We start from the raw sequence: 130,563 nt of genomic DNA on the forward strand, positions 1-130,563 counted from the left end.
GCCCCCTGTAAAACCCAAATTCCTAGGCATGGGATACATATGCAAAATTCCCAACCTACAGGGTCAATATACAGGGTGCAAGCACCAGGGTTCCTATATGCACACCATGGTGCTTGTACAACCTATTAGCAGACCTCAAACATGCACTTGTTCTTCTATGGGGGGGCCTTAGATCTGATCCCTAAATCGATTGTATTAATGTGCTAAATCAATGTGTATCTTAAAGTGGAACTAAACCCACTGATTTAACTGCTTTCTAAACTGCTGGATTAAATTCTGTAGTGGCCCCTAGGCAGTCGAAACCTTGTGGGTTTCTGGAGATTTCTCATGCGTGTGTTCTAGTGGGATAGCATTAAATTTACTTCTGTAAACTACACGTATGTAGGGTGCAATCATTTTTTTTCCCAAACTGACAGTTGAAAGAAGAGCTTTTTAGAGACAAACTGTAATGTAAACCTGATATATATGGTTTATGTACTTTAAGTTATTGGGTAAAGGTATCTGCTCTATAGAGTCCTTAAAGTGGAACTCCACCTAAAAAAAGGGAAGCTCTGCTTGTCTGCCTCCTCCCCCCCTCTGCTGCCACATTTGGTCCCTTTTGGGGGAAGGGGGGAGCGGGTACCTGTTTTTGACAGGTACCCGCTCCCACTTCCAGCTCAGTTTGCCCCCTCTTTTCCCCACAGTCGGCCCACTCGTACAGTACAGTAGGATACTAGCTGTAAAGTCACAAGGCTTCACAGCCAGTTCCCCTAAGTCATGATGGCGGCAGCAGCACACTAAATAGCTGATTGAAAAATTGGCTTGGGTAAGGACACCAGTGGATTCCTGGACAGGTAAGTGCCCTAATATAAAATGTCATCAGCTACAGTATTTGTAGCTGCTGACTTAAAAAAAAATTCTGAAGGAACCTGAAGCTCCTCTGTAATGTAAAGTTTTTGTTTGAGATGATTAATGTTTTCAATCTTTTGTAAACAGTTTTAAAAAGCTTCATTGTAATTTTCTTTCAAGTTCAAATCAATATTATTTTAAGTTGTCACAGGGCCCTTAAACAGCGTGGGGTTCATAGGCCAGCTGCCTATTTGGCAACCCGGCACTGTTCCAAAATCAGTTATATTCAAGACATACTGTGAATGATGACTGTCATAGTTAGTACTCAGCTGAACTGTCAAGCCATCAAATGGCTGGTGTCATAACCGATCACATCTGAAACACTATGGCAACTGCAGGTCAAACAGATGCTATGCTTTCTTCCTTTCATGTTTTTTTGTATATGAGCACTTCCGCTCTCTTGCAGCCTCTTCCTGTCTACATGTATGTGTTCCTGCATTATTCTGGACCGGCTTCTTGAATCTCAAAATGATGGATCATACTTCAACAAAGTATGTCAGCATGAATGCCTGTAGTCTCCATCAGGGGCGCATGTGGCAGGATGACAATGCATGAACACAACTGGGAATAAACTCTCACCCTATAACAGGAATGGCAGGATCACCAAGTTTTATAATGAAATACTGAAAACAAGAAATTACAATAATCAACGCTAATATGATAGTGCCCCAGATGACGTCATTTGTGTGACGAAACGCGCGTCAGGAGAGGAGACGTGCTGACGTTTTGCGTGACAATCCGACGGGCGTTCGTTTTAAGCCGGCCGGCTTTATTTTTATGCTTCTGTGAGATCGTTCTCTTGTAAGTGTTTTATCTTAATACATTTTACATGATTTTCTACTGTACTTCACTATTGTGAGTCCTATATCTTTTTTGGGTATCCCATACAATCGGTGACATCTGTGCCTTGAGGATCCAATTCCTACTGGTGTATACTGCAGTCCATGACTAAAGGCCCGGGCTGGGGTTTACAGCCATCTTTGCTTGCCATCTGGTAAGCCTGCATTCCTTGTGGCGTTTTACTGTTGGTGGTGGATTTTTTCAACATTTGAACTACAACTTGAATGTCAGAAGAAGTTATTTCAATTGTGTTTTTTTTTTTTTGGACTTCACTGAACACATGATTCACATAGTTGTTATTGCTTTATATAATTGTTTTCACCTGTTATAGTTTTTTTAGTAATTCAGCGCAACTACATTTTTTTTTATTTGTCTGTATTGGTGTGTATATCACTTTTTAGTTGCTGCTTTACATTAGTGATCTACTTAGCGCGGTAATTTCTTTTTCCATATATGATAGTTTATTGAACAGGTTCAAATTTACTTTAAGAACCCTAAATTGTAACAGTTACCGACAAACCTGACAGCATGGTTATGCTTGCATGCCAGTATATACGTTTTTTTTTACAGAGGGTTTTATTAATATTCAATCCAACAGATTAGTTCAACAATCGCATGTAGGACATATAATACATATAAATACAAAAAAAAAGGAAAAGATAAAAGAACGTTAATTTGGAGGGATACTTGAATTCTATACATTTCGAGAAAGGAGACATGTAACATCTAGGAGGCAAACATCACAGTCCAATCTCGGAAAACTCAGAAAAGAGCTGCATGAAAAAAAGAACGAAAACGTCCACACATAAAATTGAATGCAGCCAGTCACAAAACCATATATTCAATGAATTTGTATATAAAAGAGAATACTGTATAATAATGCTGAAAGTTAGCAGTGTAACCAGGGCTCAAGTCCTGCGGGAACGCGTGGGAACGGAGTTCCTGCACTTTTTTCACAGCAGGAACGCAGTTCCCTTTGCAGGACTAGAGCAGCCGAGAGCAGCCGAGCCGCCTGAGCCGATCCTTTACTAAGCGGCGATGCCCAGCTCGAGTCACTGTCAGGGGCAGTAATCCTTTATGTTACTGGCCGCTTCCTGTATATGGATTCCTCGATGCCGTAATGTCTCCTGGGAGTTTTTTTTTTATAGTACCCATGAGACATTGCGGAGGTCTTCCGCAAGTTATCGTGGGATTTAGAAAGAACTTGCTTAAAAAAAAAAAATATGCGGTTTAGTAATTATGCATATGAGCGTATATTTTTTTTTGGTGGGGGAGTGGATCTTGGGTGGGAGTTCCCACACTTTTTTCCCCAGGACTTGACCCCTAAGTGTAACCATCCCAACCAGGCCTACGCCTGGTGGCCTGATAAACGAAGAAGAAAGGGAAATAAGACAAGAGAAGGGGAGAAAAGTAAGGAAAGAAAAGAGGGAGAAAACGGAACCAGAAATAGGAAAGGAAAGAGAGAAAAGAAGAGGAGGAATCCACTGGGTATGGACCAGGAACATATTAAATCGAGAGGAGCATGGTATCAAATCTGGAAGGTTGAATATAAGCAACCCACGATTGCCAGACCCCAAGGAATTTATCATGTGTTTCTGAAAGGATAGCTGTCAGCTTTTCATTTACCATAATATCATTCATAAGGCCCATACACAGGATCGGACTTTTCGACAACAACGGTCCGACAGACCTGTTTTATCGGACAATCCGACCGTCTGTATGCTCCATCGGACAATTGTTGTTGCTTTTTCAATGGACAAATGTTTGCTGTGCATACTCTCAGACTTTTCGACAACAAATGTCCGATGGAGGATATCAGATTGTGTGTACACAAGTCCATCGGACTAAAATCCAAAGTACAAACACGTATGCTCCGAAACAATGCTAAACAAAGGGTAACTTTGGCTGAAAAAGTCCTGCCGTGTGTATGCATAACAAGTTCACGGGCAATGCCCATTTGGACCAAATGGGTGTATGAGGCTATACGATTTTTAACCACCTTGAAACAAAGTATAGGTGTTTTCCATGCCCTTGCCATAGTTGACTTGCAGTAAAAAGATGCAGCACTAGCTGACGCTCCAGATGAAGCCTGTATAATAATTTTCTACTTATTGATCTACCCTTTTAAAAGAATTTGTGACCTTTTCTTATTACTTCTATTATGTAAAGCTTCTTTTTTTTCCTACATATTGTTGCTTTAGTCCTACAGCTCATAATGTTTAGCATTTGCAGCATACTAAATATATAAAGTGTTATTCTAAAAATGATTTCCCTTCAAATATTGTAAGTAATGGTAATCTATTTTCTATGTAATAGTCTCATTAGATATGATTGTCATGAGATAATTCTTTTCGGCTGAGCTGAAGGACATCAACCAGTGAAAATCAAAAGCAATTATTAAACTTAATTTGTTAGATATATATTATCTAGAAAGTCATATTCCAGGGCTAGAATGGTAGATATTTACATATTTCTCACATGACAGGTGTACCTTAAAAACGATTTTCTATAGAAATGTTTTCTGATTTGTTTTGTAAAGACTTCACAATATTAATTACTTAGGCTAGGTTCACGATTGTGGGTGCATGTAAATGGCACGTGTTCTCGCACCTGCTGGCACAACATGCTGCTCTTTAGCAGCGGCATGTGGCTGCTATTTATTCCTAATGACGCCCTAAAGCATCTGAAATAGTAGCACATTTTCAGGTGCGCAAAACAACATGGCGTGGCAGGACCATGCAACTCTGTGCCCAGAGGGAGCATTTTGGAAAATGGGTCCGGGACATTTCCCCTGCAGATACAGCAGTGTACTCAAATAAATAGGCATCTGTGCCCATGCAAATGCAGTACATAGGACCCACAATAGTGTTTACCTAGTGTTGGTACTTGTAAGTTCTTACATGACATAACTGAAATATTGACTTACTTTTTTTTATGTGCATGCTCTGGAGCTGTCATCCTTATCCTTCCTTCACTACAATGGGTAAATGACTCAAAATAGTGAGACAACTATCACAAGGACAATTCTTAAACTTAACCACTTAAGTCCCGGACCATATTGCTGGTCAAAGACCAGAGCACTTTTTGCGATTCGGCACTGCGTCGCTTTAACTGACAATTGCGCGGTCGTGCGACGTGGATCCCAGACAAAATTGGCGTCCTTTTTTCCCCACAAACAGAGCTTTATTTTGGTGGTATTTGATCACCTTTGCGGTTTTTAGTTTTTGCGCTATAAACAAAAATAGAGCGACAATTTTTTAAAAAAATAATATTTTTTACTTTTTGCTATAATAAATATCCCCCAAAAATATATAAAAAAAAATTTTTTTCCTCAGTTTAGGCCGATACGTATTCTTCTACATATTTTTCGTAAAAAAACGCAATAAGCGTTTATTGATTGGTTTGCGCAAAAGTTATAGCGTTTACAAAATAGGGGGTAGTTTTATGGCAGTTTTAATAATATTTTTTTTTACTAGTAATGGCGGCGATCAGCGATTTTTTTCGGTACTGCGACATTATGGCGGACACTTTTGACAAATTTTTGGGACCATTGGCATTTTTATAGCGATCAGTGCTATAAAAATGCATTGATTACTATAAAAATGCCACTGGCAGGGAAGGGGTTAACACTAGGGGGCGGGGAAGGGGTTAAGTGGCCGCTTCGCGAGGTGATGTTATACTACGTGCTCTCGCGCAGGGGAGCCGACCTGTCGCCGTAGAACTGCGGTGGCTGGTCGGCATGTAGTTAAAGTGGAGCTCCACCCTAAAATAAAAATATACTTCACTAGCTTACTTTAAATCTCATTAAACAAGTTCTGAAAGAAATTTTTTTTTTACATGCCTGGAAATCCCTGTTGCTATGCAGAATTCCTAATCTGCCCTCTTCCTGGACTGCGGTCTTTCTCCTCTTCAACCTAAGGCGCACAGACTCCTGGGAAAGGAGTGTCATAATTTCCCAGGAGACTGTGCGCTCCTCTGTGCCTATGTTATCTACGTATGCATAACAACGGGGCAGGACGTTCCTATGACGCCCCCCATTGTCATGACAACGGCATAAACAACCTGCGCTACCAGCGGCGATCTACTGTGCACGCCACGAAGGGAAGAAAAAAAATGTTCTGGGCTTCGGATGCCCACACATAGAATGGCAACGGCCACAGAATAACGAGCAGCAAACAAGGCAAGTGTTAAATATATTCCCAGATCGTTTGGCGATATATTAGTAGATTTAATGTTATGTTAAAGTGGAGTTCCACCCATTTTTTTATGTTTGTCTGTGCTGCATGCCCTAATCTCATAGTGTTCAGAATGGACAATTTTTATTTATTTTGATGCTTGTAAATACCTTTATTTTGTAGTCCTTCATTACTTCCTCCTCCTTATTAGCCTAGGCTATTAAGTCACAAGGCTATTCGCAAGGGTTTCTGGGATAGGCATCATGTATCCCAGTAGTCCTTGCAAATAGCCTATTTGCATAGAGAAGGGGCGGCAACTTCCTCTGACACTCCCGTTGCTATGGAAACCTGACTGAAACCTATTACATCGCTTGTGCAGCACTGAGCATGTGCGAGATCTGCAAAGCTGAAATCCAGGAAGTCATACAGTCTGGCTTCATGATGCCCACACTTAAGATGGCCACGGTCTATTTCTAGATTATAAACTAACGAAATGCTCTAACAACCTAACAAAACGGACCTTAGTTTACAGACTAACTTTACTAGACTACATTAAGCTTGTGTAATACAGGGGTATTTATATATAAAAAGTGAAATTGTGGGTGGAACTCCCCTTTAAGTGTATTTCAATTTAACTGGCCAAAAAAAATATAAATAATTTATGACCGGAACCCCGCTTTAAGCCTGGTACACACGATCGGCTTTTCGGCGCACAAAGCGTAGGACTTTTGTCCAAAGGACGTTGGCCATGAACTTGTCTTACATACAAACGGCAAAGAATTGTCGGCCAACAAACACGAAATTACATGTTTTTTCATCTCTTTAGCACCACCCTTTGGGCAACTTCTGCTAATGTTGTGCTCTGGTTAGCATCGCTTCTGAACATGCGCGCTTATACTTTGTATTTTTTTCCAAAGGACTTCTGTACACACGATCGGATAATCCGACACCACACATTCGTTGTCGTAAGATTTTAAAGCATGCTATCCAACATTTGTTGGGGGAAAATCGGACAACAATTGTCCGATGGAGCATACAACAGCCTGCCATCGCACAATTCCCGTCTGAAAATCTGATCATGTGTACGGACCTTAACACTTATAAAAACAAGACAGCAATGGCATCTGCCTAATTTCTGTACTGGCATGGCCAATAAATGTAGTCCTGTATATTAGATGAAAACATGTAAAGCCTTTCACAACTAAGCGAAAATTTTAATGATGCTACCTTTACTATAAATTTACCAGGGAAATAACTGAAATATTGAAGTGTCTCTAAAATAAAAACTGCGCCTGCCCTTAGCAATGGGATCAACTTTCAACTGGGAGCAAAAAAAAACAGAATGTAGCTGCTTCAGGCTAGAAAGACAATCACTTTCATAAATGAGGGTCATTGTAAATATGCAGAGAGCGTACAATGTACAGGGAGACACCATCTTGCACATTAAAGATGTCACATCCTTACTTGTTATTGTTCTGTAGATTTTTCCAATGTTCCTTCTAAATCAGACAGCTAACCGGGAGAGTCTGTTCTTATTTCTGCTGTAAAATGACGGCATTCCCAACATCCCCTTGTGCACTTACTAAAGGAATATGGATAAGGTGAAAATCCTATTTTGGGGATGCTCTGCGTATTCCTCCTCCCAGCAGTGATTTAGGAGCCTTCCAGCTTTCTAATGTTTAATGCATTCTTTCACAGCCAGGGTTTGTCCAGAGGATGCTTAGGGTTCCTTGAGCAGTGACAGATTGATCAGTGCTTGTAGAGGGCTAGATTCATAAAGGAGTTACGTCGGAGTATCTCCAGATACGCCGTCGTAACTCCGAATGCGGGCCGTCGCATCTCGGCGCCTGATTCATAGAATCAGATACGCCTCAATGTTGCCTAGATACGAGCGGTGTAAGTCTCCTACGCCGTCGTATCTTAGGGTGCATATTAACGCTGGCCGCTAGGTGGCGCTTCCGTTGATTTCAGCGTAGAATATGCAAATAAGCTAGATACGCCTATCTACGTCGTTTACGTAAGGCAGTTACCCCTGCTATATGAGGCATAGCCAATGTTAAGTATGGGCGTCGGGTCAGCTTCGAATTTTCCATCGTTTGCGTAAGTCGTACACGAATAGGGATGTGCGTAAGTTACGTTCACGTCAAAAGCATTGACTATTTGCGGCGTAATTTGGAGCATGCGCAATGGGATGCTTTCACGGACGGCGCATATAACACGCCCCCTACCAGCCTATTTTGAATTAGGCGGGCTTACGCCAGCCCATATACGCTACGCCGCCGTAACTTCGGACGCAAATTTTTTCTGAATACGGGACTTGCCTGTCAAAGTTACGGCGGCGTAGCGTATATGAGATACGCTACGCCCGCCTAAAGATAGGCATTTCTCTCTGAATCTAGCCCAGAGTTTCTGCACAAACATTACTCTTCCCCTGTCAAAGCACAGGTAAGTAACTCACTGACACCAATGGTACCTGTAGGGGTGCATTCTCTCTACTGATCACCAATAAAAGGACGCCTTTCACTGGATGCTTTTCTTTCCCGACCATTGGTTTTATATGTGTTTCATTTTACTGCCCATGCTCATGTACCATACACTGCAGATAATATATATATATATATATAAAAAGGCCTTCGTGAGACCTGATAATGATTTCAGACATTGCCCTATAATTAAAAAAAAAGTTGAGAAAGTCTGGACTTATGATCAATGTGCTCCACAGTGCTTGCAGCTACAAACATCAGTGATGGCTTGCTTTGCGAGAGAACTATAGGCAAACCTTTTTTTTTTTTGGATAGAGCAAGGGAGGGTTATAGCCCCTGTCAGATTTTTTTGCCATCTGTGTCCCATTGCAGAGTCTACTCTTCACTTCCTGTTAGGGCTGCCACATCCACCCTTTAATCTCCCTGGCGGTACAATTATGTCAGATTTTTGATGCTGAAAGCGGTACAATGTTTAGCATGGAAATTTGGCGTTTCATATTGTAGGCCTGTAATTCTTAGGAATAACTCACTTAAATCTGTCCAAAACAGAGTCTAGTAGACATCCCGGGTATGATAAAACCACTTTTGACATAAACGGAGAGTTTTTGGTTGCTATGAACAATCTCCAGTTTCCAGGCAGAAAGAACAGTTTTTATAATATAAAACTTCATGCAGGACACTGGACAGACCACTAGGGACAAAGGGGATGTGTAATTATTTTATACAGTAATGTAATCTGTAAGATTACAGTCCGTGCGTCGAGCCGGTCGGGAACGGAGCTCGGCGGCACTCGGCAGTCATCAGTTTGAATCGAGCGAGGACAAAGCTTGCACACACAGCGGAGAGACATCGCAGGATCCAGGGGACAAGGTAAGTAACTTCCCCTGTATCCTGCAATGTGATCCCGAGGCGGGCTCGGGGATACCGCTTTTGGTATGCAAAATTCACCCTGAGCCCGACTCGGGAATACCGCTAGGCAGGTTAATCCGGGACACAGGTTCTGAGGCTGATTTAATGCAGATAAGGCACAAAGTGAGTTTATTTACCACCTTAATCAGCCTCAGAACCAGTGTAATTAATGTGTGTACTGGATTAAAGGGATGATGTGGCAACCTTACTGTACTTCCTGTCCCATAGCCAAACAGGAAGTGAAAGGAAATCCCTGCAAATAAAGGTATTACTTGGGTCCCCCCATTTCACCAGAACGAGTGTCTTCATTGGAATTACTTTTCTGGGAACAACCCAAAATTTGGGATTTTCTTTTGCTTACAGACAGCAATAAAAACTGGCAAGCGCTCTAATCCCTCTCCACTCTATCCAAAACTAAAACACAGTTTTACCTTTAGTTATACTTTAAGGCTTAGCTATTGCTTGTTAAGAACTAGCACCAGATTAACTTTAAAGTGGAGTTCCACTCATAAATATAACATTACATCAGTAGTTTTAAAAAAATGTCATTAGTCCTTTACGAATTTTTTTTTTTTTTTTAGATGCCTTCAAAGTGTTGTTGCTAGGCAGAATAGTTAATTTCCCCACTTCCTGCACCTAGGTGCTTAATGCTTCCTAACCTACACCGCACAGACTCCTGGGAATGTAGTGGGTGTAACTTTCCAGGAGTCTGTGCATTCCCCAGTCTCAAAGAATCATGTGACTTGGACAGCACAGGTGCTGAAACCTGATCTGACACTGCTTGTGCAGCACTGAGCATGTGCTAGATCTGCAAGGCTGAAATCCAGGAAGTCATACAGTCTGGCTTCATGATGCCCACACTTAAGATGGCCCCAGTCAATTTCTAATTTATAAAGTGTCTAAATGCTGTAACAACCTAACAAAACGGACCTTAGTTTATAGACTAACTTTACTAGAATACATTAAGCTTGTGTATTACAGGGGTATTTATATTTAAAAAGTAAAATTGTGGCCGGAACTCCGCTTTAACTATGCTGCTTGACCAGGATTTCATAGTGGTGATAAATATATAAGAAATAAATAGCAGTCTTGTTTATCCTTTGGAGTTCATGAAATGCATGAAATATGTCTTGCCTGTCAAGAGCCTTTAACCACTTAAGGACCGCCTCCTGCACATATACGTCGGCAGAATGGCACTGCTGGACACAAGCACGTATATATACGTCCTGTACTTGTACCGAGCCGTGGGCCCGCGACCCGGTCCGAAGCTCTGGGACCGGGACCGCGGGTCCGGCGGACCCGATCAACGCTCGAGTGCGGCGATCGGTCCCCCGGAGCTGAAGAACGGGGAGAGCCGTGTGTAAACACGGCTTCCCCGTGCTTCACTGTGGCGGCGTATCGATAGCGTCATCCCCTTTATAGGGGAGACACGATCGATGACGTCACACCTACAGCCACACCACCCTACAGTTGTAAACACTCACACAGTGAACACTAACTCCTACAGCGCCACCTGTGGTTAACTCCCAAACTGCAACGGTCATTTTCACAATAAAGAATGCAATTTAAATGCATTTTTTGCTGTGAAAATGACAATGGTCCCAAAAATGTGTCAAAATTGTCCGAAGTGTCCGCCATAATGTCGCAGTCACGAAAAAAATCGCTGATCGCCGCCATTAGTAGTAAAAAAAATAAAAATGCAATAAAACTATCCCCTATTTTGTAAACGCTATAAATTTTGCGCAAACCAACCGATAAACGATTATTGCGATTTTTTTTACCAAAAATAGGTAGAAGAATACGTACCGGCCTAAACTGAGGAAAAAAAAAATTATATATGTTTTTGGGGGATATTTATTATAGCAAAAAGTAAAAAATATTGAATTTTTTTCAAAATTGTCGCTCTATTTTTGTTTATAGCGCAAAAACTAAAAACCGCAGATGTGATCAAATACCACCAAAAGAAAGCTCTATTTGTGGGGAAAAAATTACGCCAATTTTGTTTGGGAGCCACGTCGCACGACCGCGCAATTGTCTGTTAAAGCGACGCAGTCCCGAACTGTAAAAACCTTGGGTCTTTAGCCAGCATATTGGTCCGGGGCTTAAGTGGTTAATGAAACCTTTAATGAGAGAAATTAGTAGCTGCATTATTGCTCTCTCCTTTTTTTAAAATATTAGTTACCTGGCCTATTTCTCGTTTCAATTCATTAAAGAGTTGGTAAACAGCAAAAAAAACAAAAACAAAAAAGTTCTCTCTGCAAGGTAAGAGCATAATATGCTAGTATGCATCACATACTAGCACATTATGAAAGACCTGAAAATGAAGCCCTCCAGCGGGGGGCTGTTACTATTGACACAGCTTCTATCTTCACCCAGTCTTCTTTCTGGGTTTGAAGGCTGCGGCCGTTTCAATTGCCGAGCTGCGATGACGTCACTCCTGATGAGTAACGGCCGTGGCACGGCTCTCTCAGTGGATGGCACGCTGTCCACTGAGAGCGCATATGCCAGTGACATAACCGGTGCTGCTAAAGTAAATATTTTCTAAATGGTGCAGGTTTAGGAGATGTTTACCGTACTTACAGGTAAGCCTTATTATAGGCTTACCTGTGGGTATAAATCAAGAAAAATAAGTTTACTACCTCTTTAAAGTGTTACTAAACCCAGTAATATTAAATAGTTTAATCCCCCCCCCCCCCACAGTGTCCGCAGCTTATAAATCTTCTTTTTACATTGAAATACCACCACTATATACCTTTTTGGATGATCTGCGTACCACAGTCAATCATAAACTGCACAGTTTCTCCAGTGCAGAGAGTTCAGGAAGAAGGAGATTTCCACTGCAGCCTGTATACACACCCACATGTGTGATGTCAATATCACGTGACTTGGCTAGTTCAGCTCAACAAGGAAATATTCTCTACCCTACAGCACGAAAGACACAACTGAGCATGTGCAGGTCGGTTACTTTGCCTGTGTTAGCTGGCCTTCCCCAGATAGTGCAGAAGGGAAGGATCTGTGCATACAGGATAAAACAGCCTTTTTACACAATGCAGAGAATTAACCGTTTACGTTCCACGGTCAGTATAACAAGCATGCTGCATATACAGACTGATTTTACAGTTTAGTAACACTTTAAGAGTCACAGGCCCACATGTGTGCAACAACTGAAGCCAAATCTTCTGATCCGCATATAAGCTCTGGCCAATCTTCATAAACTATTGAACCCACTGGATCACCACAAAACCAAGCAACTGCTACCTTCAGAAGGAGGAGTCATTAGTGGTTGCCTCCACAGTTTACTTGCCTCCGGGTTTACTTCAAAGCTAATTTATTTAGAAAACAATATGTAGTTTTACAATAATACTGCTGTATTCTCCATTCTCCCCCCCCCCCCCCCTTACAGGAACTAGTGGATTCTTAAAGCTGGCCACCAACATCAGACATGTGTTAGCCAGTCATTTTCTTAATTCACAGGACTCCCCTCACTCAGGGCTGTCTTAATGCATGAGCCCCCCTAGGAACTGTCCAGGGGCTCCAGGTGTATGAGGGCCCCACATTAGTCTTGCAATAGGCTCTGCCACTACAGGCTGACAGATGATGTGACAGCAGCGTCACTCACTACTCTTGTCAGCAGGGAGGAGGAGAAGCACAGCAACGCTGCTTAGTTTTGAAAAGTGCGGCCAGACAGGTGAAGGCAACTGCTTTTTTGGGGAGTATTCTAGTATTTGAAAGCTAAATCTTTAAGGCCAGGTTCACACCTATGCAAATTGAGTGCGGCTTAAACCACATTCCAATACGCAGAACATTTCTAAATACATTGTTCTCAATGAGGCTGGTTCACATATGTGCAAAGCAATCGCACTGCACATTGCAGTAAAACCGTGTGCGTCTTTTAGGCATTGCGGTGCGGCTCAGGTGCGAATTCAAGCCCATTATCTTCTATGGGTACGCAGCTGATTCGCAGATGTGTTCAGTTCTCTTCAGGAATTTCTCTCATTCAGCTCAATACACTTCTCCCCCACTCTCCTCTCACCCGTAACTTCTCCCAGGTCTCCAAATTCGCATCTAAATCTGAACACTTCTCTTATCTCTCTGCAGAGATAAGAGAGCTGAAATTCGCACCGCACTAGTGTGATTCCGGCCTAAAAGAGAAGTATGTTTTTTTTTTCTCCTAATCATACTTACCTAGGGGAATGCAGCATTAGATACCAATACTGCATCTGTCCCCCGCCGCCTCTTCACTGAGAAGCGAGCCACCGAACACCGCTGATGGCTCAGTTCTCTCGCCTCCCCGAGGGTAGAGCTGCTGCCTGTCAATCAGCATCTCTCATGCTCTGCTCCTCCATGCACATTGGAGCACTGACCTGCAGAGGGACGGGAAGCAGCAGTCTCAGCCTCTCAGCGGCACGCTAAGAGACTGAGACTGCCATCAGTCCAGGTAGCTGGCGCATCCAGACTTCCAAAGTCGGGATGACATGGTGCCTGGACTGATCCTGGAGATGTCAGCGAAGAGCAGACTTCAGACCGATCTCCGCTAAAAACGGGTCACAGGAGTGCAAAACTAATTGCATTTCTGTGGCCATAGGAAAAGCCGAGCCTAAAAAGCTCTGGCTGCACTTCTGCTTTAAACACTGCAGAGCTGGAGCATGCAGTAATGGGCAGGGCGAAAGCTTCCAGAGTCCCGATTGGCCCCTCCACCTTTCCATACAGTACTGTGTACACAGGCATCTTACTCAGAAGTGAAAGTGCCAAATGCTGGTCATAAGTAAAGTACGCTGTGGTTTTTCAAAAGAATATGTAATGTATGTATGTATGTATGTATGGTATGTACAGTATGTGTGTGAGCCTTGAAAAAGTAACCATACCCCTTGAAATGTTCCACATTTTGTCATGTCACAACTAAATACATAAATGTATTTTATTGTGATTTTATGTGATAGACCAACACAAGTGACATTTAATTGTGAAGTAGAAGGAAAATTATCAATGGTTTTCACAATGTTTTACAAATAAATATCTGAAAAATGTGGCGTGCATTTGTATTCAGCCCCCCTGAATCAATACTTCGCAGAACCACCTTTTGCTGCAATTACATCTGCAACATCTTTTTGGGGATGTCTCTACCAGCTTTGCACATCTAGAGAGTGACGTTTTTGCCCATTCTTTGCAAAATAGCTCAAGCTCTGTGAGGTTGGATGGAGAGCATTTGTGAACTGCAGTTTTCAAGTCTTGCCACAGATTCTCAATTGGATTTAGGTCTGGACTTTGACTGGGCCATTCTAACACATGAATATGCTTTGATCTAAACCATTCCATTGTAGCTCTGGCTGTATGTTTAGGGTCGTTGTCCTGCTGGAAGGTGAACCTTGGAGTCCGCAAAAGACTTGAGACTGAGACAAACAGGTTTTCTTCTAAGATTGCCCTGTAATTGGCTCCATCCATCTTCCCATCAACTCTGACCAGCTTCCCTGTCCCTGCTGAAGAAAAGAATCCCCACAACATGATGATGCCACCACCATGTTTCACGGTAGGGATGGTGTGTTCAGGGTGATGTGCAGTGTTCGTTTTCTGCCACACATAGCGTTTTGCTTTTAGGACAAAAAGTTACATCTGTCCAGAGCATTTTCTTCCACATGTTTGCTGTGGGTTTGCAGTTGTGCCATACTTTTTAAGTTACACAAATAAATATTAACAACAACTTTATCAGTGGCCATCAGTGCAGCCTCACCCATGCCCATCAATGCAGCCTCACCTGTGCCCATCAATGCAGCCTCACCCGTGCCCATCAATGCAGCCTCACCCATGCCCATCAATGCAGCCTTAGCCGTGTCCATCAATGCAGCATGACCAGTGCCCACTAATGCAACCTCACCTTTGTCCATCATTGCAGCCTCACCTGTGTCCATCATTGCAGCCTCCCCTGTGCAGCCTCACCTGTGCAGGCTCACTTGTGTCCATCATTGCAGCCTAACCAGTGCAGTCTCACCAGTGTCCATCATTGCAGCCTCATGAGTGCAGCCTCTCCTGTGTCCATCATTGCAGCCTCTCCTATGCAGAGGGGGCGGCCGAAATCATCATATCGAACGAGAGCATGGATGAAGAGGAGAGCCGGCTTGATCACAGAGCAGGGTTTTTCCACTGTAACAGCTTACATTAGAATGATGCCTGACCTGTGCCTATGACAGCTGACTCTCCTCTTCCTCCACGTGGGCTGGATTATGAGTCAGAAGATATTGCAACAAACTGATTATAAGGCTCCGATATGTCCCTCTGGGAAATGAAGCCCTCCACAACACCAACCCCCTTCTCATGAGGGATGGAGTTGCCAGACATGAATCCCTAGGAATACAAATCCCATCTAATAACTTCATAAGATGAATTGTATAAAGAGGGTAAGGAGAGTACATCAGGACCCAAATAGCCATCGACCAGTTGACTGGCCAACTATTGCCTGACACAATGGGCCTGCCAGGTGGTTGGTCCATACATTTGTGAATCTTAAGTAGGGCATATAGTGTAGGGGTCCTAGGGTTACGAATATTCAAAAACGCCTACGTAAATTTATCAATGACTCCATCACTGTATGCCCCACCAATCAAATTTCTGTATTTGGTCTGGATTGCTCCAGTGGCAAGCTGTGAAGCTCTGGTGAACTCCATGCCCAAGAGGGTTAAGTCAGTGCTGGAAAATAATGGTGTCCACACAAAATATTGCCACTTTGGGTCCAATTTGGACATTTTTACTTGGGGTGTACTCACTTTTGATGCCAGCGGTTTAGACATTAATGGCTCTGTGTTGAGTTATTTTGAGGGGACAGCAAATTTACACTGTTATACAAGCTGTACACTCACTACATTACATTGTAGCAAGGTGTAATTTCTTTAGTGTTGTCACATGAAAAGATATAATAAAACATATACAAAAATGTGAGGGGTATACTCACTTTTGTGAGATACTGTATAATATATATATATATATATATATATATATATGTATATAGCACCCTGATGTTTAGACAAGGGTGCTATTAAATTTATCTGCCAAGTGATAGTTGCCTTGGCCAATTGATAGGAGGACAATTAATTTCATCCTAATTCAATGAATTGCTACACTTCCCCCTTCTGCCACTAGATGGCCGGGTATCTGGTGACATTAGATAAGACAAGGACAGAACAGATTAGGAATGAATGGGGTGTCTCAGACAATGGGCAGGGATTTTCTTGGGTCCTTTGACCTTCTGGGAAAACGTATTTATTTGGGGGGGAGTCAGGTGATCGGGTTCTATGCCACCTGGACGGCTGTCTGGGTGGACGTGTGTCGTATTCCCCCGGTCTGCTAGGCCAGAAACCTAAGGCCTATCCTGGGGACATCTGGCTGCTAGGCTATCTAAGGGCCTATCCAGAAGTAGTGCAGGGTTAGGACTGCGGACTTAGGTCGAACTAGAAGTAACGGTTCCGCCGGCCGGGGGAAACTGTTGTGGTCAGAGGTAGATGGGAAGCTGTTGCCATAAAGGAACCATCCACCTTGCTACCGCAGACCACAGTGAGTGAGCTGAGTCCAGTACCAGAGCAGACTTCTCGCCAGCCAGGGACGGTGAAGAAGTGGGAAAGCATCAGCAAGTGCCAAGTCAGGGACCTAGCGGGATAGCAGAGGTGATGCTTGTGGAGTGCCAAGCCAGGGACCTAACGTGTCAGCAGGGATGAAGCTTGAGGAGTATCTGTGAGTTCCTAGCCAGGGACCCAGCAGTGAAGTGGGTGTGACGCTTGAGGAAGATACTGAGTGCTACAGTAAAAGAGCTCAGGGGATCCAGTGGTCTAGCGGATCTGAATTCTAGTGAGAGAGACTGATGCCGCGTACACACGATAATTTTTCATTTTTTAATGTCATTGAAAACGATCGTGTGTGGGCTTCAGAGCATTTTTCGGGTTCTGAAAAACGGGCAAAAAAAAATTCGAACATGCTCTATTTTTTCACAACGTTTTTAACTTTTGTCGTTTTTCGAGTTGTAAAAAATGGTCGTGTGTGGGCTTTAACAACGTGAAAAATGCGCGCATGCTCAGAAGCAAGTTATGAGACGGGAGCGCTCATTCTGGTAAAACTACCGTTCGTAATGGAGTAAGCACATTCATCACGCTGTAACAGACAGAAAAGCGCGAATCGTCTTTTACTAACACGGAATCAGCTAAAGCAGCCCAAAGGGTGGCGTCATCATTCGAATGGAACTTCCCCTTTATAGTGCCGTCGTACGTGTTGTACGTCACCGCGCTTTGCTAGAGCATTTTTTTTCACGATCGCGTGTAGGCAAGGCCGTTTTAATGATCAAGTTGAAAAAAACGTTGTTTTTTCTAGAGCCTGAAAAACGTCTTTTTTTACAACCCGAAAAATGATCGTGTGTACGCGGCATTAGAGCTCGTTAAGTGAAGACCCACAGTGAGTGAGTGTGGGGTAAAGAGAACTGTTCATGTTTCAGAAAGTTGAATACCTGTTTAGTTAGTAACAGCTACAAGATTGTTGCCATAGGAGACAGCGTCCTGCCTATACAGAAGTGGTGTCTGGCTGGAGGCCTTCACCTGTATAGCTGTCTACCTATAGAAGTCTCGGAGTCAGGGCTGTCTTAATCGGAGGGCACACCTGGGCACTGCCCAGGGGCCCCAGCTGCATGGGGGGCCCCTGCACTTTCCCCAAAGCAGCTGGTCCTTGAGCCCATGCTGCCCCAAAATTGGGGGCCCCATGATGGTACTGAGAGTGATGGATACACAGGGGAGGCAGGCTGGCAGCAAAGTGCCATGCTGTGCAGAACGATACCTATTTTACAGCCAGCAGGGAGGGCAGGGCCAGAGTGCCAGTGATGCTCTGACCCCACCACATGCAGCTTGAATGCTCGGAACTTAAAGCCTGTGGGTAGGAGCTGGAGTGGGAGTTGTTGAGTCAGCAAAACTGAGAGCCCACCTGCATAAGTAGCTTTGTGGATGCTGTTTCTTTGCTGTACAGAATGATTGTTCATGTAGTTAATGCGGAGCTCCACCCAAAAGTGGAAGCTCCGCTTGTCTGCCTCATACCTACTTGATGTCTGTTTACCTGCACTGTCTCCATTGTAGGAGCATTACTTTGCCCAGGGGCCCATGATGCTATTAAGATGGCCCTGCTTGTAGTCTGCTAATTAACATTGCATCTACCTAAGGGTGTCCTGGCTCTAACCCTCTCTCCCACAGTTCTGTTTAAGAGACAATAAATCTCTTTGCATTCAAAAAGTGTCTGGCGCCCACATGTTTATCTTGCATTACACCCACCATGCCTCCGTAACCCACTCTACACTGAATGCTGTCAGCTGTCATTAACTCTGGAGGTCACCATTGGGCTCCAGGGTCCCCGGGACTTTGCTACATCTATATATATATTTGACGCCCTCAGTTGAAGTCAGAAGTGACGAAACGCCAGGGCGTGAAGTGACGTGTGCATTCCACCGTCAGCTAGCTAGTTTTGGGAAGCACAAAATATCGCTGTGTATTCAACACAGATGTCTCCCTGGACAGCAGACTGATGACTACACTCACTTTGAGACTTCATTGATGTTTAAAATTTGTACATATTCTGTATGAGGGACGGGTTTATAGGTTTTCTATTAATAAATTCATGGAACAGGATTACGCTATGTCCACAATTTCCTTTATGTTTTATGAACACACTTGATCGGAGAGAAAATTATAGTTACCAATGTCGCCTCCATTGCTGATGACCGCTTTTTCCAAGCAACATAAGGATTTGATCTTAAAGGCTTGGTGTTTGGTAGTTGGTGCACACACTGACCAATCTCTAGGATCACCCACTATGTTTAAAGAGCAATTTATACTGTCATCATATACAAATTATCTATTTGGGTTATTGAGTTGGTTAGAAGCAGAAATGGACTAACAGTAGCGCTGATGCAGTGATCTATCTGAACTTTCTTGTGTTAAAGCGGAGGTTCTCCCAAATAACATCTATATAAGAGCAAATTCTTTATATTACTAACATGTAAAGTAGCCACTTTTATTTTTTTATTTTTTTTTAGGCTGTACATACCTTATTATCGCTATTTTAATGTCGGCTTCCGGGTACTCACTCCCGCAGGAGTAGGCGTTTCTATCCTGAGGCGCAATGTAATCTGGGAGTTTGCCCAGATGAGTGATGTCCTTCAGAAAAAGTTCCCCCCGGCGGATAAGGCCGCCCCCCCGTATTGCGTAGGCACGTCATGAACCTCAACGGAGAAACGCCGCGGGAGTGAGTACCCGGAAGCCGACTTTTAAATAGCGATAATAAGGTTTGTACAGCCTAAAAAAAAAAAAAAAAGTGGCTACTGTACATGTTAGTAGTATAAAGAATTTGCTCTTATATAGATGTTATTTGTGTGAATCTCCGCTTTAACCTTTTATATATATACATATATATATACAGACACACACTTATAAGTGTAAACAAACATTTTAAAATGTATCAAACTGTGGACGGTGCCAGTAGGGCAGAGATTGGTGTCAGTTGGGCAGTGTCAGTCGTTTTTTATTTTTAGATTTTTTTAAAAAACAATTTTTTTACAGGATTTTCTATTTAAAATTCTACTCCGAGTTCCACTGGGGGGTTTTGGTGAAATATCAGGGGTCTAAACAAACCCCCGATGTCTCACGTTAGGGGCAGAGATTCCCCAACCCTTTTCTCTGCAGTATCAGCTTCACTGGACAGTGAATGATTGGGAAATGCTCTGTACTGTACTGTGTATTCACAAACTGAAGCCTAGTAAACACAGTTTACTAGGCTTCAGTTATGAATGAACACAGTGAGTAATCTGTACCAATCACTCACTGTGTTTATTCTGAAAGGTAAGCGGCCAGTAAATGACATGGGCAGGAGAAATCTATACCACACAGGTACAAATACCTCACCTTCAGAGCAGTAAAAGAGGTATGCACCATGAGAGGTATGCTTCTTTTCCTGATCTTATACATGGGAGGTATGCTTTTTTCCTGATCGTACACATAGGAGGTGTATTTTTCCCCTGATCTTACACATGGGAGGTGTGCTTTTTTCCTGATCTTACACATGGGAGGTGTGCTTTTTTCCTGATCTTACACATGGGAGATGTGCTTTTTTCCTGATCTTACACATGGGAGGTGTGCTTTTTTCCTGATCTTACACATGGGAGGTGTGCTTTTTTCCTGATCTTACACATGGGAGGTGTGCTTTTTTCCTGATCTTACACATGGGAGGTGTGCTTTTTTCCTGATCTTACACATGGGAGGTGTGCTTTTTTCCTGATCTTACACATGGGAGGTGTGCTTTTTTCCTGATCTTACACATGGGAGGTGTGCTTTTTTCCTGATCTTACACATGGGGGGTGTGCTTTTTTCCTGATCTTACACATGGGAGGTGTGCTTTTTTCCTGATCTTACACATGGGAGGTGTGCTTTTTTCCTGATCTTACACATGGGAGGTGTGCTTTTTTTCTGATCTTACACATGGGGGTGTGCTTTTTTCCTGATCTTACACATGGGAGGTGTGCTTTTTTCCTGATCTTACACATAGGAGGTGTGCTTTTTTCCTGATCTTACACATGGGAGGTGTGCGTTTTTCCTGATCTTACACATGGGAGGTGTGCTTTTTTCCTGATCTTACACATGGGAGGTGTGCTTTTTTCCTGATCTTACACATGGGAGATGTGCTTTTTTCCTGATCTTACACATAGGAGGTGTGCTTTTTTCCTGATCTTACACATGGGAGGTGTGCTTTTTTCCTGATCTTACACATGGGAGGTGTGCTTTTTTCCTGATCTTACACATGGGAGGTGTGCTTTTTTCCTGATCTTACACATGGGAGATGTGCTTTTTTCCTGATCTTACACATGGGAGGTGTGCTTTTTTCCTGATCTTACACATGGGAGGTGTGCTTTTTTCCTGATCTTACACATGGGGGGTGTGCTTTTTTCCTGATCTTACACATGGGAGGTGTGCTTTTTTCCTGATCTTACACATGGGAGGTGTGCTTTTTTCCTGATCTTACACATGGGAGGTGTGCTTTTTTTCTGATCTTACACATGGGGGTGTGCTTTTTTCCTGATCTTACACATGGGAGGTGTGCTTTTTTCCTGATCTTACACATAGGAGGTGTGCTTTTTTCCTGATCTTACACATGGGAGGTGTGCGTTTTTCCTGATCTTATACATGGGAGGTGTGCTTTTTTCCTGATCTTACACATGGGGGGTGTTCTTTTTTCCTGATCTTACACATGGGAGGTGTTCTTTTTTCCTGATCTTACACATAGGGGGTGTGCTTTTTTCCTGATCTTACACATAGGAGGTGTGCTTTTTCCTGATCTTATACAAGCACAGCTATTACAACCACGCTGAGCTGGAAAGGTCACATAGAGGAACCTGTATTATGGTGAATTCTGTAGATCTTTTACCTAAATGAATGCCAACATGCTATTGCTGCCTATGGAAGCTATTATGAAGACAGATTGCTCTAGCTGGCACATCAGTTATTTGTCCTGTGATGGCAATAGTTACTAAATTGAGTTCTATGCTAGAAAAATGATCAATTCTAATTAAACTTGCTAGTAGGAAATGTGAGACCAATAGAGTGTTAGTGGTCATAAGATGGGCTCAGTGGGTGACATCTATTGCCCTACAATTGGAAATGCTGAAGAGTCGCACATAACCTAAATGTGTCTCAGTCCCTCAATGTCATGCATGGTGTAGGGAATTGTTAGAAACAGCAGGAGCACGGATTATGTATTGTGTGTTTTTTTTCTTAGCACGTTGTATTCCATCTGATAACTAGTAATCACTTGGCATATCTATACAAGCCTGCACGGCTGTGTATCACAATTACTACTGCGCCTCGGCTCTCCTAGAAATAAATGATTATTAGTGCCTGTGTGATTACAATTGCCAGTGAAAGGAGACTGGGAGAATACATTATTATCCGTGTGTCAAAGCTCTCCAGCAGACTGTGACTTGCATAAATGCCTTGGAATTGAATGAGGAGCAGAACCCGTGAAGGGGATCAGGAGGTGTCTGCAGACACAACGACTCAGGATGGAATCAGCACCATGAGCCATGGACAGCAGCCCCGGCAATCAGGACAAGCATTGCCACCGACTCACTGCATTGCCTCCCAAGGATCCCCACCAATGCTAATCGCTTTAGAAGGTCGCACCAAATTCCATCTCTACCATTAGGAGACCCCCCAACTCTCTACAACCTAGTGGATCTCATTACCATATGACCTCTGGGATGTTACCTGATTGTGGAACTTTCATCTGAATTGCATTTGACAATACTCTTCATTTTGCTTCATATCAGAGGAAACCAAATCGTGCATGCTTGGCAGAACCCATTCTCACCCGGATTATGACAACAGCAGGCACCATCATCAGCCTTGCCAGTGTGTCGGAGTGTCTTCTGTATACTTTCAATGGAAATGGTATTCTGTGTATCTGATGAGAACTTTATGGCAAGAAGACTCCAAAGATTTGTTTAACTGGAGGGATCAGTCGTTTGGAATTTTCAGGATTAGCACTGGGCAATAGCAAAAGAAATAAGACCCCCAAAATGGTAAGTTAATAGCAATATACATGTCTTTTTGTTCAAAGGAATGTCTTTTCTTTATGATGTATCAACAGGAACAATGTACACAGTATTGGAACGTTGCTGTAGCAGAATTATTAGGGGAAGCATGGTGACATCTTTTATATTGTAGCTCTTTTAATGAATTAATATTAGGGTCAATTATATCTTAGTTTTGGATGGATGGTGATAAGTGGGTTCAGCTCCCTTTGACTCTGATGTTGACATCTTGGTATCAGCATTTCCATTCCATTTACTTGCCCAATCCTTTACTGAGGGAGCTAATTCTCCATAATAAAGCTACATTTTATTTTATAATAAGGAGACCTCAGGAATACAAGTTGATCCAGGGTAAATCCGATTGCCTCTCGGGGGATCAGGAAGGAATTTTTTCCCCTGCTGTAGCAAATTGGATCATGCTCTGCTGGGGTTTTTTGTCTTCCTCTGGATCAACTGTGGGTATGAAGTTGGGTGTATGAGATTGTACTGTGTTTTTTATTTTGTTTGTTTATTTTTGTGGTTGAACTGGATGGACTTGTGTCTTTTTTCAACCTGACTAACTATGTAACAAGGAGGATGGTATATCACATTCCTTTGGAGCTACTATGGCCAGATGTAGGTGCTAGAGCTGATACAGCCTACCATTGTTTATTCCTGACCACAAAAAAAGACAGTTTTGGTAATACTCAAGCTTAGATGTCAAGACCAAATTCAGCAGTATTGGAATGTGTCAGTCAACATGACAATAACCCTTTGACTAAATGATCCATATGACAGCAGCCAGACAGGTATGATTGTGCACAAGTGTACATTCTTACTGCTCTGCTACAGTGCTTATTTACTTTCTCACAACATGGGGAATGAGTAAGGACCTAAAAAGGTGTATTGTGGTCAGGAAGTCTTTAACCAAGCAGGATAATTATGCAGTGCAGGATATAATTTGCTATGTTCTTAGAAATCATATGTAGCATGATTCTTGTACTTGTAGGTCCATATGCAAATAAAATTCTAAGACATACCTGCTGAATCTGATAGGGGAAAAAAGTGCTAAAACGCTGTTTTACACGTTTTATCAATAAAGAAATATTTTTTTCTTGGATGTCATCCTGAGAGCCAACTATCCCTTTCCTTACTCTGATACCTGCTGATAAATTACGGTTGAATTAAAGTCAAATTGATAGTATCTTAAAGCACTTTTGAATGATACATCTGAACAAGTAAATGATGAAAACAGCTATGAGGTTTAGATTCTCAACACAAGATGTTTTCCTTGAAGGCTTTTACATCTAATGGGAACATTTTGTCAGATGCAGAAAAACATTAGCATTATTGTTAAGTGACCTCAAATCGTATAAATCTATGCAACATAGAGCAATATTCTTTTAGGATCATAAAATATATGACATTATACCTCTGTATAAGAATACACTGTTTGAAACTTTTATTCATGTCGCTGGAAGGTATTGTACTAGAGAAAACACACACAATGCATTCCCAACTTACAGTGTATGTGTCTTGCACCTCTGTGCATGTACAGGCTTGGGAAACATCAACTTTGTCAAATTTAAAAGTTGTACACATTCCCAGCTTTCGTGGCCTGAAACACTATTTTAAGATTTTCCGTTGGGAACAATGGTTACCCCAGGAATCAGTACAGACAACAAATAACAAATTATTCCCCATATGGTTTTAAGATGATTATATTTGGGTAAAAATACAAACAGAGGCATTAGATCTCCTATTATTGGTATCTGATGTTTTGAACGACTATTTTATTTTTCAAGATACCATTACCTTGCTTTGGTTAGGCTGTTTGCAAATACCAGACAAAAACCCCCAAAAGAGGGGGCTTCAAAACAATGTTTTATAAAATGATTAGTAGAAAACAACCAACATGCTTTGGGGACTTATGCCGCGTACACACGATCGGTCCATCCGATGAGAATGGTCTGATGGACCGTTTTCATCGGTTAACCGATGAAGCTGACTGATGGGCAGTCGTGCCTACACACCATCGGTTAAAAAAACGATCGTGTGAGAACGCGGTGACGTAAAACACAACGACATGCTGAAAAAAACGAAGTTCAATGCTTCCAAGCATGCGTCGACTTGATTCTGAGCATGCGTGGATTTTTAACCGATGGTTTGCCTACTAACGATCGTTTTTTTTTCTATCGGTTAGGTATCCATCGGTAAAATTTAAAACAAGATTGCTTTTTTTTAACCTATGGATAAATAACCGATGGGGCCCACACACGATCGGTTTGGTCCGATGAAAACGGTCCATCAGACCGTTCTCATCGGTTTGACCGATCGTGTGTACGCGGCATTAGACACTTCCCCTTCATCAGGCCTTGTGTTATGTTTAATATCCAAATGTGACTGGACTTGATTGAAAAGTAGCAATAGTTACTGAATATGGTATGGAACAGGCATGTAACAAATGTCTGCTACTGGTACCCTGTGCAGTGTAGGTCTGTGAAAACTAAAGAAGCACCATTATGTAATGAAAATAATGTACAAAACGTGTTGGCTTTTCACTGATCGATTAAGAAAACATAATTTTGGACTCTCAGACCCTTTGGTGTGGTAGTTCTTCTGTTTCCTGTATATATGGGTCACGAGAGTAAATGTAATCTGCGTGCAGTTTGAACAGTTATTGAGTGGGTTAGAATTTTCTATCTGATGTTCATTAACAGAGATGAACAGGCACAACCCTGAGCTCCACAATGCGTCATATTCCCCAACAGGTTTCATCCAAGTCTATGATTGTCTCTACATAACCAAATCCTTCTGTGAATGGCCATCTGAACTATATCAGACTTTACTAAAAAGCCATAGTATAATTTTAAGCTTATGCCTTGTGTGTGCACAGCTAAACACACCTAAACATGAGTACTTTAGGTGCGTATTTTATGCAGGATCTTCTGCTAGCTCTGGCAGCAAGAACTTGCCCTCCATGCAAAAATACACATATGCCTGTGTGAATGAGCTCCGGCGGGATGTACAGGAATCAGCAACAATTTGTGAAAAGAGATATCACATCCACAGACACTGAACTATTAGGTCATGGGCAAAGAGGCCTCTCAGTGACAGCCTGAAAGACAGAGTTGAAACATTTAAAGTGGTTTTAAACCCTTACAAACCACTTTTAACTACAGGTAAGCCTATAATAAGGCTTACCTGTAGCTACCCCAGATATCTCCTAAACATGCACGGTTTAGGAGATATCCCCTGTATCAGCATGTGCCAACGTCATCGGCACATGCACACTGAAGCAATGGCATGTTCGTGCCATTGATTCAGCTAGTGTGCCATTACCAGCATCATCGTGGCTCCGGCCATTCACAGCGTCGGAGCCTGCCATACCCGAAAGTAACTTCGGGAACAATGTTGCCCACCCGAGCTGTGTACTGGGAGTGCTGCGGGGGCTTTGATCTAACGTGAGTATTTCATAATGAGCTAGTATGCTATGCATACTAGCTCAATATGCCTTTGTCTTACAGTTTTTCTTTTCGTTGTTCTTTGTGGTTTTACAACCACTTTAAGAGCCGGTTCACACTGGGGCGACCTGGGATCCGACTTTAAGTCGCCCCAAGTTGCCCCAAGTCGCGCGGTTGAGAAAATTAATGGGAGCCGTCTAAATGTACACTACTGAAGTCGCTCCTACTTCAGAAAAGGTTCCTGTACTACTTCAATCAGACTTCTAGGTGACTTGTAGGCAACTTGTACCCATTGATTTCAATGGAAGTTGCCTCAGAATTCAGATCACTGTCTTAACTGAAGCAATACAGGAAGATAACATACATTTCTCAGGCAAACCCCTCCCTTCCCCCTCCCTCCCACAGAGCTGATTGTTGTTTGATTTGCCACTGGAAAGCCTCCTGTCCTGGAGGCGACTTGAAGTTGCCTTGTACTGTCCTGGATTCAACTTGAAGTTGCCTTGTAAGTTGCCTGATGATTCATACTCAAACCGTGTCCAGGTTGCCTCCCAAAGGGAAGTTGTGTTGCACCTGTGTGAATGGGCTCTAAGGAGCAAGCTCTGGTGTTCTGTTGTGAAGGCAGTATGTGAGTGCATGCACATGGGAAACTAAACCATCTTTAGGACCTTAGCTCTGGCATCTATGTCCTTCATTCAGTGTGCTCCACTAAAGGTGCAAGTCAGGCTAGGAGTCCTTGTGGAAATTAAGGGATCTCAATATACCAGATAACTGTGTTCGAGTGGGGGGTGGAGGTTGAGTCCGCAAAGTTCTACATGCCCAAGTTCCTGGTGGAGCTGTTAAAGATGGTCCTGAACAATAATTTCTTTATGTTTTAACAGCAAGTTTTACTGTCAAGTAAGGGGGGTAGCCATGGGAGCCGCATTTGCCCCTTCTTATGCATGTCTGCATTTAGGATGGTGGGAGAGGGAAGATGTATACACCCATCCTTCCTTTGACCAACATGTGATCCATTGGGTCCACTACATTGATGATGTGCTGTTGGTGTGGAGAGGCTCTTCAGAACAACTTAATCCTGGACCTTAATAAGAATAATAGAAATATCATTCTTACATTTAAGATAGATCCATATCAAATTGAATTTTTGGACGTTATGATTATTAAAGATTGTACAAGGATAAAAACAAAAACATTTAAAAAGCCACAATTCTATAGCTAAAGAAAAGAAGAAAGCATTGTATAAAAGTGGAGATTATAGTGTTGAGCGGAATACGCCATATTCGATTTCGCGATATATCACGAATATATAGCCGAATATTTGTGAAATATTCGCTAAAATCGAATATTCGTGATATTTTATCAAAAAAAATGTTTGCAAAATTTCGCTAATGCGAATGCGAAACTGATTGCGAAATTTCGCTAATGCGAATGCGAAATTGATTGCGAAATTTTGAAACATTCAATTTCACCTGCCCTTTGGAAAAAGTGTGGTTTTACGTAATGGACCCTGCAACTAACAAGGTATTAATAAAATAAATACATTATTATATAGATTTGAGGGTTTACTTTGACCAATTTGTATATTGATTAGTTTAATAAATATTGAATAACCATAGATTTGGAAAATACAAGTAAACCGTTTACGTTGACATCTCTTAAATGTCTTTATGTTAAACAGTTATTATTCTCATTAAAGAGGTGAAATGCAAATGATGATGACACGGGAAAAAAGATGGAAAATTCTTTGAAGATGTGATACACTGGAAAAAACGCACAGAAACACTCCACTCTCTCCTATGACAACTGTGGTAGGAGAACTCTGATTGGCTCTGATGCAAAAGAAGGGCGGAGAAAGTATTTGCGAATATTCGGAAATTGAATATTCGCGATTGCGAATATTCGGCAACATAAAAGGATCGCCTCAGCTTAGCTACTCGGCCCAGGGTCTCTAATCATACCAGCAATGCTTTTAGACGTCGATGGAGATCACTAGGGTGTGATCTTTTTTAAAAATAAAATTGAAAAAATACGAATATTCGGAATAGCGAATATTGGCCGCAAAATTCGAGTTATTCGCGAATATTCGAATATGCCATATTCGTAACGAATATTCGCAATGCGAATATTCGTGAGCAACACTAGTGGAGAACAGACACTTGGACTTGAACAAAACACCAAAGACACCATACCTGAATCAAAACGTGAAATAGTAGGAGTTGTAACTACATATGGGACACATTGGAATCATTTAAGAACAATCTTGAACAAACATTGGAAATTCTGGGTCCTGTACCCAATTTGATTGCAAAAAGAGCGCCAACTATAGGAGATGTCCTAGTTCAAATTGAATATAGGACTAAAAAACAGACTGATGATTCTATTTGGGGGACAGGCCCTCTAAATTACATTTATGTGGGCACAGTAGTATATGAAAGTTTCTAGACAAAAGGAAAGTCCTTCACTGACTCTGGAGGCAAAAGGACATATAGAATTAGGTTCTTCGCAAACTGCTCCTCCAGTTTTGTGGTATATCTTTTTTTTCCCTAAATAGCTTCCTTTACCTTAGTGCAGTCCTCCTTCACTTACCTCATCCTTCAATTTTGCTTTTAAATGTGCTTATTTCTTCTGAGAAATGCTCACTTCCTGTTCTGCCTGTAGCTACACACCATGGTGTGGAGAAAGCCTCTTGAGGGGGGGAGGGGGCGAGCAGGCAAGTCAGGACACTCTCTACTTTGCAGATAGAGAAAGGAGCTGTGTGTTAGTGGGCGTCCTGACCCTCCTGACCCTCCTGCTCGCCCACTCCCCCCTCAAGAGGCTTTCTCCACACCAGGAAGAAAGCCTTGCATTTCGGTGTGTAGTTACAGACAGAAGAACAGGAAGTGAGGATTTCTCAGATGAAATAAGGACATTTAAAAGCAAAATTGAAGGATGAGGTAACTGAAGGAGGAGTGCACTAAGGTAAAGGAAGCTATTTAGGGAAAAAATGTTTTCCTTTACAACCCCTTTAAATGTGCAGTAATATATAAACTTGTACTGTCCGATAGGAGGGGGAGATAAAGACAAAATAGTGCTGCAAAAGGAGGCCAAGATCAATTTTTATCCTGGACTTAATGTCGCCCAGGGGTCTTAACAACAATCTCTCATTGCATAGCTTTCTGTGAGAGATATGTCATTGCCGCTGCTATCATGGCTGGCTGACCCCATGCTTTTATCTTCAGTGGAAATAATTATGTTCTATGTGGTACCTGATAACATATAACTCATGCTAGATTCGCTTTTTAACTTCTCAGGTGATATAGGTATATTTTTATAGTAAGTATAGTAAGAGTATCTTTGACGTTATAAGCCATGGGTGTATAGAGTGTAATAAGGTGATGCCATTGGTACACATTGATGTTTTTTTAGGTGATATACAATTTATTTTGTTTAATGAATTATTTGTGTATTAAAAGAGTGGTAAAAATCCCCTAGTGACAGTATATAAGTTAAAACAGGGCCCACAAAGTTACTGTTTTAAGAAAGGTACCCAATAGGTGGAGCTTAGATGTTTAATATATCAGCAACAGGAAGAGGGCCCATATGTCCTGACGAAGTTACAGGGGCAGAACGAAACATGTAGATAGACCAGGCATAGGAACAGACCCCCCTCATCCCCCGTAGCACTGCATACCTTGGCTAATTACAGCCATTCACAGAGACTCTCAACCAATCGTCCTAATGGAACTTTCGAACGTGGGACTTTTTTTACATCAGTGGCGCACTGCTAGTCTGTAGCTCACACTTACTCTCCTGTTATGGCTGCATGGCTGGATGATTCCTCTCTTCAAATGGGAGTTTGATTCAACATTGGAACTTTGTGTATGTGGCACCTATAGAGGAATCAGCTGCCTGACACACAGCACCGTGGATTTTCCTACTTAGATCTTGGAACCAGAGGACTTCAATTTACATTGAGCCCACATTTGAGGATGCGGGACAGTGTATACTTTAAGTTTTTGCAGACCGATCTTATTGACAGTCACATCGGGGGACCTGGAGTGCTGGGACCTAGCTTTATACTAGCCGGATCGGATGTAATCCACTTTGTTTGCATTTACATGTGTACTGTCCGCTGTGTTAATAAGCCTCAACTCCCTATTGACTTTATGATCTGAAGTGCCACTGGTGTGGAATCATCAGCAGTTCAATGAGCCAACAGTGTGGGTCATTATACCCAAATCAGTAGTGTAATGGACATCTGAGCTATCATATGATGGCTTTTCATAGGGTATACAGGCATTTACATATACCCATACAGTTGGCACAAGGACTCATGTTTTCCATATGGGAAACGTATTAGTAGCATAATGTGCGTTGTAGGATAGATCCCAGGTATAGGCTGGAACGGAGGTGCTCAATACATTCTCCCATTGAGACTTTAAGGCGTAGAGCTCTCCGGGCAGGGTTCTAAGAGGTCATCCCATTTGTCCCACCTATTGACTGGTAGGTTGCAGGTGCACATTCAGGGGTACCTTGTGAGGAGATTGTCAATGTTAGTGGTCACAGCTGAGCTGTCCCAGCTTCCAAAAGAGGCTCTAGATAGCATACCATTAGGGTTCAGAGGATTAGTGGTTGTGGGTTGTCTAGGTTTTTTTTATAGGAGGGTTTAGTTATGGATTTTAGAGGGTGACATGTGATTTTCAGGAGGGTAGTGCACTCTAGAGCAGAGAAGGCAACTGTGTTCTCCCCATGTTTACCCTGTGATGCTGTTTCATACAATAAATAAAGATTTGGGAGGTAGCCTTTGGGTGTTCATGTTTCTTTTTGTTTATTTTGTAATGACAGGCTAGGAGTCTGTATTGACACCATGTAATCCACAGACAAGTAGAGAAAAATCTCAGCCACCATATACCGCACAAACCTAGCGTGTTATAGATGATAGCAGCCTCAGCTTAAATGCATCCAGGCCACGCCCTAACATGTTTCACCCTACCAATGGGGCTTACTCAAGGAGATTAGCCATACACACATGTTTATCTCTGTTTAGAGAAGTGAAGGCCTTTGGGTTCAGTACAATCAATTGAGTTGACAGTTGGCATGAAAGATCAGTGTGTAAACAGCTTTCACCCCAAATTTCATCTTACCTTTGGAATTTTTCAAGAAAAAGCAGCAGTTACCGTAATTTATGTGATTTATTATATAACAGATTTCATGATCCATGTCTATTTTTGCCAATCTAAAAGTTCTATGTATTTTCTTCCAGTATGGATTCATTAACACCTGCTTGAAGTCATTGGTGATTGAGAAATATGGTGAAGAAACATGGGACTTATTAAGGTGATTATGTGTGAACAATGTATTGTACACTGCACATTACATGACCATAACTGACTCATTGCAAAGCGTAACCCATAGCAAACATTTATTATCTCCTTTCCACTGATCAGACTTCAGGAAACTGAAATTTGATTGGTTGGTATATGACACTAACTAAATGCACAATCCCACAGTCATTGCTTATTGTATTGCCTTTTTAAATAAGCCTGTAATAACAAGCTTATAAATTAATCTTCAGGTTAAACTTTTTTTTATTTTTTATGGCGTGGGAAAGGTTCACACGTATGTCAGTTTTTTATTGCTGTCTGTTAGCTAGATTCAGAGAGATGGCCGCAACTTTGTGGCGGCGTAGCTTAGCGTGTTTAGGCTACGCCGCCGTAAGTTAGCGAGGCAAGTACTTGATTCTCAAAGTACTTGCCTGCTAAGTTACGGCGGCGTAGCCTAAAGTGGGCGGGCGTAAGGGCGCCTAATTCAAATTTGTCTGAGGGGGAGCGTGTTTTATGATAATGAGGCTTGACCCGACGTGATTGACGTTTTTCTTGAACTGCGCATGTGCCGGGCGCCTACATTTCCCAGTGTGCATTGCGGCTAAGTCCGCCGCACGGGCCTATTGATTTCGACGTGGACGTAAACGACGTAAATCCCTATTCACGGACGACTTACGCAAACGACGGAAAATTTTCGAATTTCGACGCAGGAACGGCGGCCATACTTAACATTACTATTCCATCTATTTGATGGAATAACTTTAGGCGGCCTATCTCTTACGGAAACTCTACTGATACGCCGACCTAACTCTTACTGAATCTAGCTATGTGTCTCTATTAGGCTGGATTCAAACTTATGCATTTTTAGTGCTTTTTGCATTTTGCAGATTTGCACTACAGAATGTGTTCCATAGGAAACCATGTTAAAGGAACTGTAGTGCAAATCTGTAAAATGCAAAAAGCACTAAAACTGCATGGGTGTAAATCCAGCCTAAGGGAGATTTCCTATCACTTCTGGTGACTGTCAGAGCATTGCAGTAACCCGAGCATCCTTTTTTCCCTCTGAAGTGCATTATCTATATATTTTTTATGGATGATCAACTACAGACCAAGCTAGTCTGTCACCTATTTCTCTGGATTCTTCAGAAGAACGTATGTAGAATATATACTCCAGAGACGTAATAGTGAGGTTCAGCTCATTGCTCTTCCAATGCAAGTCTTTAGGTTGAATCTGACCTAACTGACTGTCACAGTCTATATAAAGGAAAATAAAACTGCCTCTCCCCCTCCTAACACTTTGCTTACTAACCTGAGAAAGAAAGATGCATATCCTTACCTATTTTCGGGTCACTTGGGTCTGGTCATGTGATCCAGCTCCCCTGTGTCAACCAGCACTGAAATGGATGGGCAATTGAGGCCTTTTAGTGACATTGCACTTGTAGGGATTTGCCAGTTGTTGTCAGAGTGCTCTCTCTCTCCCCTGCAGTCGGAGCTAGCTGACACAGGGGAGATCTTTCTTAAGCCTCATACACATGGTCTGATTGTTGGACGACTGAGCGTCTGATTTTTGTAAAAAGGGCCAGGATCTTGTCTTGCATACTAACCCCTACACAAATTGTCGTGCCACAAACACGAACGTAGTGACATACTACAAGGAATTTCAGCTCTTGAGCGCCACCCTTTGGGCCCCTTCTGCTAATTTCATTTTTGGTGGCCTGTCATCCAACATTTGTTTTCGGAAAATTGGAAAACAATTGTCAAAAGAAGCATACTAACGGTAAGAATTTCGGACAACAGTCTATCAACAGACAATTCCCTTTCAAAATCGAACCTTGTGTACAAGGCTTAACACGGGTTAGTAAGCATAGGTTTTGGATGGGGGAGGGGACCGTTTTAGAAGAGGTTAGGGTTATGCTGGAATATCGCTTTAACTAAACAGTCCCTGGACTGGACTGTTACTTCTACATAACACTACAATTGTAATTATATCTAACTATTAGATTTAATGGTACTGTTTACACTTTAACGTTAGCATTGCAGTACAGAAAAGCTATAGCCAACAGAGTAGTATGTAAAAACTACTTGAAGGTGACCTTGCAAGAATGCATTCCACCCTGATGACCACACAACGAACGCCACGCATGCCTTCACACCTTTGTACTCTCATGTGGTTTAGAGTATTTGCAAAGCACATATACTGTACATTAAAGTGTAACTTTAGTCAGAAAATTAAGTCCTGCTAGATCACTTCAGGAAACCGGAGCAATCCTGGAGGCAATTTACAGAGCACACTCATTTTGGTAACATAATTATTAGGTGGAATGTATGTTCCTAACATTTATTTTTATCAAGTAATCATTAGTAAAGTTCCACTTTAAACCCTGTGACAAAGGTCTTGGCCCTTCTGGTACCAGTCCTTGCATTAGTGTGAATAGGGCCCAAACCAATGTTTGGGCAAAATGTTCAAGTTTTCATCATGTCAATTATATCAAAAGCATACAAACTGTGTATTCTGGAAACCATATCTAAGAACAATCTATGAAGTTTCACATAAGCCCCTATATGTGTCAGCATATAAATCTAGTGCAGTGCTATCAGCTAGAGCAGTGGTCCCCAACCTTTTTGGCACCGGGGACCGGCATTGTGGATGAAAATTGTGCCAAGACCCAAGAGGGGGGGTCTGGGTGACAATGCGGTTTTTCCCGGCCAGTTTGTCAGGAAATGGTTGGCGTTAGCACTTCAATCATCACAACACCATGGTTAATATGGTGTCAGGATGATTGAAGTGCATTATTTTTATTATTATATTGTAATATAAAATTAAATAGTTAACCTCACCATAATGCAGAATCTGCCACCAGATGCAGCTGATTGCCACAGTCACATGCCACCATATGCAGATTGCCACATGCCACCAGATGCAGATTGCCACATGCCACCAGATGCAGATTGCCACATGCCACCAGATGCAGATTGCCACCACATGCAGATTGCCACAGTCACTTTCCACATGCCACCAGATGCTGATTGTCACATGCCACCAGATGCAGATTGCCACCAGATGCAGATTGCCACAGTCACTTTCCACATGCCACCAGATGCAGATTTCCACAATCACTTGCCACATGCCACCAGATGTAGATTGCCACAGTCACTTGCCACATGCCACCAGATGTAGATTGCCACATGCCACCAGATGCAGATTGCCACATGCCACTGTCTCCTGCCTCCTAGATGCAAATTGTCACTAAGCACAGTGAGTTCCACATGAGAGAGAACAGTGGTGATGTGGGGCAGGCAGTGGGAGATGATGTCATCTCTCTGCTCGCCTGCTTCACCCCTAGCAGTGTAGCGGCGGGCTGTGTAAGCAGAAGTGCGGCGGGCCTGTGTGGGCGGAAGTGTGGTGATGGAGGCGATCTCTCTGCTCGCCCGCTGCACCTCAGATAGCACAGACTTCGCGGCCCGCTGGTAAACAGTTCACGGCCCAGGGGGGTTGGAGACCCCTGAGCTAGAGGACAAAACTCTAACGAATAACTTGCACACAAAAAATACCTACTCAGCTAGAGATATCTTATAATGCTATTCACAGACAAAAAGGTAAAAAAAAAATGAATTATTATGATTACAAAATGCTAACAAGAAAATTCTTTCCTCTTTTATGAAAAAAAGGTCTCATAAATTATCCAAAAAATGTGCATTCACCGCAGCTCAACTTTACATTATCCAGATAGAACACTTCCTCCTACTATCTTTGTTTATTATATATGAGATATGCTTCCTCCACACATGGGTGAATAAGGTATACAATGCTGCAGATGTTTTAATACAGTTGATCACAAAGGTCGTTGGAAAATTGTACATTGCTATATTGTACCATACAGTAAACTTTGGACCAGATCAGTTTTGAAATTGTACCATAAATATACCAATGCTGTATATTTGGCACATTGTGGACATCTAGTGACTTGTAGGTCATTACGAGGAGTGACTTGTCAAAATGGGGTTGATTTACTCAAACTGGACAGTGCAAAATCTGGTGCAAATGTGCATGGTAGCCAATCATCTTCTAAAAATTACTGTATTTATTGGCGTATAACACTCACTTTTTTACCATGAAAGTAAAGGGTAAACTGTGCCTGCGTGTTATACGCAGGGGGCTGTGGAACGTTTTTTTTCCTGAAACTTTCCTCTTAAAATTAGGGTGCGTGTTATACGCCTGTGCGTGTTATACGCCGATAAATACGGTAGCTTGTTCAAGTAAGCTTTGACGATTAACCTAGAAGCTGATTGGTTTCCATGTAGAGCTGCACCAGATTTTGCACTCTCCAGTTTTAGTAAATCCATTCCAATGTGACTCCAATGAACCCACAGTTTGAACTGATACATAGATACTTCAGTATTCCACTAAAAACATTTTTTTGAAATACAAATACAATCCTTGCTTTCCTTGTGATCACCTTGATTAAATACATTCACTGATTTCAGAGTTTCAGAGTTTTTCATTTGTTTCCTCTTTTTAGTCTTTTTGTAGTCATAATTTTTTTTTATATGTTTTAAAATATGTGTCCAAGAATAGAGAGATCTTTATTATAGGATATGTTAAGCAGGATAATTAATAATTCGTGTGTACATATCTATGAACAAACATATGGAAGTTTTGCAGCAAATAAATGACTCATGATCGGTGAGCTGTGAAATGATTGCATTGATGTGGAAATATAATTCATTAATGAATATTGAGCATTTGTACTTATAATGTGTGTTTTATTGTCCAAGCAGTGTGTGTATAGCAGCAGCAGGCAGAGGATTCTATGCCAGCATTTTGTAACTAATTAAACGTATTCCCAAAGTAGCCATGCACAAAAACAGGCTTTATTGCAATGCTATTTAGAATTAGAAACATAAATATTGTAACATGTAACAGTTATTTAAAAATGTGTGGAAATTGTAATACTGTTCTCTAGTTTGTGTTTCTGTTTCACCTTAGAGTTACAGGCATGTGAGCTGTGCTCTTACTTATCTAATCTGTGACCTTTACCAACTGTGAATGTTTGTGGGTGTGGTGTTTACAGAGTGGTACACCCTTAACCCTGTAAATTATGCTGTATATTTATAAAAAGTTTGCATAGCAATGCGACCAGTGAAAGTGCATGTACATCCATTCTATGTAAATGGGACAAAACAATAAATGTTATTAGGCTATTTCCTTTGCTGGTTAAATGTTTTTAATTGGTTTACTCTTTTACTGCCATTGCTTTAGGGCCTCATTCACACAGGCGGACTCTGTCGCTACGGAGTCCGCCTGCTCCTGTCAGCTCAGCGGGAGATCAGTCCGCAGATCTCCGCTGAGCCGACGGATGACAAGCTCCTCTCTGCTCACTGAGTGGGGAGGGGCTTGTCGGGCACCGCTGTCCTCCAATGGAGCGATCTGATGAAAACGGACAGCATGTCCATCTTCATCAGATCTTACCCGATCCGATCCGCATGGACGGATGGGGACGTGCCCCCCATATGTCTGTTTTTAGCAGATCAGATCGGGTCGGATGTCAGCGGACATGTCTCCGCTGACATCCGATGCTCCATAGCGATGCATGGAGCGGCCGTTCAGGTCCGTGACAGACGGACCCGAACGGCCCGTAGTGTGAATGAGGCCTAAGTCTTTACTGCAACCACTGGGAGTGTGTATAAGTAGAGATGGGCTCAGGCATGTTCGGGATCCTAGTCCCAATTCACCTGCTTGATCCTGCCAGGAAGCCAACACTGCACACAGCTAATCACAAGCATTGAGACATTTCCCAAACTGTGCAGCTGTCTCACTGCCTGTGATTAGCGGTGCGCAGTGTCGGCTTCCTGGCAGGATCGGGCAGGTGGGTTCAAACTAGGATCCCAAATATGCCTAAGCCCATCTCTATCCACAAGCCAACTGCACAGCCACCCAATCATTTTTTGTGACCCTGGAGAGGATATTGGCTCCATTAGTTTCAACGGAAGGCAGGTGATATTAAAAAGAACCTATCACAAAGAAATGATATCACATAGGAGATTTTTTTGTCCCCTATGTGATATAAATAAAATATTAGTGAAAGAAAAAAAATTAAGTTACACCCAAGCACCTAAAAGCCCTCCCAAGAAATGTTTACCTCATCCCGCCACCACATCGGGCACATTTAAACATAAATGCAACCATCAGGGATGCCTACTGATGAAAATGTTGCTTTTGATACAAACATTGCATATCACTATGCACAATGAACTGTATAGGCTTTTAAAAACTCACCTATGGAAAATATACCGAAGTTTGAAAGCATTTTATGGGAGTTCACAAATTTAAGGCTTGACATGTTGGGTATCTGTTTACTCTGCGCAACCCAATCTTTTATATTTAAGAAAAAATTGTTAATATATTGGTTTTATTTATCTTTATTTGTGTAGCCTCAAATTACCTTTAGTGTATTTCTACAAAAAGATTGCAGTTGATAAACTGTTAACGAATATTGCATAACATGAAAAATTTGAACTACCATCATTTTATTCTACATGTTATTCTGTCTGCTTTCAGAAATTATTTATTGTTTGGGGTTTTAACTAATCTTCAGGACTAAAATTATTTTGTGCAAAAAAAAAAAACTGCATTTGGCCACTAGAAGTTGCTAAGTTTAGGAATTATTACATAGTTACATAGTTAGTCAGGTTGAAAAAGGACACAAGTCCATCTAGTTCAACCATTAAAATAAATAAATAAAAAATATCATACAATCCCATATACCCAATACTATACCCAAAGTTGATCACGAGGAAGGTGAAAAACCCCAGAAAAGCACGATCCAATTGCCTCAGCAGGGGAAAAAAATTCCTTCCTGATCCTGATATTGCTGACTGCTTGATTCCTTGATTACTGACTGACTGCTCTGCTGCTACAAACCACCCACTGACTGAACTACTGTTACATATCACTCACTGACTGCCATGCCACTACATAGTGCTCACTGATTGCCCTGCTACTACATACTGCTCACTGAGTGCCCTGCTGCTAAATACTGATCATTGACTGCCCTGCCACTACATATTGCTCACTGACTGCCCTGCTGCTGCATACCGCTCACTGACTGCTGTGCCGCCACATACTGGCCTACCCTATCACTATGACTGCTCTGCTGCTACATACTGTTCACTGACTGCCCTGCTGCTACATATAGCTCACTGACTGCCCTTTAAAGAACATTGACTCTCCCAGCCATGTTGGTTGAAGCAAGCAGCACATAGATATATCTGAAAAAAGGGAAAAAAATATAAAAAAATCTGAAAAAAGTGGTCTGTTGGGTCATGACGTTTTAAATTTAATAGGTTCCACAGGTCTGCTGGTATCTATGTGCCTGAATAGGTATTTGGTCTAAGTTGCCTTTTGAAGGAGTATACTGTACATGTAATAAACTGTAGTCATTCATACATGACATCAATTGGGACCAAATCCTTAAAACATTGAACATGGAAGAAAAATGGGAATTATTTAGGAGCATATTAAACAAAGGTATCTCACAGTGAATCCCAATAGGCAATACATATAGAAGAGTAAGGTTAAACCTGGATGACTAAACCATATTGTAAAAAGCCTCATTAAAGAGAATAAGCAATATAAAGGTGATGGGTCACCGTCCGCATTCCAACCAGTGGTTGCCCGTCCATAGGGGGTTCCCGGGCGCCGAATAAAAAACACAAACTCCTGCGCACAAGTGGGATCCTTGATGATTGATCAAATGTCTACATACAGTTCTCTATAGATGTCAAAAAAACCCGTAGTAACAGAGGCCTTGCTGCCCTTCATGGATGGGGGAATCCTGATAGAAGACAAAAAAGGAGAAAGAAAGGCGCACCAGCCTCGTGTACTACCGTTTGGCAAATTTTAATGAAAAATTTAAATAATGAAAACTACTCACAAACAAAGAATGATAAAAGGCTTGTCAAACGATAATTGAAATACCCCTCAAACCACACTCCAGAATGTAGGGGGGGGGGGGGTTGGCGAGGAGCGTTGCTGCTTGGCTGACGCGTTTCGAGGTAACAGAGACCTCTTCCTCAGAGCCCAGCAGTGCATGACCGTCCACTTACACTGATTAAATAGGAAAACATGTAGGCCCAGGCACCGCCTACCACCGACCACAAAAACACTCCCAGGGGCCGTCCAGACTCCACCCCCAAACAAGCAAAGAAAAAATGAGCAAAGCGCCGCCCCCCCCCCCCCTTCTGTAGTCATAAAAAAACGGAAAAAAAAACGGGCCCTTTAAGGCTTTTAAAAATTCGTTCTGTAGCGCTGCGCAAATAACATACACTCATGCATTGTATGAGTGTATGTTATTTTGGCCAGCCTATTCAGATAACCGGACATTGGGCGTCGATTATCTGAATAAGGACAGCTGGTTGGCTGTGCGAAAGTGCCTATCAGAGCCACCGGCTCTGATAGGCTTTCCCAGTACAGCCCTTCAGCTCCCGGATGTCTTATCCTCGGAAGGTAGTGGGCTACGCCTACGTCCCTTGGATAAGACTGACGGCCATCTCAGCCAATCAGGTTCACTGATTCTGGTTATCAGTAACCTGATTGGCTGAAGCGTCATCGAGGGCGGCAGAAGACATCGAGGGACCGCGGAAGGAGGATTGCGAACCCCAGAAAGGTAAGTCCCGGGCGGGGGGCAATCTGACTGGCAGCATTTTACAGGGCACAGTGGGGACAATTGATGTGGGGACAATTGATGTGGGGACAATTGATGTGGGCACAGTGGGGGACAATTGATGTGGGCACAGTGGGGACAATTGATGTGGGCACAGTGGGGGACAATTGATGTGGGCACAGTGGGGACAATTGATGTGGGCACAGTGGCGACAATTGATGTGGGCACAGTGGCGACAATTGATGTGGGCACAGTGGCGACAATTGATGTGGGCACAGTGGGGACAATCGATGTGGCGACAATTGATGTGGGCACAGTGGGGACAATTGATGTGGGCACAGTAGGGACAATTGATGTGGGCACAGCGGGGACAATTGATGTGGGGACAATTGATGTGGGCACAGTGGGGGCAATTGATGTGGGCACAGTGGTGACAATTGATGTGGGCACAGTGGGGATAAATGATGTGGGCACAATGGGGACAATTGATGTGGGCACAGTGGGGACAATTGATGTGGGCATAGTGGGGACAATTGATGTGGGCACAGTGGCGACAATTGATGTGGGCACAGTGGGGACAATTGATGTGGGCACAGTGGCGACAATTGATGTGGGCACAGTGGTAACAATTGATGGCATGGCACAGTGGCTGCGTTTGATGGCACAGTGGCTGCGTTTGGCATGGCACAGTGGTGACAATTGATGGGCACAGTGGTGACAATTGATGGCACAGTGGTGACAATTGATGGCACAGTGGCGACAATTGATTGCACAGTGGCGACAATTGATGGCATGGCACAGTGGCTGCATTTGATGGGCACAGTGGCTGCCTTTGATGGGCACAGTGAAGCTGCAATTGTCTTTTTTTTTTCATTTGTTTGCGCCCCCCTAAAAATTTTGTGCACCAGCCGCCACTGATCTGAACTGATTATTATTCTCTTATTGGCAAACTGAGGACCCCATAGTTCCAAGGAAACAACCACAGGGAATAATTCTAGCAGAACTATGTTTTTACAAAAGCCATTTGCAATCCACCTATTTTGCCAAGTGGACACACACCAATGTCTCCTCCAGATAGACCCAAACCCAACCAAGCCTGCCACATCTATTGTTAAGCAGAAATCGCTATCACAAATAAATTCCTGCTGCCACAGAGTTTTCTCATTAAAAAGCTCTAAGAATTTTAACCAGACCAGCATGTTTTCTTTTATGTCTGATGTCAGTCTGATATGAGTCGATGGATTTTTTTAGGCCCAAAATACTACTGTACAACTTTCTGGAGAATACCCTACCCACTGAAAGGACCCTGGACACAAATGCCAATTGATCCAATAGTGACTGCATTTCTTTTTAAGTTATAATTTTTTCCTTATAAAAGATAAAAACAGTTGTGTAAGCTTATATAACTTATCGCTGTCAAGACAAAACTCACCTGCTACTGTGTCCAAGGTAATACCTAAAAATTTGATTGTGGTAGTTGGAAAAACAGTTTTATCTACCAAAATGATCACAGACTGAAAAAGAATGTACCTAGTGAAGGAAGACACTAATTCGACGCTTCGGAACCCATAAATAAAATATCATCTAAGTAATGGATCGGAAATTGGGAATTAGCCACCTCATTTACTACCCATTCAATGAAGGATGAAAAAGATAAAAAGATCCCAAATAGCCCATCGACAAACATTTGTCAAAATAAAAATCATTCTCAAAACATATTCCCAACGAGTTAAGTTATTTTGGATTTAAAGGGAGGAGCCTAAAAGCTGACTTTATGTCTGCCTTTGCCAACAAAGCATTCTTTCCTACCTTCAGCTTCTGCAAAGCTCATTCCAATGATGATTACCGTGATGAAGCGTCATTCATTCAATGAATTGTCAAAAGAAAATGAAAGGTGGTGAATGATACAAAATTCATTTGGTTCTTTCTTGGGGACTACCCCCATATGAGACACTCGAAAGTTCTCAAAATGAGAAAATTCAAATTGACCTTTCATTCTACCTGCTTCCACTTCCTTAAGCAATTTCTGCCTAACCACATTAGGAAACTCCCTAACTGATTTTAAATTCCTAACTAAAGTACATCATTCTCCTTCAAATGATGGTAAATCAAAACCTATTATAAAACCTTCAGTTAACATTGAAGCTATCTGCTGGTTTGGGTGCCATTGTAGCCATGGGAGAATTCTTTGGGTAATCCCAGGCGTTTCCACTTTTTTGAAAATGCTCCTTTTGATCTACCTGTAGCTTCCGAAAACACTTGAAAACAGGATGACAGAATGCACACTCATGCCTATATTTACATGCATTTAACCATTTGCACCGACTGTCATTAAATGAAAAACATAACCTTTTCTTGTATATATTCCCTGAAGCATATCCAGGACCTGTGGTGGATTGGAGGTTGCTTGTGTGACATCAACACAACAATAATGACTGACAATAGGAGTCACGTTGAGCCTGTCCAGGAGTAAGATCATTACAGATCCATCAGTTGAGGATATACCCCTTCCTCTTCTGGACCCTGTCCAACTACTAGATAAAATTAGGACATGGATATTAGATTATGCTAAAATCTGTCTGATCTTCTACGTATCTGTTCTGGCACGTCACTGCTAAACTCCTGAAAATATTAATTCTTAGACAAATCCGGATTTCCTCCTGCTCACTACAGCATCCCTTTAGGAACCCCCCCCCCCCCCGGGTGCGTGGTAATCTGACCTATACATGCATGTGATGGATGGATATTCTCCTCTGACCCTTTACGTCCAATTGAATTATCGCATTTGAGCTCTTAGCAGGGATCCAACTTTCAGCTTTGAAAACAATAAGCCTGGTGCAATCCCTGAAGAAGATATAAACCATAAGTGTTTTTCGAAACGCGTTGGCAGATCTGTCGTTTTGACAGCTTCTGGACTTTCATTCTTAGTTTGTCTTTTAATTCTGTGTTTTCATGCATATGTTTTGGTTTTATACAATGCTTTGTATCATGTTTTTCATCATGATTTGTCTATTTATGTAATACAATTCAATTACATTTTTTTCCATATATTTTCTGTCTGTGATCCATTTAAAGTCCCATCTTTTTTAGGAAAATTGTTTGGTACCATAAGGATAAAAGAGAACGTTCATAGACCCTTTTCACATATATGCAGTATGTATTTACCTACAGTATTTCTCCAGTTTTTAAGCCCCTCAAAAATAGAGGTATGTGAGGTATGCATTCATGTGACATACAAGGAAGACACGACTCACATATTAACTTGTGAGGTAATATGTACCACAGGAGTGTGGACAGAAGGATGAAGTGAAATTTACTGAGCTGGTTAGCCAGCCGATTTCTTCTGGCTGCTCAGGAAATGAAGACAGCAATGTATCTGTACATATGAAAAATCGGTTTAATTATCAGCAGACTGTGCAATGTAGCTGTAGCACGGCTGGAGGTTCACATTATGAGCTGATACTAAGGCTGTTTACTGACAGGATTTATGTGTGTCCCTTACACAGAATAAAAACTGGAGTTCAGGACACCTTCATGACGTACGAGGTTTACAAGGACGACATAACATTGCAGTTGGTGGAAAAAGCCTGCCAGATCCTGGGTAAGTGTATATACAAAACACAATTTATTCACGCTATTTTCTATTAAATTGAAGTAATAGTTAAACAGTCTGACTGAATGACATTGGATGAAAGGGATGACTTGATTAATATGTACCTCAGGGAAGCATATGATTATCTGCTTTGACAATATTTCAATCATGTATATACACATTATGAATAAATATACACTTAATCAGGGAACATGAGGGTGCCAAAACACTGCAGCGTTCAATTTAAATTTAAATATATATATATATATATATATATATATATATATATATATATATATATATATCTCTAGAAGAATGGAACAAAATGTAAATGTGTTAGCAATATAATTTAAGAGACATAAGCCATTGAACCATTTTAATGTCTAAACTAGGTAAAGTACTAGGGGCCAGATTCACAGAAGAAATACGCCGGAGTATCTACTGATACTCCGGCGTATTTTCAAATTTGCCGCGTCGTATCTTTAGTTTGAATCCTCAAACCAAGATACGACGGCTTTTGGCTTCGATCCGACAGGCTTCGTACGCCTTCGGATCGTAGGTGTAATACTTTGGCGCCCGTTGGGTGGAGTTCGCGTCGTTTTCCGCTTTGGGTATGCTAATTAGCTGTTTACGGCGATTCACGAAGGTACGCGCGGCCGTCGCATTCTCTTACGTATAGTTAAAGCTGGTATTTCGTGACCTATCTTTAGACTTGCCATGTTAAAGTATGGGCGTCGTTCCCGCGTCGAATTTCAAATTTTTTTTTTTGTGTAAGTTGTCCGTGAATAGGAAAGGACGTAACTCACGTCGACGTTCAAAAAATTACGTCGGTGCAACGTCATTTTGCGCAAAGCACGGCGGGAAATTTCAAATTTGGAGCATGCGCTGTACGTTCGGTGCGGGAACGCGCCTATTTTAAATGATACAGGCCCCATTTGAATTAGACGGGCTTGCGCCGGACGGATTTACGCTACGCCGCCGCAAGTTCACAGGCAAGTGCTTTGTGAATCAAGCACTTGCCCATAAAACTTGCGGCGGTGTAACGTAAATGCAATACGTTACGCCAACGGAATTCTACGTGAATCTGGCCCTAGGATATTAACAGACAACTCTTTACACATGATCTCTCTTTTTAAAGGCTATGTTCACCTTTTCCACAAAATAGCTTATGCAGCCAAGGTGCCCCATTAGATTTAAAAGAAACAGTATAGCTTTGTAAAATGTTCGTTATTTTTTTTTTATCATACCTGTAGGCCAATTGACTATCTCCATAAGGCTCTACTTTTAGGCGATCCACAAAAACGTTTCTCTTTGGAAAAGCCTACCCTGCCTCCACCTAACAACTGCTTTTTTTTTTTATTCATCAGCTCATCCCACGCAGTTATTATTACACTTTTGTATCACTTGACCCTTCTTCCTAGATTGTAAACTCTAACGAGCAGGGTCCTCTGATTCCTCTTGTGTTGAATTGTATTGTAATTGTACTGTCTGCCCTACCTAATGTTGTAAAGCGCTGTGAAAACTGTCGGCACTATATAAATCCTGTATAATAATCCTGTATAATGATTGGACCACCAGAAGCCTGGCCTGAATAACTCCCAGTTAGCACTTCCCAAATCCTACTTTGTTGCGCCCTAGCAACAAGGCAGGATGTGGTGATTGCTAATTGGAAGTTTGTCATTCAGGCTTCTGGTGGTCCAATTGGCCTACAGGTATGATAAAAATTCATGAACATTTTACAAAGTATGACAATACAATTAATCAACTTTTTACAAAGCTGCACAGTTTTTTAGTATTTACTGAGGCCTCTTAACTGCATGGGCTATTTTCGGGGAAAAGGTGAACAGGTGAACTCAGGCTTTTTGTCAATGATCATCACTGAGCAAATTGCAGTTTGGTAATCTGAACCTATATATTCTCCAGGTTTATAAACACATGACATTTTAAACAACGTGGCTAAACAGGCATTTGCAGGATAGGCTTGTGTTCCTTTAATGCCCATCTTAAATCAGAGGAATAGATATGCATTATCGTATACCTTGTACCAGCAACCTCCCCTTTCTTAGTGTTACCTCCACTTTCCCATTATAGCAGTTCTGCAGTGTGCCTAGTTAAGAATGTAGAATCCAATAAACAACAGTTGGAACCCCTGCAATCATCTGTAATCAGTTCTCTGTAGCAGGTCTGGTTTGATATAGCTCCTCCCCTTCTCTACAATACGGGTTTGTGTAAGGTCACTTGTACTGAGGTGTGTAGCTCAGAGGGCAGGGTATGGCATGTGCCCTTGGGGCCACTTGAATAGAGGCAGTACCAGGGGGGTGCTTGGGCATGCTATAGAACCCCAAACAATTCCATTAGCACCCGCAAAACCCACCTATGACATTAGCACATCAGAGCACCCTTATTTTATTTGTAGACAGGTGCAGTCTACTTTCTCTACTGCAGGTGGTGCTCTTCCACAGTGGCTCTGTTGCTGGAGAGGAAGTCAGGAGAAGCAAGGTTCCTCTATGGTTTCCTGGGTCACTGGGAAAGCTATCCTATTGGATGCTGCTGCTCCATGTGACTCAAGCAGCCATCTTGGGTCAAGCAGAGCCTTTTTAAGGCCCTGGCTCCGGTGTTTTGGCACACTTTGGCGACTGGACATAGAAGGGACAGGTACCCTGTCTGTGAGGGACAGTAATAGTGCTTGGGGAAGGTTCCTGACAAGGAGGGTAAGAGCAGGGCCTCATCTCTTCTCCACATTCTCCTGATTGGGGACCAGACGGCCAGGGCGCATTGAGTCCCCTCTCAACTAACACTGCCATTCTGGCTGGAATCTTCTCTTTTCACGGTACTGAACTGTGAGTGTGCCTGGCTGGGTGGCTTTCTCACTGGATTTGTTGTGAACTGCTACATTTTTTCAATACAACCCATGTGTGAATTTTTGACTGCGCACCACGCTGCAACCCATGCACATATTGTAAAATCCAGAGTTCTCTATTTAATGGCACCACACCATGTCATGTGTGTGCACTTGGCCCACCTGCATAATGGAAACATATGACACCAATCCAGGGCAGGAGGATTGAATTTCACATCCTTCCTGACCTGCCCCTCCTTCCGCCCTCTGACATTTTGCTGCTGCTGTACTAATTAATAGGTAGGATATTGATTTGAGGGGGCCAACCCCCCCCCCCCCTTAGCACCTGGTGGGATATGTAAAGCTATCTGGATTTGAGAACATACAGTATATTTTTTATTATCTGTCCATTATTGCATGCTATAAGCAAGTACCGATAAGTCTTTTTACATTTTGCAGAGTAGAGTAGGGTCTAGCCAGGGTATGATTATTTTGATGCAGTTGGTGCATTATTTGTGTGTAAGAGAAGCTCTAATGCCGCGTACACACAATCATTTTTCAGCATGAAAAAAAAACGTTGTTTTTCAGCATGTCCAAAAAACTAAGTTTTCCCAACTTCATCATTAAAATTACTTTGCCTACACACCATCGTTTTTAAAAAATTATCTAGCAAAGCGCGGTGACATACAACATGTACAACGGCACTATAAAGGGGAAGTTCCATTCGCCTTGGGGCTGCTTTAGCTGATTAAGTGTTAGTAAAAGACGATTCACGATTTTCTGTCTGTTACAGCGCGATGAATGTGCTTACTCCATTATGAACGGTAGTTTTACCAGAACGAGCGCTCCTGTCTCATAACTTGCTTCTGAGCATGCGCGGGTTTTTTACGTCGTTTTAGCCCACACACGATCATTTTTTACAACCCGAAAAACAACATTGTTTAAAACGACGTTAAAAAATGCAGCATGTTCGAATTTTTTTTTTGTCGTTTTTCAGAACCTGAAAAATGATGTGTAGCCCACACACGATCATTTTAAATGACGTTTTTGAAAAACAACGTTTTTTTCATGCCGAAAAATGATCGTGTGTACGTGGCATAAGAACTCTGGTGTCCCTGGCTTTGGAGGACAATGATGTCAAGAGAGCTTCTGATGGAAGGGGTGGTTCTGTTGTGAAAGGGCTCCTAATGTGAAGTGGACTTCTGATGTGAAAGTTCACCAATTTGTAAAACAAGGATGTGCCACTCACAGCAATGAAGCGTGAACATTGCTAAGAAAACTGTCCAGAGTCTGAAAGACTGCACCCCCCTCTTTACATATGCTATTCGGTGCGTGAGCACCTTACAGTAGTGGCTGCTGCTTTTAATATTAATTTTATAGTGATTTTAATATTTTATTCTAAACATTATTTTAGTGCCCCTGGTTAGTTTGGTTTTGCGCATTAGTTCCCCCCTTATTACACTGTCACACAGTATAGCGTTGGATTAGACTGCAAATACAGTGTGCTGGGTTCGTGAATCAAACACTCTTATGTTATGGATATGAATTGATATTATGGTAAAGTTATTTAAAATATTGGTGTGAGATGTTTGCAACTTCAGCTCTTGCCATGGGCCCTGTTTTCCATAGATACACCAATGATGTAGCTGTTACTCAGCAATGTCAGTACAGAGTACTGCGAAGAATCAGGAAACAGCATTTCACTGAACAGAAAAGTTATTCTAAAGCATTTTCACGCACAGATCAGTCCCGTATCATACAATCCATGGTACAGGGCCACAAAGAGATAAAAAGCTATGAGACTTCCAATGGGCATTTAATATTATTGGTTGGTATGGATTTACAATCATTTATCATAGGCTACAACAATTGGCGCTCAGAAAGGCTTGATGAATCGAGGCACAATGTCACGTACACATTGTGATCTACAATGCATCTTATTTTTTTCTTGTTTGTTGCTTAGCTTGAACCTTCTAAGTGCAAAGACTGTTTGCCAAATTTGTCAAGCTGTAGTACTGAACAATGAGCCAGCCATCTGGGCTGCTACGTCTTGGCTGCTTTCTTATGCCAGTACAGCCTTGAATGCATATGGATGAACAGTAAGATTTTTAGAACTGCCTTTCTGAAATAAAAATGGCAGTGTGCAGTATCATAAGGCCACTGTCTGTTTAGAGGGCCTATTGGTTATTTACTAATAATAGTTTAGAACCAGCTGATTATATGTGAATACTTTAGTGCCCACTAATACTACAATGATTCTCACTGTACCGTGATATGCTTCCTTTTGTGCACTTGTTCAACAATGATAGTATTTTAGGTAGGTTGGCAGGGGTGAATGCATGAGCTGACTGTATTTACAGTAATGCATAAAAAATATCATATAGGAACGCTCAGACTTATTACATACTTCATGGAATTATCAGCAATAAGTATTTACCTGTACATACTTTCTTGTAATATGAACAACTCCTATGCTCTTGTTCAAATCTGTATCATCAGTACTGCATGCTGACACACAATTTACTATTGTTCCCTAGATATTTCTCCGGAGGCTGTACTGCAACAGTTTGGAGAGTATTTCTTTGAGTTCTGCAAAAGGTCAGGATATGATCACATGCTGAGAACTCTGGGTGGAAATCTATATGAATTTATTGCTAACCTGGACGCCTTACACAGCTATCTATCACTTTCCTACCAGGTGAGATATTATCAACGTCTGATACAGGCCAAAGATAGCAATGCATGAAGAGCAAGGTTAAAGTCACAATTTCATAGACCCTTTTATATATATTGTATAGTCTTGTTTTCACTGTTTTGTTTTTTTCTCTCACGATAAAATCTGACAAATATACTGTATGTACGTATGTTTGGATATAAATATTATCTGTTGCACAGTATGTGTATTTTAATATTGTAATAATATTTTGCTTTCAAGGCAATTTCTTTAATAAATTGAAAGTATGCTCATGAGGGAGTCCGCCAGTAATTACTTGCATGAAAAGAACCTCATTATATTCACCAGTAGTGTAATGATCTGCCCCCTCTACTACCTCATCCCTATACTTGGCCCCCATCTTCTATTAAATATCATCTCTTAAAGGTGACCTGTCATTCTTTTTTGTCATGTTCCTGTCATCACAAATTGATTGCTCTTCACTCTAAATCCTCGTGCACACAATACGATTGTTGGCCTACAGTACCAAGCGTCTGATTTTTGTCAAAAGGGCGTGTGCCAGGATCTTGTCTTGCATACTAACGGTACACAATTGTCGTTGCACAAACACGAACGTAATGACGTACTACGAGGAATTTCAGCTCTTGAGCGCCACCCTTTGGGACCCTTCTGCTAATTTCGTGTTTGGAGAGCATTGATTCTGAGTATGTGTGTTTGTACTTTCGATTTTTGTGTGACGTATTTGTGTACTGACCATACGAAAATCTGACGACAAACCGTTGTCCACCGAAAATTTACTAGCCGGTCATCCAACATTTGTTGGTGGAAAATTGGACAACATTTGTTAAAAGGAGCGAACTAACAGTAAGATTTAAGGACAACAGTCTATCAACAGACAATCTCCTGCCAACAGTCGTGTGTACGAGGCTTAAGACACATATGGGTTAATGTAATTTAATTCTTGATGGTTTACAATATTTCCCTGCTGCTAATTAATGATGGAGGTCAGTCTTCAACTTATGAATGAAAGTCAAGTGAATCTAGAAATTGCTAATATTTTTTCATCCTTTTCATTTAATGAATGAAAGTCCGGTGAATCAAGAAATTGCAAATATTTTTTTCATCCTCTTCAACTTATGAATGAAAGTCCAGTGAATATAGAAATTGCAAATATTTTTTCATCCTCTTGAGCTTATGAATGAAAGTCCGGTGAATATAGAAATTGCTATTTTTTTTCATCCTCTTCAACTAATGAATTAAAGTTCGGTGTATCTAGAAATTGCAAATATTTTTTCATCCTCTTCAACTTAGAAAAGAAAGTTGGGTGAATCTAGAAATTGCAAATATTTTCTTGTCTTCTTGTCTTCTTGAATATAGAAATGAAAGTCAGGTGAATCTACAAACTGCAAATATTTTTTCATCCTCTTGAATTTAGAATAGAAAGTCAGGTGAATCCACAAATTGCAAATATTTTCTTGTCTTCTTGAATATAGAAATGAAAGTCAGGTGAATCTACAAACTGCAAATGTTTTTTCATCCTCCTGAACATATAAATAAAGCTCAAGTGAATTTGCAAATTGCAAATGCATTTTCATTCTTTTGAACATAGAAATGAAAGTCAGGCGAATCTACAAATCATAAATGTTTTCTCATCCTCTTGAATATATAAACGAAGATTTGTCCTATTTGCATGGAACCATGCAATTCATAAATTATGGGTGCCTGAGTTTCTACGTTAAACATATAATGCTGAAAATATTCAGTGGAATCAAAATCTAATAAACCAGCTATTCTCCTGATTTGAGCATCCCTAATTGGGGACTATCCCTAGTTTTATGTAACGTAATTTATCAAACCTCATTCTGTCTGGCTATCTCCTAGTGTGGTCCATGAAAACTCCTCTCTTTTGGGAAGCCTATCCAGCCTCAATCTAACAACGGAACTTTTTTTTATCAGCCCATCGTTATAGATTATTAGCTGGATTCAGGTAGATGAGCCTAACGTTAGGCAGGCGTAGCGTATCGCATATATGCTACGCCGCCGTAAGTTAGAGAGGCAAGTGCTGTATTCACAAAGCACTTGCGTCCTAAGTTACGGCGGCGTGGCGTAAATGTGCCGGCCTAAGTGTGCCTAATTCAAATTGTGAAGAGGTGGGCGTGTTTTATGCTAATGAATCGTGACCCGACGTGATTGAAGTTTTTTACGAACGGTGCTTGCGCCGTCCGTTGACATATCCCAGTGCGCATGCTCCATATTACGCCGCAAAGACTTATTGGTTTCAACGTGAACGCCCCATTCACAGACGACTTACGCAAACGACGTAAACATTTTGGTCCGACGTCCATACTTAACATTGGCTGCGCCATCTTTTTGGTGGAATATCTTTAGGCCTGAAAACTGCTTACGTAAACGGCGTATCTTTACTGCGACGGCCGGGCGTACGTTCGTGAATAGGCTTATCTCGCTGATTTACATATTCTAGGCGTAAATCAGCGTACACTCCCTTAGCGGCCAGCGTAAATATGCAGTTAAGATACGACGGCGTAGGAGACTTACGCCGGTCGTATCTTAGCAACATTTAAGCGTATCTCAGTTTGAGCATACGCTTTGATTTACGACGGCGCAACTCTCTCTGAATCTGGCTATTAACCTTTTTGTATCACTTGCCCCTCCCTTTGAGATTGTAAATTCTCATGAGTAGGGCCATCCTAGTCCTTTTGTCTTGTCTAACTTTATATTGTAAAGTGCTGCACAGAATATTGGGATAATTTAAATGCAGTATAATAATAATATTAATAATTACAGCATTCCTAAAATTGGTATTGCATATTACATATGATTTATTTTATGTCTGTTTCCCTGCAGGCCATGAATGCTCCTTCCTTTAGGGTAGAGATGAATGATGATGGATCAATGCATTTACACTATTATTCAGACAGAAGAGGCCTATGCCATATTGTTCCAGGTATGGTATTCAGACTAAAGTCTTTCACTGCATGCCCTTTTATCATACAGTATCTACAAAAATTCTTTGGAGTCCACCCCCTAGTTACAGATTATCAATATCTGGATATACAATTTGAATTCCTAAAATGCAGCTACCAAACAGTAATCTTCTAACACAAATCCTACAATTATATTGGCATTGTTGAATTATTTGTTGGCTTAAATCAAGAGCTAAAATGCACATGATGTAAAGTGCAAACATCTGCCCTCAAGGGACTACAAGGAAATGTGATGTGACTTTGATAGCATAAGTATGGGGCAAAAAATAATTTCCTGCCTTTATCTCTCCTAGGTATCATGGGTGCTGTAGCAATGGATTTTTTTAAAACGGAAATTTCTATGGAAATAATTAGTCAGTCTGATGAAGAAGAGAGAACTGGGAAAAAAGAACACATTGTTTTCCTTGTCACTCAGCGGTCAACTGTTCCACCAAAATGTAGGCAAAGTTCTCAACCGAAGAAACAGGTTTGTCAATTTAAAGCCTCACTATTTTTATTGGGCTTCTAGTGTATTCTGTGGCATGGATAGAATTAGGATAAACGGTATTGAATGAGCCTTTCCGATATGTAAATGTACCCTTGAAAAAGTAGCACAGCTGCCGTAAAATAACTTTTAGATAGTATAGGGCCGCGTACACACGGTCGATCCATCCGATGAGAATGGTCCGACGGACCGTTTTTATTGGTTCACCGCTGAAGCGGCCTGATGGTCGTACACACCATCAGTTCAAAAACCAATCGGGTCAGAACACGGTGACGTAAAACACACGACATGCTGAAAAAACGAAGTTCAATGCTTCTAAGCATGCGTCAACTTGATTCTGAGCATGCGCGGGTTTTGAACCGATGCTTTTGTGTACTAACCATCGGTTTGGACCTATCGGTCAGTGGACCATCGGTTCGATTTTAAAGCAAGTTCTCTAATTTTTGTCCGAAGAACAAAAGATTGATGGGCCGTACACACGGTCGGTTTGGACCGATGAAACTGAACTTCAGTCCGTTTTCATCGGTTTGGACCGACCGTGTGTACGCGGCCTTGGTGATTTTGGAAAGTGTGCATATATGGTTTTACACCTGACCTGTGACAATTTAAGCAATATATTATTTGTACTAAATATAGCCATTAGCTAAATAGAAAACCTCATGATATGGAGTTGGTAGACCCTCTGTGTTGCCAGGGGCAATAGCTGACAACAGGTAGGTCAGATGATAAAGCAGTGTAATTCCTCAGATGAATGATCAGAGCAAAGACATTAGATTAATCAATAGGCTGATGGCCAGATCAGGAGCAAGCAAACATAATATAGGTTCCAGACATGTATGTAAATAGAGCAATGATGGACAATGACAGAGATAATAGGCCAACGTTCAGGATAATCAGACATGTAGAATACAAACATAGTCCAAACAATACTGTACACAGGAATAATCTAAGGCCTAAACAATCAGACAGAAGTCAGGTTTGAATTTCTGGCTTCTGGCTTCACTTATTAGGACATTTTACAAAGGCGTAAGCAGGGGGTCTGTGAACATTTGTGTTAGACGTTGGCTAACCCATTAAATAACTACTCTGTGCAGCGCTTGCTATCACATATGCAAACCAAATTAGGGCCCTTAGCGAATCACATATAACATGCAAGTGATATATATCTGAACACATATTTCGCATAATTGCCAAAATGTTAAATATGAAAATGTCTTAGTACAAAAGATTTTTTTAAACTGTGCAATCTTGAGTGCTGTTAGGTGTCCAATTTCCAGGGTATCCCCTGTAGTGAATATTCCACCTTGTGCTAAATTCAAACACTGCACTCACCAGATGTGAATGACCCCCTTACTGTACAGCAAGGAGAGTCATACGAGGTTGTAGGTCCTTAACCACTTGAGATCCACGCTATAGACAAAAGACGTCCACAGTGCGGCTCTCAAGTGCCGAGTGGACGTCTTTGGACATCTTTTTCTGTGCATTACCCGCGCGCGCCACTGGGGGGCGCGCAGCGGGTAAACACTGTGCCGGCGCATCGCTGGGAAGCCGATGCGTGTACCTGGCAGCCACAATGTCCGCCGTGTGCACGCAATCGGCGGTGAGCAGGGACATGGAGCTCTGTGTGTAAACACAGAGCTCCACGTCCTGTCAGGGAGAGAGGAGACCGATCTGTGTCTCTTGTACATAGGGACACAGCATCGGTCACCTCCCCCAGTCAGTCCCCTCCCCCCACACAGTTAGAACACACCCAGGGAATACATTTAACCCCTTCCTCACCCCCTAGTGTTAACCCCTTCCCTGCCAGTCACATTTATACAGTAATTAGTGCATTTTTATAGCACTGATCGCTGTATAAATTTGAATGGTCCCAAATTTGTGTCAAAAGTGTCCCATATGTCCGTTGCAATATCGCAGGCCTAACAAGAAAAAAAATGCGCAGATCGCCGCCATTACTAGTAAAAAAAAAAAAAAAAAAAAAAAAAAAATCATAAATCTATCCCCTATTTTGAGGTGCTATAACTTTTGCGCAAACCGATCAAATACGCTTATTGCGATTTTTTTAACAAAAATATGTAGAAGAATACGTATCGGCCTAAACCGAGGAAAAAAATAATTTTTTTAAAAAATAAATTGGGATATTATTATAACAAAAAGTAAAAAATATTGTGTTTTTTTTCCAAATTTTCTGTCTTTTTTTGTTTATAGCGCAAAAAAAAAAAATCGCAGAGATGATCAAATACCACCAAAAGAAAGCTCTATTTGTGGGGAAAAAATTATAAAAATATAATTTGGGTACAGTGTTGTATGCGCAATTGTCATTCAAAATGTGTCAGCGCTGAAAGCTGAAAATTGGTCTGGGCACGAAGGGGGTTTAAGTGCCCAGTAATGAAGTGGTTAAGGGAGATCTATCCTGATACTCCCAAAGTTTTAATATGTAGGCAATGTAATGAAAACCGACAGACAGCCTTTCATAGTATAAAATCCTAGGATGTATTTAATAAAACGTATACTTTATAAATATATTTAAAAAGCACCACTGGTAAAATAACCATATGTAACAATGGCCGCTGTGGCATTCCAAAGATGGACGCCGCATAGAATCTGTGTGCCTTCCACTCGCAGGACCAGAAGTGATTCAGCCCTGTAATGTGTTTCATTATTAGTTTGTGACGTCTTCAGAAGGCACATACTTAAAAAGGCTAATTAGATAGTTAGGCTGCTGGCAATTGGAAATTATATATAAATCCCACATCAATTTTAAACAAAATTGCAGTGCCAATGAATTAAACAATAAATACACTGAGGGTCATTCAATAAGAAGAAGGCGCTGCACCAGTTTATACATTAAACAGCGATAATAAATACCCGCATATGTAAACTGCAACTGGCGCTAGGGTAACTGCGTTTTTCTCGTTGATAATAGCGTACACCCAATACAATTGGTTAATTTAATCGAATTGGGTGTGTCTTGTGAGGCAATTAGTAGGTGTTCTCAGTAAATTAACCCTTTTGATGCTAATCTCATTACTTTTTTTACCCAAATCTTTCAATACATTACAAAGAAAAGAGATGTGTTTCTAAACCAAAACAATATAATTTTTTTTTTAGATCTTGATCTTTAAAGGTGACCATACACTGTAATCAGTTAGAGCTTAAATAAATTAGACTCAGTGCAAGAGCCTGTTTGCTTTCCTATAATTTGAATTAATTGTTCAAGTGCATCTTCCTATTACCTATTTTGCCTAAATATCGAGTTGTACAGAGATTGGCCAATCAGATTGCATAGTGCATGACCATCTTAAGTGCAACATTTGGAATGTAGATGTGCCATGACCCACTTGTATTTTCCAACAATACTTTTTGGGCATTATACAAGGCACGTGAGAACATGTTTTTTGCTAGAGTCACCATGAATCTTCAAACTACAGCCCTCCAGCTGTTGCGAAACGACATGTCCCAAGAGGCATTGTAAAGCTCTGACATTCACAAACATGACTAGGCTTGATGGGAATTGTAGTTCCTGAACAACTAGAGGGACGAAGTTTGAAGACCCCTGTGCGAGACCATTATTATGCCTCCAGAATTGGGAGTGTGGCATCTACCCAACCTCTCTTTGCTGGTGGATATATCTATATAGAAATATATATATATATATATATATATATATATATACACACACACGCACATCGAGGCAGGAAGTAATATACATTGGCCCGGAAGTGAATCTGTACATGTGAAGTAGGTGTGTGTTTTGAGGCCAAATCTGTTAGACATACACACATGACCCACACAAACACCACCCCATATAAAAATAAATAAAAAAATATCTTAATTTGCTAATAAGGATCATCTCTTCATCAGAGAACAGTGAGCAGGTAATGGTGGTGGGAAGAAATTATCAGCAGTACAAGCAACTTTCTGGAGAGGCGTGATGTCATTCCTGTGTGCTGGCCACCGCTTCCGGGAACCAGATATGCGCCACAGGGACATGCACACACAGCACACCGCCAACGTTAAAAATACCACGCCAAACTAAAAAAGATTGTGCCCCTCCCAAACACTAACAAACCCCTAGCCAAACACACAGAAACCCAGTCCAAGAAAGGGGTTGGATGCTTGGGGGCAGGATGGGATCGGCACCCCAAAAGTCAACCACCTTGTTCCAATATTCAGGGGACAAGGGCCTCTTCCACACAACCTGAGGCTTGGGTTGTGGGGGTGCTGCAGATAGGGGACTTTACCGAATGTGTAAAGCATCTTTAAACTAGTTGGTACATGGTGCCTTGTAGTTAGTATTGGGCTGAGCCCAACATGCCCCATGTGGCCTGGTATGGTTCAGGAGGGGGTTGGGCGCTCGCTCTTATTGCCCCTTTGCTAGCTGGCCCTGTTGCATGCTCTGGAAAAGAATGTGGTTTTTGATTGGCGAAAGGCTGCTCACAGCCTTTTGAGAATGGAGTGGAGTGTGAAGTTCCCCTTTAAAAGCAAATGTTAGCCCAAGGAAATCAAAGGGATTAGAGGGCGAGACAAGAGCATTGGAGAATGGAGTGGGACATTCCCCTTCAAAAGCAAAAGTTACCCCATGGAAATCAGAGGGATTAGAGGGGGGAGACGAGCATTGGAGAATGTAGTGGAGTGTGGAGTTCCCCTTTAAAAGCAAAAGCTAGCCCAAGGAAATCTTGCTTGTTTCTCTTCTGGTTTGTTCCACTAAGCTCCACCTTATGCCGCTCTTTTGTGGAGGTTAGACAAAGCTTCCATGTCTCTTGGTAGTAGGAAGTTTGTGGAGGTTTTGAAAGTGTCAAGGTAAGTAATCTGCTGATGAACAGACTCCTTTCCAGGCTAGGACACAGACCACAGACAAGGACATTAAACCGGGGGTTCACCCTAAAAACGATTTTCTAACATAACATCCAGCTCACTCTCTACATTGACAGTATGCCGTTAGTTTTTTTTCTTTTGCTGTACATACCTCGTACAGCTATTTTCTTCCCCGGCTTCCGGGTAGGGCCTCCCGCGGGAGTGGGCGTTCCTATCCAGCAGGTGATTGACGTGATGACAAAAACGACCTCCACCCATCGCATAAGGAGTGTCACGGATTGCCGAAAGAAGCCGAACGGCGAGTCGGCGCTATACAGCGCCTGCGCACCGACGTTCGGCTTCTTTCGGCAACCCGTGACGCTCCTTATGCGACGGGTGGAGGTCGTTTTTGTCATCACGTCAATAACCTGCTGGATAGGAACGCCCACTCCCACGGGAGTCCCGACCCGGAAGCCGGGGAAGAAAATAGCTGTACGAGGTATGTACAGCAAAAAAAAAAAAAACGGCATACTGTCAATGTAGAGAGTGAGCTGGATGTTATGTTAGAAAATCGTTTTTAGGGTGAACCCCCGCTTTAAGCTGCTGACATTCTTCTGCGGCTAGTGAGCCCCCATGGAGTGTCTCAACCCTAAAAGCAGAAGACAACCCATAGCCCCTCTGGAGGTATATGGCAGGGCAGGGAAGCCCTACTTCAGCCTTGCTCTAATTCGACAATCTCAGTCGTACATCCACTTCCCTGAGCCAAAGCTCGAGGCTCTTTCTTCTTTTAGTAAACCAGCAGCTGACAAGAGTTATGTTGGGCCCAAGCAACACCTGCCTGCATCCTGAACACAGAGGCCAGATCACTCCTGCTGATCCTCTCAGTATAGAACCTTGAGACAGTGTCCAAGATATACACCATAGCAGATGCACAGGTGTTTTGCCCAGTGTCCAAGTTAATGAGCACATAGTAAAGGCAACAAGGACTTGCTATTTCTCTTTACTCTCCAGCTCTTGCACCCAAAGGTGGTTCCCCATTCTCACTGGGGCTCCTGTATCTTGTTTGTGTTGCTATTTGTAACATTGCAGGATGGATGGGCAGTGTCCACATCTATGCAGGTTGTGGTTGATGCGTTTTTACAGTGCATTTTCGAACACACTTTTTGACGCGTTTTGCAGTTTTTTGGCTAATAGGAAAGTATGACAGTTCTGTTCACGCAGTGCAACTTTAATGCGACTTTGCACTGTCTGGCACTCAAGTAGCATCAAAGTCACAACAAAGTTGCATCAAAGTAGTGCAGGAACCTTTATGTATCCAAAGTGGCATGTTAGGGTTGGGGTTAGGGTTAGAGTTAAAGGGGTTGTAAAGGAAAAAAATGTTTTCCCTAAATAAATTCCTTTACCTTAGTGCAGTCCTCTTTCACTTACCTCATCCTTCAATTTTGCTTTTAAATGTCCTTATTTCTTCTGAGAAATCCTCACTTCCTGTTCCTCTTGAGGGGGGAGGGGGTGAGCAGGCAAGTCAGGACACTCTCTAACACACAGGTCCTTTCTCTATCTGCAAAGTAGAGAGTGTCCTGACCTGCCTGCTATTTAGGGGAAAAAAATGTTTTCCTTTACAACCCCTTTAAGGTTTAAGGTTAGCGGTTATCATCAGGGTTAGTGGTAATCTTTATGGTTAGGGTTAGTGGTAATCATTAGGGTTAGAGATTGTTAGCATTAGTGTTCCAACCCTAACTATCGCCGCTAACACTATCCCTCAACCCTAGCCCTTAACACTAACCCTAGCACTTAACACTTACTCTTAACCATGCATTTAACCCTAACATGCGACTTGGACACAAAGGTTTCTGCACTACTTTGATGTGATTTTGATGCAAATTTGATGCTACTTGAGTGGCAGAAAGTGTAAAGTCGCATCCAAGTCACACTCCATGAACGGAACTGTCATACATTCCTGTTAACCAAACCCCCCCGGTGCAGGTCTATTGAAGTCTATTATATTCAAAAGGTCCCTGACCCTTTCCAAAAAATGCATCCGCTCAAAATGCACAGATGTGAACTAGATCCATAGGAAACAATGTTAAATGGACTACAAAATGCAAAACGCACTAAAGAATGCATAGCTGTGAACCAAGGACAACCCTTTTCCTAGGGGTGGACTGGCAATTAAAAGAATCGCTACACTAGTGCCTCGTGCCTCCACAATGGTGACTTTGAGGCCCAGGGGTGTTATCACAGGGATAGGGATAACTTTTGTGCATCCTAATCTATCCCACACTCCCCTACGGTTGCTGTTTGTAACCCTTAAGGTCCCATTGCTCTTCTGAAGCCAGCTACAGATAATTATACTTCGAATCAGAATGGATCTGTAACCGTTGAAATACATCTGTTAGTATTTTTTTTATTGTGATGTAGGGAAGGACCACAGGAAGCAGATGCTTTGAACAGTTGTGCTATGAACATTTTAACATGCTTCAAATCACAGCAAACAATTGAGCAATGTGGAAAACCTTTCACACCTGGGTCCCTTCATTTTCTATTTGTGCTGCTGACCCATCAAAAACAAGATTTAGTGTAATTGCATTGTTTACTTTATGACAATAAAAGCAATTGGTTACATAATAGATTTCATTAGACTGCATAGGTAATAAAAATCCATTGCCTGAACAAATATCCTAAACAGAGCCTTTAAATGGAAAAAGAAAACAGTATTATCTTTAGTTGTATTAAGATTACACCTCATATATCAGGAGAAATCAATGCATTATGGAGTGATCAACATTGTAGCTGCAAATGGGATTTTACATTAGATGTCCAGCGCATCACCCTCCGCTTACATTATATGTCAAGAGCCCCCCAACATCAGAAGTTGAGTCCCCCACTCTCCCTTACATCACAGTGCACCCCCATTTCCTTATGCTGCTGCTGGTAAGAAGCTGGATGTATTGCTTGAAAGCAGAAAGTAAGGGTCTGGAGGAGGACCAGAGGAGGGCTGGAGCTCTGCAGGAGAGGTGCGAGGGCCACATGAAATGGTCTTGTGTTTGACACCTGTGCCATACACAAAATAACGAGCCATGAACTTACTGCTCAGATGAAATAAGTTGAAGATTATAACAAAACAATGCGTTTGCTTGCTCCAGATGCTCTGTTTTTGTGTCAGAAATCTTAATGAACAGACTTATCTTGAGTTAGACCCCTTTCACATTCAGGTCGAATTCAGGTGTTTTAGCGCTATAAATAGCCTCTAAAGAAGCACCTGAAAACTGCCTCCCATTCTGTCATGTGACCTTAATAAATCCGCCCCGCTAGTGCCCAAAAAGCACCACTAAAACGACTGGCGCTTTAGCTCTGTTTTAGCGGCTTTGCAGTGCGAAAGGGGTCTTACTGTACAGCTTTTACCCATAAAACCACACAAGTGTATAAGTGTGGGAGGGTGCAGCATGGTGCGTGGCAGTAATTCAAACATAGTCCAGATGCAATTTAAAGAACTTGTATTGTAGTCAAAGTATAACAATTCACAACAAGCACAGCGGGAATGTGGCATAAACAGGAACACTCACAGATAAACAGCCAATTGTAGCAGAGCAGAGCAGGTCTCAGCTGAACTGACAGCATGTGTTTTGAGGGGCTGGTCCATGCCCAAGCGGGGAGGTTTCCAGGAAGAGTGACAGATCCCTAAGCTTTCCTTACTCAACTGGAACTTTTCCATGCTGCAATTACTGTCCCTGACAGACAGTGGATTTGTCCCTGTACTACCCACATGCTAAATGTGCATCAAACTCAGGAGCCAGGGTCTTATATAGACTCTGCCTGACCTAAGATGGCTGCGACAGTCACAAGGGCTGTCAGCATCCAACAGGATCGCTGCCCTAGTGACCCAGGAAACCACGTTCCTCATGACTCCCTCTTCCTCTGCACAACTGCTGTGGTTGAGCGCCACCTATAGTGGAGAAAATAGACTGCACCTGCCTACATATGTGCTGTTTCCACCTATGATTTAAAGATCTGAAGAAGGTGTATATTATTATTATTTAGGTACTTGTATAGCGCCGTCAATTTACGCAGCGCTTTACATATACAACGTTCATTCACATCAGTCCCTACCCTCAAGGAGCCTAACTCAATCTAAGGTCCCTAACTCACGTTCATTTACTAGGGCCAATTTAGGCAGAAGCCAATTAACATACCAGCATGTCTTTGGAGTGTGGGAGGAAACTGGAGTACCCGGAGGCAACCCATGCAGGCACAGGGAGAACATGCAAACTCCAGGCAGGTAGTGTCATGGTCAGGATTCGAACCAGCAACCCTTTTTACTGCTAGGCGAGAGTGCTACTCACTACACCACTGTGCTGCCCACATCCAGATTCTTGTTCCCAACCACTCAACCCAAATCAGCTTGTCCATGCAAACAGTATACAGGAGCCGCAGAATAGTGTAGGACAGAGCAGACTGCAACACAATGTAAAACAAAGTACAGGTTATTGAACTTACAGTAACTACAAATTTAAAAAAATATAAAAAGCCTCATCCTAGGTTCTGTTCTCTCCCAACATGGGTTTCACCTTATGGATATCATTAGAGCATGAAGGTCCTTGGTAATGAGGATGGTCAACAACTGTAATACAGAGTATGACTATTGCATTAGATCCCTATTAACAATAACTTTGTTCACATATTTGTACAGACTGGCACCAGTACTTACCTAATGATATTATTGAGAGTGAAATTAAAAGTATCCATTAATTTTCTTGATTATTACGGCAGGGCTGACTGGAGCCCTGAGACTCCCTCTGGCTGATAAATACCCTACTTTACCCATTCTCAGTCACCTGCTGCAAATGTCTAAACCCAAAATAGGATTGAGTTATAAGCAGCAATTCCTTATGTTATTTGTTGGCACATATGTTTTAATAGGAAGTGACAACATTAAGATCCACATTATAGCAGAGATATTCTATATTTGATGATAATACAGAATATGGACTGGCAATTATTAATGAATAAAAGCTCTTCATGCTTCCCTCTGCTGACCAGCATTATGGAGATGCTGATTTAATTTTCCAGCAGGACTTGGCACCTGCCCACACTGCCAAAAATACCAATACCTGGTTTAATGATCATGGTATCACTGTGCTTGATTGACCAGTAAACTCGCCTGACCTAAACCCCTTAGGCCTCGTACACACGACTGAGTTTCTCAGCAAAAACCAGCAAGAAACTTGCTGGGAGAATTTTTTTTGCCGAGGAAACCGGTCGTGTGTACATTTTCGTCTAGGAAACTGTCGAGAAACTCGACGAGCCAAAAAGAGAGCATGTTCTCTATTTCCTTGATGGGAATGGAGAAAATTGGCTTGTCGAGTTCCTCGACAGCCTAACAAGAAACTCGACGAGGAAAACAATGTGTTTCGTCCGTCGAGTTTCTCGGTCGTGTGTAGGAGGCCTTAGAGAATCTGTGGGCTATTGTAAAGAGGAAGATGAGAGACCCAACAATGCAGACAAGGCCACTATCATTGCAACCTGGGCTTCCATAACACCTCAGCAGTGCCACAGGCTGATCACCTCCATGCCACGCCGCATTGATGCAGTAATTCATGCAATAGGAGCCCTGATCAAGTATTGAGTGCATACTATACTGTACATGGACATACTTTTCAGTAAGCCATCATTTCTGTATTTAAAATCCTTTTTTTATTGGTCTTATGTAATATTCTCATTTTCTGAGATACCGAATTTGGGGGTTTCACTAGCTGTAAGCTATAATCATCAAAATTAAAAGAAAGAAATGCTTGAAGAATATCACTCTGTGTGTAACACATCTATATAAAATATGAGTTTCACTTTTTGATTTGAATGACTGACTGAGTTTAACTTTTTGATGATATTCCAATTTTATGAGATGCACCTGTGTGTGTGTGTGTATATATATATATATATTTATATATATATATATGTATATATATATATATATATATATATATATATATATATATATATATATATATATATATATTATCACAAGGTGTTAATTTTGTCCCATGCAATTTAAAGAGTTACTAAACCCAGGACCCTGCCTTCATTATATCTGGTCTCCCACAGTACACAGAACATGGAAATGCAATTATTTTCGTAAATATAAACTGCTGAATACCCTTTCTCATTAGCAGTATATAGTAGTCTTGTGGCTTCTATTAGTGTCTGTTTAAAGCTTGTAGGAGGAGTATTCATACTGCTCTCACTGTCCTATCTGTCTGCACATTGCTGATTGGCCCTGTGCTGATCACATGCACTCTCCCAAGAAATAAAACCTCTCTAGCAATACACACCAAACTGAGCACGTGCAACTTGTCTCCCTACCCTCTGTACTATCCAGAGACAAGTTGGGGACACTGGAAGAAGGTGAGGATCAGAGGAGACATGACAAAACAGCCTGTTTACAATGCAGAGGATTAACCCCTTTGTTTCCACAGTGAGTATACCAAGCATGCTTTACTGCACATACAGACTGATTTAACAGTTGTGGGTTTAGTAACACTTTAATTTACGCTTCTCAAGAAGGTGAGAAGGTGAGAAGAATGTACACAGACCAAGAAGCATTCCACAGTAGTTTAGCAGTGACCTCTGTGTTGCATGAACAAAAACAGATATTGCAATCTTCAGCAAGCATCCCTAGATAACTAATAATTTATTGATTGCAATTTTTCAGGTCAATCCACAAAACATTGAAAATGCATTTAACAAACTGAGAGACAGAGCGAACCAAGTGTCTGTGTGTCCTGTTAAAAAGAAGAATCACTGGGGAACCATACGAGGAATTGTCCAGTTTGGAAGAGGTATTGCCTTAGTTTGTCTTGTACTACATTGCTATATTTATTGCTCTATATCAAGTCAGTATCTTTATGATAAACACAAATAATTTGAGTTTGAAAACTAGGGTGGCTTGCATTAGCTTATTATTATTGTTTTGTGTCAGCCATTTCATGAATTGGTTTGCTAAAGCTTTATGAACATCTTCTGAAAAAGTGAAATGATTCTAGTGAAATAATACGTTGTATTTATGTTATTATCACTCAAAAGGGACAGCCTTTACTGTGTATCTGTAGATAAACAGTATCTATTTTGTTTTGTTAATGTATCTGTGAATAGCTTGGCTATTGGCAGACTTGGAACCATACTCTATCTGTGTTCTCTCTGGAAGTATATTCTGTATTAGGCCGGCTTCACATATGTGTGGCTATGCTTCCCAGCATTGGGTTCACCGGTTCAGGTGTGAATCAGGTCCGAATTTTTGCCTGAATTCACACCTGAACCAGACGCAAACAATCACAGGACCTGCGTGAACTGGCTCCATTGAGAGCCGCCAGTCACACACGCATGTCATGTGAATTGCATGTGGCAAAGCCCGCATGCAATTCACACATATGTGAACCCGGCCTTACAGCATTCTAATATTCTATTAGCTAGGGAAGTTTTGGATGCAAACTTTTGCACAAATAATAACTACACTGCATCTCAGAGACGCTAATTAAATTAATTTATATATATTTATATTCAATGAAAACTCACCATCCATGTCTCCATGCTTTATTTTCCTGAGAAATTATTTAAAAAACACTCCTAGCATTTCTGTCTGTGGACATCTTTAGTAAGGGCAAATGATTAATCTAGCATTTACTTCCAGAAATCCCTCTTTTTCCTCCTGAAGACTCCTGGCATGAATGACATAATCTGCCTAGGCATGGAATCCATGAAATAACTGATGAAATAAAAAAAAAAAAAAGGTTTAAAATAATTATATGATAGTGAATGTTGATTGAGAGAGTGAAATTCCGCTTTAACTAAATGTATCTTTTTTGTATTTAGGTAAAATGCTGAGAGGGTTTACTCCAGTGTATCCAAAGAGTCTCTGGGTTGATATTAAAACATTTTGTAATGTACTCCCCTTTCATATAGTTTTTGATGAAGAGGTAAGTTACACTTTATCTTACAAAATTGTATATTTTGTCATTTTATGTGCAGTTAAATACATTTTAGATGAGTTATAATCTCAGTTTCAGTTGTATGTAGTATATAGGTACATTTCTTATGTTTCTTGATTCTGTGTCCTTTGGTATATAGAATGTTCAGTAAGTATTTTTGTTCTGTGCTACTGAGATTCCTTCCTTATATAATAACAGTAAAATGCATTTATCATCTTTGTATGCTGTGATTCAAGCCAAAGGCATCGAAAGTCCCTGCCCATTTTTTTTAGACTATCTTAATTGTGTTTATGTATACATGATAAGATTGGGACACAATAGCATGTATTTTTTATAAAAAATCTTTTTTCTTAATTTAAGCTAGAGTAATGCCCCATTCACACGATCAGAATTTCGTATGGAAAAAGTCTGATGGACTTTTTCCATCGGATTTTCTGATTGTGTGTAGCCCCATCTGAGTTTTTTCATCTGAAATTCCGACAAATTCCATCGGACTTTAGATATGTTATAGATATAGAATGTTCTATATTTTTCCGATGGAATTCCGTCGGAATTCCCATGTGATTTGGCCGGGCAAAAGCCTGATTGTGTGTACGCGGCATAAGGAATGGTTACAAACCCTGCTAGTTTTTTGTTTTTTTTGCTCAGTATTTAGTTTGAATATTGCCTTTAATCATTTTCCTGGAAACACAACTGGAAGTCAGAAAAGTGAGAGAAAATCTTCACCTAGAAAGTTGTCAAATGAGCAGTACCCGTTGGAAGATTTTCTCTCTACCTGTCCTTTAAGTAACAATTGTGTAACCCTGGATTCGCCAATGCTTTCTGTCCCAGGAGTCATCAGGAAAAATAGAGAGCGAATGTCTCTAGTAAAGCAAACAGCAATTAAAACCTGACTATTCAAAACTAAAAAACAAAACAAAACCAAATATTAATTTGTTTTATTAATAATGGAGGTTAAAAAATAAATAAAACACACTGTCATATATACCGGTATGTGATATAATAAATTATAAACAACTTGTACCGCGCTTCACAATTACGGTATGTTGCCTTATATAATGCAATGCGTAAAATAATAATATACATACAATTAGTCCTAAAATTGCTTAGTTGTGCAATCAAATTATAGCGCATTAAAATCACAATCCACAGAGTTGTTATTATTATATTCCTCTTCAATTATGTCTTATAGAAATATAGAGAGAGCAAATGTCTCTAGTAAAGATGCAAACAGCAATTAAAACTATTTAAAACTAAAAAACAAAAAACAAAAAGAAAATAAAACCAAATATTAATTTGTTTTATTAATAATGGAGGTTAAAAAATAAATAAAACACACTGTCATATAACTGTGATATAATAAAGTATAAACAACTTGTGTCACGCTTCACAATTATGATGTCTTATCTAATGCAATGTGTAAAACAATAATATTCATACAATTAGTCCTAAAATCACTTAGTTGAGCAATTAAATTATAGTGCATTATTATTACAGTCCGCAGTGTTATTATTATATTCCTCTTCAAATACGTCTTCTATCAATTCACCAGTATGGGCCAATGATACTTCTAGTGACATCGACACCCTCAACCAAATGTGCTTTCACCTGGGATATATGACCGTGCAATTAAGTATAATTACTAAACACTTTTAGAAAAACTTTCCCAGATCAATGAATTCCACAGTTGCTTCTTAGTACCTCCATGTATAAGTTTTACTCCTCTCAATACCACCACTCGGCCACACATAGAGAAAGCAAAACCACCAAACATAGTTATTTATCCTTTAAAAACAATTTATTACTTCTAAAAACTTCCAGACTTGCACTCACTTTTAGGAGGTGATAAGGGTCACCAGAGTAATACAGCATATGCAGTGTATGCAGCAGCAGTAACAGCAATAACGATCAACTTTCCCAAGTGTATAATTACCACACTGTATCATGCACATCGTCGTGATGTCATTCAGCCCCTCCCCTACGCATTACATCACAGAATCACATGGCTTTATCAGGGAGATTTATAATTGGACTATAGAGGGTTGTACCCAGAAGTCTGTTCTAAATAACTGTGTTGGAAGTTCTGAAAACACAATTTTTTGCACTTTTATATCATGAATAGATTCAACTTAAAGTAGAACTATAGGCAAAATGTTTTTCATTTTTGATAGGGTTAACTCCTGTAAGTTTTTTTTGTCATCTGTGTCCCATTGTGGAGATGAAATTTTACTTCCTGTCCCATAGCCAAACAGGAAGTGAGAGGAAATCTCTGGAAATTAAGGGAATTCCTTGGGCCCCCCAGGTCACCAGAACTAGATTTCCCCTCTATTGCTTTTCTGGGGACAACCCTAAATGTGGGATTTTTTTTTAATGATGATTAAGAGCACACATCAAGAGGGAAAATCTCCCTAACGGTGGCACAGACAGCAATAAAAAATAAATAGATGTTTTAATTTATCTCTACTCTGTCCAAAACTAAAACTGTTTTGCCTTTAAATATACTTCAAGTGTTTTGGAACTAGTATATGGTCACCCCACCTGACAGAGGTGTTTATTTTCAGGACAGAATCCATTAGCCTGTCCTAGTAAGATATAGGTCCTAACTTGAGGTTGATATTTATTTTAATGCATCCTAGTCACTTTTTTTAACACTGAATTGTTTCCTTTTTTAGCTGAGAGTGAAGCAGGCTGGGGTGAGCATACAGAGGATTGTTCCTGGTCTACAGACTATGGACATTCGGGTGGATGACTATTTCAGCACAGTACACCCCGAGGTCACGCTGACCATTGTTAATGTTAGAAAGTTCATTAACAGTCAATTTGTGTTAAGAACAAAAAGAGAGATGATGCCAGAGTCGTGGAGACAGCGTCCAATGCTGGAATTGAGAGGTATTTGTTTTCTTATAAGCACAATATATATCTAATAATAAATGGATGACAGCACACATACAGTATATACACATGTACACGCCTCCCCAAAAATGACCAAGATGCAGTCTAAAAGGTAATCGTACAAAAAGTTCAGTTGTATTTAGTTGATAGAGTATAACGTGAAAAACTATTTTGGAGCTAGAAAACAATTACAAACTTTTAGCTGGGGTCCTTGCACATGGCACATTGAGTCTTGGGGTGTCTGTGTCAAAAAGACTTAGTACCATCTTGTAATCACAGTAGCCATAAGTTACAGGAAAGAGAAGCATGTTGATACGACAAAAACTCGAAATTTCAAGAATGGTAACTTCAGTAAGCTATGATCCTTACTGCAAGACACTCAGTAGAACCAAATAATAGCAACAAAGAGCACACAAGGCAAGTGGAAGTGTTTTAAATATGAATTAAACAAGGGCATTAATCATTGTTTTCTATTAGGCAACAAGCACAAAAGAACAAAATGAAAGCCTATGTTAAATTTTAGTGTAAAAAAAATGAATGAGAAAAAACTGACTTTTAAAAGGGACACTTGGCATTTCATATTTACAAAGGAATTCAACAAATGTAAGGGAGCAAGCAGGGCACCTAAAATAGAATATGTGATACACATTGCTACAGCAAGTAAAAAAAAATCTCACATTTTTTACTTGCTTGCCAAATAGTAAAAATGTTCTGAAAGAATGGGGCAAGGGAGCAATCGGGGCACCGAATATAGAATATGTGATACACATTGCTAAAGCAAGTAAAAAAATCCCACATTTTTTACTTGCTTGCCAAATAGTAAAAATGTTCTGAGAGAAGGGGGCAAGGGAGCAATCAGGGCACCGAATATAGAATATGTGATACACATTGCTAAAGCAAGTAAAAAAATCCCACATTTTGTACTTGCTTGCCAAATAGTAAAAATATTCTGAGAGAAGGGGGCAAGGGAGCAATCAGGGCACCGAATATAGAATATGTGATACACATTGTTAAAGCAAGTAAAAAAAATCCACATTTTGTACTTGCTTGCCAAATAGTAAAAATGTTCTGAGAGAAGGGGGCAAGGGAGCAATCAGGGCACCGAATATAGAATATTTGATACACATTGCTAAAGCAAGTAAAAAAATCCCACATGTTTTACTTGCATGCCAAATAGTAAAAATGTTCTGAAAGAACAGATGATGGAGCTGGTCTCAAATGACAGGGGGAAGCAAGATGTGTTAAAGTGTAGATAAAATAAAAATCTACACAAGGGACATAACGTACAGTCAGTAGGAGGCATCCCTTGTGCTGATTCCTCTTCTGTTATTATAAATCCTCCATCCATGCCCCCCTGCTGCCAAAATCTTTTGGTGTCGTGTGGGTTAACACAACAACCAAGGGGTTGTCACAGGCTTTCATCAAGAGTGCCACACTTTGCCCCCCCATTCTGTCAAGCTGTTTCATTCATAGAGGCCATACTCCAGCTTCTGTGAATGACACAAGATCAGTGAATAGAAGATGGGTAGATGATTGCCAGACTCCCCTCCGAATAAAACCCTGGTTAAGAATCTAGGGCCAAATTCTCAAAAAGTCTGCGTAACTTAAATTTCAGCAGTTAAGTTACACTGACTTAAAATTTCTACCTAAGTGCCTGATCGTCAAAGCACTTAGGTAGAAATTACACGCTGTGTAACTTAAGTGCCGCCGTCGTAAGGCGGTCCTCCTCTCCTGGGGGCGTTTAAAATTTAAATGAGGCGCGCTCCCGCGCCGGCCGTACTGCGCATGCGTGTGACGTCATTTTCCCGACGTGCAGCGCGCGAACGTAATTAACGCCGGTCGGCTTTGAGAATTTCGACGGGACACTAAAGTTGCGACGGGTGAAAAAAAAAGACGCGCCGGGAAAACAAATAATTATAAAAAAAAATGTCAGCGTCGCTCAGCATGCATTCCTGAGAGGGAGAACTCCATGCCAATTTTCAAAGAAAAAAACGGCATGGGTTCCCCCCCCAGGAGCATACCAGGCCCTTAGGTCTGGTATGGGTTGTAAGGAGACCCCCCCACGCCGAAAAATTGACGTAGGGGGTCCCCCTACAATCCATACCAGACCCGTATCCAAAGCACGCTACCCGGCCGGTCAGGAATGGGAGTGGGGACGAGCGAGCGTCCCCCCCCTCCTGAGCCGTGCCAGGCCGCATGCCCTCAACATGGGGGGGTTGGGTGCTCTGGGGCAGGGGGGCGCACTGCGGGCCCCCCCACCCCAGAGCACCCTGTCCCCATGTTGATGAGGACAGGACCTCTTCCCGACAACCCTTGCCATTGGTTGTCGGGGTCTGCGGGAGGGGACTTATCGGAATCTGGGAGTCCCCTTTAATAAGGGGGCCCCAGATACCGGCCCCCCACCCTAAGTGAATGGATATGGGGTACATCGTACCCCTATCCATTCACCTGGAGGCAAAAAGTAAAATTTAGTAAACACACAACACAAGGCTTTTTAAAATAATTTATTATTCTGCTCCGGATGCCCCCCCTGTCTTCGTTATTAGCTCAATTAGCAGGGGGGGCTTCTTCTTCCACTCTCCGGGGGTCTTCCGCTCTCCGGGGGTCTTCCGCTCTCCGGGGGTCTTCCGCTCTCCGGGGGTCTTCTCCGCTCTCCGGGGGGGGCTTCTCCGGACTCCGGGGGGCTTCTTCCATCTTCTCCCCTCTTCCGCTGTTGACTCGGCGAACCCCGGTTCTTCTGCAGCTCTCCGGTGCCTTCTTCTTCAGCGCTGGCTGCCTGCTATGTTTGTGTGTTAGCTCGATTTCAAACAGGCAGCCGGCGCGGTCTTCTGTGGCGTCAGGGTCTTCTGGTCTTCTCCCCTCTTCCGATGTTGCCTCGTCGCCTGTTGTCGCTGTAATGATGGAAGCGCGCCTTGCATCCCATTTATATAGGCATCACCGTCCCATCATGCTCCGGTAGGTACCCACGTGGTGGGTGCACGTGGGTAGGCACCCACCACGTGGGTACCTACCGGAGCATGATGGGACGGTGATGCCTATATAAATGTGATGCAAGGCGCGCTTCCATCATTACAGCGACAACAGGCGACGAGGCAACATCGGAAGAGGGGAGAAGACCAGAAGACCCTGACGCCACAGAAGACCGCGCCGGCTGCCTGTTTGAAATCGAGCTAACACACAAACATAGCAGGCAGCCAGCGCTGAAGAAGAAGGCACCGGAGAGCTGCAGAAGAACCGGGGTTCGCCGAGTCAACAGCGGAAGAGGGGAGAAGATGGAAGAAGCCCCCCGGAGTCCGGAGAAGCCCCCCCCGGAGAGCGGAGAAGACCCCCGGAGAGCGGAGAAGACCCCCGGAGAGCGGAAGACCCCTGGAGAGCGGAAGACCCCCGGAGAGTGGAAGAAGAAGCCCTCCCTGCTAATTGAGCTAATAACGAAGACAGGGGGGGCATCCGGAGCAGAATAATAAATTATTTTAAAAAGCCTTGTGTTGTGTGTTTACTAAATTTTACTTTTTGCCTCCAGGTGAATGGATAGGGGTACGATGTACCCCATATCCATTCACTTAGGGTGGGGGGCCGGTATCTGGGGGCCCCCTTATTAAAGGGGACTCCCAGATTCCGATAAGTCCCCTCCCGCAGACCCCGACAACCAATGGCAAGGGTTGTCGGGAAGAGGTCCTGTCCTCATCAACATGGGGACAGGGTGCTCTGGGGTGGGGGGGCCCGCAGTGCGCCCCCCTGCCCCAGAGCACCCAACCCCCCCATGTTGAGGGCATGCGGCCTGGCACGGCTCAGGAGGGGGGGGACGCTCGCTCGTCCCCACTCCCATTCCTGACCGGCCGGGTAGCGTGCTTTGGATACGGGTCTGGTATGGATTGTAGGGGGACCCCCTACGTCGAATTTTCGGCGGAGGGGGGTCTCCTTACAACCCATACCAGACCTAAGGGCCTGGTATGCTCCTGGGGGGGAACCCATGCCGGTTTTGAATTTAAAAATTGCCGTGGAGTTCTCCCTCAGGAATGCATACCAAATGCCGTCGCTGGAATGGGCCTTTACAAGGTTTGGCTAACTTTCCACATTATAAAACCAGCCCTAGTTTTGCGCCGGCAAATTCGGAACTTAGGCAGAAATCAAAGTGCTGAAATGCTTTGAAAATCTGCTTAAGTCCTCATTTGCATACGCAAAGCTGCATTTCAATGAGAAATGCCCCCAGTGGCGGATGCGGTACTGCATCCTAAAATCTGACCGTGTAAGTGTCTTACACATGTCAGATTTTCTGCCTAACTTTGGAAAAAGCCTTTTGAGAATCGTTTCCAAAGTTAGGCACAGGGATACGCAGGCTGAACAGCAGTTAAGTCTGCGTATCTCTTTTGAGAATTTGGCCCCTAGTTCACTCTGAAAATATATATAAATAAGACTATACTTGAAAAAAGACACAAGCCACCATAGTCCATATCCAAAATAAATAAATATACAAAAGACAAAAACAAAAAAAAAACACAAAATAATAATAAAAAGCTTGGCGAAGGGTTAAAGGAAACATGACCCCCACCACCCCAAACCTCCAGGCTTATGGATCTCAATAGAGATAGAACAAACTTCATTCCTGTGATCCACAGGAGTAGTATAGCCAAAAAAGCTTTGGCTATACAGTACTTCTCTGTTAATAGTAAAGGTTTTTTGTTTTACTAACTATATATAACATTTTTCTTTTTTATGTATGGAAATGATTTATGCAAATAGCTTGATGTTAAATTTGAGATTTTATAACCCCTCTAAACAGTTTTTATCTCCTAATATTTGCTGAAAATAACACAGTTTACTTCTATGTTCAGGTCAGATGATATGGATGGAGTCTCTGGAATGCATGTTGTATTTGTGCTCTCCTCTATTACGTAACTTGCATGAACTGGAAGAGAGACAGATGCACATCTCAGACATAGCACCACATGATGTCACACGGGATCTCATTTTGCTAAATCAGCAAAGGCTGGCTGAGATGGAATTATCGAACCAGCTTGAGAGGAAAAAGGAAGAACTGAGGATATTGTCCAAACACCTAGAGGAAGAAAAGAAGAAGACTGAAGCTCTCCTCTATGCCATGCTTCCAAAACATGTGGCCAACCAGCTAAAGGAGGGGAAGAGAGTGGAGGCTGGTAGGCATACCCGCTATTATATAGTTAAGAGCCTATAAATAATGTTGTTATAAATAATATTCTGATTTTATATATCTAAATAAATCAACATGCAATACTGGGTTCCATTCACAGAATGAACTTGCATGAGATATTTAGTTGTCCGGACAAATTTTTCCTAAAAATTGCATGCGAAGCTGAAACTGTCAATTCACTAGACTGTTTGTGCGGTATTTACCTGAAAACGCTCAGTAAATACTTCATGAAAAGGCATTAAAATCCATTCACAGAAGAAAATAAATAATGAAATGCATGCTGAAATTATGTAGTGGTCCAGGCATTTGTGGAATGTGTACTGGTTGTTAAAGAGGAACTGCAGTCTGTTCACATAATTTGTAATAAAAACATCTTTGCCATTCTGAACCTTACCTCCAACCACTTTGCATATTATTTTTTATATACTGTGATTCTGTACTTGTCAAATATGCTGCAGAAATCTCCCTCCACTGAGTCTGGCTGCATCCATTTTAACTGTGGGCAGCTGAAGCTGCTGCCTGTTCACTTACTGGATTACTCATACACACAGAGACACACCTCCAGCTCTGCATCTCTCATTGACCCTCTTATGACTCATCCAAACTCCCTTCCTGGCAAACTCTCACATGAGTGAGAGAGAGAGAGCTGTGCATGATTTCAAAAGCCTAGGCTTTTTACCAGACAAGAAACAGGAAGTGAGCTGTATAATGTATTTACTGGCAGAAATAAATGTTTCACTATCCAAATTTAAAACAACAAGGGCAGAAGATTTAATAGTTGGAAAGAAATTACTGAAGCTCTGCTTTAAGGAGTAAAAATCGTGGTTGTTAAAGAGCAGGTTGCCACCACGTCCTTAACAACTGGTCATTAGCTGTCAGCAGCAATAAAAAAAACTGGAAAAAAAAATGGCATGGGTCTGGTATGGATTTTAAAGGGAACACCATGCCAAAATCAATGTCGTAGGGTTCCTCCCAAAATCCATACCAGACCCTTATCCGAGCATGCAGCCGGGCAGGTCAGGAAGGGCCTGGTATTCATTGGGGTAGGGGATCCCACAACCTTTTTTTTGCTGGCAATCCTTTTTTTTATAGATTCAGCTGTTAGCGAGGAACCCTGCTGACAGCTGATGACTTATCGGTTGTTAACCTCCCTGGCGGTATGATTCTGTCTGGAATTACGTACCAAAAGCGGTACATTTATTTTGCAAGGAAATTGGCGTTTTATACTGTAGGCCTGTAATTTTTAGAAATAACTCACTTAAATCTGACCAAGCAAGAGTCTTGTAGGCATCCCGGGTATGATTTTTTTTTTTAAAACAAAATTATAAATTATAATATAATAAATAATTATAAATAATTATAACAAATAATAATATAATTATAATAAAAATTATTCAATAATGTAATCAACTCAAAATCACTGAAATTTGCAGTTGCAGAATTGTCGCTGTCATTATTTTATTTTTTTTATGACGAATTTCCCCGCAAATCGCTATCGCACAATTCTGCAAGTGATTATAATTTATTATCGCTGTTTTCTAGCTGATCTAAAACCATTTTTGACATAAAGGGACACTTTTGGACAATCTACAGTTTGCAGGCAGAAATGACATTTTTTATTATATAAAAGTACATGCAGGGCACTGGGCAGACCACTAGGGACAAGGGGGGTGTGTATTTTTTACATACAGTACTGTAATCTATAAGATTACAGTATACTGTATGTAATGTGTTTGTTTACTTTTTTGAATTTGGCGCCGTTCTCCGTCCCCGTGCGTCGTAACGTCGCAGGGAACGGAGATCGGCGTCACACGGGGACTGTGAATCGAGCGAGGAGGTCCCGCTCGCTCACACAGCGGGTGGCATCGCTGGATCCAGGGACAAGGTGAGTAAACCAAGCCTGTGGATCCAGCGAAAGGTAAGCCCGTCCAGCCCGAGCGTGACTCGGGTTTGCCGATCCTAACATGTAAAACCAACCCCGAGTCGCGCTCGGGTTTACCGTCAGGGGGGTTAAGGATGCAGTAGCCACCTGCTGCTTAACAACCATGTTGTTTAGTGATTGTTAAGGATGCGGACAGCTACCTACCTTATTAATGTTAATAAATACGCTGGCTAGTGCAGGCGTTAAATCACCCCATGTTTTCACTGCTAAAATACCACAAGACTTCATAAAATAACTCATGCAGTATTTTTGTAGCGTTCTTTTGTGAATGCCAAAAAACATTTTGAAAAACGCTGAGCAGTATTTTACTACATTTGTTAAGTGGAACAGTACCGGTTTGTGAATTTAGCCCACAATCACATTTAAAGTGAATCTATCAGCCAAACTAAAACCCCCTAGTAATATTATTATTATTATTATTTAAATTACATATTTTTTAGAGGCTATATTTATGTTGAACAACTTTTTTATGTGAAATGTAAGCTGTATAGTTCTCCCCCTTGTTGTGAAGCAAATGCATGATTTAATACATTTAACACATTGGAGGTTATTTACTAAAGGCAAATCCACTTTGCACTACAAGTGCACTGAAAGTGCACTTGGAAGTACAGTCACTGTAGATCTGAGGGGGACATGCAAGGAAAAAATAAATAAATAATTTAGCTTGCACATGATTGGATGATAAAATCAGCAGAGTTTCCCCTCATTTCAGATCTACCCCTAAGATTTACAGCGACCGCACTTCCAAGTGCACTGCAATGTATGTCCCTTTTTCATCCGTAAACGGATGGATGAAAAAGCGGAAATGTGGTCCGCATGTGTGAAAGGGGCCTTAGTTTAGTTTTTTTTTCAAAGCTTAATTGAACAAGCTGAAGTTAGAAACTGATTGGTTACCATGCACAGCTGCACCAAATTTTGCACTCTCCAGTTTTAGTAAATCAACCTGTAGTAAGTCAGTAATTTTTGGGCACAATTTCCACAGTTTAGGTCATCTTATGTCTGCAAAGGGTCTGTTCAGTTATAGCTTTTAATGTGCCGTTTTACTAATATAATTTATTCAGAAGCTAATGGAGTTGGACAATTCCTATGTGATTGCTTATATTTCCAGGAATATTTACTTACACATACAAATTATATTTTATTAGAGATGTCGCATCTCATTTATTGGTTAGTGGTATAAATGAGATCTTGAAAGATTCACAGTTAGATGTACCATCCTTATTTCTTGCATGAACATGTTTCTGTTATTGCTACTGTTTCTATTATGCCTGGAAGCTGGTTCTAGTAATTATGTGTGAAATTTCTAATATTTGGCTTCAAATGAATCTAGGATATCCAAGAAATAATGTGTGGAGTAGTTATGTTGCATATTTGACCAGCCAGTGATAGGCTTGGCCTTTTTATGTAAAAAAGAAAGCCTTTTAGTGCCCGTTCATATCTGAGCATACTGTAAATGCAGGCAGAAATGCATGTGTAAAAAACGTGCTAAAACACAGTTCACTGGTGGTGCTATTATTTTCTAAAGGCACCCTAAACGCAAGTGGCAGTCACACATCTGCCCGGAAGCCGCGGTGAATTCCACGGCTGAACGCTATCTACGGGGGAAAAAAAAAAAGGTCAGTGTCATTTTATAGGCAGAACTGGGCTGGATGTACTGTTAGAATTTTTTTATAGGGTGAACCTCCACTTTAAGGCTACGTTTACATCTGAGCGAAGTGACGTCACATTTTGCAGGCATGTTTTAGGCTAAACAACAGCCTGTCACATCCTGTCCTGTCACATCCTGTCCTGTCACAGGAAAATATGCCAAAGAAACTCAAGTATCAATTCTGGCACTGAGCCAAGCAGGTTTGGCAATGCATGTTTTTGCCCATTTTTTGCACTTTGAAAACGCACCGGCGCCGAATAGAGCCGAGCCGACCCGAGCTTCTTTCGGGAAGTCGTGACCCGCGAACGCCCACTCCCGCGGGATTCCCTACCCGGAAGCCGCGGTGAATTCCACGGCTGAACGCTATCTACGGGGGGGAAAAAAAGAGGTCAGTGTCATTTTATAGGCAGAACTGGGCTGGATGTACTGTTAGAAATTTTTTATAGGGTGAACCTCCACTTTAAGATAAATGTAAAAAACGTAAGCCACATTCCTTGTAATGTAGAGATTAGCTGTGCTCCAGTATCTAATCACAAGTTTTAGGAGTAAAGACTGGTACAGACGGGCTGAATATTGTCCGGTATGAGCCGGGTCAACAGAAACTGGTTGACATTCGGCCCATGTGTACAGCAGTCTGTAGAGGAAGAAAGAAAAAGACCATCTTTTATTGAACAGGTACAGTGCATCCAGAAGCTTATTCTCAGGGATTCGCTTTTTGCACATGTTGGTATGTTACTGAAAGCCACTCCTCAGTAAAAGGCACACAACAGCCCACCTGGAGTTTGCCAAAAGGCACCTAAAGGACTCTCAGACCATGAGAAACACAATTCTCTGGTCTGATAAAGCAAAGATTGAGCTCTTTGGCCAGAATGGCAAGCATTGTGTCTGGAGGAACCTAAGTACTGCTCATCACCTGGCCAATACCATCCCTACATTGAAGCATGGTGGTGGCAGCATCATGCTGTGGGAATGTTTTTCAGCGGCAGAAACTGTGAGACTAGTCAGGATCGATGGAAGGATGAATGCATCAATGTACAAAGACATCCTTTATGAAAACCTGCTCCAGAGCGCTCTGGACCTCAGACTGGGGTAAAGGTTTATCTTGCAACAAGACAATGACCCTAAGCACACAGCCAAGATAACAAAGGAGTGGCTACTGGAAAACTCTGTGAATGTCCTTGAGTGTCACAGCCAGAGTTCAGACTTGAACCCAATTGAACATCTCTGGAGAGATCTGAATATGGCTGTGCACCGACGCTCCCATCCAACCTGATGGAACTTGAGAGGTCCTGAAAAGAAGAATGGGAGAAACTGCCCAAAAATAGGTAGTATTGAGCAAAGGCTGTAAATACTTATGTACATGCGATTTTTTTTTTAAATAAATTAAAAGATTTTAAACAAATGTCTTTCATGTTGTCATTATAGGGTATTGTTTGTAGAATTTTGAAGAAAATAATGAATTTAATCTGTTTTGGAATAAAGCTGTAACATAACAAAATGTGGAAAAGGTGAAGCGCTGTGAATACTTTCCAGATGCACTGTATACTGAAAAACCAGCATTCAATTCAGCACTTGCAGCCAATGGCTGTGAGCGCTGATCAGTAACACAATAGCCCAACGGGAAGGATCGCCACACTAACATTGCTAGTTAGTGTGGAATCCTTTTGCTTTTTTTTCAGCCCACTGGTTTGAATGAAAAATAAAAACTCCCCGTGTGTACCTAGCATTAGTCACATTCAACTGGACTTGTTCTGTAATGTTGAATACATTTCTTAGTCTTTCCAAGCAGCTTCTTCAGTTCGCTGAAACATTATTTCCGGTGAAAAATTTTGATGCGTCTCAAAACTGATTTGTTTGAAGTAAACATATTTTTAAACTCTCCGAAAATACATAATGAATAAATATTGCTAAAATAACAAGTCACAGTTACGCTGATCCCATTTAGACATAGGCAAAAGACCGTGAAATGGAAACAAAATTAGAGTTCTGTTCAACCCTTTGAAATAGGCATCAGAAGATGGCAGAAAAGGCTGCTCAAATGAAGCAATAAAAGAGGGGGTGTGCTAACAAAACAACATAAATGGCAACAACATATCTTAAATTACCCGATATTGAAATACCTAACATATGAATACATTTATGTTTAATTTATAGGTTACATTTTACATGACAATTTCTTATAAAATCAGTAACTAGCATTTTTGTATGTCAAGATAAAACAACTCTGAAACATTTTATTAATCCGTGCCAATTTTATACTGAAGAAATGGAATAAAGCACGACCACACTACTGAAAATGTATGCTGTATTCTTGCAGCTCTGTGAATGATCCAGGACTGGCTCTGCATAAGATTATGGTAGTCAAGGCTCAGCCTGTTGGTATTCAGGCACTGCCAGTTCTGCATGAGATTAGCAATAATAATTGGCATCAATGTTTGGCACAGGATACTTGATAAATCTGCCTCTTTGTGCCTATGACCACTTCTTCAGTATGCCAGAGCTCAAAGATGCCTATCAGAAGAGGTTTCTACAAATATAATACCCCCTTGTAGCCAAGCAGGAGCAAAAGTAGAGGAAAGCTTCTTTGCTTATCATGCAGGAGCTGAGTATGGAGTGTTGCTGTTGGAATAAGAAAGGAGTGGCTACGCATTAAAGAAATAGCTGTAAAATCTTAATAGGTATGTGCAATTTAGTATTATACAATAATGGAGCTGATTTACTAAAGGAGTCAAGATCATTAACTTACTAAACTGTATGTTTAACCACTTCAGCCCCCGAAGAATTTACCCCCTTCCTTACCAGAGCACTTTTTGCGATTTGGCACTGCGTCGCTTTAACTGACAATTGCGCGGCCGTGTGACGTGGCACCCAAACAAAATTGGCGTCCTTTTTTTCCCACAAATAGAGCTTTCTTTTGGTGGTATTTGATCACCTTTGCGGTTTTTATTTTTTGCACAATAAACAAAAATAGAGCGACAATTTTGAAAAAATTCTATATTTTTAACTTTTTGCTATAATAAATATCCCCCCAAAAAATCTATAAAAAATATATTTTTTCCTCAGTTTAGGCCGATATGTATTCTTCTACATATTTTTGGTAAAAAATAGCAATAAGCGTATATTTATTTGCGCAAAAGTTATAGCGTCTACAAAATAGGGGATAGTTTTATTGCATTTTTTTAATTTATTTTTTTACTAGTAATGGCGGCGATCTGTGATTTTTATTGTGACCATGACATTGCGACGGACATATCGGACACTTTTGACACATTTTTGGGACCATTCACATTTATACAGCGATTAGTGCTATAAAACTGCACTTGACCGAGCAATACATATTCATACTGACGCTTACTGTTATTCCTTTTCTTTTTTCTCTTTTGACTACCAGTTTCAATACCTCCCTTAGGAGAAGACTACATTGTACAATGGACTTTTGTTATTTATCCCCTCTCCACTGGTGCGACACTAATGATCCTATAAGGGGTGTCACATCAGGGGAGTGGACCGAACATATGTTTTATGTCCATTGTGTTCCTTTCCACATTATTCTCTTGATGTATGTTGGTGAACGAGATTTGTTTAGTTGTTACATGTTTCATGACGTCGTTGCACGACGTACAAGTCTTAACTGTACCTTGTACTACCAAAATCATTGAATCAAAAAAAACTGCACTGATTACTGTATAAATGTGACTGGCAGGGAAGGGGTTAACACTAGGGGGCGCTGAAGGGGTTAAATGTATTACCTAATGTGTGATTCTAACTGTAGGGGGAGGGGACTCACAAGGGGAGGAGACCGATGTGTGTTCCCAGTACAGAGGAACACACATCGGTCTCCTCACCTGACAGGACCATGGATCTGTGTGTTTATACACACAGATCCACAGTCCTGCCGGGATTGCGTGCAATCGTAGGTGCCCGGCGGATATCGCGGCTGCCAGGCATGCGGACCGGGTCAGGTTTGATGCCGCGAGCGCGTGTGCGCCCCCAGACAGCCAGGAAGCCCAGGACGTCATATGACATCCACCCAGGATGGGAGATCCCATCTGTGGACGTCATATGATAATGGACGGTAGGGAAGTAGTTAAAGTGCACAGTATTTTCATTTTGCAGAGTAAGGTGGGTTTTTGTTCAGTTTTTATACTTTTAACACTGAACACCTGTTAATTTTATCTGCCCTACATCTAGGTATTCAAAGTGAAAACAGCGTCACTCCCTTTACTAACATTTATATTGTAAAGAGAACATGCATTTTGCAAAAGGAACATTCACAAATGAATTGTCTCCACTCTTTTAGTAAATCAGTCCCATCACAGATATAACTAGAAAAAGTTACATTATACTTCATAGAGGTGACATGTGTCTATTGCAGATACCAACATGCCTGTTAATAAGAATTCTAATTTACATTAAATGAGAACCTGATGCGGTTGTGAATTAGGTAAATAACAGAAACCTATACAATTTATACTGTAGCAAAAAATATATTTCACGCTTGACTGATTGCATTACAATACTTTAACTTTAGTTAAAAGACATTTTCTCATAAAGGGACACATTGTTGCCAGAAGTCATTAATTAATGAAAAATTAATTAGACTGTTTCAGAGCTGCCCATTAGTATGGAAATGCGAAATTTAGGGAAATATGAATATTTTAATTTATAAGTAGAATGTTAAATGTAAAATGTTTGCAGACAACTGATTCTGCTGCAGGGGAAATGAATGTTTAGCATTGATTGGAATTATTCAAACTGTAGTTTGTGCTAGCCATAGAAGAATTTAGAGATGAAAGATCTGCTCAGAACTATGAGGAGTTGGGCAACCGTAACATGAAACATTGTCAGATTTCTGCTGGATTACACTTTAGTCTGCGTGTTTTTCTCAGAAGTGTCACAAAAATCGGTACATAGCACCCCTTTCCTGTCAATCACTGAGCTCATTTCCCATCACCTGTTCCAGCAGCACTCTTAAAAAGTAATGTTGGTCACACCAGCATTACATTTGCAATTTTATTTTGAATAGATCAGCTGAAATCAGGAATGTTAACTACCATGTGTGCTGTTTTAAAGTATGATTTGAACATTGTTTTTTATTGTTTTCCTACGTTGTAATGAAAAATATTGCTCAGTTATACAATACTGTAATCTCGGTAGGAAGCAATCAACCCTTTTCCAACCCATCCATAGACATGGTTCTTGATTTTTTTTTTTTTTCTCTGCCGCGAGGTAGGATTTCTTTTTTTTTCTTAAGTGTATTTTTGTGCGTGTACTCGAGAGAGGAGCCGGACTGCAGGAGTTGGGAGTAGGCAGGCCTCCCCCAGAGGCAATCTGCCATCTTTCTCCATGCCCCGGGTGGCAATGGCGGGTGCGTGAGGGGGTCCTCCCACACAGCCCGCCCTACCTGCTCCGCTTTGAAGCCAAACGGGGCAGAGGGACTCCCTATAAGGGAGTGAGAGGATCTAGCCCGCTCAACCAGCCCCGTTAGTCCGTCGCCTCTCTTTTCAGAGACCGCATGGTCAAAGTGCGTGCATGTTAACCCAATTTCGAGTGCGTGTAAGTGTGGTGGTTTTTGTGGGAGGGGGGTGGGCATACTAAGCGCAGGCTTACCTCGCATAGCACACCCATCGGGAGCCGGGCTGAGACCACCAAACTCAATTCACATGTAGCCGGGACCGGGATCCGACCCCCTAGCTGCAGAGGTGAATGGCTTGTCAGCGCAGTGCCAATCGCGTTGAGCCACCGCAGATCCTGGACATGGTTCTTGATTTGACTTAAAGTGTATCTCCAGTTTTGTAGAAAAAAACAGTCCCCTCTGGGGGATCAATGTACATTGCAGGGATTTCAACAAACTTTGTTGCAGATTCCTACCTGTTGCTCTTCTGGAGAAAACAGAAAATTGTATACTCACCTTTCTGTAATTTTCCTTTCATGGTGCATTTTCATGGCAGCATACACAAAGGTCTTCTCAGTGCTCTTAGAACCCAGGCCTTTCTCCAGGCCAGGCTGCAAGATCTGAAGCACCTAAGCCTTTTTTTGGCCCTGTGTTTCACATAATTCAGGAACAATGAACATATCATTTGGTAGGAACAATCAGGTGTAGCTAATCACCCTCTTAATGGCACACAAAGCCATTTGACTTTTAACTGTGACCTGCTGCAGTCATTTTGATTAGCTCAGCATGAAAATAGCTTTCCTGGAGCATTTCAGTCCCATGTAGTGCAACTGAAGCAAACAATTAATTATGGATGGCAAGGCACTGTCAAAAGATCTCTGGGATAACGTTTTTGACAGGCACAACTCAGGATATAGATACAAAAAAATAAATAAAAGGCTTTATCAATGCCTGGAAGCACAGTGAAGTTTATTATTAAGAAGTGAAAGGTATTTGGTACAACACAGACCCTGCCTGGATCAGGACATTACTCCAAACTGGATGAAAGAGCAAGGAGGAAACTGGTCAGAGAGGCTACTAAGAGTCCTACAGCAACTCTGAAGCAGTTGCAGGAATTTATGACAAAGAGTGGTCATTGTGTGCATGTGACAACAATATCATAAATTCTCCACAAATGGGGCTTGTATGGGAGGGTTGCAAGAAAAAAGCCACTGTTGTCACATGGGAAAGGTAGTACAGATGAGACTAAAATGTAATTATTTGGCCTCAACACAATATTTCTGGCAGAAATCCAATACAGCTCACAATCCAAATAACACCATTCCTACAGCAAATCATGAGGGTGGTAATATCCTGTTATGGGGGTGTTTCTCTGCAGCAGGGACTGGAGTACTTCAGGACAGAAGGCAAAATACCATCAAATTCTTGAGGTAAGTCTGCTGCTCTCTGCCAGAAAGTTGTTAATAAGAAGAAGGTTTACCAACAATGACCCAAAGCACACAGCAAAAATGACTACACAGTGGTTTAAGGTGAAAAAGGTGAATGTCCTTGCATGGCCTAGTCAGAGCCCAGACTTAAACCCCATTGAAAATTTGTGGAATGACTTGAAGACTGCAGTCAACAAATGGTCTCCATCAAATTGAACTGAACTTCTTCTGCAAAGAAGAGTGGGCAATTATTGCAAAGTCTAGTAGCTGGATTCAGGTAGGGCAGCGCAACTTTCAGGCGGCGTAGCGTATCGTATTTACGCCGCCTTAAGTCAGAGAGGCAAGTGCTGTATTCACAAAGCACTTGCCTCCTAAGTTATGGCGGTGTAGCATAAATGGGCCGGCATAAGCGCGCCTAATTCAAATTAGGAACATGGGGGCGTGTTTTATGTAAATGACCAGTGACCCGACGTGATTGATGTTTTTTACGAACGGTGCATGTGCCGTCCGTGTACATATCCCTGTGTGCATTGCTCCAAAGTACGGCGCAAGGACGTATTGGTTTAGACGTGAACAAAAATTACGTCCAGCCCCATTCACGGACGACTTACGCAAACAAGGTAAAATTTTGAATTTTTTACGCGGGAACGACGGCCATACTTAACATTGGCTAGGCCACCGAGGGGGCAGCTTTATCTTTACGCGACGGGCAAGCGTACATTCGTGAATCGGCGTATCTAGTCATTTGCATATTCTAAGCCGAACTCAACTGAAGCGCCACCTAGCTGCCAGCGGAAAATATTGCACCTTAAGATACGACGGCGCAGGCCGTCGTATCTTAGCTAGGTTTAAGGCCTCGTACACCGAGAAACTCGACGGGCGAAACACATCGTTTTGCTCGTCGAGTTCCTTGTGAAGCCGTCGAGAAACTCGACAAGCCAATTTTCTCCATTCCCGTCATGGAAATAGAGAACATGCTTTCTTTTTGGCTCGTCGAGTTTCTCGACAGTTTCCTCAATGAAAATGTATACACGACCTAAGTGTATCTCAGTTTGAGCATACACTTAAACATACGACAGCTTAGATTCCGAGTTACGGCGGCGTATCTACTGATACGCCGGCGTAACTCTTTGTGAATCCAGCTATAGGTCTACAAAGTTAGTAGAGACATATCCCAACTAGTGATGGGCTAGATGTTTGAGTCGAACGTAAGTTCGACTCGAACATCAGCTGTTCGTAAAACTAACGAACATATGGTGGCGCTGGCGGGAAGTTCGCACCCCATAATGCACTGCGAGATCGCAAGACTGCTGATTGGCCAAAGCATGCACCTGACCTGTATTCTTTGGCTAATCACAGCGCAATGTGCTATGAGAACCATGATTGACTAAAGGCAGGGTGCCTTTGGCCAATCATGGCTTAGGGGCTAAGTCCATGCCCCACACTATATAAGGCTGCTTACACGTGGCCGTGTATAGTGTGAATTTAGAGAGAGATTGGACAGGTTAGTTAGTGGATTGAGCATGCAGTCAGTGTAGTATATATAATACAGTGCAGAGTATATAGAGCAGTCAGTGTAGTATATATAATGCAGTGCAGAGTATAAAGTGCAGTCAGTGTAGTATGTATAATACAGTGCAGAGTATATAGTGCAGTCAGTGTATTGTATATAATGCAGTGCAGCGTATATAGCACAGTGCAGAGTATAAAATACAGTGTATTGAAGTGGTTAAGGGGAACCCTAGGACAGAATTAAGGAAAAAATGGCGTGGGGTCCCCCAAAAGCTATACCAGGCGCTTTGGGTCTGGTATAAATTTTAAGGGGAACTCAACACCAATTTTTCTGCCCTAAAATCCATACCAGGCACTTGGGGTCTGGCAAATATTTTGAGGGGAACTCCACGCCAAAATGTAAGAAAATATTCCTCCCTAAAATACATACCAGACCCTTATCCAAGCGCACTCCCCTCCTGAGCCATACCAGGCCGCTTGCTTTCAACATGGGGAGGGGTGCCCCCTAAAGCACCGTGTCTCCATGTTGATGGGGACAAGGGTCTCTTCCCGACAACTCTGACCGATGGTTGTCGGGGTCTGCGGGCGGGAGGCTTATCGGAATCTGAAAGCCCCCTTTAACATACCCCTTTACTTCATACCCCTACCCATTTACCAAAAAAGTGTCAAAAAGTTAAAACTACAAGAGACCGTTCTTGACAAGTCCTTTATTAAAAAAAAAAGTGTCCCGCGATGTAAATCCATCTTCAATCACAACGCCCGATGGAACCGAAAAATAGAAAACTGCAAAATGCTCCACCTACATGGGAGGCCTCCTGCTGACTGCTGTCTCTTCACTTTGGTAGCTCTTATATAGGCAAGTGTGGGGCCCCCGTTGGCGTAGCCGAGTGACCCCACCCACTTTTGATGCCATGTGACGTCATCAAAACCAATGCAATCGTTTTACTTTTTTTTTGCATTGATACATGTCCTGCACTCCCATACACTTTTTATGGCAATAACTTTCATATAAGCCTTTAAAATTAGGACTTTTGATTTATCCTGTTCGTGTCCCAAAGTCTTTAACCACTTTAAAGCCCCGGAAGGATTTGCCTCTTAATGACGAGCCATTTTTTGTGGTATGGCACTGCGTTGGTTTAACGGACAATTGTGCGGTCGTGCAACATTGTACCCAAGCAAAATTGATGTCCTTTTTTTCACCATAAACTCGAGCGTGTGTATGCCAAGAAACCCACGCATACTCAGAATAAAGTATGAGACGGGAGTAAAAGTAGCATTTGTAATGGAGATAACACATTCGTCACGCTGTAACAGACTGAAAAGTGCAAATTGTCTCTTACCAAACTTTTACTTAACACGCAGTAACATGAGATTAGCAAAAGCAGCCCCAAGGGTTGTGCCAGTGGAATCGAACTTCCTGCCATTGTATGTGTTGTACGTCACTGCGTTTGAGAACGAGGAGGTTTTGTCTTGACCGTGTGTACGCAAAGCAAGCTTGTCGAGTTCCTCGACAAGCCTAACAAGGAACTCGACGAGGAAAACTATGTGTCTTTTCCGACGAGTTGCTCGGTCGTGTGTACGAGGCTTAAAGTCTGTAATAAAAGCAAAAGGCTGTTCAACAAAATATATTGACACAAGGAGGTGATCCTTTATTCATCTTCCAACTCAGTGATTCTGTTTTTTAATGTTTTAATTGTTTTCAGACATGTTGATGTTATAGCTTTCACTTGGTTATAGGTTGCACTGAGTATCTACAGCTGATTCTTTTCTACACCTACTGTAAAAGAGAAAGTAATGAGTCACAGTTTTTTATGGTCTGTTAATTTTCATGTTTTCATGTTTTTACATATTATATGAACGTTATCAGATCATAAAAAAATGGTTTGACTCAATTCCAATATAAATATATATAAATGGAAATGACACCTGTTCCTTCCTAAGATTAAATAGATAAGGAGCTTGATGGAGTTTCTGCCAACATCCCCAAATACAAATAAGACAGAATGCACATATATGCATGGGCACACCTTTCTGGGACTTGTTAGGCAGAGTACAGACAAAGTGATAAAGTTAAAAGGCAGAAGCCAATTTATTAGTTTAAAGTATGGGTTAAAAAAGTCATCAATTCATTAAAATACCACATATAACAAACAAAGTCTATAGAGAGCATACACATTTGCAAGCATGTACATAGTATACCCTAAACATCAAGATACACCCCACAGAGAGAGCTGCTTACCACTGCTTGGTCAGCTGGGGAGGTGATCTTAGATGAATCCCAAAATGTTTTGGAAGATTTCCTTCTTCAAGGGAGTTATTTGGGTATAAAGAACTCTTACAATACAATGAATTAAAATTAGTATACAAAGAGATTATATGACAGGTATCGCATAGTTGTAAAAAGTATATCAGGTGATGGATTAATGTGCATTGGTTCAGATGGGGCTGGTATAGGACACCCTCCAACCGGTAGGCGAGACGGCAAAGCATGGACCCTTTAAGTTTCCACAAGGACCCCCTAGTGCCAAGGAACACCCAGAAGTAGGGGGATAGTAGTCTGCAAAGATATAGTAGCATGGTGTAAATGGAAAGTGGCTCAAGCAGAGTGTGCAGCTACAGATATTATAAAGTAAAGAGGTAAATGCATACTGAGTTATAAAGATATAAAGTTGTCACATAGATAGTTCACCAAAAGGGGGACAAAAAAAGTTGTACAAAGGCCTCACCAATTGGTAGACGAGCTGCAATAGACCATGAGCAATCATGGGGTTCCAAACGATAGAGACCGAATGGAAGTACTGGGCCCATATCTAGTTTCTAAAGACATCTTTAACCTTAAGACCTGAAAACACACAGCAACCTTTCCCCAATGCGAGATTTACGCAATGGCGTCACAAGGGTTGGTGTCCCCTGGTGCGGCAAAACATGGTGTCACCCCCCCCATCATCTAAAGAACTATGCACTGAGTGCCCCTCACCCCCATATACCCCCTCCTTGCACAATTCCTCTTTCTCCTTCCCCCATCCTCCCTCTCAGCACAAATTCCCCCCACCCCCAATATTCCCACTCTCAACAAACATCCTCACCCCCATATGCCCCCTTTCAGTACATATACCCCCTCTCGGCACAAAATGCCTCCCATATCCCTCTTCCCAGTACAAATCCCATATCCCTCCTTTTAGCATAAATCCATCCCAAATCTACCCTCTGATTACAAATCCCCACCCCCATATACCCCTTCCAGTAGTAAACACCTTTTTTTGCACAACTTATCTTATTCCCCCACCCAAGCCACCCTCAGCACAAATATTTAACCCCTCCCCACCAGATCCCCCCTACAAGCACAACCCCCCTATCTCAATACAAAGGCACTCGCCTCCAGACTTTCCCATAAAAAACTCTTATTCCCCGCAGGAGATGTTGGCAAATGCTCCGTGATAATGATCGCCGACACTGCAGCAGCCCACTGGTGCTCTCCTCCATGCTAGCACACTGCACCCGAGACTGGAGCCTCTCCGCCCCCTCCTAATCCCGACCCTGGTGTCACCCCTCTGGCGAGTATCACCCGGGTGTGGCCCACAGCCCCTGCACCCCCCTAGCAATACCACTGGAGCTACGGGCTCTACAGTCTCTGTCCAACAACCACCATATTACCATCAAGCCCTCTGACAAGTTACATTAAAATGTCTTATAAAATTTTAGCAAATACAGAATGGTATCGACCGATACCTAAATCATATTTTGATTCCTTTATCAATGATTTCTGGTGGACAAAGCCTACTACAATAACATCATACACAAAACAACATGGGAATTCACAAGAACTAGTTTCCCTCGGACAGCTACCTTTTATGCACTTCACAAGGTCCACAAGAACTCTGTAAATCCCCCCATCGTACATGCATGCAAATGTTTATGTTATCTATACACTTAGTTATATGTGGCACTTTAATGGATTGATGTGCTTTTTATCCCATATTTTAAACGAAAAAATTGGCTTCTGCCTTTTACTTTATTACTTTGTCTGTACTTTAAAAAGTCCCAGAGAGGTGTGCCCTTCCTAAGATTGGGGACATATTTACTGACTTTTTGTGGAGTCTCCTCCACTGACTCCCAGACGATTTTTTTCTTTCAATGCCTTTGCAAAAGGTGCTATTAGAGAAAAGTCAAAGCCTGTAGCCCCCTTAACTTCCTCATCTCTTATAAGGAACTCTCTGACTCCATTGCAGCTGGCTGGCTAGATTTGCTGGGTATAACAGCTACTGACTGAAACTGTCACCTTTCTTACATCTGCCATGCTTTCTTTTGTGGCGCTGTCAAAGCAGGACTGGCATACTAGTTTTTCAGGAAGTGCTTTATCACTGCATATCCAGCATCTGTTATTAGCCCATGATAAATTGTTTATGGGAAACAGTGGTGGCAGGAAGAAGAACCAGAATATCAGGTATAATGATGGTATGACGATGACCTGGAAAAACCTCGTCTGGAGCGCATGGGCTGTCAAAATATTATGACAGCATATAAACCACATGCACTCTTTTGAAATAGTCTTCACTACTTATCTACTTCCTTACATTATAGACAGCTAATGATGTGATTGGGCAGCAATTTCTATGGAAGCAGGATAGGAACAGCAGACTGTGCAGGTTGAAATAGGACAAGTACTTGTCGCCCTCTTTTGGGGGTTCAAGACAAATGGCCCTACCTGAACAGGATATTGCACTAAACCTGTAAGTAAATAAGGGAACCAGAACCATTGCTAAGTGGAAGAGTGGGTTTAAAATTAAAGTTGGCAGTTCCTCCACCCAAGTCAGGGCCTCCTGGTACCACCCACCCGTTGTGGCCATGAATACAGGGGCCATTTCGGAACAGGGCATTCACAAGGAAATGTCCAAGGCAAAGGTGCCAAGTCACAGGTGATATGGTGCAAGCTTCCAGCCACACATGTAGCGTAGTGGCTTCAGGCAGCCAGCGCCATCTTGGAAAGGAGAAAAGACTCTGGGAACCTACGCCACCAGGAGATACATAAGAAATGTAAATGTACAGGGCATGCTAACACTGAATACAATAATTCTAAAATAGAAGCCACTGCCCCCACCTATAACTGGCCATTGCAGCAAGTAGCATTGGAAGGCAACATATGTTAGAAAATAAGCCATGGAAAACTTCAAGCTCACCTACCAACCAGCCCTTGGACAACCAAATCAACCTGTCTAACAGTATGTGTTAAAAACGGGGGTTTAGTCTGCACACATTTGCAAATACATGCATAAGCTACAGACCCTGCCAAGGCACCCTGGTATCTGTAGTCCTATCACTAGCTTATGAGTGACTCCACAATGGAAGCACATGCATTCTAATAGATAGATGGATGGCAGATGCACTGAAGGGAGCCCACCCCACCTTAAAGGTACAGGGGCACACTGAACATCCAGCACATAGCACAATGGCTGCAAAGGTGTCTTGCCTGACCAATATAACAATAATACAAAAAAGGAATCCAACTGTCCTCACCCATAACTGGTCATTGCAGCAAGCAGCATTGGAAGGCAGCATTTGTTAGAAAAAAGGCCAAGAAAAAATCCAACGAAAACTCCAAGCTCACTTACCAACCAGCCCACTTACCGACCAGCCTGCGGACAACCAAATTAACCTGTCTAACATTATACATTAAAAACAGGGGTTTAGCCTGCACACATTTGCAAATACATGCATAAGGTACAGGCCCCGCCAAGGCACCCTGATTTCTGTAGATATATCATTAGATTCTGCAGAAAATTCACTGCTATTGGTTACACTGCTCAGATCAGACAAAAATACACCAAAACCCCCTTTGAATACCTTCAGACCAGGCTCATAACTGTTAATATAACTATACTGTAAAAATGCAGCATGACAGTACAAAATAAACAATGTCCTGTCCCTGATCCCAAAATAGCATAGTGGACCAGATATACCTCCGTGAAGCAAGAGTCCATAATGGCATTGTCAATGACTGGGTTGCTGTCCGTGATCCCTGGTTTCTTCAGAACCACTCTTGCGCCAGAAGGTAAATCTGCGACACACCTGTATCCAGGTTTCTGTTCTTTGGAGCTCATGGATCTCAGCTGTCCACCTTTTATATAGCACAGGTAGGTCAGCCAGAACCAAAAGCCTGGGAACTGAGCTGAAACTCTTTAACTCTGAAAGAACCTCAAACAATTAAATTTTTAAAGGCAATTTTAAAAGTAAAAAAATAGAAAATGTTTGTATAAAGAATATACTTATTAATACAAAAAGGTAAAGAATCTAAAAATGGTACTCCTGTAGAGATTACCAACAATCAAACACGATAAAATGCATATATGTACATACTAAGGATGAGCTTCGTATTCCGAAAGTTTTGGGCTGTTCGCGCAAAATTCGAGTTACGTTTCACAGCCCATAATTCACTGCGGCATTGCAGTGCATTGCTGGCTGATGATTGGCCAAGCATGCACTATGACCCGCATGCTTGGCCAATCACAGCTTGCAAAAAACGGAGAGCCATAATTGGCCAAAGCCAGGGTGGCTTTGGCCAATTATGGCTCAGGGGGTTTAGTACACGCCCCACAATATAAAAGGCCGCCTGCAGGTCGGCCTTGTGTAGTGTGTTGCGGGGGTTAAGAACGAACAGAGAGAGACAGAGAGAGTGTCATTTTTTGCAGGTAGATAGAGCAGACAGGCTAGTCAGTTAACGTTACAGTGTGTATCGATATGCCTTTGTACCCTGCAGTCTTGTGAGTAGTACCCTCATAAGAATTGTCTTGTTTGTTATACTAATACATTTCTTTACTACGCTTAGAGGGTGTCGCTTTTTGTTTTCTTCTACAGTTAGAAACACATATTAGGTCATACATAACCCCTTCAGCCTTGTGGTAAAATTCCCAAACTGCAATTGTCATTTTCACAGTAAACAATGCATTTTAAATGCATTTTTTGCTGTTAAAATGACAATGGTCCCAAAAATGTTTCAAAATTGTCCAAAGTGTCCGCCATAATGTTGCATTCACGAAAAAAATCGCTGATCGCCGCCATTAGTAGTAAAAATAAATAATTAATAAAAATGCATAAAACTATCCCCTATTTTGTAAACGCTGTAAATTTGGCGCAAACCAACCAATAAACGCTTATTGCGTTTTTTTTTTACCAAAAATAGGTAGAAGAATACGTATTGGCCTAAACTCAGGAAAAAAATATATTTTTTATATATTTTTGGGGGATATTTATTATAGCAAAAAGTTAAAAATATAGCATTTTTCTCAAAATTGTCGCTCTATTTTTGTTTATAGCGCAAAAAATGAAAACCGCAGAGGTGATCAAATACCACCAAAAGAAAGCTCTATTTGTGGGAAAAAAAGGACGCCAATTTTGTTTGGGAGCCACGTCGCACGACCGCGCAATTGTCTGTTAAAGCGACGCAGTGCCGAATCGCAAAACCTGGCCAGGTCCTTTAGCTGCCTAAAGGTCCGGGTCTTAAGTGGTTAAGCATCATTAAAATCACTGCTCCTGAAAAAACAACCATTTTTAAAACTTTTTTTCCATTGATACATGTTCCCTGGGGTAAGACCCGGGTTTGCAAAGATGTTTTCACAGGCATACTATAGACACCCAGCAGGTACAATATTTAAAGGAATTTTTCATTTTTTTTTCACTTTAAGCATTATTAAAATCACTGCTCCTGAAAAAACGACAGTTTTTAAAACTTTTTTTCCATTGATACATGTTCCCTGGGGCAAGACCCGGGCTCTCAAAGACATTTTACGACAATAACTTGCATATTAGGCTTTAAAATTAGCACTTTTGAATTTGAACGTTCCATAGACGTCAATAGGGTTCTAAATGTTTGCGCGAATGGTCGGTCTGTTCAAAGGTTCTGGTGTGAACCGAACGGGGGGGGGGGGATGTTCGGCTCATCCCTAGTACATACACAACAGAATGAGTGGTACACTACCACTACATATATACAAAGAGATCAAACTGAACATATCTCTAGATAGGTGGTTGAGAAGTCCAACATGTTTTGAACATTTTGGCATTTAATTTTTCTTCTTTAGGGACACAAAACCACTTCTGCAAGTACAGAGCAAAGTAACATTGCATAAATTGTAGATATTAAACCATACGAAAAATTGGCTTGTGCCAAATAAGAAATACTCACATGTCTATATGTCAGTTTGAGGGGTAAAACTCCTCCATCCAGGAAAATCTGCCAAAGTCAGTCTAGGTCTTTCACTGCATCGCTTTCCTGTCAGGCATTATACTGACACTCACTGTCACATAATATGTTGAGTAATGGCTGGATATGTTAGAGATAATAGTATTCCTTTTCTGTCTTTGTAAAGATTACCAACAAGATATTGTGAATGATAAAATGTATTTGAATTGCTCTGCTGGATTTCCGCATGCTGGAACAGTTTAGCATTTCAATTACCTTGTAAATGATTCTTGTAAATGGTAACTGGGGTTATGGAAACAATCCTTGAACCACAGGAATGTTTCTCAATGTAAATGTGTATTTGACCTGATATTGTATTGTATGCTACTATAATAAATATTATCTGGAGCACTGTTTCTTAAACTGTGATCCATATATCTCTGGAGGTCTGCCGGCATATGCCAGGTGCTCCCTAGTAATTATTTTATTGTAGGGTGTGCTAAAATTGCTAAATAGGCAAAACACAGGTGAAAAGCAGTATAATTTGAAGCCTAAAAATACAGAACAAAATGATATGAGACACCCAAGAAAAGTGGCATCAAGATGTTAGGTCATTAAAGGCATCATGAAAAAAAGGCCACAACAAGGAGTGGTTCACCAGATATTTGATATATACTGATTTGTGCAGATCCACATACTGTACTAGGTCTTTTTATTTCAAATCAAAGATCAGATTTATGTATCCATAACTTGGGCATCAAGATCAAGTTTTTATTTTCAGCCTCTAAATTCTGAGGTGCTTTGGCAGGTAAAATTTAGTGGGTAACTGGGTAACTTTATTGTCTAAACCTTTACTATGTCCTGTGAGTACACATGATAAAGAATATGTTACCCCCAACATTTTTCATTCCTGATACTTATATGGTGTCTGTCGTACTATATACTTGTATTAAAACCCATCCTGTTCTCTTTGTATTGCCTTTGTATACAATGTCTGATGGACCTGCCAGTCCGTCTGCTTTCCTCTTTCAAACTTACCACATCCATGCCAGCGTGGTCAGTTGTCAGCTTGCCTGGCCTCCTATCATCAGACCATCAGACTTGACTTGTGCTGACACCCCACCACCCCCCGACACAGTCATTCATTGGGAAGATTAGTATTCTGCTGTTTTTTCAACCCCCACCCCTGCAACCCCCCTATCTTATGCACAGTGGTCACGTGATCAAAAAGTAAAAAGAGGGTAAGAGTCGGTTCACACTAGGGCGACACGACTTCCAGCGCGACTTTCAGAGGCGACTCCGACACGACTTGAACATGAACCACAGGGCGATCTGGGGCGATTTACAACACGACTTGAAGTCGTCTCCAGGACAGGAGACTTTCCAGTGGCCAATCAAACAACAATCAGCTCTAGGGGAGGGAGGGGGAGGGAGAGGTTTGCCTGAGAAATGTATGTTATCTTCCTGGAAAGTTGCTTCAGTTAAGACAGTGATCAGACTTGGAGGCGACTTCCATTGAAATCAATGGGTACAAATCGCCTACAAGTCGGATTGAAGTAGTACAGGAACCTCTTCTGTAGTCGGAGCGACTTGAGTCGTGTGTATTAACACCGCTCCCATTCACTTACATTGTTTTTCTCTACAGCGCGACTTGGGACGACTTGAGGCGACCTCAAGTCGGATCCCAAGTCGCCCCAGTGTGAACCGACTCTAAATATAATGTTTTTTAGAAATGTTTTGCCTTCTATTTCTGTTTTAAATGGAATAGGTTGTTTTACAAGGAAAGAGTTCACATATACTTCAGCTTTGAAAATAATTATATTACTAATATATATATATATATAAAAAAAAAAAAAAAAAAAAAAATAACATGTTATTTTATAGGTGGCAACAATGAGGTTTAAGAAATGCAATGGGCAAAGTCAAAGCATTACCACAATAGAAGTTGGATCAATATTTACATGTGGCAATGTGGCCTAGGATTTACAGTGACCCAAATTCAGGAAACATAATTTTGGTTTGTGCTATTAGTGTCATCACAGGTGGCTGGACAGAACCCCACAGTTAGCTTTCAGACTGTCTGTCTCTGATTGATAGTCTATATTGCAGCCTTTGAACATCTGAGTTATGGAAGGGAAGAGTTGGTGATAAATCACTGTCATGACTGTATAAAAATGTTATGTGTGTATAAAATTTCACACTGAGTTACCCAACTTTCTGCACATTTTACTGGTAAGAAGATTAAGACCATTTCTATTTTGCTCTTCTATGTTGCAGGTGAATTCAAGGACTGCACAATATTATTTAGTGATGTGGTGACATTTACCAACATTTGTTCTCAATGTGAACCCATCCAGATTGTGGCCATGCTGAATTCCATGTATCTCCGCTTTGATAGACTAACAACAATTCATGATGTATATAAGGTAATTAACTGTCATTATTGTACATAAAATTGCAGTACAAAGGAGTAGTTGACTTGTCTTGTTTCCACAATGTATTACTCGTTTTGGCTATATATTTCTTTATAACTCTAAAAACAACAAATATTATTTCATAGGTTGAAACCATAGGAGATGCTTACATGGTAGTGGGTGGTGTGCCCGTGCCTGTTTCTACTCATGCAGAAAGAGTAGCAAACTTTGCCCTAGGAATGATCCTTATGGCCAGAGAAGTAAAGAATCCAGTCACAGGAAATCCTATTCAGGTATGGCAAAGGATTCATATTTTTTTCCAATATAAAATCATTAACATTCAGTCCAGTGCTTTTCACTACATTCTAAAAATGACCATCGTTTTTTATTCCAGTATACAGCAAGTCTTCATTGCAATTAATATTTGTTATCCCTTAAGTATGGCCTTTGGCAAGGTGAAGTTTCATTTGATGATAAAGTCGGAATTTAAAGTGTCTCACCAACTTAAAACAGCATTGTGTATCTGAACCAGTTGCCATGGATTTTCAATACTTGTTTTCATAGTTTCTGTACACCATCTGTGTACAGAACGCCTCCAGGTAGCCATATTGCTTTGCATTTTATAGAGCATTACAGTGCTGTAGATTGAAAGGGAAAGGTAATTTATATTAACATTCAATTACGATATGACTTTTGTGGCAGATGCAGACACTATATTACTATTTAAAAAAATGTACCCACAAAACAAATCTGTATATTGCTGCATGTCCAAGCACTCTTCTGTAGAGATGTGTAAGACAGATAATCTTTAAAAATACTTTTGTGAATATTCAGATAAACAGGTGATGTTTTGCAGCATTATATGTTGGTCACACTCACATATGTCATTTGGATTTTGGTTTATAAAAATCACTCTTGCACAGCTTGAGCAAGGTCAGAATGACTTGTGCTTTTGTTACTATGTACTGAATGGCAACCTGGAACACACTGATTGATTGGAATCCAGAGGATTCTGGAAACGAGAGAAAGACTCATTCGGCAAAAATGCCTGTCCATTACCAGCAGAGATTTAGATGCATCAATCCATAATATGCTATGTATCATCCCATATTATTACCTACGCCATACAGCAGTGGTGCATGTACTGTTTACATTATTTATATGAAACCTATCATTGTTGAAATATTATATTTTATTATAATACTTAATTTGCATAATACGTTTTTTGTTTCACGTTGTTGTTTTCTATTAAAGAGATGTATTTAAAAAAAAATTGCATTGCGGTTTTGTCTGAAACTGTATGTACATTTCTGTGTGAATAGGGCAAAACTGAATGTTCTCAGGTGATATTCTCTGCAATTCGAATGTATGAATGTAGAAAACACTGATTAATGGTCACTAGATGGCGCCAAGCAGCATACCTATTTCCTATAATAGTAGTAATTGTCTTAGAAATAGATTTTAAAGGTTCCCAGGTGTGACACAAACCGGTTAAAAGGTACAAGTTTATTACAAAAAATCATAACATAATAAAAGTACAATCAAAACAATGAACAACCTGCTGCCGTAGGAATGTTTAACCACTTAAGCCCCGGACCATTTTGTTGCTAAAGGACCAGGCCCCTTTTTGCAATTCGGCACTGCGTCGCTTTAACAGACAATTGCGCGGTCAGGCGACGTGGCTCCCAAACAAAATTGGTGTCCTTTTTTCCCACAAATAGAGCTTTATTTTGGTAGTAAACTCTGCGGTTTTTATTTTTTGCGCTATAAACAAAAATAGAGCGACAATTTTGAAAAAAAAACTATATTTTTTACTTTTTTCTATAATAAATATCCATAAAAAATATATATAAAAAACATTTTTTTTCCACAGTTTAGGCCGATACGTATTCTTCTACATATTTTTGGTAAAAAAAATCGCAATAAGCGTTTATTGATTGTTTTGCGCAAAAGTTATAGCGTCTACAAAATAGGGGATAGTTTTATGGCATTTCTATTTTTTTATTTTTTTTTACTAGTAATGGCGGTGATCAGCAATTTTTATCATGCCTGCGACATTATGGCGGACACATCGGACACTTTTTACACTATTTTGGGACCATTGTCATTTTTACAGCGATCAGTGCTATAAAAATGCATTACTGTGAAAATTACACTGGCAGTGAAGGGGTTAACCTGTAGGGGGCGCTGAAGGGGTTAAGTGTGCCCTAATGTGTGATTCTTACTGTGTGGGGGCGTGGCACACACATTAAACATGGCACAATGTGAATGCACGCGTGCACACCACTGTGGTCCCTAGCACACACCCCCCACATGCACATCGAATTGGATTAGACCCAATTAAACCACATGGTTTTAGGGAGCAGTAACGCCACGCCAAGGCTCCAATTATGTCACTGTACATTCATACACCTTTCACACGGCAGAGGGTGACACCCCTTTGCTGGCAGGAGTGTCACCCCCCCCATTCACACACCAGTCACACTATTCTGCACGCCTCACCGTGTGCATTTGTCAACAATAAATAAAAAACTCTTTACCAGAGCAATACTTAGAAAAATAAATAAAAAACTCTTTACCAGAGCAATAATAATAATGAAAAAAAAACTAATTGGCCTGCCTTCGGCCACGGCCCCGGCCCCGGCTCCTCAACTGCCTGGTTGAGGGGGGGGGGGGGTTTGCATCAGGCAGAGGAGCATCCACCGGAGCTGGAGGCCTGCCCTCTAATGCCACCGCTATCCTCCTCAGGAGGTTATTGGTCTCGGTTTGAACAACAACAATGGCAGCTGTGTGGCCCTGGACGGAATCATTTAGGGTCTGCACCTCTTTCACCAGGCTTGCTGTGGTGTTTTCTAGATCCCGCAAACAGGTGCTAATTGCAGTGGTGTTGCCTGCAATGTCCTGAATCACATCGGTGACATGTCCCCTCTCCCCAAGGCTGTCAGCCACTCGAGTGATGTCCTGGGCCATCGCACCCATAAGGCGGGTCTGGTTTTCCTGCACAGTGGTCAGGGTCACAGGCAGGAAATCGGGTACCCCCCTGGTTCTCCGCGTTGCCCTCCTTGGTCCACGAGAGGCTTCAGGCCTGGCATAGGGGAAGTGATTAGATGGAGGGGGTGGGTTGGGGATGGAGACAGAGGGAGTGGCTGGGTTGGAGATGGAGTCCGAGGATATGGAGGATCATGGGCTTGAGGTCCGGGATGGACCAGCCAAGCTCCCCAAATCCTCCATGAAAAGGGACAGTGACACCTCCTCCCCCAAATGCTCCGCATCCTGCAGAACCTCCTCAATGGAGGCGTGGCCACCACTCTCCTCCACCAATGCCGCTTGCCTTCCCTGGGGGTCAGGGGAATCTTCATCAGAAGAAGAGGGTGTGGGACGGGCAGGGACATCAGCATCAGGGGATGGTGTGGGACGGGCAGGGACATCATCATCAGGGGATGGTGTGGGACGGGCAGGGACATCATCATCAGGGGATGGTGTGGGACGGGCAGGGGCACGAGACGGGCCAGCTACATCCTGGACACCTGTGGATGACACAAAACATTCACATGTTGGTGGACCCACAAACTTGTCACATATTCCCTTCCTCCCTCACATGCTACACACCAGATAGTAGAAATAAACACACTTACCTGTCCTCAAGGGCGGATGAACAGAATCATAGCCTGGCATACCCTCAACTTGCACCCTGGTAAGGCACCGGGCAACTACCTCCTCATCTGGTGTCAGACGGACCCTTGAGGCAGGTCCCCCACCAGTGCCCCTGGCATGCCTCGCCATGAGGGCCATCTTGTCCTTGACCCTCCGCCTTAGATCATTAATCTTTTTGGCTATGTCTTTGGGCCTACTTGCCTCATTGCCCACAGCATTCACTTGATTCGTTATCCTCTGCAGGATCTCATCCCTTTTCCCCTTGCTTGTCGTTTTACTCCTGGACTCATGGAGGCGGTCATAGTGCCTCTCCATGCCTGCGAGAATTATGGCCCTCTCATCATGAGCGAAATTCTTTTTCCTGCTCCTTGTACGCTCAGCAGACATGTCAAAGCACTGCAAAAGTAAGCTCACCACCAAGACTAAACTAACAGGTGTACTTTTGCACACGATGGACGCATTTCTGGGCGTATTTATGCACTTGGTCGGAGCAACTCACAATCGCGTTGTGCGCATGTGCATATGGGCGGGGGACACCCGGTCACGTGACGGCGCATGCGCCGTCCGTTCAGACCATCATTTGCATAAGGTCACGGTTCATTTAAATGTATCACGCCCACTTCCTTCCTACTTTCACTTACGCCCACTTACGCCCACGAATTTGCACTACGCCGGCGCAAATTTGAACGCCTGTGCTTCGGGAATACAGCGCTTACATCTCTAAGTTGGGACGGCGTAGCGCATAAGGATGCGCCGATGTACGAGAATCTGGCCCGGAGACTGCAGACTTTGACCCCCTCACTCTTTATATTATTCTGTGGCTAAAGCCTGCTGACTGGAAAGGTGTGACAAATCCAATTACCCTACATTCACTCATCCTATGGGATAAACTTCAATGTTCCTCAGGTTATCTTCTCCCCATGTGCCTTCCCCATATATCTTCTCCTTTTTAAAGAACCCATATTTTATATTTCATAACTTCGACCACCTATTGCTCTCGACAAGATGATGGTGTTTGCCTCTAACCCTTATGCTCCAGGGCAAATATCTAAATTATATCAACATCTATTGTCTTATTCTACTAAGGAAGCATCTTCTAAAGCCTCGTACACAGAGGAAACCAGTCGGGTGTACATTTTTCGACGAGGAAACTGTTGAGGATCCCGTCGAGCCAAAAAGAGAGCATGTCTTCTTTTTCCTCGACGGGAATGGAGTTCCTCGACAGCCTAACAAGGAACTCGACGAGGAAAACTATGTGTTTTCACCCATCGAGTTCCTCGGTCGTGTGTACAAGGCTTTATACAAAATGCTGGCAGGTTAACTTTGACATCTCTTTGGAAGTGTAGGATCGTTCAGATATCTGGTTACTGACTAAGTCAGCTTCACAGAATGTGTTAGTACAGTAAGCCAATTATAAGGTGCTGACCTGCTGGTATTATTAAGTATGTTCCAAACTATTTACCAACGTTCTTCTGCAATTGTGTGGACTTGGTGACTCATACATGTCTGGTGGACTTGCCCGTAGTCCAATAATACTGGTCTGAAGTTTTTGCGATATTATCCACCTTATTTCAGACCACCCAGACACCTAGGACCTGATCCACAAAAGGGATACGCCGGCGTATCTACTGATACGCTGTCGTATCCCTGTTTCTATCTATGGAACTGATCCACCTATTTTTTTTTTTTTCCCGCCGCAACTCTTTTTTTTTTTTACGCCCGTCGCGATTCTCAAAACCCGGCGCAACGTAAATCCGCGCAAAGCACATCGGGAAAATAACGTCGGAAGCATGCGCAGTACGTCCGACGCTGGAGCGCGCCTAATTTAAATGGGACTCGCCCCATTAAATTAGGAACGCCTTGCACCGGACGGATTCAAGTTACACCGCTCAAAATTTCTAGGTAAGTGCTTTGTGGATCGGGCACTTAGGTAGAGATTTTGCGGCGGTGTAACTTAAACAGGAAAAAATACGTTGTGCCGGGTTTTTGTGGATTAGGCCCCATGTTACACAAACCATTTTGCATGCTAAAATAGAACTTACACTACAGACAATCTTTAAAAATATCTGAAATTGTGGAATATGTGGGTGTCTCAACTTTCCCCCCCAAAGTTGTATGATTCTTGGCTTGAACCTTGATCGAAGGTTGATTAGACCCAATTATGCTTTATTTATTCCTATTACTTTTCTCAATGGCCTGAGGAGTTAAAACAACAGTTACCTTCTCAGGACTTGGAGGATATACCTACTTGCTCTACTGTCTGATCAGGCAATCAGACTAATATTATTTTATATCCACTTTTGCTGTTTATATTGTCCTGATATAAATTTTACTCTGTTCAAGTGTCATACCTCATGCCTTTCAGCGTTGTCCATTGAGAGTCATGTTTTTCATACCATATGTTGCAAAAAATTGACATGCAGTTTCAATGAACCAACAGCTATGCATTTTCTTTTTTTTTATAAATACACCCCTTGTGAACCCTTAGCCTAGAAACAAGTTTAATGCATTAAAGAAATATATTGTATGCCACCCATTTTATTAAAATAAAGCAAACATTCTAATTCCATTTTTTTTATATTATAGCGTGGTCACGCTGACCTCTATTCAGCACAGCATCCACAAGCTCTGAAGGTTGGGGGTGGGAACTGCTTGTGACAATCGGCACCTCTGCTCCTTATTCTAATCTGCATAGGTGTGCCTAGTCTAGTACTTGATAATGTGTTTCTAGACAGGGGCTGCTGTCAATCACCATAGAAATGGCTGGGCTATGGCCTTGTAGGCCTGTGATGTCACTGGTTTAACTATGGGGCTGCAGGCCCATAATTTTTTTGCATGCTGTCCTGCTGTTTTCTTTGAAAGACGTCATCCCTTTCTGTCCTGGGGATAACATTTTTACCAGACAGGAAGTAAAGGAATCTCTTCAACACCAGTAGGACCTGGCAGGAGTTATAATCCTTCCTTATGATATCCAAACTAAAAATTAAAGAAAAAAAAGTTTTGGCTGTACAGCCAGGTAAACACTGGAATACATTTCCTAAAAAGTAATCAATATAACACTATTATGTTATTATTATTATTGATAATACTGATTTACATAACTGTACTGTTCTGCCTCCATTCTAAAAACTTTTAATGAATATAATGTATGCAATCTTGCCTACAGATAAGAGTTGGCCTACACACTGGTCCAGTGCTGGCTGGAGTGGTAGGTGAAAAGATGCCCCGATATTGCTTGTTTGGTGATACAGTAAACACAGCTTCACGGATGGAGAGTCATGGTGTTCCTAATAAAATTCACCTCAGCCCAGAGGCCTATAGGTAAGTAGTTCACCAACACCAGTGGCGGTGCTGCAGGTCTAAATGAACAGAGCATGATGGTTTTGATGGGATAGTGAAGAACACATATGAGTTGATTTACTAAAGGCAAATAGACTGTTCGCTTTGCAAGGGGATTGTCCCCAGAGCTCAATGAATAAGGTGAAGATTTGCTGACTCCCATTATCCAAACAGGTTCAAGGAATGTTTGTTTTCATTTTTTCTTGCACATAATTGGGTATTCTTTGCAAAGTGAAAATTCTTCACATTCACTAAGCTCTAGGGAAAATTCTCTTGCAAAGTGCAACTTCCCTTGCAGAGTGAACAGCCTAATTGCTGTTATTATATCAACACTATTAGCTAGATTCAGGTAGCCGGGCGCATCTTTGAGGCGGCGTAGCATATCGTATTTACGCTACGCCGCCGTAAGTCCGAGAGGCAAGTGCTGTATTCACAAAGCACTTGCCTCCTAAGTTACGGCGGCGTAGCGTAAATGGGGCCGGCGTAAGCACGCCTAATTCAAATGAGGATGAGGGGGCGTGTTTTATGTAAATGTTATGTGACCTGACGTGATTGACGTTTTTTACGAACGGCGCATGCGCCGTCCGTGTACATATCCCAGTGTGCATTGCTCCAAAGTACGCCGCAAGGTCGTATTGGTTTCGACGTGAACGTAAATTACGTCCAGCCCCATTCACGGACGAGTTACGCAAACGACGTAAAATTTTCAAATTTTGACGCAGGAACGACGGCCATACTTAACATTGACTAGGCCAGCTATTTGTTCGACTAACTTTACGCCTGGAAAAAGCCATACGTAAACGACGTAAAAAAAATGCGCCGGGCGCACGTACGTTCGTGAATCGGCGTATTTAGTCATTTACATATTCTACGCCGAACTCAACGGAAGTGCCACCTAGCGGCCAGCGGAAAAATTGCACCCTAAGATACGACGGCGTAGGAGACTTACGCCGCTCGTATCTTAGCCTAATTTAAGCGTATCTGGTTTCCAGAATACGCTTAAATTTACGCCGGTGTAGATTCAGAGTTACGACGGCGTATCTACTGATACGCCGGCGTAACCCTACCTGAATCCAGCTATATATACATAAATAAAATTATGCTTCTACTGAAGATAATATGGAGCAAATATAAACACCACAAGAGCTGGTGGAAATTTAAACACAACTTAATTCAGTAGATACAGGATGTGTTGTCTTCCACTTGTTTGACAGTGTTGTCTGCTCAAGAGCTTTGACACAACAGCAACAAGAACACACTTTTCATTAATTCTTTGAGCACTTTGAGGAGGGACTGTACACTTCAGTGATCAAGAATTGATAATAGTGTTAGATGATCTACGCATCCACCAATATTAGAAGTCAAGGCTAATAGTAGAAAAGTAGGTAGGGGTATTAGAGACGCTGTACAAGACTTTCCAATGTTAGCAACACAACATGTAGTATAAGGAATTAGCCTGCACACTAAAACGTTTTAAATGACTTATGTTATAATCTCGCAGAAGCATATATCCACATTGACACGATGGGTTTTTCCGACGGAATTCCGCTCAAGCTGTCTTGCATACACACAGACACAGCAAAATCCGACCGCAAAAAACGCGGTGACGTACAACTCTACGACGAGCCTAGAAAAATGAAGTTCAATGCTTCCGAGCATGCGTCAAATTGTTTCCGAGCATGCGTGTTTTTTTCTCCGTCGGAATTCCATACAGACGAACGGAATTTCCAATAGGATTTCTAAGTCCGATGGAAAAAGTCAGATGGGGCATACACACGGTCGGAATATCCGATGAAAAAATTTCGTCTGACTTTTTGTGTGTACACGGCATAAGTTGAACAAGCTGAAGCTAGAAACTGATTGGGTACCATGCACAGCTGCACCAGATTTCTCACACTCTTCAGTTTTAGTAAATCAACCCCTATATATGATATACAGTACATCACTAATCAGTAACAGCAAACTACAACAATGTAATTATCTGATTGTTAGTACAACAACCTATGGCGCGGGGCTAGCAAATAGTGGATTGCGATCTTCCGGTAGATTGAGGCCAGGTGACTGGTAAATCACGGCCTAAGCTTGCTGAATCACCATCCCAGAGCATCAAACAGAGTGCATTGCAGAGGGACTACTTGTAAAGTTGGAGCTGTAGTAGGGAGTGAGAGCCACATAAGCCGATTCTGTAGTGTTAGCTCTTGTCCCTTGAGGAGTGATACTAACTGCACTGCATTTCTTATCCCTGCTAATGGTTTCCAGATTGGTGCCTCCTCACCTCCTGATTTAAACCCCTGATTGCCGTGTAATGCATGCAATTGCAATTGTGCCCGGCGGTCGCAATCCCCGCCGGGCACCCGCGATCGCTCATTACAGAGCGAGAACCGGGAGCTGTGTGCACACAGCTCCCGATTCTCGCTCTGTAACGGGGGAGAAATGACTGTTCACTGTTCATACAATGTATGAACAGCGATCTGTCATTTCCCCAAATCAGTCCCACCCCCCCTACAGTTAGAACACACCTAGGGAACATACTTAACCCCTTCCTCGCCCCCTAGTGTTAACCCCTTCCCTGCCAGTGGCATTTTTATAGTAATCAATGCATTTTTATTGCACTGATCGCTATAAAAATGCCAATGGTCCCAAAAATGTGTCAAAAGTGTCCCAAGTGTCCGCCATAAGGTCGCAGTACTGATAAAAATCGCTGATCGCCGCTATTACTAGTAAAACAAAAATATTAATAAAAATGCCATAAAACTATGCCCTATTTTGTAGACACTATTAGGTAGATTCACGTAGATTGGCCTAACTTTAGGGCGGCCTAGCCTAGCCTTTTTAGGCTACACCGCCGTAAATTAGTTAGGCTAGTAGTGATTCACAATCTACTTACATGCTAATCTACGGCGGTGTAGCCTAAAACGAGCGGGCGTAAGGGCGCCTAATTCAAATGACTTGGAGGGGGGCGTGTTGTATGGAAATGAGGCTTGACCTCACGTTTTTTGACGTTTTTTGACACTGCGCATGCGCCGGGCGACTACATTTCCCAGTGCGCATTGCGGCTAAGTAGGCCGTACGGGCCTATTGATTTTGACGCGGACGTAAACGATGTAACTCCCGATTCGCGGACGACTTACGCAAACAACGTAAAAAATTCTAACCTTGCGGGGGGAACGGCGGCCATACTTTAACATTGTTATTCCGCCTCATAGGTGGAATAACTTTAGGCCACCTAAGGCCTTACGGAAACTACGTTAATCGATGGCGTAGGCCTGGCGTACGTTCGTGAATCGGCGTATTCCCTCATTTACATAATCTACGCCGGCCGCAATGGAAGCGCCATCTAGTGGCCAACAGAAACATTGCAAGCTAAGATAGAACGGCGCAAGCCGGCCTATCTTAGCTTTGTTTAAGTGTATCTCTGTTAGAGAATACACTTAAACAAACGCTGGCGTAGATTCAGAGTTAGGTCGGCTTATCTACTGATAAGCCGGCCTAACTCTTTGTAAATCTACCTATATAACTTTTGCGCAAACCAATCAATAAACGCTTATTGCGATTTTTTTTATGAAAAATATGTAGAAGAATACGTATCGGCCTAAACTGAAGAAAATTTTTTTTTTTTTTATATATATATTTTTGGGGGATATTTATTATAGCAAAAAGTAAAAAATATAATTTTTTTTCAAAACTGTCGCTCTATTTTTGTTTATAGCGCAAAAAATAAAAACTGCAGAGGTGATCAAATACCACCAAAAGAAAGCTCTATTTGTAGGGGAAAAAAAGGACGCCAATTTTGTTTGGGAGCCACGTCGCAGGACCGCGCAATTGTCAGTTAAAGCGACGCAGTGCCGAATCGCAAAAAGTGGCCCGTCATTGACCAGCAATATGGTCCGGGGCTGAAGTGGTTAAAGATCACCTGAAATCTCAAGTCCTGTAAACCAATAGATAACGCAGAACGCATAATAAAGGATAAAAGGTGCGCTCCTCCCCGGTTATTCAGGATATAATGCCCATTGTGCCTAGGGTACAATATAACAAAGTAAAACTTAAATTACCTCACAGACAGTGCTCCAAGCCTTCTGTATGATCCCTATTGCAAGTAATCCACCAGGCTTCCTCATGTTTGTGACACAAACTTCCTCTTAAACTTCAAAGGCTGCATAGAAAAGCTCACCCAGAGGCCGCAATGCTCTCTTCTTAACCAAATGTGCCCTGATACTTCCGGCTCCCCCACATTGCAACTGCACTGAAATAGCAGAGCACTATGGTGAAGAGGAGAGCATGACGGCTTCTGTGAACAGTGAACTTTTCAATGCGCTTCTTCTTGGTTCTCCATTTACACTTTACTAACCTAAAGGGTCCAGCTGAGCAGGTCTTGGCCCATGAGGTTAGAAGTGACATGTAAACAACTATAAAGAGCTGCCATGACCATGGCAGATATTTATGTGTTTACCTCTTCAGAGCTTCTGAATTTCTCCAGGTAGAAAACTGAAAACATAACAGCAATGTTTCATAAAGGGAAAAAAAAATCTGACAATTGTTTTTTTTATTTCTATGGATGAGTTAATGCTGCCCTGGAGCCTTCTATAAATAATCGTATCTTGTCTTTTGTGTCTCTCTCAATTTAGATGTCTTAAAGATAAAGCATTTGAAATATTAGCACGGGGAGAAATCGAAGTAAAAGGCAAAGGGAAAATGTGCACATATTTCCTGATGAGAAACAGTTCAGCACAGGAAAATGAAATTTTAGGTAGACCTGGGAAGGAGATTGACTCAGCCAGGGAATCCTCCCAGGTTGTGCACGATGAGCTCAACAAGGGGAGCTTACAAATGGCTTGTCCTCAAGGTAAAATTGTTTAAGGCAGTTATTTATAGCTCTAATGCTAAATATCTGAGATGCAATAATACAGTTTTCTTTTTTTCCCACTGCAGTTACACAGGATGAATTCACCCAGAACTCATGTCCTGCAATACCAATGAACTATGATGACAGTCCAGTTTTAAGTAATAAGGAAGTGCACAAAGATCTCACAGGTATGTTTGTTTCAATTAACCTCAGCCAAGGCAGCACAGTGGTTTAGTGGTTGCCAAATATGAACTAAGGTTATGGCCCAACTCAATTTGGTCTACAACTGGAAAACTGTCACATGATAGCAGGGTGCTGGCCCATTCAGCTGCAGCTGTGGAATTCCCCACCCTACACTGAGTGTGGCCCGAACCTTAGCTGATCCCTAGATGTTAGCACTAATGCCTTGCAGCACTGGGGTTCTTTGTTAGAATCCCAACCCAGATACTAAATGCATAAAGTTTGCATGTTCTCTCTATGCTTGTTTGGGGTTTCTCTGGCTTACTCTCACACCCCAAAGACATGCTGGAGGGTTAATTGTCTCCTGTCTACATTAGCTCTTGTATGTATATGTATGCATATGAGATAAGGACCTTTAATTGAAAACTCCTCGAGGGCAGGTACAGATATGAATATAACAATTGTGAGGTAGAATTACAGACGCCATAGGTACAACCACACATTGATCTCTTTGGTGCATGCAGCTATATCAGCATCATCTGATTAGTGCCTTAAAGTAGGCCTAGGGCAGTGATGGCGAACCTTGGCACCCCAGATGTTTTGGAACTACATTTCCCATGATGCTCAACTACACTGCAGAGTGCATGAGCATCATGGAAAATTATATGCATGTCCATTGAGTAATAAGAAATTAAATAATCATAGACGAAAGCTGATCATCTATGTGCAAACATTTCCATCTTTTTACTTTATAAAGTTACATAGTTAGTCTGTCTGTATACACGATCATATACCCACAGCTGATCCAGAGGAAGGCAAAAAAACCCAGCAAAGCATGATTCAATTTGCTCCAGCAGGGGAAAAAAATCCTTCTTGATCCCCAAGAGGCAAGCGGATGATCCCTGGATCAACTTTAGCTATAAATGTTAGTATCCAATTATGTTATGTATACTTAGGAAAGAATCCAGGCCTTTTTTTAAGCAATCTACTGTGCTGTAGACATGTGCATTCATTTTCGTCCGAATAAATTTTCGTCCGAATTTTGGGTATTTTCGTTATCGTTTTAACAAACGAAAACAAACATGCAGAATCCGAAATCCGAAAGATCCGACATGAAAAATGCTTTATTTTCGTTGCTACAACAGTTCGATATGCGGTTGAATGTGCCTAACCTTAACTCTATTAGTCCAATATTATTCTACATAGAGAGGAAAGATTCGACATAGAGAGAAAAGATTTGACATTATAGAGACAGTGTTGGGGTAGACCATTCGACATGAACGATGAAGATTCAACGAAGCAACGAAAAACATACAAACGTTGAATCTGTCATTGAAGGCTTATGGTGTCTGTCGAAAGTTCTAAGAAGATTCGACAAGCAGCTAAACTGTTTGACCCGGCAATCGTACATTTCTGGTCAAATGCACAGCCCATAGGCTATAGAAGAATGTGAATGTTGGTTGACTAGTAATTTATAAATATAATATACTAATAATTTATAAATATATTTATTACCAGTTTATTACTAGTCATAGAACATTAGAATTCTTCTATAGCTTGTAGGTCGGAACATTCGACCGGATATGTACGATTTGATGTACAGTTTAGCTGCTCCGTCGAATCTTCTTAGAACATTCGACAGACACCATAAGCCTTCAATGACAGATTCAACCTTTATTAATTTGGATTTTCAGATGAATGCATTTTTTAACGAACCAAAATAATAAAAACGAATTTCGGCAGTAACTAAATACATTTATTTTTCGAACGAAATTCCGAAACAAAATATTTCAGTGTGCACATGTCCACTGTGCTGGACAGAACCAGCTCTTGAGGAAGCCTTTTCCACAATTTTACAGCTCTTACTGTGAATAAGCATTTCTGTATTTGGAGAATAAATCTCCTTTCCTCCAGACATAAAGAGTGCCCCCTTGTCCTCTGTGATGACTCTAAAGTGAATAACTCAAGACCAAGTTCACTATATGGACCACTTATGTATCTTTAAATGGTGATCATATCCCCCCTTAATCTCCTCTTCTCAAGAGAAGATAAATTCAGTTCCTCTAATCTTTCCTCACAGCTGAGCTCCTCCATGCCTCTTATTAGTTTCATTGCTCTTCTCTGCACCTTCTCAATTTCCCTGATATCTCTTACTTTATATCAGCCTTTCTCAACCAGGTTTCCTCCGGAGGTTGCTAGGGGTTGCTTGAGCAGTGAACATCTTTTTTCGGAGGAGTAAACACTATGAACAATGAATTTTTAGTTATCTGTAAGGGGGTGATGGAATTTTCCCAATATTTGTATATATATATATGTATATATATATATATATATATATATATATATATATATATATATGGAGCATTCTTCTAAGTGACCATCAAACGAATGTACTGTGAACTTTTGATACAGTAATTAGTAGCAGGTGTTCCCTAAGTTATTTCATGAGATTCAGCTTCCTCCAGTCTGGAACCAATAATTAGGTATTCTAGCTGAATATCCCACCCAAGAATTAGACGACACTAGCTTAGTTGCAAACTGGAACTCTCTTTCTTGTAAAGTTATACAGAGTATTTATATCACACAAAATTATATAAGAGCTTGGTCACATGTTGCAAACAGTAAGATAACATAGCTAAGGAACAGCCAAACAGTAACCTGATTAAACAGTAAGCTAACTAGTGACCTAGAAATGACTAGGTGACTCAATGCCCACCCAGAAAGTTACCAAAAGTTCCCCAGTAAGAAGACCTGGGGCTGTCCAAATCTCTAAAGGATTAGCAGACAGACAGAAGCAATAGTTCACTCAATTAACAATGGGAATTCAAACCTAGGAGGCACCTAGGTGGGAAATGATACCATGGGAAAAAGAAACCATCAAGTTATTTGGAGCTGATTATATTAACCTCTGCTCTGAGTCTCACAGTCTAGGAGAGGGTGAGGTGGTCATTGCTGATTTGGACACAAAGGTCCCAAATCTGTATCCAGGTCCTAGGTTCCCTGAGTCTGTGTGCTTTGGGGAGACATGGATCTGAATCCAAAGCAAAACCACTCCAAGGGTCCCCCAGGCACACACCTCCCAAGAATAGAACCCCCTCAAAAGCCAGGGCCCATAGTCAGTAGGCAAGAGGCTACCCTGCAGTCCCACCCAGAAGCCTCTGTCCTGGTTGGGTCTGTCACAGGTTCCCCCATGTAGACAGGCTGGTTTAAATTATTATGTTGTTATTTATCTTTGCCCAGGTAATACACACCCCAGTTGATCCTCTTAAAATTTTAGCTGTGCTAAATGTTCAGGTCCATTGTTTTCTGATAAATAATAATGTAGTGGTGGATATGTTAATTGTATTCTGCATATACACTGTGTGATACATGCTTGGTGATATGAGTGTGTATTTCTGTGTGCATATCTTTCTCATGCAAAAGCTTGGGTTTACAGCCACCAAGCAGCAACATCTGGATCAAGGAGACACTTGTAACACAGAAGTCACTGGATCACTGCCATACACTATGAAAATGTATCATGGCATTTGAGCAATATTCAAGCATGACCACATTAAGCTTATATTGTGGTATAATATGTTGAGCTGTCTTCAGCAGTTTTTATGTTATGATGACTTGCATTACATCAGAGTGACAGAACGATGTATTTTTGACAGGCAGAGTGTATAATGAAAGAAGTAATGGGAGTCTCTGCAATGTCCACCGAGTAGAAGACAGTCAAGTCAATAAAGTATCAAGAGAAAAACAGGAATCCCAGAGTGATCATATCAGATCCCACTTTTGTGTGATTCTGTAATTGTATTTATATGTACCGTGTTAACCAACACAGAATGTATTTTGTATGTTACATACCATTCCCACAGTCTCATATTCCCATATTTTGCTCAAGGTTATTATTTTAGGCGAACTGCAGTAATATATTTTAAAGGTGAACTTCAGGAAAACAATTTAAAGCTGAATTAAACCTCTGCAGAAAAGTAAAACAAATGGGCCCTCAGGAGATTTATTCTGTAATGTACTAGTAAGCACAGCATATTAGCACATTATAGCAGATTTACTTGCCAAGCAATCCCCTCCAGTGTACTCTCAGGTTTCATGGGTGCTTCCATTTTCTCCTAGTTGTACTTCCAGGTTTGGACTCTTCAGCCACTTGATTGGTCGGGAAACAATCACGTTACTCTCACAGATGCACACAGTCACAGTCACATCCTTACAGCAAAGAGCGGTGCAGTAAATGTACGCTGAGCTGAGCATGCATGGTTCAGTGTACATAAATGCTGACAGACAGAGGGAAGGGTTTATGACAGAAGAGACATCCTGTCATAAATATCAGACCTGTCAATTTTTTTTTCCTTTTTGAAGGTTTAATTCTGCTTTAATACACAGAAAAAGTATTCACACCCCTTGAAATGTTCTACATTTTGTCATGTTATAACCAAAAATGTAAATGTATTTTATTCTGAATTCACATAATTGTGAAGTGGAAGAAAAATGATAAATGGTTTTCAATTTTTGTAACAAATAAATATCTGAAAAGTGTGGTGTGCATTTGTATTCAGCCCCCCTGAGCCAATACTTTGCAGGACCATTATTCACTGCAATTATAGCTGGAAGGCTTTTTGGGTATGTCTCTACCAGCTTTGCCCATTTTGCCAATTATTGCCCATTCTTCTTTGCAAAATAATTTAAGCTCGAGCGTCTCTTAACAGCAATTTTCAAAGCTTGCCACATATTCTCAGTTTAATTTAGGTCTGGACTTTGACTGAATGAATGAATGAATGAATGAAAAATTTATAAAGCGCGGCACATGCGAACTGAATCGCTTCTGGGCGCTAGTTGTTTGTGTCTCATGCCATCAAAAGAGCAGAGTCTTGATCTGTCTTCTGAAAGTCAGGTGGTTTTCCTCCAACCAAATGCTGGTTGGTAAAGCGTTCCATAGTCTAGGACCTTGAAAGGCAAACCTTCTTTCTCCTTTAGACTTGTATTTGGTTTTTGGTACCTTGACCAGATTTTGGTCGGTGGATTGCAGAACGCGATTCGAGTTGTGAGGTTCTATCTTGTCGCAAAGATATTGCGGAGCCTTCCCATGGATGCACTTATGTGTCAGGCAGAGTGCTTTGAATGCAATTCTGTCTTTTACTGGCAGCCAGTGAAGGGTTCTCAACGAAGGTGAGATTGATTCCCATTTTTTTTTCCCAGTTACCAGTCTGGCGGCCGTATTCTGAACAACTTGCAGACGGGAGATTTGGTACTTTGGGAGTCCGAGGTAGAGGGCGTTAGCATAGTCCAATCTGGAATTCACGATTGTTCCCACCATGACTGCTACGTCTTCTTTGGGGATAAATGGAATAAGTCTGCGTAGTAGGCGCAACAGATGGTGCGCTCCGCTGACTACTGACCCTATTTGTGCATCCATTGTCATGAAGGTGTCGATAATGACCCCAAGACTTTTGACTTTGGAGCTAGGGGGTGATGATTTGGCCCAGAATGGGCGGCGGTGTCCAGGTTGTTGCCAGTTGACTCTTTCGGCTGGCGTGAAACATAAGGAGTTCTGTTTTTGAACTGTTGAGTTTCAGATAACTCTTAGTCATCCAGTTTTCTATCAAAGAGAGACATTTCTCTAAAGTGGGATGATGATGATCCTTTTTGTCGTAGATGCGAAAATAGATTTGCGTATCGTCTGCATAAGAGTGATAGAGTAGTTCTTGGCTACTGATAATATCAAGAAGAGGGCGAAGATAGATGTTGAAAAGCACCGGCGACAGGGGGGATCCTTGGGGGACTCCACATGACATCGTACGCTTTTCCGACGTGAAAGATCCTAGTTTAACTGTTTGTGATCGGTTTTCAAGAAAGGAAGAAAACCATGGTAAATCACCTTCTGTGACTCCTGCTACCGTGGCTAGTCGCATCAGTAACAGTTTGTGGTCTACCGTGTCGAAGGCTGCGCTTAGGTCCAGCAGAACCAGGAGACAAGATTCTCCTTCGTCTGCGGCCTCGAGAGCATCGTCCCATATTTTGAGTAAGGCCGTTTCTGTCCCGTGTCCGGGACGGAAGCCTGATTGTAATGGATCCAGTAGATTGTGGGTATCTAGATGCTGTTGCAGCTGTTGTACCACAACGTTCTCCATTATCTTGGAGAGAACATTTAGGCCTGTTATGGGACGGCGGTGAGTTGGGTCCTTGGGATCCAGGTTAGGTTTTTTCAAGATGGGCTGGATTGTGCCCTCTTTCAACAGGGATGGCACTATGCCTTCCTGAAATGACAGGTTTATAAGCTGTGTGATGGGTGGTGCCAGGATGTCGGCACATTCCTTCAACAGTTTGGTGGGGATGATATCATTGGGCGATGTGCTGTTCCGCAAAGCACCAATGATATTTTTTGTGGTATCGATAGAGATCGGTTCCAGAGTGAACTTTGTTGATTGTAGAACGTTTCTGTGGGTATTTTGTGGTTGATTGACGGTGGGGTTGTTTTGCATGATGCTTTCCCGGATTCTTTCAATTTTGTTGATGAAGAAATCCGATAGTTCATTACAGAACTCTTGGGTGTCTGAGTTGGGGGCTTCAAGACATCCTGGATTCATGGTCTGGGTGACCATCTTGAAGAGCTCGCAGGGGCGGTTTAGGGCGCTGTTAATCGCCATAGAAAAATGATGTTTCTTGGCTTTGAAGATTTCTTTATGATATTGTGTTGTTATTGCCTTGTAGCTGATGAGGTTATCCTCTGAAGGGCTTCTTTTCCAGGCGGCTTCCGCCCTTCTGCGCTCTTGCTTCAGAAGCGACAGCTGGTTGGGCCATTTCAACACATGAATATGCTTTGATCTAAACCATCCCATTGTAGCTCTGTCTGTATGTTTAGGATCGTTGTCCTGATGGAAGGTGAACCTCCGCTCCAGTCTCAAGTCTCTTGCAGACTCGAAGGCTGCGTACACACGGTCATTCCAAACCGATGAGAATGGACCGAAGTTCAGTTTCATCAGTCCAAACCGACCGTCTGTATGGCCCATCGGTCTGTTGTCCTTCGGTCTAAAATTTTAAAACATGCTTTAAAATCGAACCGATGGACCACTGACCGATCGGTCCAAACCGATGGTTAGTACAGAAAAGCATCGGTTCAAAACCCGCGCATGCCCAGAATCAAGTCGACGCATGCTTGGAAGCATTGAACTTCGTTTTTTTCAGCACGTGGTGTGTTTTACGTCACCGCGTTCTGATCCGATCGGTTTTTGGAACGATGGTGTGTACGCACATCAGACCGTCAGGCCACTTCAGCGGTGAACCGATGGAAACGGCCCGTCGGACCATTCTCATTGGTTTGGAACGACCGTGTGTACGCGGCCTAACAGGTTTTCTTCTAAGATTGCCCAACCATCTTTCAATCAACTGTGACCAGCTTCCCTGTCCCTGCTGAAGAAAAGCATCCCCACAACATGATGCTGCCACCACTATGTTTCACGGTGGGGATGGTGGGTTCAGGGTGATGTGCAGTGTTAGTTTTCCCCCACATCTAGGGTTTCGCTTTTAGGCCAAATAGTAACATTTTGGCCTTATCTGACCAGAGCACCTTCTTCCACATGTTTGCTGTGTCCCCCGCATGGCTTCTCGCAAACTGCAAATGGGACTTCTTATGGCTTTCTTTCAACAATTACTTTCTTCTTGCCACTCTTCCATAAAGGCAAAATTAGTAGAGTGCACAACTTATAGTTGTCCTGTGGACGGATTTCTCCCGCATAAGGCTGTGGATCTCTGCAGCTCCTCCAGAGTCACCATGGGCCCCTTGGCTGCTTCTCTGATTAATGCTCTTCTTGCCTGGCTTGTCAGTTTAAGTGGATGGCCATGTCTTGGTAGGTTTGCAGTGGTGCCATGCTCATTCAATTTTCGGGTGATGATGGATTGAACAGTGCTCCGTGAGATGTTCAAAGCTTGGGATGTTTGTTTATAACCTAACCCTGCTTTAAACTTCTCCACAACTTTATCCCTGACCTGGCTGGTGTGTTCCTTGGCCTTCATAATGCTGTTTGTTTATTAAGGTTCTCTAACAAACCTGCGAGGGCTTCACAGAATAGCTGTATTTATGCTGAGATACAATTTCACACAGGTGGACTCTATTTACTAATTTTGACTTCTGAAGGCAATTGGTTCCACTAGATTTTAGTTAGGGGTATCAGAGTAAAGGGGATGAATATCAGTTATCATTTTCCTTCCACTTTACAGTTTTATGCCACTTTGTGTTGGTCTATTACATAAAATCCCATTAAAATACATTTAGATTTTTGGTTGTAACATGACAAAATGTTGAAAATTTCAGGGGGTATGAATCATTTTCAAGGCACTGTACATATAATGACCTGTTTTATCTGCCAAAGGATTTGTATTTTTGTCCATGTAGTCCTGAGATTTACACAGCTCTGCCACACTGCACAGGGGAGGAGGTCTGATTTTTTTTATTCTGCAGTACAGTAACACTGACATGTCTCCTCCCCACCTGCACCGTGTGACTGTACAGTCAAAGAAGAAGCGCATATTGATGTATTGATGACCTCATCTCTCTGTCACCCTGCTCTCCTATCAGCATGCACATTTCGCTGCAGCACAAAACTGTTTGTTCCGATTCTTCCTCCTTCCGTCTAAGCTCTGCAGTTTAGGAACTGCGATAAGCTGGTACCAGGTGAATATCAGGCAGACTATTTGCAATTCCAAAAATGTATTCATTTTTAACACAGCTATGCATTCACATTTTTATGTCTGCCTGAAGTTCAGCTTTATTCAAAGGCCAATAAAGTTTGATTGCATGTTGATATTTCTAGAATAGACTTTAAAAAACTTTCATGGCTAAAGTGTAACCTTTTTGAGATATTTTGAGATATTTTACAACACACATTCCAAAAATCGAAATTTAACTGTGATCAATTATAAAGGGGTCTTTATCCGAGTAACAGGAAAGACATGGGAAGGAGTCATCATCTAACTATTGGTGTGTTCCCAGAAAGGATCAGGATAACCTATTAAAGATGTTGTGAGTCAGATCAATATTACGTAATGACTACATTTAAATAATAGTATTGTGGATGGTTTGACATCATGTTTCTGTGAGATTTGTCTAAGTGTACTTTTATTTGGTAATCACAAATCAGCCAACAGTTAAACAGTACTGTAGGTTTCCTTAATGCTATTTAAAGACCATTGGTTGAGTAGTGAGGGAGAGAGTGCTGCTGTGTGCTTGTCCACAATTGCTGCTGTGAGTTGGGCTAACGTGAGATAACAGCTGCTGGAGGAGATTACAAATTATAGGTCTGCTGGGCACTGACAGACTGACACTATTGAAATGGCTTTTCACTATTCCTATTTAGATTATGTGCAAGCCTAATGAATAATACATGGCAAACGCCAAGATTTAACCTTCAAACATCTGCTCAGCAGGTGGAAGCCGCTGACTGAAATATACTGTATAATAATAAAAGTAATTATGGAATAAACAGCCAATCTATAGCTATAAGCTACAGGGGCGAGTATTTGTTTGAATTCTAAATATTTTCTACCTTAATATATACATTAAGACGTGGAAGAAGATTTGGTATTGTCTGAGAAAGCCACTGCAAGAGATTTAGAAAGACTGAGAGTTCTACTTAACAAAGCATGACAAATTATGCAATTATTTTTAAGATGATCCATCCTAGAGCAACATTTCTTAGAAGTCTTCAATGGAAGCTGCAATTCCTTGACTTTAGGGCTATGTACTGGCTTTGCCCTGGAATGTATATACACCATATTATTATTATTATTATTATTATTATTATTATTATTATTATTATTATTATTATCATTTATTATTATACAGGATTTATGTAGGCAACATGAAAGCTAACAGTACAGTTACAATATGATTTAGTACAAGAGGAAGAGCTTACAATCTAAAAGGGAGGATCAAGTGATACAAAAAGTAATAACTATGGTGGATAAGCTGAGGGAGAAAATAAAAAGACAGTTGTTAGCAGTGGCATACCAACTGGGGGGGTGGTCCGCCCTGGGTGCCACACACTGTGGGTGTGGTGGGGGGGGTGTCAGACCGGCACCTCCCCATGAGTGAAGAGCATCAGCGTGGTGACAGGGCAGCCAGGGAGAGCCAGGAGAGCCGAGCTGTGACTGGGTGTGGGGGTGCCCGGGCTGGGTGTGGAACGTACTACTACCCAGGTGACACCCAGAGCCAGCCAAGTGGTGCAGGGTAAAGAAGACACTCTCTCTCCTCCTATACTGCAGGAGGAGAGAGAGAGAGAGACACAGTGAGCAGCGCTTAATATAGGGACTGCCGGAGTTAACTTTTTAAGTTAACCAGAAGGTGATTGGTTGCTAGGTGGTCCTAGCAATAAATCATTAGCTTGCTAATATGAAAAATTAACTCCAGCAGTTCCCACCCACTGTTCAGCTCTGCTTTGTCTCTGCCTCTGGCTGTATGATTAAGGTAGGAATTGGCTTTGGGGGGGGGGTCTGTGTAACATGCAGGAGGTCCTTCCAGAGCTGTGGGGAGGGGTGTCTATGTAACATGCAGGGGTCCAGAGCTGTGGGGGGGGGGGCTCTGTGTAATGTAAAATGGTCCAGAGGTGCAGGGTGCTGTGTAATGTAAAGGGGTACAGAGGTTCAGGGTGCTGTGTAATGTAAAGGGGTGCAAGGCACTGTGTAAATGGGTGCAGGGTGCTGTGTAATGTAAAGGTGTCTAGAGGTGCCGGGGCTGTGTAATCTAAAGGGGTCCAAAGGTGCAGAGTGCTGTGTAATGTAAAGGGGTCCTGAGATGCAGAGTGCTGTGTAATGTAAAGGGGCCCAGAGGTGCAGAGTGCTGTGTAATGTAAAGGGGCCCAGAGGTGCAGAGTGCTGTGTAATGTAAAGGGGCCCACAGGTGCAAAGTGCTGTGTAATGTAAAGGGGCCCAGAGGTGCAGAGTTCTGTGTAATGTAAACGGGTCCAGAGGTGCAGAGTGCTGTGTAATGTAAATGGGTCCAGAGGAGCAGGGTGCTGTGTAATGTAAATGGGTCCAGAAGTGCACGGTGCTGTGTAATGCAAAGGGGTCCAGAGGTGCAGAGTGCTGTGTAATGTAAATGGGTCCAGATGTGCAGAGTGCTGTGTAATGTAAATGGGTCCAGAAGTGCAGGGTGCTGTGTAATGTAAAGGGGTCCAGAGGTGCAGAGTGCTGTGTAATGTAAAGGGGTCCAGAGGTGCAGAGTGCTGTGTAATGTAAATGGGTTCAGAGGTGCAGAGTACTGTGTAATGTAAATGGGTCCAGAGGTGCAAGGTGCAGTGTAATGTAAAGGGTCCCAGAAGTGCATGGTGCTGTGTAATGTAAAGGGTCCCAGAGGTGCAGAGAGCTCTGTAATGTAAAGGGGTCCAGTGATGCAGGGTGCTGTGTAATGTAAAGGGGTCCAGAGGTGTAGTTGTGGAGAGGGGGTACACAGTAGTGACAAAGAGATATTGGGGATGCAGAGGTATGCAGGGGGCACATTGGGTTGTTTTTATATTTTAACTAGTGGGTGGGTGCCGGATATAGGGTCCGCTCCGGGTGCCAAATGCTCTAGGTACGCCCCTGGTTGTTAGGTTTAGTGAAGATATGCTTCTCTAAAGAGATGGGTTTTCAGAGATCAACTAAAGGTGAATAGAGTTGGGGACATTTGGACAAATTGGGTTAAGGGGTTAGCAGTTCCCATCTGAATCATCTCATACCAGGATTGGGTTAGCTAATATAATTTTATTTGGTTTTATTTCTCTGGAATTGTTTAATATTCTTAGGGTTTTCAGTTAAAGAGTTAAAAAGAGACATTTTCAGGGTCCTGGAATTAAAGTATAACTAAAGGCATAACCTTTTTTTGTTTTAGATTTGGATTGAGTGATATGGGATTAGAACCTCAGTTTGTATTGCTGCTTTTTTCCCCCACCAGTGAGATTCACTCTTTCTACTAAAGAATCTTCCATCCCTGGAGATTGGCCAATCTCTTATTCTTTACTCATAGCTGAACTCCTCCATTTCTCACATTTTAGTTTGGTCGCTCTTCTCTGCGCTTTCTCCAGTTCCCCAAATATACTTTGTGAACTGCATATTGCAGATGAGGTCTTACCAATGATTTGTACAGGGGCAATATAATATCTCTCTCTTTCTCTCTGCAGTCCATACCTTTTTTAATATTAATAATAATAATAATAAGAGATTTTTCTCACTTTGGAAGCAGCAGCTCGGCATTGCATACTATTGTTAAACATATGATCTACCAGAAAACCCAGATCTCTCTACCATTGTCTCCCCCGATTGTATGCCCCCCCCCCCCTCCCTCGAATGTATGATGCATTCATATTTTAATTTACAGTTGGACAAGCTAGTTAAAAATGTTAATCATAAATTATCCATATAATGAAAAATACTTTAAAGCCCCAAATAAAATCAGACATTCATTTATTTCAAGGGGTACAGCCTGGGGAAGGTGGGGGGAGCTGCCTGTGTTTGTGCATAGTGCCAAAGTAGTACACATCATCTCGTCTCACTGACAGAAGAAAATGAGCTCCCAAGATGCATTGACACCATTTTGGAGATGATTAACATGTTTAATTTCAAACTAATTAAAACTATAAAACATTCTGCTAAAATCCATGTTTATTGTGAGATGTTGCAGACTAGTCCTCCATGCTGTGTGATAAAGTAATGTTTTATTTGATAGTCTATTGTGTCATTCCTAAGCTCTGTGCAGCGTTTCAAAGTGTAAATATATTTTCTTATGGAACATTTTTAGCTAATGGTATGTGTGTATTATGTATACAGTATGTGGATAAGATATGTATATGTCATCCTTTTATTAAAGGCAGTTTTTTTCATAAAGATTATTGTCTATGTATTTTGTTTTAATCAAGTTATAAGTTGAAAATGAAAAAATAAAAATGTTTTCATAGGTATATATGTTTGGATGAACGCAGGGGAAAAAATCCCAGCCCCTTTTTAAAAAAAGATGAAGGATATTTTGTATTGTACAGTACATCTACTGGTCTGACTTCAAGATTTGATTCAAGCTCTTGGTCACAACGTCTTACCACTTATGCCGCGTACACGCGATCAGTCCATCCGATGAGGACGGACCGACGGACCGTTGTCATAGGTTAACCGATGAAGCTGACTGATGGTCCGTCGCGCCTACACACCATCGGTTAAAAAAACAATCGTGTCAGAACGCGGTGACGTAAAACACCACAACGTGCTGAAAAAAACGAAGTTCAATGCTTCCAAGCATGCGTCGATTTGATTCTGAGCATGCGTGGATTTTTAACCGATGGTTGTGCCTACTAACGATCAGTTTTGACCTATCGGTTAGCAATCCATTGGTTAAATTTTAAAGCAAGTTGGCTTTTTTTTAACCAAAGTTTAAATAACCTATGGGGCCTACACACGATCGATGAAAACGGTCAATCAGACCGTTATCCTCTGGTTAACCGATCGTGTGTACGAGGCCTTAGTGTTTATTCAAAGCATGTCTATTGAGCTGTGTTGATCTGCATAGATGAGTTTGAAGTATATCATAGTATGAGGTTCTCAAAAGAACATGTACTGTATGTGAACTCCATTTTGCTTTTTATTAGGGTTGTCCCAATACCGATACTAGTATCGGTATCGGGAACGATACCAAGCATTTCCCAGAGTACTTGTACTTGGGGAAAATGCTCCGATACTTTACCGATACCTGAATCCTCCTCCAGTTCCCCCATCCGTTCTGCTCTCTTCCTCCATGCTTTTGTGTCCCCCCTCCGTGCTGCTGCCGTTCTGCTCTCTCCCTCTGTGCTCCTGTGTCCCCCCTCTGTGCCGCTGCCGTTCTGCTCTCCCCTCCATGCCGCTGCTGTCCTCCATTCTGCTCTCCCCCTCCATGCTCCATGTCCCCCCTCCGTGCCACTGCTGTTCTCCTTTCTGCTCTCACCCTCCAAGCTCCGTGTCCCCCCTCCGTGCCGCTGCTGTTCTCCCTTCTGCTCTCCCCGCTCCAAGCTCCGTGTCCCCCCTCCGTGCCGCTGCTGTTCTCCCTTCTGCTCTCACCCTCCAAGCTCCGTGTCCCCCCTCCGTGCTGCTGTTTCCCCCCTCCGCGCTCTGTGTCCCCCTCCATGTCCTCCTCTGCCCCCTCTGTCAGGATGGAGAGCGGCGATAGGAGCCGCAAAATCCGGCTCCTACCTTTTCTGAATGAACTGAGTCAGTGATCACTAACTCTGTCCACTCATATGACTGAGCATCGTAATCTGTGTTTACGATGCTTCAGTTTATGAATGGATAGGAGCCTCTGTCTCCTGTCCATTCATTTCCAGTGCAACTGGGGAATCTGTGTCCTAAGTCCCTTTCTCTGTCTCAAAGGTGATATGTCAGGGGTCTGTTATGACCCCTGATATCTCACCAAAGCCCCCCAACAGGGCTAAGTACTTGTACTCAGTCTTAAAAAAGTGGTATCGGGACAACCCTACTTTTTATGATTCAAAGTTGGAGTAAACCTTACAAGTTGAAAGTTCTAGTTCACAAACTGGAACACCTCAGATTTTTAGAAAATTCTCATGGTTGTTCAATGAAAAAAATGTAAATGTTTAATTAATAATTGTTTTTATTTAGCTGCATTTTAACCTTTTTGAAATGTATTACAGGAGGCTTCCATGACTTAGCTGTGGTTTGTGTGGTGGCACAGAATATAAAGCCAAACATTTATGCCACATTACACTAGATATTTTGGATTATTTAGATGGTCTCGACAGGATCTTTACATGGTCAAGACTGTGTGCATTAAAAAAGTTAATTATTATTTGAAATTACCGATGCTCCCCACTGAAACCACCGCCTGTGGAAGAGAATTCCACATCCTAACTGCTCTTACAGTAAAGAACCCTCTATGCAGTTTAAGGTTAAACCACTTTTTTTCTAGTTTTAGTAAATAGCCAGGTGTCTTATTAAATTCCCTTTCGTGGAAAAGTTTTATCCCTATTGTGGGGTCACCAGTACGCCATTTGTACATTGAAATCATATTCCCTCTCAAGCTTCTCCTCTTCAGAGAGAACAAGTTCAGTGCTTGTAACCTTTCCTCAGGACTAAGGTCCTCCAGTCCCTTTATTAGTTTTGTTGCCCTTCTCTAAACTCTCTCCAGTTCCAGCACATCCTTCCTGAGGACTAATCAATAATCTCCAAGCTTTAGGACATGACTATGGATTATAAAGAATCATTCCCTCTTGTCCAGAGACCTGAAAACAAAAGAGTAAGTAATTGGGCACTTACTTAGAAATATGAGAGGGAGTTAGGTACCAATGAATTAAAACCTTATAAGAATTTTCCAGTGCAAAAATATTAAAGCAGCTCCCAGTTGTGGAAGCTTTTGAAAGGCCCAGTATTGGGTTGCTGTTTAGGTATATTTGATTTATATCTGGCAATTAATTCATGTTTATGACAAAGTTATTTGAGACATTTTTAACCCTGGTCTGTGTTCTTTTTAAATGCCAAATTTGGAGGGCATACTATGATTTAAATCCCCCTAGACGTAATTACAGTATGTGTCCTCCCATTATGCCACCTCCATCTCTTTGTTGGCTACAAGGAAAGAAGGAGGTAATACCTATATGTGTAGAAACCTAAAGTATATGTGTACAACTACTGGATGGTAGTAGTATGTGCTTTTAAGACTGTGCTTTCTATTTCAAAAATGAGCCCACTGGTATCAGTAGCTACACCACTAAGACCTCATTCACCTTTTCTTCAAGCCAAACTCGAACACTTTAGCGGCACAGGGCAATTTTTTTTCCTGTAGTATACACTATAGGATTATAAAAGACCTGGGACACCTTTGGGTGCCCCAAGATGAGTAGTAACTATGTGGTAAACAGTGAGTGTGGCCAAACTGCTCCTGCTGACATCATCATTCCGCCCCCAGTGATGCCAAACCTGCCCCCAGACAGACACTTGCAGCTTCCGGACGGCAACAAATTTTTGTGCGACTATCTTGGTTACTTGGAGAGCCCCAGTCCAGTCTGAATAATGTGTCCAGGTTCCAGGCAGACTGAAACCTGAACAAATGATTCAAAACCCGGACGGGTGAATCCTGGACAGGTGGCAACCCTATATACAGTATGGCCCGGATTCACGTAGGAGATACGGCGGCGTATCTCCAGATACGCCATTGTATCTCTGAGTCTGAGGCGTCGTAACTTGGCGCCTGATTCAAAGAATCAGATACGCCAGAATTTGTATAAGATACGACCAGCGTAAGTCTCCTACGCCGTTGTATCTTAACTGCATATTTACGCTGGCCGCTAGGGGCGTGTACGCTGATTTACGCCTAGAAATATGTAAATCAGCTAGATACGCCTATTCACGAACGTATGCCCGGCCGTCGCAGTAGAGATACACCGTTTACGGAAGGCTTTTTCCGGCGTAAAGTTACCCCTGCTCTATGAGGCGTAGATGAGGCGTACCAATGTTAGGTATGGACATCGGAACAGCGTAAAAATGTTCACGTTATACGTTGTTTGCGTAAGTCGTTCGCGAATAGGGCTGGGCGTCATTTACGTTCACGTCGAAAGCATTAGCTTCTTGCGGGTTAATTTGGAGCATGCGCACTGGAAAACTTTCACGGAGAGCGCATGTGCCGTTCGTAAAAAGCGTCATTTACGTGGGGTTACAATACATTTACATAACACACGCCCACATCTTCCACATTTGAATTAGGCGGGCTTACGTCGGCCTATTTATGCTACGCCGCCGCAACTTTGGTTTGTGAATACTGCACTTGCCTGGATAGGATACGTTACGCCCGCACAAAGATGCGCTCTTCTACCCGAATCCGGGCCTATGTGTTTATATTCATATATAGGACACTTCTGAATGCATATAAATGCATGAATTGATGATGAAGGGTATAATTTGCACTGTATGTTTATGTGCATATAGGCCTCTTCAGTTTAGCTGTGTTTAGAGAAAATAGAATTTAGTTTGTCTAGGGGCAGATTAGAGAAATTGAACGCATTTAAATGCATGTAAATGCACAAAAGAACATGTATACTCAAGTTCATTTAAACACAGGTGAAATTAATCTGGGGAGCATATAGCCTGTTTATACTTCATAGATAATTTATCATGCATTTAAATAAATTAAACACAGAGGGCTTTTGTCTATATAGCCTAATGCCGCGTACACTGGCTCAGAATTTCCGACAACAAATGTTCGAAATTCCGACTGTGTGTAGGCCCCATCGGACATTTGTTGTCGGAATTCCCAACAACAAAAATTTGAGAGCTGGTTCTCAAATTTTCCGACAACAAAATCCATTCTTGTAAATTCCAATCGTGTGTGGACAATTCCGACGTACAACATTCCATGCATGTTCTGAATCAAGTATGAGACGGAAGCGCTCGGTCTGGTAAAACTAGCGTTTGTAAAGGAGATAGCACATTCGTCACGCTGTAATGGACTGAAAAGCATGAGGCTGAAAAGCGAGAATCGTCTCTCACCAAACTTCTACTAACACGACTGGTATTGAACTTCCCTTTAATAGTGCCGTTGTACGTGTTGTACGACACCGCGTTCTTGACATTCGGAATTTCCGACAACATTTGTGTGACCGTGTGTATGCAAGACAAGTTTGAGCCAACATCCGTCGGAAATTGATCCACGGTTTTGTTGTCGGAATGTCCGATCGTCTGTACGCGGCATTAAGCTGGCCATAAAAAGTTTGACAATTTTGCCAGTTAAGCAGGGACCAGACAAATTTGGATCCATATATGCCCGATCCTGCTCGACAGAAGCCAATCTGACTACCGATGTGTGACGAATAAGCTTGTTGGAAATTCTTTCTTACTCAGTGGCTGGAGCCAATGGGAAATTCCCTGTTTCTATCCACTTCAGTTGTGTGGGAAGAATCTGTTTGTTTTTCATTTAGCCCGCGGGCTGAATGAAAAAAAAACAAGCAATCCATCTACGGGGTGACTAAATCTCTAATTGTTATTACACAGGAGGCCTAAAGTGCATTGTGTAGCGACTACTTTGCTGTATGAAACCAATGCAGAAAAACAGTATTTTTCAAGGCACTCTGCAATACCTAATGAATGGGGATATTGTTTACAAGTTGACTGGGATTCTGCATTTCCTGTCCCAGCCTCATTTATTTGCATTTATTTCTGTTCTTTCTTTTGCACATGTCAGTAGTCAGGTCATGCCCATACTGTCAGTTGAATGTATAGGGGAAATGGGGGTTTGGGCATAGTTTCTAGGAAGGGAAGATCACAACAACAAATGGCTTATAAACATGCAATGGCCCAGATTCACAAGCGAGATACGACGGTGTATCTCCAGATACGCCGTTGTATCTCTGCATTGCGCCGTCGTATCTATATGACTGATTCTTAGAATCAGTTACACATAGATATCCATTAGATCCGACAGGCGTAAGTCTCTTATGCCGTTGGATCTTAACTGCATTTTTTTTGACCGCTAGGTGGCGCTTCCGTCGAATTTGGCGTCGAGTATGCAAATTAGCTAGATACGCGAATTCCCGAACATACACGCGGCCGATGCAGTAAAGTTACGACATTTACGTTAGGCTTTTCCCGGCGTAAAGTTGCCCCTGCTATATGAGGAGCAGCCAATGTTAAGTATGGCCGTCGTTCCTGCGTCAAAATTTGAAAAAGTTTCGTCGTTTGCGTCGTCCGTGAATGGGGCTGGACGTCATTTACGTTCACGTCGAAACCAATGACGTCCTTGCGGCGTACTTTGAAGCAATGCACACTGGGAAATTCCACGGACGGCGCATGTGCCGTTCCACAAAAACATCAATCACGTCGGGTCACAGTAGTTTAACATTTGAAGGTTTACAATCACTTTTTTTTAGACTTGCACGACTGCCACATCCTGAATGCCTGTTTTTTGTTTTGTTTTTTACTTTTATTTTGCTGAATAGCAATTTTACATTGTGGGACCAGGCTACAACTGTGAGCTGATCATTTAAGTTGTGGCTAAAGTGGGCCCCATTGAACTTAATGGATGCCTATGTCAAGCTTTGCCACTTGTCAAACTCACTCTCAGTTAAATATGCCATGGCCACAGCCTTCTCTTGATGTAGTATTACAATTCTGGTGGCTGTTTTATCACCCCACCAGTACACCTATCTGAAAAAGCCCAAACACTGACAGAGGTGCTTAAAATAATCGACTTTTATTCATTAATGTAAATTCTTTATCCTAAAAGACAAAAACCTGTTTGCTGTAACTGCTTAAAAGGTGTAAGCTGGAATTTGGTTTTAATGTATTAATCAAGTCCATCTATATCTGCTAGTGGATCTAACACTACCCTTTCCCCAGATTTCCCCAGATTATCCAAACGTATCTCCATTACTTTTCCATCCAGAGTGGAAACACCATAAGATGGTAAGAATATTACTGGTTACTGATCACCAGGTGAAAATAAAGAACAAAAAAGTGTAAAATAAGAAAACAAATGCAGCCATTCCATATAAAGATCCGTAAGCTGTTATATTTTTAATTTTTGTTTTTGAGCTTAATACTTCTTTAAAGCTATTTTGGTGCTTTTGGGTCAAACAGGACACATTTTTACACAGCTATGAGATTTAGGTCGACGCTTACAGGAGGTTAAGTTATTGACCGTGAAGAAGCAATCATTTTTTTCATATCCAAGATTGCACATTTTATTGCTTCATTATGAGAAAATGACACGAAAACAATACTGGTTTCATTGATCTAATGACATTTAATGACAAAATTAGAGAAACCTTTTTTTCCACAGCTCCGTGCTTATTGCTGGCTAAGGCAGCACATCAAAGATTGGAGAGTAATTTATAATAACCTTTTTTTTGTGTGTGAGATGAATTTCTGAAAATGACATTTAATGGAAATTGAAATCTGCCTTGAAATAAGTCTGGCCACAAGAACATATGATGGGATGTGTGTAGTTTCCTCTCTCCAGCTGGCCATTATTTCTTCTACCAATAACCTGATTCTTGGTTTACCCACAAAAGGTAAAATAACCCCCCCACACCCACCTAAATCCTGGTAGCATGGTAGACTTTTTTCAAATGTCAACCTACATTTGAAAAAAACAAAATCAGAGCTCTTGTACATCTCTGTCCACATTCCCAATGCAATGTGATGTGCTTCACTGGCCAACAGTCTAGTGCCAATTGTAGGTATGGTGTGTCGGAATAATGGCTTCTGAGCTGGAACTTTGCAGAGCACTTGGAGGTGCATTATCCTAGAGGGCGCTTAGATGGAAAGGTATGTGCAATACCCTCTTGGTATCAGCTTTTTATTGGATATACTGGCTCCATATCTCACTTTTAGTTAGATCCACTTTAAATAAAATCAATAACAATAAATCACGGAGGTTACCATTGTTGAGCTCTTCATTCAAAAAGTATCTTTTTCTTGTGGTCTTAGTGCCCATCTTGCTTCAATATTCGAGTCACTGACCCTAAACAAGTAACTATTGCTGTTTTCTTTCACTTTTCCTTATCTGCATACTTAGGTTGGCCACACATTAACATTTTTTTTTTCGTTTAGCTTATAGATTCCTCTATCCAGCGCAGATGTCCCTTTTTGGCTTATTGTATTCTGACAGTTGCTAACAGCATCTGTCAGAATACCCAAACAGCAGTTGCATATGATTAGATGCAGTCAGGGCTGCTGTTAGAAATCATGGGGCCCCGTACAGCCTAAAAGGCAGCCCCCCCATATATCATCATTTTTTTTTACAAAAAAAATACACTGGCCCAGATTCAGGTAGGGGCGCGCACTGATACAGCGGCGCAGCGTATCGTTTTTACGCTACGCCTTCGTAAATTACTGGAGCTACGCTGCATTCACGAAGCATTTGCTCCGTAATTTGCGGCGGCGTATCGTAAAAGGGCCCGGTGTAAGCGCGCGTAATTTAAATGATCCCGTAGGGGGCGTGGATCATTTAAATTAGGCACGTTCCCGCGCCGAACGTACTGCGCATGCTCCGTCAGGAAAATGACGTCGCAAGGACGTCATTGGCTTCGACGTGAACTTAAATGGCGTCCAGCGCCATTCACGAACGAGTTGCGCAAAATTTGAAAATCGCGACGCGGGAACGACGTCCATACTTACCATTGGCTGCGCCTCCTAATAGCAGGAGCAGCCTTACGGCGAAAACGACGTACGCAAACGACGTAAAAAACGAGTGCCGGCCGCGCGTACATTTGTGAATCGGCGTAAGTATGCAATTTGCATACTCTACGCTGACAACCACGGGTGCGCCACCTAGCGGCCAGCGTCAGAATGCACCCTAAGATGCGACGGCATAAGAGACTTATGCCAGTCGTATCTTAGGCTACAGTAGGCGTATCTAGCTTTCTGAATACAGAAAGTAGATACGCCGGCGCTACTTAGCAATTACGCTGCGTATCTATGGATACGCAGGTGTAATTGCTCTCTGAATCTACCCCACTAAAATTATTATTAGCGGACACAAACATAACAGAGAACCTGCATAAATGAGCCCTTTTATAATAGAACGGGGAGGGGGATCAGTGCAGGGGAAGCACAATGGAAGAACAATGCCCTGTTTCTGTGTCTCTCCCTGCAGCAGCTGAAAGCTGGTGGGAGGGAGAGAAACCAGCGTTTAGCTGTTACAGAGAGCCACACATATTTCTGTAAATGCCCCTCCGATTGACCACACCGATTAGTCCTGCTGTTCGGGCCCATCTGTGTGCCGGGACCCCCTACAGGAGGACTGGGAGTCCCCCCATATCAGAAGCCCTGGATGCAGCCACAGTTTGGCCACCAATTATATCACTGAAGGCTGTATGGCAAGACTTTTTATTAAATATTGAAGAGTTAAGCCCGGTACACACGATCGGATATCTGATGGAATCTGATCCGATGGATTTTTTTAGTCGGATATTCGATGAAGCTGACTTTCATCAGTCTTGCCTACACACCATCAGTCAAAAATACGACCGTGCCAAAACGTGGTGACGTACAACACTACGACGAGCCGAAAAAAATGAAGTTCAATGCTTCCGAGCATGTGTTGACTTGATTCTGAGCATGCGTGGATTTTTGTCCGATGGAGTTCCACACAGACGATCGGATTTTTCTATCTGTTTTTTATCCATAGGAAAAATTTAAAACATGTTCTATTTTTTTTCACCGATGGAAAAAAAAACGATGGGGCCCACACACGATCGGTTTGCCTGATGAAAACAGTCTGTTTTCATCAGACAAACCGATCGTGTGTACACGTCTTCAGAGAGTCTTAATGACTCTCTGACTTTAAGCAAGTCATCACTGGCAC

General features: G+C 41.9%; 1 protein-coding gene across 1 annotated transcript; it reads left to right on the forward strand.

Moving 5' to 3' along the window:
- The first annotated feature begins 20,305 nt into the window (after positions 1-20,305).
- On the forward strand, positions 20,306-112,650 carry LOC120936634 (guanylate cyclase soluble subunit beta-2-like). The gene is made up of 16 exons (XM_040349122.1): positions 20,306-22,880; positions 31,575-31,648; positions 43,805-43,899; positions 49,267-49,427; positions 52,269-52,368; positions 52,702-52,874; positions 64,396-64,522; positions 65,553-65,656; positions 68,341-68,557; positions 73,393-73,713; positions 96,105-96,253; positions 96,388-96,534; positions 103,062-103,216; positions 107,860-108,077; positions 108,164-108,265; positions 111,914-112,650. Exons 1-16 carry the CDS (start codon positions 22,878-22,880, stop codon positions 112,051-112,053), a joined length of 2,286 nt encoding a protein of 761 aa, XP_040205056.1. The 5' UTR covers positions 20,306-22,877; the 3' UTR covers positions 112,054-112,650.
- The last annotated feature ends 17,913 nt before the right edge of the window (positions 112,651-130,563 follow it).

The sequence above is a fragment of the Rana temporaria genome, chromosome 4 (assembly GCF_905171775.1).
Source record: "Rana temporaria chromosome 4, aRanTem1.1, whole genome shotgun sequence".
NCBI classification, from domain to species: Eukaryota; Metazoa; Chordata; class Amphibia; order Anura; family Ranidae; genus Rana; species Rana temporaria.

What these genes read in the sequence shown, in the direction of transcription:
- LOC120936634 (XM_040349122.1), top strand. An exon ending in CCTATGCCATATTGTTCCAG is followed by an intron (nt 52,369 to 52,701) that starts GTATGGTATTCA and finishes TATCTCTCCTAG; the next exon opens with GTATCATGGGTGCTGTAGCA. An exon ending in CTCAGCCCAGAGGCCTATAG is followed by an intron (nt 103,217 to 107,859) that starts GTAAGTAGTTCA and finishes CTCTCAATTTAG; the next exon opens with ATGTCTTAAAGATAAAGCAT.